At 39.4% G+C, this 144,179-nt stretch overlaps 1 protein-coding gene across 2 annotated transcripts; it reads left to right on the forward strand.

Annotated features, from left to right (window-relative positions):
* Window positions 1-24,599: 24,599 nt before the first annotated feature.
* On the forward strand, window positions 24,600-109,259 carry LOC111156218 (solute carrier family 39 member 8). 2 transcript variants are annotated; one of them, XM_022516970.1, is made up of 9 exons: window positions 24,661-24,879; window positions 48,024-48,186; window positions 55,024-55,193; window positions 56,300-56,422; window positions 57,106-57,270; window positions 100,815-101,022; window positions 101,212-101,396; window positions 103,996-104,032; window positions 109,228-109,259. In XM_022516970.1, the coding sequence occupies exons 1-9, from the start codon at window positions 24,661-24,663 to the stop codon at window positions 109,257-109,259; spliced, it is 1,302 nt and encodes a 433-aa protein (XP_022372678.1). The 2 variants fall into 2 exon arrangements, with proteins under 2 accessions (XP_022372670.1, XP_022372678.1); XM_022516962.1 differs by lacking the exon at window positions 109,228-109,259 and having other exon boundaries at window positions 24,600-24,879; window positions 103,996-104,789.
* The last annotated feature ends 34,920 nt before the right edge of the window (window positions 109,260-144,179 follow it).

The following is a 144,179-nucleotide window of genomic DNA, read 5'->3' on the forward strand; positions in this document are numbered from 1 at the left end:
TGGGATGCCTTTCCATTTATTTAGTTCCTCTTTATTTCAATGATGTTTGTAGTTTTTAGTGTATAAGTCTTGCACCTCTTTAATTTATTCCTAAGTATTTTATTCATTTTGATGCTATTTTAAATGAAATGGTTTTCTCATGGGCAGCTGGCTGGCTTAGGTGACTAAGTGTGACTACTGATCTATGACTATGTGATCTATGACTATGTGACTCTTGATCTCAGGTCATGATTTTGAGCCCCATGTTGGGTGTAGAGATTACTTAACTAAATAAAACTTTTGGGCCTGTTCTTACCTGCCTAAGATTGAGGAGGAAGGGAAGCGTGTCAGTGGGAAGGGTCAGTGGGCTGCGCTGTGGAGGATAGGACTTATCTTAGCAAGAAATATTATTTTTATTCTATTATATTGGGGGGGGACTGAGGGGTACCTTCGAAGATGGTATAATTGATCTTACTGAGGATGAGCCTGAGGAAGAGGATGCCATTCGGGGATGAAGAGTGTGAGCACAGCCAGGGAGACAGGGTGGAAGAATGCCTGCAGGCAGTCTGAGAGCGGCGGGAGAAAGGGATGACAAGGTGAAAATGGGGCAGATGGTAGAGGGCCAGGCTGAGGAATGAAGGATTTTGTCTTGCAGATGTTTGAGAACGAAAAAAGGAGTTTGGATCCAGACATGCTGTGCTTCTGAAGCTCTAAAAAGCCAGAAGAACAAAGGAGACGGCAGTCATGTAGACGGTGATTACTTCAGAATTGAAATGAAAGTCCAACCTACGATGAATCGCGGTGGGAATAGGAGAGCAGGGCTGCATGTCAGTGAAGTTACACAAGAAAAATCGAAGAATTTAGCTACTTAGAGTCAAGGGGCAAATAACTCTCCAACTTCCTGATAATGATTATTATAAGACAGGTATTTATATATTTCACATAGAAGTATGTATATGAATAATACATGTATATGTAAAACAGAAACAGAATGAAAATTCCAATAGTATTTACCTCTACTTTAAAGTGATTCTTGCCTTGACATTTCTATTTCCTTAAAAGATAACCTGGTGTTAACCCACTCAATAGGTTGTTATCCCTAATTTGAATACTATATCCCAAGGGGTAAGATTTAAAGGATACCACAAAGGTATCTCCCTTAAGACCTTTTGCTGATGTTGCATCTCTAGCCTTAGAAATGAGATTTTTGTTCTCTGTTTAAGGAAACATCTTTGGAAAGGAGCTAATTTTTGCCAATCTCGTACTTGAGAGTAAATTATTTATTAATTTTTCTGGAAAGCAAGCTGTGTGAGAGGGAAGAATAGAGAAAAACTGGAAGCTTGAAATGTGTGCCTGAAAGGGACCAAAGGTTAGAGAAGTTCTGAGAAAAATGTTACCTTTATTATTTTAACCAGAGGTTGCTGCAATATGTACAGAATAAAAGTAATATTTCTTGCTAAGACAGGACCGTAGTAGTTCATTCTCTGAGTGAGGAAGAAAGAATCTGGGAAGAAGGTTAAATCAGGACTGGCAAATGGACAGTAACACGTCATTTCTCAACTATGCAGATAAGGTATTAACCGTACAGCTGGAAGATGGAAGACAGGAAAGGGAGTGGTCTGGAATTACCAGAAGAGAAAAGGAGACAAAATGTAGGGTTTATCTTATCATTCATTTGTTCATTCATTCATTCACAAGACAGAGAGTACAATATGTGCACCAGGGAGAGGGGGAAAGGAAGTGGTAGGGCAGAGGGGGAGGGAGAAGCAGACTTCCTGCTGAGTAGGAAACCCAACATGGCACTAGAACCCAGGACCATGAGATCCCGACATGAGCCAAAGGCAGACATGCCCCCAGGGCTTACCTCTTTTAAGCAATGAGCCTTAATGAGCCTTAATAAAAGTGACTCTGGTCTTCAGGTTTAGGGAAGTTACCTAATCTGGGCCCTTTATTTTTATTATTTTTGTTATGAAGACTTAACTCCATCAGATTAATCTGTCCAAACAAATCAACAGCTAGAGAATTAGGACAATTGGTTCAGAGGTCATCAATCGGTTTGTCAGGAGGACAGAAGAGTCAGGCTGCTGGTACTGTCCTAGTGGTTCTACAGATTGAAAAAAAAATCATATTGGAAAAGGCGCTTTGAGTTCATGTTTAAATTTGTGTGTCTAGAAAAGGCCTCTTGTCACTAAGCTTGAATTTTGCCATGTTGGTATGTTTTGTGCTTCCATGGTTTTGTCTGGGCTAAGGGGTCACTTATTAGCAATGCAGGGTTATTTTGTAGCAGATCATTTTGTCAGTATGTAGAACTTGGCAGTTTCACCTTCAAAACTGAGGTGTTACTTTGTTACAAATAGCATTCAGGGAGTGAAGTCAGATAATTTAAATGGAGCACAGTGGATGCATTAAATTTTATCAGTCTCTGTTATCGATTGCGTGAGACTACTTCTCTCTGGAAGGACCAATACCCCTAGAAGAAAGATTAATTTTTCTTACTTAATAAATAGAGGCATTATATATATTAAGTTGCAATTCAATCCTCAAGATTTCTACCTAAAAGTTTCTCTTAAAATTGGGAGTAATTTCTGTGGAACTGGAATAACCAGATGAGTTCATCTGTTTTCTCTTTATCAATTTACAGAGGAGTCAGATAAAAGGATATGGCCACATTGCTTCATCCCAGAATAACAATCGCTCAAGTGCCCGAGAAGCCCAGCACAAAGTTTGAAGTCTTTATTTCTAGTCTCTGGTGAGAGTGTAAGAGGAAGAATGTGGGCCTGTTCTTACCTGCCTAAGATTGAGGAAGAAGGGAAGCGTGTGTGTAACCCCCTCCTCCCCCCTTCAGTGACTTTGCCCTTAGACATCATTCTGCCCTGAATCCCCACTTACCCTAGACTGGCAGCAAGAGAATTTAGTTGTGGTGGGATCAGGAATTCCCCTGAATGTTGTACCCCGAAAAAACCCGCACCATTTCTAGTAATTGTGTAAAATGACATACAATTGATGGATGGCTGTGACTCCTGTTCCTCAATGTAGATGCCCCCCTCAGCCCCCTCTACTCCCTCTTGGAGACAGAGGTAAATCCTATTTGAGCCACACTTGGAATGCTGCCAGCCTGGGGCAGAGATGAGAGTCTGCAGGAGAACCAGCGGACCACAGCACTAGATCTGGAAGTTCTGAGTCTCTCTCACTGAGAAGCAGGGAGTACCTGTTTGAGATCTTCAGTGAGCAACAGCACCTGTTTCCTCTGGCAGAACTCCTTCATCACTTCACTGATTCCGCAGTGGACCATATTCTAAAAGTTTTGCTGGGGGATCCGGTCTGTGAACATTCACTCCTCGTTCTGTTTCACAAGACCAGGTGTGAGAACTTCAAGGTCATAAACAAATCCAATGATCAGCTCGGAAGACTAATTCACTATCTACAAGAGGCTAGCATTTGCACATTTGATATGATTTCACAACCGTGATAAATGACTAAGAATGACCTGGAACATGCAATGAGCCAACTACTTGAGAATAACTTTAGGAGATTGCCTCTCCATCCTCTGAAAGCTGTGGCTGAAGAGTCCTGATTTTTGTAACACAGCCTTCTCCTTTCCTGAGTTGTAGTTGGATAAAACACTGGGCTGTATACCATGGATTCCCAACCCACGTTGTACAGTTCTTCCCGAAGGCAGGTGAAATGAGAAAAGTCACAAAATGGAGGGGATTGTTCGGAAGCCAACTTTAATTGCATTTGACAGAACTTCTCTCACTCTAAGATTATGCTTTTACATTTAGATGATAACATATCCTTCCTTCTAAAGGAATATTATGTACAGTGAGTGTGGATATACCTGTATGTGTATGTGTGCACACATGTATGTATTTAATGTACTTACTTGGCAAGGAAAGGTGAAAAAAATCTGTCTCTGAGAAATTTTACTGGTCTCTGCATTTCCAAGATCTAGGAGCTGTTATTTTTGTATAGTGTTTTGTAGACTGGAAGGTAAAAGAGATGGAGTTCATCTTAGCCTATTTCTTTAAAAAAAATTTAACTGATATATTTTAGAGCAGTCTTAAGCGTACAGAAAAATGAGTGAAAAGTACAGGGAGTTTTCATAAGCCCCCTTCTGTTCCCTCAGTTTTCCCTTAAAAATACATAATGTAGTATTCATTTGCTACCAATAAAAGGACATTCATCATGAAATTTCAAGAAGTACAAGAAATATAATGAAGAAAATAACTGTAAAAAAATGTTATTGGTCATCTCACTCCAAAGATAGCACTAGTAACTCTTATTGTATCTACTCTTTCTTTTTTCCTTAAATTTATACCTAGCTATATTTGGAAGCTCTATCTATGTCTACACATGCCTCAATTAATTTTTTTATAAGCTTGGGAATTATATGTAGAGAAAGCTACATCATATAGAGAGAACTATATATACATATATAAGTTTTGTATCCTTTTTTGTGGTCTTTTTCCCACTTAACATGGAAACATTATGTGTATGTATTTTTAAATCTCTAAATTTTATTCTTTGGGAGACAATATTTAAAACTACACAGTGACTCATTGTATAAGTGTTTTTTAAAATGAACTGTATGTTATTTTGCTCTAATTCTACTAAAATATGAACTCTAAGAAAGCAAGGATTTAGTCTGTTTTGTTCATCAAAGATCCCTTAATACCTAGGAGAGGGCCTGGCAGACACAATACAGACATTCCAAAAACATTCACTGAATAAATGAAAGAACTGTATTTTGGAAATTTGTATGATTTCATTAGCTGACACCTTAGAGTCACCCAAGAACTTATAGTAAAAGTTATTGCCTGCTAAATTGGGAACCAAAATAATTGTGTGGGCTCAAATAGAGCATTTTTATAGAAGTGACTACTGTAGTGGCTCTCTCGTATAGCTGGTGATGACAATATGTCTGAATGTTGGGGTATTTCAGTGAAGGGATGGTATGGTTCCTGCCCATTCTCTTGAGGACAATGGCACAGTGTTGCTAAGATGCTGAGCAACACTGTCTGGATTATGTAGGAAACAGCTCCTCCAGGGCCACAGCAATGACCTAATGATAGTTTCAGTGAGGAGGTGCTTCTCAAGTCTTCCTGGGATGGGAATTGTTTACCGGGAGTGATTGGTAAGATTCCACACATTCCCTCTAGAATGCCCAGAAAACCAACCTCCCCATCATTGCTCACCCCAAATTCCCACTCATGCACTCAAGTGCTGTTATTTGTTTGTTCCAACAAAGTGGAGAGGCAGAGAATGGCAGTGACTACACATTATTTAGATAGTGGGTTGCTGGGAAGGGTGGTTTACCAGGACATCTGGTAAGATTCGGCGTGGCCAAGGGGCAGGGTGGGTGGTGGGCAGACACAGGAGGCTTCTGATTTGAGAGCAGGAGCTGAGGTGGAAGCAGTGAGAAGAGAAAGAGCACCACCCGAATGAGAACTGTACAGTCATGGCCTAGAACAAGTTTTCCTTACTTCTCAGTCTCACTGAAAGCGTAGTCTTGTTTAGTGCTTTACTGGTCCACTGAAGGAGGTCATAAATGAGAACCATCTCATTAAAAAGTCATTTCAAAATTCATTAGGTTATGGGATTGACTTAATTTTCCATTGAAAATGCTGGCTTTGTATTACAAGCTTTTTAAATTGCTTTCTAAGTAATAGATTGAAAAAGTCTGAGTAGGCATGTATCCATGGTTACAGCAGTAATGGTATCAAAGATTTCTGAAGATAGCATTTTTGTCCTAGATTTTTATAGAGTTTCTATTTATTAATCTTCCTTCTGTTTTGCTTCATCCTTTCTATATGATTTGAAAACTTGTTTGCCAGGTTTTCTGTTGTGAAAGTGTTTAGTAACATTATTCAACAGTTTGTCTTCCATTTTCACTAATTCATTTATTTTAACAATATTTATTGGATATCTGTGCAGTACTTGAGAGATGATGGGAAATAGAAACCTTCAAAAATTATAATCGAATGTATGACATAAACAAATAAACAGGCGATTAAGACATAGCATAATATGTCTTGAGACGAAATAGAAGAGGAACCTAATAAGTCAACATCAGAGGTTTTTAAGATTGAGTGCCAACTAAACTAGGAATGGCAAAGCTGAGTGGTAGTGGTGATGAAGAGTGGGAAAAAAAAGAAATTTCAAGAGGAGGGAGCAGCATGTGCAAAGGCCCTGAGGGGAGATATTGCATGGCTGGTCAGAGACCTAAAAAGAACTTAATGATCCAGTCTACCAGGTGAGAAATGAAGGATGAAACTGGGGAGGAAAACTAAAAGACCTTGCAAATCATGTAAAGGACATCATGCTAAAGACAATTAGGAATATCTGAAAGTTTTTATGAGTGAGTAAGTAAGATCAGACAGTCTATTTAGAAAGCACACACTGACTTCCCTCAGTAGAATAATTTGGTGAGGGGTAATTCACAAGGCAAAGAAAATTAGTGAGAAGATTGTATTATTATCCAGTTAAGAGCAGATGGTGGCCTGAACCCAGGGTAAAGGCAGTGGGCTTGGAGAGATTAAACTAATTTGAAGTCCATGGTAGAATCAGCAGAAATTAATAATAGATGGCCAGATAAAATGGTTGAAGGAGGAAGCCACGAGAATGACATTGACTCTCTTCGTGTGGGTTTTCATTCAAAACAAGTATGAGATTAAGACCGGGATTCAAGAGGTTTGTTTTAAAGGTGATCCCAGGAAGTAAGAGCAGGGGAATGAAGGGAGTGAGTCAGAAAATGAGAAAAGCCAATTTAGGAAGGAGAAAAACCAAAAAAGTGTACATCACTGAGCTGTTTATTGCTGCAAAAGCTGGAGCACAATTTGAAGAGACTCTTCTGTGGAACTGTGTTGAAAGCTCTTCAGAAGTGTCCCTCTGGACCACTGGAGATGGCTTTTATTTCTGCACTCTCCTCTGGTTTGTGTGTACCTCCAGCGATAACTCCTCTGCTCTTGAGAACTGCTGAGCAAGTTCTTAGAATTTTGGAGAAAACCCCAAGGCAGAAAATCAGAGAGAACTCTGAAGGAAAACTGGAGCTTAAGGTGGGTGAAGGGGTTTGACATGGGACACAAATAGCATCCACAACAGTGACAATGTTTCTGGCTCAGGCAACCAGATGCCCCAACATATGGCAAATTCTTGAAATATTTTTGAGACACCAATTGGTGAGATCCAGCAGGAGTGGGATATGATTAGAGATGGCACCACAGTCATAAGTTTAGCCTAATCATGGGTCATGTATGAATTTCCTGAGGTTACCAAGCAAATTCCACAGACTGAGTGGCCAAACAACACACATATACTTTCTCACAGTCCTGGAGGTTGGAAGTCCAAGACCAGTGTATCTACAGGGATGATTTCTTTTGAGGACTCTCTCTTTGGTAATCTCCCATGTCTTCATATCATCTTTTGCTTGTGTCTACTGGTGCCCAAATCTTTTCTTCCTATAAGGACATCATTTATATTGGATGAAGGCTAGTCACATGATCTCATTTTAATTCAATTGCCTCTTTAAAGACCATTTGTAGCCACATTCTGAGGTACTGGGCATTAGGACTTCAACATATGAATTTTGAAGGGACACAATTCAGCTCTAACAGGTGTAACTGACACAAAGGGAATAGACAAGCTTATTCAAGAAAAGTTGATCTAGAACAGGGTTTATTTTAAAAAATTATTATTATTATTATTATTATTATTATTTAAAGATTTTTCTTTTAAAATTTTTTGTTTAAGCATTCTCCACATCCAACATGGGGCTTGAACTCAAGACCCTGAGATCAGGAGTTGCATGCTTTTCCAACTGAGCCAGCCAGGTGCCCCAGAACAGGCTTTAGAGGGACACTAACATTACATAGGAGTAACATGAATGCTCGAAGGACTCACATTTAGCATTAACAAAACAGACTGATAAGGAGTATAGGAAAATTGAAGAAAAACAAGGTGAGTGTAGTTTTATGAAAGACAAGGCAGGGTTGTTTCAGGGAGAGAGCTGTCATCCAATGCCAAATACTGCTGACAGGCCTAAAAAAGGAGGGATACCCTGAGATTGTTGAGCCTGTAGGTTGATAATTGAAAAGAAGTTTCAGACTTTGGCTGGGAAAGAAGAGTGAAATAGTGTATTGGCTCCAGTGGAGCATGGAGTAAGTAGACGAGTGTGAGTGCTGCTGGGAAGAAACCAAGGGCCAGGAAAAGGTTGAAGGTATGGGAGAGAGAGGTGAGCAGTGCCTCAGGTGCAGGCAGAGAAGAGGTTAGTAGTTTAGGTACAGGGCTATCTTCAGATAAGCGTAGAGATGCCTCTTCCATTTGTCTAGATTGGAAAGAAAAAATGATGGGAAATCTGATTGGAAGGTAAGGAAGGGTGGTTAAGAGGCAGAGTTTTGGGGGAGAGAGAAGTTAGTTGAGTTAAACCAAGGGTTGAATTAAGATTTCATAAAATAGAATGCAAATGTATTTTTATAAATGATTTTTGTCTTGTTAAATCCAATATCACTTTTCCTTAAAAGTTCTGGAATTAATTTTCTTCTTGAAGTTAGTGAGTTAACATAATTTTCAAAAAAGGTGACTTTAGTGGAAATATGAAACACAGTATTCACAAAAGTATTGTTATTGTATATAAACATAGATGATTAAAATACTTTTGTTATATCACTCTCATTTCTAAAAAAGAGCTTGAAAAAAATTCATAGTGTCCTTATTCTATGGAGGCCTCCATAAGCAGTGTAACAATGTATCTCTGATATCTTCATTAGCAAAGACTCAGTATCTTTAATTTGTTGCCTTATCTTGCTGTTACTGATGGGAAGACAAGTTCATGTGGATATAGATCTGTGAACTATCACATCATAGACTAATGTGATCATAGTCTTATGCACATTGCAGATAATGTACTTTCTGAATATGTTTAACAGTGCTCCTTAATTTTCTCTTTTTCTCACTCACTGTGCTAAATTTTTGCTGCTCCTCAGAGCACTGACCTGAGCAAGAAATCTTAATTTATTCATTTGTTTGCATAATATATCTGATTTCATATTCCTCATCTATAAATTGCCATAATATCCAGGAAGAAGTTATTTTTTTTTTTCATTTAGTATAATCAAGATAATAATCTTAAATGTCAGTGAAATTATAAGGTAGGTTTGATGGTGGGTGATTTTAGTGGAAATTAAACTGATTTGATCAGTTTGTGTTTTCTCATTTATACACTTAGATGTCACAAGAAGGCCCATTTGCTCACAAGTCATTTAGTTTCTGAATCTGTAAGATGCAAGTTAAAAAAAAATTGCCTTTTCCCTGTACATAGGATGAATATGAAGAGTAATATCTGCTAATAGCTTGGGAAGGGAGAATATAAAATAGAGATGCCACAGTTTACCCTAGGGTGAAGAATGAGTAATAATATATGCTTGCAAAGCATAAATCATTTAAAAAAATTTTTTTTTAAATTTTTTAAAAATTAAAAAAAATTTTTTTAATTAAAATATTTTATTTATTTATTTGACAGACAGAGATCACAAGTAGGGAGAGAGGCAGGCAGAGAAAGAGAGGGGGAAGCAGGCTCTCTGCTGAGCAGAGAACCCGATGTGGGGCTCGATCCCAGGACCCTGAGATCATGACCTGAACCGAAGGCAGAGGCTTAACCCACTGAGCCACCCAGGTGCCCCGATAAATAACCTTTTATTAGTAGCCTTCAAATTCCTGAAAACTGCAACAAATTCCTTACAAAATTTCTAACATCCATAATTAAAGAGTATTTAAACCCCAATAGAAACTTTATGAATCATATGTAATTAATACTCTAAAAGTAAATGCATTACATCATTCAACAAAATTTCACTAAGGACCCACTGAGTGCCAGGACCTGGAGGGAGCCAGTGAAAACATATACCAATTCCCTGTCATTTTGGGAGCTTAGATTCTAGTGAGAGACATAGACAATAGCTAAATTAAGAAATAAACATAAAATTTCACTTCTTTTTGAAGAAAAGCAAAGTACAGAAAGTTATCTTGACAAAAATAGCATCTGAGGAGTGGAGAGAAGGTGAGGGTCTTGACCAGAATGAGTGTACTAGAAGACAGGAGAGTAAGTAATGGCATCACTTAGAAGTGACTCGAAAGAAATTTCCTATAAAAGGGAAGCACAGGTGAGGCGCTTGGGTGGCTTAGTTGTTAAGGGTCTGCCTTTGGGTTAATTCATGATTCCAGAGTCCTGGGATCGAGCTCCCCAGGGTCCTGGGATTGAGCTTACATGGAGCCCCACATCAGGCTCCCTGCTCAGTGGGGAGCCTGCTTCTCCCTATGTCCCTCCCCATGCTTGTATTCTGTCTCTCTCTGCTAAATTAATAAATAAAATCTTAAAAAAGAAAAAAAAAAAGGAAGCCAGGAGTAGGTTGCTAGCTTAAGGAAGATTTAGGGTCAAGGGAATTTTTAAGCGATAAAAAATAATGTTTTCTGCTCTTGGGAATAATCTAATACAGAGTAAAATGATCTATTTGTTTCCCAGCCTTGTTGTAACAAAGTACCAGAGACTGGGTGGCTTAGAACAGCAGACATCTTTTGTCTCAGTGGTTCTGGAAGGTAGAAGTCTGAAATCAGATTGTTGGCATGGCCATCCTCCCCCTGAAACCTCTAGGGGGAATGTTTCCTTGCTTCTTCCTAGCTGCGGGTGGTTTACCAGCAATCTTTGGCATTCCTTGACTTGCAGCTGCATAACTCTGATCTCTGTCTTCATCATCACGTTGTGTTCCTCTGTGTGTCTCTGTGTTTTCACATGCCCATTTTCTTACAGGACACCAGTCATATTGCATCGGAACCCACCGTACTCCAGGATGACCTCCTCCTAACTAATTCCATCTGCAATGACCTTATTTCCAAATAAGGTCATGTTTTGAATCACTGAGGGCTAGGACATCACTCTGTCTTCTTTTGAGGAAAACAATTCAACTTATAACAAATTGAGTGACAGCTTGAGACATTTATAGGGTGAAAGGATCTTTTTTAAGAGGTAAGAGAGGACGTTTTTTCTTGGGAGTAATCGAGTACAGAGGGAAAAACTGATGCTATGGTAAGGGAGAGAAGGTATAATATGGGGGACAAAGACAAGAAAGGATGTGCTCCATTGTTCCAGTGGAGGGTTGGTCTTGGAAAAAAGCTTGGAAAGTTCATTTGCTCTACCAGGGAAGAACGCAGTTTGAGAATTCAGAGAAGGATGGGCCACGAGTTGAGGTGGGAAAATAATTTTCTCTTCTGAGGGTTTATAGTTTTTCAGTGAAAACCGATGTTTCTGATTTGGAATTCAGGTCAATGTCATAATCAAGGATAGTATTATTTTAGGGGACTGGGGCACATATGAAAGTCTAGCACAGTGCTTGAGACCCACACACACATCCCTATGCCTTTATGATAGGTACCCTACATATTTGACCTACTCTAATTCTCATAACAATTGAAAAAGCATCTCCTGGTCAAATCTCCTCTTTTTCTATATACCACAAAGGTTTGGGCTAGGTGTTCAATATATTCACATAGTAGTCTGGGGGTTTACTAAAAGCACGTTGTCATATCAATAGGTTCTGTGAAGGTTATAATGCAATCAGTGCAAAGCTGAGAAGAACAGAGTTTAACGTTTTTTAGAAGAAGTATTTAGGATATAGATTAAAGATGAATTAGTAACTATTTACCAAAGAAAACCACTTCATGAAAATCAGTGTTTATCGTAATCAACCATGTCCTATCAGTGACAGGATGGAGTGGTCCCAAACCAACCAAAGCAAGAAGTCCTTCTTCTGTCTTTTAAAATGTTTAAGGAACTTCATGCTATTCTTATTTTTTTTTTTGTCATGTATTTTAGATAATAATTAGGTGTTAGAAGAACCCAAGCCAAGAAAAGAAATGAAAAATAAAAAAAATAAAAAATAAAATCCACCCACCAAAAAACCAAAAAGCCAAACCCCAAAACCAAAATGAAACAAAAGAGAACCCGTTCTAACAGTTATAAAAGAGTTGCAGGTAGAAAAGTACTGGGACCAGCACACTTGGGTTTGTCATAACCCACTCCGCCGGCTGATCAAACAGGGCAGCCTCTGGGTACTTTGACCGGACTTCTTGGCAAGAAGCCCAGTGAGGAGACATTGTCCATTTTTGTTTTTGTTTCTCAAATGTAGATCTATTTGTTAGCAGGTAGAGCTCTTTACCAATATTTATATCAATAGAAGACTACAAATTTGAAATATATACTGCTTATGATATTAATGCTGTTCTTTGTTTTGAATGAGTCAATATTTAAAAACCAGTTTACTGGGGCGCCTGGGTGGCTCAGTCATTGGGCGTCTGCCTTAGGCTCAGATAGTGATCCCAGGGTCCCGGGATGGAGCCCCGAATCAGGCTCCCTGCTCAGTAGGAGGTCTGTTCCCCCTCTCCCTCTCCTCTTGCTTGTGTTCCATCTCTTGCTTTGTCTCACTCTGTCAAATAAATAAGATCTTTAAAACAAAACAAAATAAAAACAGTTTAACTTTCTGTGTTTGGTCTATCCTTGATGTAAATGGACTCCTCATAGTTAAGAACATAAACTCTGTGTGAAGCGATATGGTGAAGGCAATGAATTAACTTCCCAAATATTGACCCACTAGAATTGAAATGCCAGGTAGCAGTCATTCAAGACAGATTATATGACCAAAGTAACATCTGTAAGGAAAAGATGTCATTTGGCCAATTACACACGAATCGGATGATACAGTGAAAACGTTGTTATCTTCAAGGTAGGTTCTACCAGATGGGCCCCACAGACCAGATTGCCTCAGAGAGGTTATATCTTTGTAGTAACTTTGGCTTTGAGAGAGCAAATTATAGATATGATTTTTGTTGATGGCATTGAAGCTGCAGCCATCAATATTGAGTTTTTTGTTTTTGTTTTTTTTTAGATATTTATTTATTTATTTATTTGACAGACAGAGATCACAAGTAGGTAGAGAGGCTGGCAGAGAGAGAGGGGGAAGCAGGCTCCCTGCTGAGCAGAGAGCCTGATGTGGGGCTTGATCCCAGGATCCTGGGATCATGACCTGAGCTGAAGGTAGAGGCTTACCCTACTGAGCCACCCAGGCTCCCTGATTTTTTTTTTTTTTTTAAGATTTTACTTATTTATCAGACAGAGAGAGACAGAGAGAAATAGCAAGAGCGACCATGAGCAGGGAGGGAGAAGCAGCCTCTCCACAGAGCAGGGAGCCTGATGTAGGACTTGATCTCAGGACCCCGGGGTCATGACCTGAGCTGAAGGCAGACGCTTAACCTGCTGAGCCACAATATTGAGTTCTATAGTGTCAGCAGGGAGATATCTGAGTAAAACATGACAGTGATATAAATGTTCTCTAATTATTTTAAAAGCCAGACATCTCTGAACCTACTTTAGAAATGGTTTTGATATGATCTGGTCTGTGCTGGTACCCAACCCCATTCTTTGGTTCTGTATCTACAACAGATCTGAGGGGTAGTGTCTGCAGATGGTGAAGCTGTGGCATAGTTCTTCCTTTTCTAACCCAGCTATTTTGTAGTCTGATTCTCCAGAGTTGGCCTAATAGAGCCTTACAAACCTCTTTCGAAATAAAAGAGCAGAAAAGACACAGTTTTATCAACTTCACTTTCTTTCTGACCTCTCTAGATGATCAATTTATTTTGGCTCCACGTTTGTTCGAAGATTTTTCTGAGTCTTTGAAAATTCAAATCCTAGAATCACAAAATGATGAAGAATAAAGTAGGCGGAGACCTAATAGAAATGATTTTGCATTAGAAAGATTTAAAAGTTGAGCATGATATTGGTAAAGTCCTTTTTATATTAACTTTCAGTGGGTTAAGTAGGAAGAAACAACTTGAACAACTTGGAGAAGTTACTTATTACAATTTTAGATATTTTAGATGAAATGCTTTAGATTATTTTAGATTGTTAGTTTTATTTAGATTCTAATTAGATGTATTAGTTTTATTTAGTTTTTAAATATTTTATACTATTTTAGATTAAAACTCTCTAAAGTAATTATTATTCTTATGTAATATTTTATTTTATCTTATTATTTTTTAAGAGTCTAGTGATTCAACACTTCCATATAACACTCAGTGTTCATCACAAGTGCCCTATGTATACTTATGTAATATTTTAGATAAAAACTTGCAAAGTGGTAACTGTTTAGAATTTTGGGGGTCACTTACTATATCTTAATCATTTAGATTTTAAGGTTTTAGTCTACCTTTTTCCTTTGCATGTAGGTGGGAACAATTGCAGTTGGAAAGTTTTATGGAGCATAAAAATTCTGGCCTTTGGGGATTTTCCCCTGCTATGTATTAAGTTTGCTAACTCAGTTTTTATTCTTAATGTGAGTCTATAATTAGCCCTGTAAATAAGGAGAAAGAAGAGTTCTTTCTTCAAATTAAAGGAAACCCCACATACATGAAATCCACAATGGGAAAATCTCACCCCACCTTAACATTGGCTTTTCAATAAAAAGCTGTGGATATCCTCATTCTACTCAACTCTCTAGCTTTTCATCTTGTTATTGCTGTCTTTTTTTTTTTTTTATAGATTTTATTTATTTATTTGTCAGAGAGAGAGAGGGAGGGAGAGAGAGCGAGCACAGGCAGACAGAATGGCAGGCAGAGGCAGAGGGAGAAGCAGGCTCCCTGATGAGCAAGTAGCCCGATGTGGGACTCGATCCCAGGACGCTGGGATCATGACCTGAGCCGAAGGCAGCTGCTTAACCAACTGAGCCACCCAGGCGTCCCTTGTTATTGCTGTCTTAACATCAATATTGAACATTTAATTGTGAAATAATTTTTTCAGATTTAGAGAATATAAAAACATTATAAAGAAAAAATTTTACATTCCTACCATCCAGAGATGATCCATGTTGATAAATTTATGTGTGCAAGTCTTTTCTCTGTGCACATTTATTAACTTCTTTTTTTAAAAAAAATGAATTCAAACTCATTTAAAAAAAATAAGGGGATCTCAGCAACATTTTCACCTAACATTTAAAATAATGCAATTAGTGGTGCCTGGGTGGCTCAGTGGATTAAGCTTCTGCCTTCAGCTCGGGTCATGATCTCAGGGTCCTGGGATTGAGCCCCACATGGGGCTCTCTGCTCAGCAGGGAGCCTGCTTTCCTCCCCTCTCTGCCTGCCTCTCTGCTTACTTGTGATCTTTCTCCCTCTGTCAAATAAATAAATAAATAAGTAAAATCTTTAAAATAATGCTCTCTTTAAAGAGCAATAGTAGCAGGGTGAGAGCTCAAATAAAAAACCCTCACGTTATCTTCAAAAGATAAAACAGTTCAGAAATCGCTGTTTGTAGATTAGATTCCATTTTTAGTACTAAAAGTAATTGGGAAGTATCAAAGGAAATAAGAACTTAACTAAGCATATGCAATTCATTTGATCAAACTGATATCATTATAGAATATCTCCCTCTATTGTCCTTCTTTTCTCCTCCCCTCATATTCACAAATGACAGATAATCAACGATGGAGAAGGAATCCATCTAAACTCTCTATTTTCCTTGAATGAGCACTGGGATAACAAAACTTTCTTCTTCTTTAAGAGAGAAACCTAGGCAGTAGTTATGGGGCTTTGGGATAAAGTACTACTATTCCTGCTTGTAATAAGCTTGAAGACTCATGGTGCTTTAAGTAAATATTTATGCTTCTTTCAACATGAGTTTTTCTCATATCTAATTGAGTTAACAAACTTCAATGGAAAATATATTTTTCTGTTACAGAAAAGAGCAAACTTGGTTTGGATAGCATGAATTAAGAAATAACCTGTGGAGATCCTAGAAGATACTGAAGGGCCATCAGTCGTCCATCGGCTGTCCGTGCATTACTCCCGACAAGCCATTTCTAGAGACTGTGCCTATAACATAAAAAAACTAGGATATTCGTAAACCCATAATTCTCTCAGTGGCATCAGATCTTATGTCTGGGGAATATTTCTTCTATTGTAAATACAAGTTGAAAATTACTCTACAGTCCTTAGGCCATTAGGACATGTTATTTTTGGACTGGACGTTTCCTGTGTATTGTAACGATTATCTTTCCCTGTAACATCTATCCTGCTTTTATTTTATTTTGTGTAAATAATGCTTTATTCTGAGTACATTTATCTACATTAAGACTTTTACCTAAGAATGGATCACATTTAAGGATAAAGCCACAGGTATCAAAGCTTGTTTTTTCATGTGTGTGTGCCAAGAATAATGTTCCTCCTTCTGAAACGTACAAAACAAAGGCATCAAAACAAGAAATAGGACTAGAAAACATTAAAGTTTCTTTGATAAAGTGACAAACTCCATCCAAGTTAAAGAAAAAAAACAACAAAAAACAAGCAAGCAAGCAAGCAAGCAAGCTGTGTTTTCTAGAGTGAGCTCTCTGGACCATGCTCTGGCCCTATAGAGAAGGACTCTCTTTCAGGAGAAGGTGTGCTATCTGGCTTGTTTGGTGCTGTTGTGTGTGTGCCTTAGAGAGACAAATCGTGTCACAATGCTGTAAACTGTGCTGAAAATGACATCTCAGTCTGGTTTGGCTCATTTGGCATTTTTTAAGTTTTCCTTGGCTTTGTGGTTCATGAAATGCTTTAATTTGTATTCTCTCAATGAACTCTTATAACTCTTATAACGGAAGAACTAGGAACTCCAACTACATAGATGACAAAACTGTTCTCGTGTTTCAGTTAGAAGGAGAACTCAGATCTTCTGATTCTTATTTCACTTTTTCTTCCTCAATGCCTTGCTGCCAGGAGACCTTGGGTGGGAGTAATCTCCAGGTGCGTCGCTTGGAAATCATGGAGCTCTCTCCAACAGGGTTTCACCACCTTGTCAGGAGTCCTCGATGAACGTGCAGTAACAGTGAGAGCACTTCTCATTCAGCAAGAATGTGGTGTGAGTGAGTTTCTGGAAAAAAGACCATAAATGAAGCTGGTCGAGAGGATTCTACTAGCGCAGGCACGGAAGAGACGACATTTAGTATTTTGTTTTCCTACTTCCAGTGGTCTCATTTAAATTCTTAAGTTGCAAATGTTTTGTGAACTGGAAAAGCCAGTGATACAACTGGCGCACGCACACGCACACACAGACACAAAAAGCAAATAGTCAATTATCATTTTTAATTAGTAATTTTTTATATTTTTTATATAGATCCTGGGATTAGAAGATGTGAAAGAAGGGAAGGCAAAGAAGAGGGTGTGGGTCCCAGGCATTAAGGGGCTGAGAACCCAGAGGAAAAAAGTGTTCTGTGTTACAGTTTCATTCTATAATTTTGCCTATGGCTAAAGCTTTGTTCTCAGTTCTTATCTTGAAAACAAAATTCTTAATTGTTCTTACGTGATTATGTTTTCCAGCAGCTCAATCTCAATCAAGCTTTGGAACTCTGAGCCTCAAATTTTGGGAGAGTTGAGATACAGGTAGTACCTCTCCTGTGGAGACTTACTCATGCCTGCTCTTCAGCTCACCGCATTCCCCATCAAAGACCTGGGGCTATTCTGGATTCATAGAGTAAGGGGTTGGATGTCTTTTGATGCTCTTTTTATAAATCTGTGCTATTTTTGCAGGCGTTCTGTGATACAAAGAAGCATGCCAGCTACACAGCATAGGATCTTTGTGTCTGCTGCTCAGGACTGTCCCCACTGGGCACATGGAGACGCATTGACTGATTCTAGCCCCCCATCTTAGAGGCCACCCACCCTTCTGCCACTATGTATAGTTTGATAATTTTTTGTTCCTTTAATTATAAAAGATATACCTTTTAAAAAATTCAAACACCATAAAAGCATGTGAAGAAAAAGGTATGTTTTCCTTATTCTTCTTTCTAGGGAAAGATATTCTTGCCTTTGAACCCCCTGCTCTCCAAACCTGCTCCTTAGGAGGAAAACATCGTAAACAGCTTGGTGCATGTTTCCCCAGACTTTTGTTAAGTGCAAACATAACACACGCGCATACACACACACACACAGACACACACACACACACACACACTGCTGTTTGTTTTACAACATATTCTGTTCTTACTGCTTTCATTAATTTACTCAACACCTTTCCATGTTAGTACATATACATTTTTCAAAAATTTTAACAACATGATAAAAACTGTCTAGAATTACAAAGCACAAAAACCATGGTGAGGTCCTGCTGGGTGAGCTGAGCTGAATGGGAGCAAAGGGCTTTGGGCTATTGGTCCATTAGAAAAGAACTCAAGAAAAAGAAGGAAGAAGAGCCAAGAAAAACAAAGGCTAATATAATTTGTTTAATTTACTCAAATTAAAGTCACATGGGTATTATTTTTAAAACATTGGTGGTTTTTTATTTTTTAAGATTTTATTTATTTGTCAGAGAGAGAGACAGAAACCATAGCAGGGGGAGCAGCACGCAGAGGGAGAAGCAGGCTCCCTGCTGAGCAGGGATTCCCAATATGGGGCTCCATCCCAGGGCCCTGGGATCATGACCTGAGCCAAAGGCAGACACTTAACTGACTGAGCCACCCAGGCGCCCCTATTTTTTTTTTTTTTTTTTTTATGGTAAAATGGAAAGAAGCAGATTTGGGCCTATATTCCAGTCTAAACGTGTTACTTTACTATTTCATTTGACTCTCTTGAACTTTCTTTTCCTTACTCAAAACACAACCAGATTAGACTTGATGGTATTCATGGTTCTTTCTATTTCTGACTAGTGCTTTAATTCCCTGGGGGGAAGAAACAGAACCAAAACAAAAACACCTCAAGATTTTTGTTAGCTATAAAGCAGTCTTTTGTTCCAAGGCATTCTCAGTGTTCTTGTCCATTTCTCAGTGGCACCTCACTGGGCTGATTACGCAGGTCACATTACCTTACCATGTTAGCTTATAATAATACTGACATTCTGTTTTATAGTTTATAAAGAGTCTTCACACACCTTATCACATCTGATTCTCACAGTTATTCGGTGACATAGATTGCACAGATATTATTTTAATCCCCATTTTATAGATTAGGAATTTAGTTCACAGAGGACTTGCAGAAATCTGATTCCTGGCTACACTGTAGCACTGTTGGCTGAACAGATATATAAACACGTATGATATGGATAGAGTCATTACTTAACCCTTACTTGAGATTTATGTGTGGCATGTTTGTAATAATGAGGAATGGATATTATTTGGTGCTTATAGTATAGGACAAAGGAGGCTTAAATTCACGGAGGAGATTTTTTTTTTTTTTTTTTTTTAACCACAGATGACCATAAAGAATCTTTTGGAGCATCAGTAGATGAAGTCGTCTTTGACTCATTGGAACTTGGAGAGTTTTTTGGATTCTGTTACATGCTGCTTTATGCTCCAGATTCTCCAGTTCCAAAGACTGCCTTGTGGTTCTTTTTGCTCTTTCAGGTCTCTCAGCATTTTTTAATTTTTAAAAATTTTTTAATTTTCATGTCCCTCAGCATTTCTTCATCTTGCAATGTGACTCCACTCCTTGTTTTCCTCTCAAACTTCTACTCATCCTTCAGGCTCAAGGATTACCTGCTCTATCAATTATTTACTCAGCATCTTCTGCAAATATAGGGGCTTTTATCTCTCTCTACTGCAACCTTTAAAATTGCTTCACTACGGCAATCATCTTACTTCTCTCTAAACGGAACTACAAGCTTCTTAAAGCTAAGCTAAAATGCATCCTTTAATTCTTGTATCCCCAGACAGTATGGACTGTGATACAGATGTTAAAAATTTGTATGAAATGAGTAAACTGATTTCACTGGATATTATAAAGTTGGGATTTTAGCAAAACTTTTAGATTTGATTTCTACGTAATTTGTTGTGGGAACTTCCTATCTTTCATACTCAGTGTTTTATTTTTTAAATTTTGAAGCAATAACAAACTTACAGAAAAGATGCAAGTGAAGACCTTTCCTCACTGAACCATTTGAGTGTAAGCTGCTGATCTAATGCTCCATTATCTTGGAATACTTTATTTTTATTTATTTATTTTTAAAAAGATTTTATTTATTTATTTGAGAGAGAGAGAGAGAGAGAGAGAGAGAGAAAGCACAAGCAGGGAGAGAGGCAGAGGGAGAAGCAGGCTCTCGGCTGTGCAAGAAGCCCAAAGTGGGACTTGATCCCAGGACTCTGGGATCATGACTTGAACCAAAGGCAGTTGCTTAACCGACTGAGCCTACCCAGGCATCCTCTTGGAATACTATAATATGTATTTTCTACATTCTTTGACCACTTTCTTGTCTTCAAGCACAATGAGAGACTCCAGGGTTAGCTTGTGCTTTGCCTGCCTGGAGTCAAACCTTTCTCTAAGGAGCGCTGGTTCTTATTAGTGAATAATTTTTATTTTATTTTTAAAAGCTTTATTTTTACTTACATAATCTCTATCCAACATGGGTCTCAAACTCATGACCCCAAGATCAGGAGTCCCATGCTCTTCCAATTGAACCAGCCAGCTACCCCCTGAGAATAGTTTTTAGAAGCCAAGCTGAGGGCCATTGGTATTCTCATTGATTGCTGTTAGGGCATCACTGTTTCCAGAACCTGCCAGTGGACAGAGCTAGGGTATTTTTTCAACTATAGTGAAAACCATGAATTTGCTATGACATCTCCAATTCCAAACCAACGGCATGGGTTCGTTCTAAATTTTCTCCCTCTCTGAGTTTGCAAATTCCTTCCTTGACAGTGAGAAAACTGGCTGCAATTATTATCTTTATTTACTTGTTTAATGAATCCTTTTAAGTATAATTAATTTTTTCTTTCTGCTGCCATTTTCTTCTCCCTCACTCCCTCCCTGTCTTGCTTGGACTCTGACACTCTATGATTCTGGGCCCCAAATTCATATGAGGGGGTTTTCCAAACATATCTAAGCAATTTTCAGACACTAGCTGAGTGTCCCACAATTGATTCATCATACCAACTCATCATATCTGGGTGCTGACATTCGTGCTGGGTGCATGCACACACTCTTGTTGTCAAGAAATAAATGCCCACTAAGGAGGCATCTTCTGATTTTCCCTGTTCCCTCTACATCTGGACACCTTTGCCACCCTGCGTGGGCTATAGCTGCCCACACTAAACTTCCCTCCTACTTGGATACCCTCCTTCTCTTGTTCAGGTTCCAGCACCCCACTGTGACTGCCCTCCACACAGCTACTATTTATCTATGCTATGCTCCACTTCATGGCTTTACGACTGGAGGGAGAAGAAGAGAAGGGAAAGGGGAGAGGGATGTGTTGTCTCTTAGATTTGCTTATTAGTCATTCTATAGAGAAATGAATGCATGAGAAAGTTTAAAAGAAGCCCATTTGCTCCTTATTTGCAATAGTAACAAAAGATGTGGACTGGGAAAAATTTGAAGCTATTAGAAAAAAAATAAGACTTGACTTTAAATGCCCTTTCAGTTAAGCATCTGCTTTCCACCCAGGTCATGATCCCAGTGTCCTGGGACCAAGTCCTAAACTGGGCTCCTTGCTAAACAGGGAGTCTGCTTCTCCCTCTGCCTGCCGTTCCCCCTGCTTGTATTCTCACTCTTACTCTCTCTCGGGAAATAAATAAAATCTTTTTTTTTTTTTTTAATGTCCTTTCCATTGGCGAATTGATTTTTTTTTTTTTTTTTTTTTTAAGAGAAGAGAAGAGGGGCTCAGGGAGAGAATCTTTTTCTTTTTTTTTTTCCCCTTAAAAGATTTATTTATTTATTTATTTAAAAGAGAGAGAAAGAGCACAAGTTGGGGGGCAGAGGGAGGTGGAGCAGAGGGAGAGGGATGAGCAGACTCCCCCTGGAGCAGTGAGCCCATGAGGGAGGAGCTCAGTCTCAAAACCTTGAGATTGTAACTTGAGCCCAAATCAAGAGTCAGACACTTACCTGACTAAGCTGCCCAGGTGCCCCTGGGTCAGTGAACTTTTATTTCTCTTCTAGGAGTTTCATGTTTTGTTCTGAAAGATGACTCCTAAATTAGACATTTAGAAATAAGGCTGGGGTGGATAGTTGTTCTTCTATCCCAATTTTCCTGTTTCCTGGATGAAGGAATTGAACTTGTCACCCAGTTTCACAGGTGAATTGTCAGAAAGACAAAGTGTCTTTCAGTATCCTGGCTGGACTTCCTGGCATGCTCCCTTAAATATTATCATTTGAAAATACTTAACCTCTCAGGCAAATTTCTGAGAGAAATTATAGTTATTAACATTACACTTTATATTTTAAACTGGAAGTCCTTTTTTCAGTAATGATATTGCTGAAAGAATGCCATATTTTGAGCCCTAAAATCTTATCTGAGTAGTACTTTCGTGATTATATTTCATTAGAGTGGAAGATCTAGAAATTAGCCTTACCGGTTTGGTAGTTAGTAACTTGTAATTTTCTGAATACTCTCTCTTAATTGCATGCTTAAATTATATTAACTGCATTTGGTAAAGTTGCCGAGCAAGTTGATTATTACTTATTTTACTGTTTTATTGTCTTTTGGGGTTGATGGGCAGGCAAAATGTATATATATAGATGTGAATGACTAATACAAAAATTTTATTTAAAAAAAAATCCACAATACAAAATTTGTATTAATTAAAATCCATTTATATTTGTGGAAAATCCAACATCTTATCAATGCTGCATTTCAAGCTGGGAATAAACAGCTTGCTGGATGTGGATGAACCATCTGAAGCATTCACTAATTTCTAAGAAACACCTTGAGTCACTGAGGTCAAAAGGAAAAATAACGGCGACATTAATTTTCTTCTGGCCCTTGGGTAAGATATTTGCCCTTTATGTACCATTATAATTTCACAAATTATTACTAATAAATATACAGATTTTATAATTGGAAGGGACACACCATCAAGATCATTTTGTTGATCTCCCTCCAAGACAGGAATCCTATCATTCACCTGTGGGGTTGAAACACTCGCAATCTTGGAGAAATCACTACCTCCCAAAGCACTTGTGCTTCATATCCTGCAGAAACTTTCCTCTTGGTGACTTTGCCCTGTTACTAGTCAGAATACAGGTAAACATTGTCCATAGGACAGCCCTTTGGTTATGTCCACCTAGAACCTTATCCCTCTGGAATTTTCTGTCTTGTCTCCATTTTTCACATTTACATTTAAGTTCCCTTCCACATCTCCTTGCCTTTTTCTGCACTTAGGATATCTTAAAATCTGCTGTTTAAAAAATCTGCACTTAGTATCTCTTAAAATCTGCTGTGCACTCTCAGCCGAGTGAAAGGCAAAAACAACATTTTGAATTCTTATTGTCCTTAGCCATGTAGCAGCGAACCAAGATTTACTTTATTTTGGGACAATTACATCCACTAGACACAACCTTTGTCCCCAAACACCGCATTCATTTTGCACAAGCTTGTTGATCTCACACCTAAGTCAGCTTTTCTTGAACCCTCATTTGAACAAACAAACATTCATTCTGATCTGCGGATATCCTGTGCGGCGTCAGGAAGGGCCGACCTGGGCAGTGCAGGCTCAGTTCGCCCGCCACCACGCTGGAGATCTGGTTTCCTTTTTTTCCTCGTAGTTTACCAAGTAACACAAAAAAGCAATTCCTGCTAATCTCTTAGACAATGCATGGGGTGACTCTATTCCAGGAAACTGGTTTCATCAAGGTAACAAAGAGACCACCGAGACCAGAAAGGAGGCTGGGGACACCGACACAAACGTGGCATTCAGGTAACCCCCCCCGGGGTGAGGGTGGAGAGCCCGGTCGGGTGAGGAATGCGCCAACGCCAGCGGCTCTGCGCCTCAGCGCGGATGAGCGCGGGAGTTCAGGCTGGGGGAGTGCGTGTCACCACGTGCCAGAGAGGCGGGGACAGGGCCTGCCTCTTATCTGTAAAGGGCGTTGGGCCGGATCTCGGAGTTTCAGAGCTGACTTGCCAGAGATAGTGTTGAGGGAGAGACAGAGACAGAGAGAGACAGAGAGAAAGAGAAAGACTGAGACTCACGTGGACACACTCAGAGACGCAGAGACAGAGACAGGCGAGGTGAGAGATTAGCAGGCTACGGTTTGCCAAGCCCAGCGAAGAGGTCTGGGAGAGGGAGGGTCCCGCAGAGACGCAAAGTCCAGGACTCCGAAGGGGCTATTTACTGCAGCTCCGCGGGGACTGTCTCACGCCGTCTAAGTTTGCTCTGAGGGAATTTAGCCCCAAGACAGGAAGAAGAGGTGGGGTTCTCTAGTGAGAGCGGTTTTCGTTCTTCCTAAAGAAATTGTTTGGTTTGGGGCTTTCTATCCGGGAGGAGCCTGTGTCACCACGCTATGCAAATCCTGGGACGTTTGCAAACCTGGCTCGGGAGCAGTTGGCCCCCTGCCTGGCTGGGCGTCCGAGGGCTCCCGCAAGGCCCTGCTCCCAGGGCTGGCCGGTGGGTGGCCCGCTGGCCTTTATCTCGTCCCCCCTTTGTCCTCTTTATCTTAGGCTCTCCAGGAGGCCCCGGGGCCCACTCAGCTTATCGCTCCCCACCCCTGCTCCACCTGCACTTCAATGCCCCGCAGGTTGCGGGCTGCTGCTCTTCCGAAGGCGGCGGAGGACCAGGGGCGCCCTCGTCACCGCTGACTCGGACCCGCGTGGAGCACGCCTGATCCGCGCGCCCTCGGGCACCGACGCCGGTGCGCCCAGAGCGTCCCGGTGCGCTTCAGCCCGTTTCAGGTCCTCGAGAGGCAGCCCCGGCCGGGATGGTCCCGGGCCGGGCGGTGGCCGGGCTCCTACTGCTGGCGGCCGCGGGCGTCGGAGGCACGGCGGTGGGGCCCGGGCTCGCCTTTAGCGAGGATGTGCTGAGCGTGTTCGGCGCGAATCGGAGCCTGTCTGCAGCGCAGCTCGCGCGCCTGCTGGAGCAGCTGGGAGCCGCCCCCCAGGAGGGTGTCGCCGAGCCCGTCCCGCTGCACTTCAACCAGGTACGGCGGGGCCCCCCCCGCGGCCCTTCCAGGCTCTCGGTGGCCGTGAACTTTCATTTGTATGAGAACACTATTTGTTTGGGAGAAGTGAGGGAGGCAGAATAGCGTGGCATTTTTCAAGCGTGAGGCGGTGACTCATTGGTGGCACTTGGTTTTCGCCACACTGGGTTTTTCTTCCACCGGGCTTTTATAAAGCTGGTGTTGAGGGAGCTAGAAGTTGCAGTTTTACTCCTAATGAGCTGAGAGGTCCCACGCTTGTGGTTATACAATTTTAGAGAAGAGTTTATGAAGTAGTTGAGGGCTGGAAGCACCTTATGAGGTGCTTTTCTATTGGAACAGCGGACCTAAATCTTCCTTGCAAAGATAGTGGCTCACAACCCGCCCTCATCAACAGTTGCTTGATGGGTAAGAACTGCCAAGGAGACACGATGCAGTTGTCTTTCCTGGGTGGGTTTCACGAGGCTTATAGAGCTGGGGGGTCCATTGTACAGAGATCAGGAAACCAAGGAGGCCCTGACCAAGATCACATACCCAGTTGGTGCCTGGACTAGGCTTAGAGCCTTTGTTTTTAATCATTGATCAGGTCAAGTGTTCGATTCTAATTTTCATTCAAAATTAAAAATATATATTTCAGTATGTATAGACAGTATTAGTTAGACATTCGGTAATGCCTAGAATACAAGGACAGCCATGAGCTACCTGGGATAATTTTAAGGTCATACCTATTAGTAAGTTTCCAAAAAAAAAAAAAAAAAAAAAAAAAGAAGAAGAAGATGCCATTATAGATTCCTAGTCACCTCCATAATAAAATATTCTGTGATTGAGTATTTCTTAAAACTGCAAGGTAGGCAAAGTGTGCTTTTAGCATCCTTTGCAGAACTCCTCACCACTTCTAAAAATTTAGTTCACTCAGTGCTTTGACTTTTTTTTTCCTTCTGCTCCTGTTCCAGTGACAACTGATGATGAATGGCAGTATGCAGTATTTTGCATAGTGTTTGCCACTTCTGGGCGATATGTTAGTTTCTGTTAGAAAAAGTGTTTGTGTTTTCAGATGTTTTGGGAAATACTGCATACTATGTATTCTCCACTCAGGAATTTAGGATCTTGATATCCTTAGATACCTAATCTTAGATGCCAGATAGGGAAACTTTAATCAGGTAAAATCTTTGCTAATAAAACTATAGCTAGGTTGGCATTCTTTTTATTAGAAATATCTTACCTCAATTAAAACATACAATAATTGGGAAGTAGAACTTTCTGATGCCATGGAGGGGGGGAGAATGGGGGAGGGGAGTTAGAGAGCGACATGCCTTTGATCTGGAAGGGTTTTGTGGTCTGATTATATAAGTTCTTTAGTAAACTATGTATAGTTCCCATTCTGGCATGATACTGTCCTTGGTTTAATGTCTGAGAACTTCTATGTTGGAAGACTGAAATGCTCCCATAGTATATAGCTATTTTAGAAAATAAAGCAAACACCTTCCTAAGTACTTTCTGTCTAGTTGCAGTCTCCTTTCAATTAGGGGAAATAGCTGACTAAAGTATTCTAGGAGGAGTAGGGGCGGTCAGTCATATGCTTGCAAAGGAGTGTGGCGATTTCGCTTGTAGCTGCATATCTGAGGTCCACACATTGTTTTCACTTAAATTATCTCCTTATCATGTCTGGAGGGGTAGATGAATTATAAAGTGACAAAAGACCCCTGAACCATCTGTTGGCAAAGACACTGGAAAACATGCCTAAATTTTTTAGGAAAATCAGATAACTTTATTAGCGATATGATCCCTGGTTTATGAGTAAGTTGGATGCCTCAATAAGTAAATTATAGGTATGTTGACACCTTGTTTCTTATTCTCATGTTTGCATATTTAACTGCCTTCATTATGGCATCTGTGGGCATCAAAAAGAGAGAGGAAGAAGCTCATAATTACTTTGGAAACAAAGGCAAGCTGAGGAAAGTTTATCATGCAGTCAGGCCTAACAAACATCAACTAAAAAGTTCTAAAGAAAACAATAGTCATCAGTTAAATGGTGACAAATGAAATGCCATTACAAAGAATCTACTAATTTGCTGGCATTCATATCTGCTGCAGCAAGACACCATACAGTTTGGAACAAAATTTAGAGCTATTAATATCTCTATTTTTTTTTTAAAGACTTATTTATGATTTGAAGAGAGAGAGAGAGAGAAAGCAAAAGCACAGCACACATGAGTGGGAGGGACAGAGGGGAGAGAAAGAATCCCATATGGAGCCAGCAGTGAGCGCAGAGCCCATCAAGGGGCTTGATCTCACCATCTCGAGATAGGATCTGAGCTGAAACCAAGAGTCAGCTGCTTAGCCAACTGAGCCACCTAGCTGGCCCTTAATATCTCTATCTTAAAGAATGCAACTTCAGTTTCCCTGCCTGCCTTAAAGTAGAATAATTAATACATGGGACTATTGTGAGAAGCCTGACTTTCTGACTTTGAATAAGGCTGGGAAAACAGAATTTATTTTGATGAACCAGGGATTTATTGAATTTTCTGAGCGATCTATTTACAAATGACATTGTTCCTTTGGATGAGGGCTGTGATGTTTCTCAGGTCAGCTTTTCTCGAGTAATAGACTAATATGCTGTGGAATTTTGTTAGACAATTTTGGAAGGGGGTTTCTAGTATCTTTTTTCAGTATCCCTACATACTGTTAAATTAAGTTGTCGCTGTAGGAGATGAAAGTGGCCAGAGTTCAAACTGGAAGCAACAAAACAATTGAGTTTTATCTTTCTGCTTCTTGTGGTTACTGAGGGTGCAAATAGCTGATAGAAGAAGTGACCCCAGCAGTGAGAGGACAGAACTCTTTGAGCTAATTGAGTCTTTGGGGCCCCAGGATTGGGTGTAAGTCTGATCTATCTCGGGGGGGGGGTTCTTGCAATAAACAGGGGCACCCCAACTGAATGAACACCCTGGGTGATTGATTTAGGGGACTTAAGAATAGCTTCAGTGTTACCTTTTGTTTGTCTGATGTTCTTCTCTTCTCCAGATATTCTTTTCTCTTCATTTTCTTTTCAGAAAACCCCCTCACCTCCTAGTTCTTAGGTGTAGACACTGGTTAAACAGCTTCATAAAAGAGGAGACTCTTATCCTCCAAATGGTAACACGAAGCTGCAGGAAATGGGTCTATTTAGATAAGGCAGCCCGCCAAGGAGGGTTAGTAGGGGAGCTGGAGACGTGGGGGTGGGTGTAGGAGGCTGGCATGTGAGGCGACCTTTGTTTCACCTATCACCCAACCCTATGCTTTTACTTCTCTCTCTTAACTCTTCTTCTTCTTCTTTTTATTTTTGCTATGTATCTTGCAGCACATCTCCTGCTTTTGTTTTTCCTTTTATGTTGCTACACCCTGTTACCTGGACCTTGTTTTTAAACCTCTTCCAATTCATACTCAATCTTCCTAATACAACACTTGCGGTATGCCTCTCCCCTTTCAAAACTCAGCCAGAAGCTGGCTGTCTCTTTGCTGGTGAGGTTCAAATCCTGAGACTGGCATTCAAGGCACCCATCCCTGCTCTAAGATGCCAACCTACCCCTGCAGACTTAGCACTAAACTATTCGCTCTTCTGTGAATTCATCTGAAACTTCTGCACAGCCCCACTTCCTAGCTCATTATCTTCCTTGTACCTTTCCTGTTTCCAAATAGAAAGTCCTTTTCCTTGAATTACCCTATCAAAATTGTACAGTTTTAAAAGAACAGCTGAATTCCTCCATAAAACCTTTCTGGGACATCACAGCCAGGATCAATTCACCGATTTCTCTCCTTTTTAATTCCTACAGTATTTTTTTTATTATGGGGCTTACACTTAACTATGCATGTGTTCAACAAATACTTTGAATGACTACTATATTCTAATTAAAGTGGTCATTTTTAAAGTAGAAGTCTGATCATATCACTCCTTTTACTAAAGCAATTCAACTCCTTCAAGATAAATGTCAAATTCTTTAATGTAGCTAAAGCCCTTTTAAGATCTGATTCCTGAATATTTCTCAAGCCTTCTCCTTTGCCACTACTGTAGTCTTAATGGACTGCTCATAGTTCCTGGTTCTCCGTGTATATCTGCCGATGTTTCAGCTGTCAGTTTAGATCTTATTTCTTCTGAAAAGCCTTTCTTGATCTGCTCAAGGGTTTAGTAGGAGCCCTTCTCTGTGATTCTATGTTAATTGGTGCCTGTGTAATCAAAATATATTATGTAGCACAATTATAATATTATAAAATGTAAATAATTTCATGTATTACAATTTTCTGTTTATATGGCTCTCCCCAACACCCCGCCCCCCGCCCCAACCCCTGCAACCAACGTAAACACAAATGATTTTAAAAAAATTGAAGGGAATGACCTGACTCATCTTTAGGGGCTGGTATAGTGCCTGGTACATAACACATATTTTCTGCATGTTTGAGTGAATGAGTGAAGATTGTTTAATAAGAGTAATACAGTCTGGATTCTCCCATGGCATTACAGTTTATTGAGGGAGGTATGACATATGCACACATAATTATAATCATGCACAATAGCATGATATGTCTAATGAGATAATTGCAAATGAAAGTGGAATAGGGATCAGTCATGTGTCTCAGAAAATTCACCTGCGTGAGAGTGTGGAATGTGTTGGGTTGGGTCTAGACGGAGCCAGGGAGGAGACTGCTGTTGTTTGCTGATGTCATGATTGTTGGAGCCTGGAGACAGTCAGAAGGTACCATAAAGGCTCTATCTCTTGCAGAAAAGCAGGCAAAACTCCCTTCCCCCAGTAAATATCTTCTGCTTCATTTTTTTGCCTATAGTGTCTTTGACTCTTGTTAAATCTTTTCCTTTATTAGCTTCCAGCCTAATGATGCCAAAGGGAGAGGCAGTGAGATAACTCTTGGCTTTTTATTTTTACTTTTACTTGGGGTGGGGGTAATGGTGGGTTAGATGAGGGAGGCTGAGGGAACTGTTGACATGGACAGAGGAGAGAAAGAACATCTGTTCTTCTTCTTCTTTTTTTTCTTTTGACCTTCATGTTCTGAGAAATGGTGGGGGGTAGGTCTTCCAGTAATGCCTTCTAGCCTGCTTGTTCAGGTGAGAAATGAAGGGTGAGACAGAAGGGCAAGACAGAGAGTGAGGCTGCATTTAGGTCTCTGGTTGCTTTACCTTCAAGACAATGTATCTGTTCTCACCTATTATATCCCTCTCATTTAAGTTGAGGGTGTATAGTTAGATCATTGTTTCCAAGAGGTTCTGGGCAAGTGAAGGACACTTGTAATTCATTTGACTATGACTGTGATGTCAAGAGCTTAGCTTGCCTCCTTGTCTGGTATGATTGGGATCTGTATGGGAAAATGCTCTTTATTCTTTCCATATATAACTACCCTAAGAGTTATATGCACCCTTTTGTACATATCATAAATAATTATATATAGGAATTTACTGGTCTTTCACTGTGTGCCATACCTTTTTTTTTTTTTTTAAAGATTTTATTTGTTTATTTGACCGAGAGATCACAAGTAGGCAGAGAGGCAGGCAGAGAGAGAGGGAAGCAGGCTCCCCACTGAGCAGAGAGCCTGATGCGGTGCTCGATCCCAGGACGCTGAGATCATAACCTGAGCCGAAGGTAGAGGCTTAACCCACTGAGCCACCCAGGTGCCCCTGTGCCATATCTTTTAACTGATTTATTTGTATTATTTCATCCTCACAGCAATTCTATGATAATGGCACCATTATTATCTTCATTTTACACAGAAGAAACATGTGGTACAGAATGGTTAAGTAACTTAAACAGTGTCACACAGTAAGCGGTAGAACCTCAGGCAGTCCTAAATACTACGCTGTTGTGGATGTTTTGATTATAGTCTTGAAAATCATATTCTCTCTAGCCTGGGCAACTATTACTTCAGATTTTGAACTATGCATAGAAGTTACTCATCACTGATCACAATCAGCTTATCCATAGCTTAGTCACATGAAGGGACTTGTGCCAAGAGTGTAGAAACCACAGTGGTGATAATGTGTCCCTTTCCTCAGAGAGCTTCGAATCGAAATAAGACAGAAACTCGTGAAAGGTGCACAAGGCAAAACTGCATAGTTAAGTAGTCACTGGGGCAAAGACGGTGAGAGAGAGCATTTGGCTGGCTGTGATTCACCATCATATGAATACTGCTGAGAGCCTGTGCTGCTGGTTTAGAAGGAAGCAATGAAGGAAGAGTAGGTGAGTGGAATTCCTAACTCTGACCACACAAGTCTGCTCTGCGAGGGAGCTTGAGCTCTCACACACATGAACGGGAGAGGGCAGAGGTAAAAACTTTTTTCCTTGGTGGGGGTAGATCTTTATTCCTCATGAGGGATGGTCAGAGTAGAGTAGCTGGGTGGGAGGTTTGCAGGCTTTATGCTTTCCAGGAGTCATGCCATATTCCTGTTTCCTGAAGTGACCCATCCCGGGAGATGCTAGGACTTCATTTCTCCATCATAAAAACCCATTGCTTTGGGCACCTGAGTGGCTCAGTTGGTAGAACAACTGCTTTCAGCCAGGTCATGAGCCTGGAGACCTGGCATCAAGTCCCGCATCAGGCTCCCTGCTCAGCAGGGAGTCTGCTTCACCCTCTGACTCACCCCTGTGTCCTGCTCTCTCTCTCTCTCTTTCAAATAAATAAATAAAATTTAGCAAAAACAAAACAAAAACCCCATTGCGTTTCAACTGTGACTGTAGTTTAAGAGTCTTTATTTTCCCCTTTAAATTTAATGTACATTGAATCCCCTATGTTACCTGTTTCTTTTGGTGATAGTAGTGGTTGGGGAGAAAAATAGGACTATAAATAGGAATGGAAAATGAGGCCTGAAGTTGAGAGGGATTGATATTCCTCAGGGAAAAGAAAAGCAACCCCTTTATGAAGGCAGCTTAATGTGGTTGGTAATAAGGGTCTGCGAGTTACTTATATTCAGAGTGGCATTTCCTCAAAGGAGTGTCCATATTGCTAGATGCAAACAATTAATATTAGGATCATTTACCATGCAATTTATTATTTAAAAAAAAAAAAGAATGTTACTGAACTTGAGACTACCTAAGAAACTGTAGTTTTCAGAGTTTTCCCATCCCCAACTCCAGATAACAGTAGGTTCCTGCTTGTAATTGAAACTAATTAATTTATTCTCAAACTATTCCCAGTTGTCTGTTTCAGGAGCCAAATGGGTTTGCCAGGTCTTGAGATTTATTTTATAAAGAAATGAAACTATCATTGAATTACCTTTGTGATGATGGGATTTGGGAGCACAGAAAATCTCTAGAATAGAGCCTTTTTTCAACTGGTTTCTGTCTCCTTCCAAAGATCCTCTGTTGTTTTTCTTGGCCTGGAGTTTACGGAGAGCAAAAACAAAAATCTGTGAATCTAGATCAAAGGTGTTAACCTGAAAAGTAGTATTATGCCTTCCAAGTCCAAATATCTAATACCTTGACTTTTTTTTTTATTATGAACTGAATGGCTAGAGAACAAAAACAGGTGTGCATTGATAAGGCCTGTAAGGCTTTAGTTCCACGAACCCAGCTTAAAAATAATCCAGAGTTATCATTGATTTATTTGGTGAGCTCCTTAGATCTCAAACTATAGTAGAGAATACAACATAATGGTTAACAATTTGGCCTCTGGAATCAAACAGACCTGGGCTGAAACTCTAATTCTGTCACTTATTAGCTGGGGAATCACGGGCAAGTCACTTAACTTCCTTAGTCCTTAGTTTTTATATCTGTGAACTGAAAAAATGATCCTTACTCATAGTTGGTTGTTTGAACTAAAAAATAAGAACAATAATAACATTTACTGAGCAATCACTGTATTTCAGACACTTGTATATTTACTGCGTTATGTGTAATAACGCAAAGATTTTTGTCATTGCCTATATTACTTCAAATATTAAATAACATGTAAGACAGTACATGTAAAACACGTATTGCCTGGCTTAAATATGTGCTCAATGCATAGTTATTATAATACTATGTTACTTGGTATAGCTATACTGTTTTTAACTAAATTATCTTTTATTGGAGGCCTGAGTACCCCAGGGTCAGTCAACTTACAGAGGAAAGCACTGCTCTAAAAAGACAGCGAGGATTAATGAAATGAAAAGTTCAATGAGAAATATGTCAGTCTAGCGTTGGTTTCAGTGTTAGTTTCCATGACAACTCTCACCTCAAGAGTCTTTTACCTTTTGCTTCTCCTTCCCTTTGATCAAACACTCCTGATAAATTCCTAAAAATGTAAACCTTAGGTGTATAGGCTAATGAGATGCTATTGGGTATTTCAGACTATGGACATTTCCTCTCCTCCAGATTACTTCTGAGGCTACATTTAGGAGTTAGCTGTATTTTATTACTGTTGTCCAAAATTTACATCACTACTGAAATGTGAATGGTTGGGAGTCTATGTTCTCTTTCCAGAAATTCATGTAATTGTGGTTTGAAGTTTAGATTTACTTTAGGATCTCTGTATGAGTTTTACAAGCTGGCAGAATCCAGGGCCCTTCACATCTAGCCGGCCTTGTTTGTTGAAAGCAGGTAAGAGAACAGGGGCTGCTTTGGTCTCACTGGAATAAGTGAGAGATGACACGTAGCCCAGACTTCAGGTGAAAGGGAACAGTAGAATCGTAGGCTAATTCTGAATTGGGTCACAGATCGATCCTGCTTTATATACATGTGTAAGAAAACACAGTTTCTTTTGTTGAGGAATGCATGCTATTGATGCTACCAGCTGATTGAGTTTGTGTATCAAATCGTGATCCAATTCTCTTCAGGATCAGGAACCTCAGAATTGAGGGATATTCTTTGCTTATTTCACCTACACACCGTAATGAGAAAAGCTAGACATTGGCTCTGTTCCTAATTTTGAGATGAATGCCAGTCAAGGAAGTACTCTATTTTTAATTAATTAATTAATTAGTTAGTTAGTTATTTTAGAGAGAGGGAGAGAGGAGGGAGAGGGGCAAAGGGAGCGGGAGAGAGAGAATCTTATGTGCGGGGCTCGATCTCATGACCCTGAGATCATGACCTGAGCTGAAATCAGGAGTTGAGTGCTTAACCAACTGGGCCACCCAGGCACCCTCCCTCTTTTTTTCAGTTCAGGAAATATTCTGAGTAGGACCTTCACCCTAGGAAAGGAAGCAGTTTCTGTCGTAAGGGGAATGAGGCTAATGTTTTCAGAGGACTTATCTTGTTCCAGGCAGTGTGCTCAGTGCTTCTTATACCTCATCCCGTTAACCCTCCTAATCTTACAGGAAGGCCAGTCTTAGCTAGGTTAAATACCTCACTCGGGGGGGCACCTGGGTGGCTCAGTGGGTTAAGCCTGTGCCTTTGGCTCAGGTCATGATCTCAGGGTCTTGGGATCAAGCCCCACTTCGGGCTTTCTGCTCTGCAGGGAGCCTGCTTCCTCCTCTCTCTCTGCCTGCCTCTCTGCCTACTTGTGATCTCTGTCTGTCAAATAAATAAATAAAATCTAAAAAGAAAAAAAACCAAACCTCACTCGGAGTCATCCCTCCAAGGTGGCAGAGTGAGCATTCCATTGCAGGGTGACCGGACTTGAGAACCTATGCTCTTTCCACTTTCGTTTCTTGGGCTGAGGGTTATCATCCCAGAAGGGGCCGGTTGATTTTCCGAAAACCCACGTGTCGCCTCCTGTCATCCATGTGCCTGGATGTCAGGATAGAACTGATGGGAGAGAGCTTCTTGAAGCCACGGGGACCTGCATAATTGTTTGAAGTAGGAAGGTGTTCTCTGCTGATACGACCCTTGTCTCAGTAAAACAAGAAAAAAGTTACCATTTTTGTTCCCCCTGCTGAAGTTGTCTCTGCAGTAGGCAGGGTTAGCTCTAAAACCTGATGTTAGTTCCTTCACAGCCATTTTTCAACCTTACAGTGTTATTTCCTGATTATTGGCATTTGATACTCAAAACAGTACTGTGAGAGAATGAAGACCAATCTGTTTCCCCAGAAACTGAGACACAAGTAAGTCATATGGCAGAAGTCACCAAGGGTCCAGACTGGACTGGGAAAACAGATATTCCAAGTTTGAATGCCCATTTCTTCTCATGGTTTGGGGCAGATGCTGTGTTCGTGGGGCCCCTATGCTGTGAATCCCCCTGAATGTATCATGGTCCTTGTGCCTTGTTTTCTGTACATAACTGGATTGTGGAAATATTTGAAGTTCCATTCCATTTCCGCACCTTTCTGTCCCTCCACAGCACATTGTGGTCGGGCTCTGTCCCCGGAGCTTTCATGAAATTAATCCTGGAGGACATTACCCAGAACCTTCTTATTGCTAAATACAGTGGGCGCTTCTCAGGCCTTACCTCTCTCTATTAGTGTTGGTGGCGTGGTGCACATCCTACTGGAAACACCCACCCTTTCCTTGCTGGAAACTAAGTGTGCTTTGATTTTCTTACCTCTCTGCTTCTTTTCAGTTTCAGTGTCCTTTGCTCGGCCTTTAACTATTGATGTTCCTCAGGGTACTGTCTCAAGTCCTGTTCCCTTTGATTTTGCACACTGTCTCTGCACAACCTCCTGTCTATCCCTCTGGCTGCAGTAGTCACTTGTGTGTAGATGCTAAGGAGAGGGTTCAGATTTCTCTCTGGAGATTTAGCCTGGCCACCCCCATTGCCCACTGATGTGCAACTCCCTCTCCTCCCCAACTCAGCAGGTCTAAACTTGTTCCAGACCGAGCTCATCAACTCTAACCTTTCTCCTTCACAACCTCCAGGTAATCCTGTTTTGCCAGTCTCAGGGATCCTCATCACCTTGTGCTTGCTTGGTTGATGAAACTGAAAACTGGATGTCGTTCTTGACACCCCTCCCCCCCTTATCATAATTGCACCTAAGTCCTGTCACTGTAACGTCCACATATTTCTGTCTCAGTCTGTCTAAACTCCAGGGTTCTCTCTTGTCTCATGGAGTAATTTTACCTACTTGACGGGACTGTTGTGGAGATTAGGTGAGTTACTGCATCTCGTCACTCCGTCATGTGTGTGGCATGCAGTAGGTGCTCAGTAAATGCCTGCCACAGGTCTGCTGCTGCTGTCAGTCTTGCCCCATGCCCTCCCTGTGCTCCCCATTGCTGCCAGACTTAATATCTCATACGCACATCTGATAATCGCACCATCCTCAAATCGCTTCTCCTTACTCTTAGAATCAAATATAAGCACCTTTCCTGATATTTAAGGCACTGCAGTAATATTCCTACCCCCCTGTTTCTCCAACCCGATTTCTCCTTGCCCCTTTCCATCTCAGCTTAGATATTGTTTTCTCCTGGAGGCCTCTGACAATCCCATACATTTAGGGTGGCTTAATTAACCTTTTTTCACATTAAGGGATCCTACCCTAGCCCTTACCAGCCCAACCTGTAGTTACCTATATTTCTATCCAAACCCTGCGACAGTCTCAAACATCTTAGTTGCTTAGGGGCTGGGTGCATTTCAATCACTTCTTGTATTTCTGTAACTAGCATAGTATCTGGCATTTAGTAGGTGTTCAGGAAATATTTGTTGAATGAATGAAAACTTCCACCTTTTATCACTAAATTTTATACTGACTCACCGACATAACTTTAAATCAACCTAGATGTCTCACTTAATTCAAGGTAAACCAGCAATTCCTTCATTTGTTGAAAATTTTTAAAATAGTATAAAGGAAATAGTATGTTAAACTAAAACCTGTGTATTATCGAAGTAGAAGGATATAATAGTTTTTATCTCTTCTAATTTGTGAATTTTGTCAGATTTTTTTTTTTTCTCATTTAGCCATGGATTTTCTCCATAGCTTGTAGTTACAATTTCTAGGGCAAGTTGGAAATGTTGGTGACAGTATAGCTTACCTGTAGTATCAAGGCAACACCAGGCTCGTTCTGGGAAAGTTTCCTGGCATGAGTAGAGAAACTTGTGTCTTGAAAATTTGGCTTTTCAGAGGTAAATGACTGGTCAATGACTCTCAGGTTATCCGGTTGTCTTTCTCAGAATTATATTCAGGTACTGTGTGCCAGTTTCTAATTACTTTTTCATGCACCCTTCCTTTCCTTAATCTGGCAAATTAATGATTATGATAAGTTGAGCATCTTACATGTCCCAAGCCTCAGTAGGGGTTGAGAAAGATAGAAAAGGAACACATCCATCCTTTCTAGATCTTCATGTGATCTTATTAAAGAGATACCCATTTCATGAACAGATGATAATACAAGGAGGTACACAGTGAATTCCCAAAACACCATGGGCGTAGTAGTCTGGTGAGCATAGCCCTATTAGGCAGAGGAGGTGAGGGCCAAATGTTAGCACAGATAGGAGTTGGGTTCTTCAAGAGGAGATAACATCAGTGTTCTAAGTGGGGGGTGCAGGGCCTACAAGGTCACAGTGAAAGTATATTATAAGACTTACTAAAACTTTTTATTAGAATAGAGAGTTCAGATATGCTTTTCAGGTTGGTAGAGGGACAAAGGAAGATTGGAGATAGATAATTGAAGTTCTTCAGTGTTGGGATTTTAGACTCTTGGCAGAAGAGAAGTTTCTTGTTTTTGTGTGGGGAGCCAGTTTGAGTAGAAGAGTGACAATAAACATCTGCAGAAACCATCTTATGGGAATATAGGATGAACAGGGTGAAAGATACATTAGGTGAGATCTACCAGAAGCTCCCAACTTGTCAGTTAAGTGGTGTATAGGAACCTCTGTGTCATTCTTACGTGCAGACAAAAGTTTGTGCCCCTTTGTACTCTTAATAATTATTGAGAACATCAAAGACCTTTAGTAAATGTGGTTGATATCTATTGATATTTACCATTATAAAATTTAATGTTGAGGAAAATTTTAAATATTTAACATATTAAAAATAACAATAAGTCCATACCATGTTAACATTTTTGATGAAAACACAACTGTTTTTATCAAGATAAAAAAATTAATGAGAAGAATGGTGTTGTTTTACATTTTTGCAAATCTCTTTAATATCGGGGCTTAGTAGAAGACAGCTGTGTCCTCATATATGCTGCAGCATTCAATCTGTTGTGACGTATATCACACAGCCTCCGGAATGTCCATTGTTCACTCATAAAAGAATGAAAGTGAAAAAGGAAAATGCAGTTTTAGTAATATTATAAAAGTAGGTTTAACCTTATATGTTCTCTGGAAGGGTTTTGGTAACCCCTAGGGCTCCCTGGAGCATACTTTGAGAACCACTGTGCTAAAGGACTGTCATAAAATTGGGGCTGTGATGGATAAGGTCATTCCTTGTATGCAGTGGTGAGATGACTTTGAAGGATGAGCTCACCCCTGGTGGCATTTGCCCCAGCCCTGCCTGGAGAACAGTTATACCTTCTACTCCTCAATCCTGGAGGGACTGAGTGGAGGCCCTTGGTGAGCAGGAAGGCTCAAAGACCTTTTGAGCCTGGCAGCAAATACAAGAAGTCATCCTACAGGTGATGGAAACTGGGGTAGCTTCTGTCATCTGGAGACAGGTCAGGGTCAGAAAGTTAAGAGTCCAGACTGAGTGTCTGTGCTTTGATACCATGCCAGGCTCTTAGGGGTAAGAGGGCCTTAAGAAACTGAATGTGGATGGGACAGGATTGAGAAATATGTCAATAGCTATGGTAAAATCAGAAAACTTTGTAAACCTCTTTTAAAAAGTGTATCACAAAAAAAAAAAAAATAAAAAAAATAAAAAGTGTATCACAGATTCTAAAATTCCTTTTGCTTTAGTAGAAAAAGAAGAAAAAATTCCAACTTGTCTTAATTGTGTTTGGAGGAACCTAGAAGAAGAGATTTTAAGAAACTTCTCATGATTTAACTTTATTTTTCTAATTGAGATAGGAATACATATATATTGTCTAAAACTTTGGCAAATATCGAGAAACAGAAAAGAAAAAATAAAAATCACCCATAATTTCGTGACCCCAAGGTAAACACTGTTAAGATTTTGAAGCATACATCTCCAGGTTTTCTCTAACCTTATTCATAGCAATGATGTCACTCTATGCATATTGTTTCATGATACTCTTATTTCCCTGAATGGTGTTTCATAAAACAAGGTGTCTTTCTTCAAATAGCATATATAGGAAAGGCCCTTTTTGTCTCCTCTTAAGGAATAGTTTGGAGAGTGAATGTGAACATGTGCACGTATGTGCATGTGTGTGCTTGCATCTTTGTGTGTCTGTGTGTATTCCGGGTGGGACTTCCTGAGCACTCTAGTGGCATAAGTAAGAAGCATAAGAAAAACTTGAGGGAAAAATGAAAAAAAAAAAAAAAAAAAGAATCAGGAAAAGAGAGTCGGGAATTACTTGATTAGACATTTCTTAAAACTAGAGATCACTTATCTGGAATGTTTTTTGCTCAAACCTTCGAGAAGTCTGTCTTATCTTGATAAAATTGAGAAAACTTTGGTAAGGAAAGTAAGAGGGAAAAGTTCAAGAGAATGTTGGTAAGTGTGACTCAATGCATTTTTGCATTGAGCAATATCATGGAGGTTCAGAAGTGGCATGTACTCACGTTCCTTGTGACTAAGGTTTAGTCGTTCCATTATTGCATCAGTAACAAATCTGGAAGTGGTGTTCTCAGTCACTGTTACTTCAAACACTCCTGGTGCCAGTGTGGTTCTGTGCTGCCACTGCTTGTGACCTTGTGCAGTCACCCCAGAAAGGATAGGTGCATGGGACTGTTCACTTGCTTCAGGGTCAGAAATGTACCTCCCCCCATTGTTAAACTCAAATTCCTCTTTAAACATTTAAGTATTTGAGTTGTTCTTCTGGGAACCTTGGCTAGTTGCCATATATGAAACACTCTTATGTATATGTCACTTTCTGCACTTGCTTACTTTCTTGTAATTTTATTTAGGTTACTACTGTGAACTTGAAATGTTTTTGCAATTGGCTTTTAAAAATACCATAAAGATGAGTGAGGAGTTCATTCATGCATTTAGGCATTCATTCATTCAACAAGTATTTACTGAGCCCTACTGCGTGCCAGGCACACAATATTATATTATTAGTATTAGGGTTCGTGAATACTGGGGTAAATATGATCTCTAGGATTCTAGAGGGTTCTTTCCCATTACATACTTATTTTGGATCTTCACCTTTTCCTCCTCGTCATATGTTCTGACAACCTATGTCAGTCATACTGGTGTCATAGTCCAGTGTGGTTATATGATGGTAGCTCGGGTAGGATGGTAGGATGGTAGCTGTTGACTTCTCCGCCTGAGCTACAAAAACACTGACTCTAAAACAGTGACGGGGAAGTGAAGCATTCAAAATGGCACACGTAGAGGTACTCTAGGTTTGACCATCCTGTTGCAGGAGAACTTCATGGCGGTGTCAGTGGCCAGGCATCAGTGCTAGAGAGGACTGTGCCAGATTCCGGGCTGTCTGCTGTGCTGGTGTGGTCATTGTGCCCAGCGTTCCTGTTTGGGTGATGGGCAGGAGGGGTCTTTGAAGGGCAAAGAATCAAAACCATCATGCATATCCTTCTTAATTCTCAGCACGGTGAGAAAACCTGGCTAATGTTTGAGTGTTTTCAAGCTCTGTCTTTCAGTATAATACTAAATATGATGTAAGAGTAATTTAACTCTATCACTCAAGTCACTTTAGGGGCAACAAATATACTCCTCACCCTGGTCTAAGTGGTCCTTTTATTATCTGTGTTCTTATCCATGTTCAATCAACAAAACGTAAGGGTATAGCAGCAAGAGTATGGGCTTAGAAGTCAGAAAACACACAAAAAAGACATTGGTCTGAATTCTTTTGTTAACAGTTATAAGTTATTTCATCTTGGACAACTTACTTTTCTAAGATATTGATTTCTTCATCCCAGATTTCTCCTTAAATCTACTTCCGTAATTGATGTGGGGATTAGAGGAATATAGCTTTTCTGTGCTTCTCAGTACTCCTATAATAACTATTGTCTACAAAATTCATTTGTCAACTGATCACATACTTACTTGCATTACTGATTTCTGCTTAATGTAAGTTTTTGTGGTTCCTGTCTTATCTCTCTAGCCAGCAGAAGCACTGAACGAATATTTTGGACTCAGCACATGTATCTTGTTCTTCCAGAAGCCTTCCCAGACCTCTTCCCTCACAATAGCTTGCACATATCTTTACTATTCTCCTTCTTACGTTGTTTTATAGCTATAAACTTGTATGTAGATGTTTTGTCTTCTGAATGGTGAGCTTACTGAAGATGGAGCCATGTCTTATTCTCAGCACCTTTCAGAACACCTGGCCCAGAGAAGAGGTCATCGACGTGTGCTTGGTGAATGAATACGGGAATGGCAGTGAGGGAGGAGCAGGACTGGTTTTGATGAGAGTAGCACCGATGAAGATTTTTGTTGGATTCTTATTCAAACTCTTACCCGTTCAAAGAACAGCAGATGAGTCATTCACTTGGGGTCTGGGGAAGGATGAGTTGTTTGGCTTTCATCTTGGCTCCATACACGGCAAGTTCCAGAAGGTAGCTAGAGTTCTTGCTATAAAACAACAGGTGTGCAGAGCAAGGCAAGGTAGAAGAGTCACTAAAAGAGAAGGGTTAGACAGGGCTCTTTCGGATTTGGATTCTTTAAAAAAAAAATATTTTATTTATTTATTTGACAGAGAGAGAGAGAGATCACAAGTTGGCAAAGAGGCAGGCAGAGAGAGTGGGAGGAAGCAGGCTCCCTGCTGAGCAGAGATCTGGATGTGGGGCTCGATCCCAGGACCCTGAGATCATGACCGGAGCCGAATGCAGAGGCTTTAACCCACTGAGCCACCCAGGTACACCCAGATTTGGATTCTTAATTCCAGTTTTACTCCTGGCTTCTCTGGGGCCTGGTAATGAAATTTAAATTTTGTGTGGCTCAGTTACTTGATGTCCTAAATAAAAGACTGGACTAGATGTTTCATTCTAATTTTGAGTGTCCCTGAGTCTAAGTGCATTACAAGGTGCTCTCTTTTCCTACATTGACCCTTGTAAGAGAGAGCACAATCATACCTAGCAGTGTCCTTATTGGGTTCGTGAATTGCTCAGCTTCCGCAGAAGCACAATTCATGGAAAAACAGAATCTGAAACCATCTTTGGGGTGACTTTTGAATGGGATGATATTTCACTTCTGGTGTGGTGTGAAGGCTTTGGCACAATGGGTGTGGGATCAGGTGGTCAGAGTGTTCTGTATTATTTAATCTGTTCCATTTGACTAGAGAAAATGGTCTATGTGTTGAGAATAAGAAGACTGGAGAAGATTTAAAGAGTGGAAAAGCTTATCTTTTTGTTTTCCCTGTAGGTTCTGGATGTAGCATTCATTTCCTAGCTTTGAAAATGTCTTTTGAATGATTACTTTATGTATCAATCAGGACTCTTCCATTTGTAGGTTAAAAAACTTCTTCGTATGAATTAGCTTAAGTCACAAAGGCCATTCATTGTCTCAGGTAGGTGAAGAGTCTAGCTTCAGGCACAGGTATATCTAGGGGATTAACAATGGTGTTGGAAACCTGTCTCTGTGCATTAGTTCACCTTCTTTCACATGCTAGAAAAATGGCCTGAGGAAATCCCAGACGCATAGCAATCCTAGTCCAAAAAGATTTTTTTCAGTAGCTCTACCAGACAACGGACATGTTCCCTGGTCAGCCCCAAGTACATCACGTGGAAGGAAGCTCCTGTGGCATGAAGGTGGTCTGTTACTGGATGATGAGGATCTCAGGCAGGCAAAACCAACAAGCATTCACTACATTTTACTGGCCTAGATGACTTCTTCTGTTTGGTGCTTATATTGCGCTTTCTTGTTCTCTGGCTCTTTTTGCTGCTTTTGCCCAAATGAAGTTATATGTTCCTAAAGCTTTTCTCTGCTTTCTGTGCTCTGTCTCCTGATGATCTCCTCCCCTCCCACTCATCTCTTATCTCCTCACAGAAGACAGCCATATCCTTATCTCTGGTCTCTACTTTTCTCAGAAAAAACTCCCTCGCCATTTTCATCTGGTATCCCACAGGCATTATTACTTAAAATGTCTAAAACCAAAGTGGCCATCAACCTCCCAAATGTGTTTCTTTTCTGAGGTCCCCAAGTCACCCCCGTGGCAATATCCTCTTGTCTACCTTCTGGGAGGTCTAACCTCAAACTTGTTTTTGGCAATTTCCTCTGCATATCATTCCTCTTTTATAGAAACTTTCCTAGTTTTTTATCATTATCTTTCATGAATTTAACACTTTTTCTCTGGGTTTTATGGATATGGGTGTGAGATTTATTTCTGCCACAATTGTTAGGTTTCTTGATGGAGAATCTTAGGACTTACTTACCTTTGTGTGATTTCCTTCTTAGTTGTCATCCTTCAGCTTCCCCCACCTTCCCCTCCTCCCATTAATATTATACCCAGACTTTTATGATTCCAGAAATATTTGTTGAATGAAGGAAAGCATTTATGCAATGCATAGTACAATTACATGCTTATGATACTTGTAGCATAGCACAACAGTAGTTGAAGTGATAAAGACAGATTTTATTCAAGAACTGCTGCAGTAGAGGAGAAGGGACCTCAGTGTAGGACTGGGCTCAGTTCCAAATACATCATGGACAAGTGGGGATTTATAGCCATGGAGCAGGTGGGGGTCCGTGAATGGAAAATTACTATGGGGAAACATCATGGGTGGGTGGGAGGGATTTGGGTTGAGCAAACTTAATAGGATTCTTGCTGAAGGCTGGCCAGGGTGATCAGATATGAAAGATGGAGGATTCTCTGTAAAATAACTTAGCAAGATTCTTGCTAAAACCGGACAATGCAGGCCCTATAAGGATGGATGCAAGACTAAGGCTTCATGGGCTTAGAGGAACCTGACGAAATTTAGTCAAGTTCAGCGCCTTTATCATTATCCACACTGTGTAATTTCTTTTCTTTCTTTCCTTTTTTTTTAAAAAAGATTTTATTTATTTATTTGACACAGAGCTAGAGGGCACAAGTAGGCAGAGCAGCAGGGAGTGGAAGAGGGAGAAGCAATCTCTCCGCTGAGCAGGGAACCCAATGCAGGCTCTAACCCAGAACTCTGGGGTCATGACTTGAGCCTAAGGCAGTTGCTTCACCAACTGACCCACCCAGGCTTCCCACGCTGGGTAATTTCAAATCTTGCCTGACTCTTTGGCATTTATCACAAGGAGATTTTTAACTCTACAGAATGTTGGAGGAGGAAGTGGCCCTTATCATTCAACCCTGCCCCATCCCCTCCCTGTATTAGCATTTCCACAAAGATATGTCTGGGAAAGACGCAAAAACAGCAAAACAAAACAAAAATTTCTGGCTAGTCAGAATTAGTGAGGAAAAAGGAGTAGGAGAAGTAGAAGAAGTGCATGGAACTCTTTGGTTAAATGATTTCTTTCTTTTTTTTTTTTTTTTTTTAAAGATTTTATTTATTTATTTGACAGAAAGAGACCACAAGTAGACAGAGAGGCAGGCAGAGAGAGAGAGAGAGAGGGAAGCAGGCTCCCTGCTGAGCAGAGAGCCCGATGCTGGACTCGATCCCAGGACCCTGAGACCATGACCTGAGCCGAAGGCAGCAGCTTAACCCACTGAGCCACCCAGGCGCCCCAGATGATTTCAAATATAATCTGAGATCACGTGTATGATATGAATCTCAACCCCCTTACCTCTACTCATTCCTTACTTTGGCACTTCTTCTATAGAAGACCCATTTGAGATTTAAGATCACCTTAATGTGGCAAGAGACTCAAGGAGTTTAAGTCAGACCCTGAGAAATATCTTTAAGACGTCAACCCACTGAATATTAGGGTGTCGGCTTGCTGGAGTTTGCCTCTAGGAGCACAAAGCTCAAAGGACCGCAGCAAACAGCAGGGTGGTACTCTTGAGAATAGGGGTGTTGTAAAAACAAATGGATGGAAAGAAAAAAGCTCAGTCCATAAATGTAAAGCACACGGTAAAAAAGCTCAGGGGGTTTTATGAAGACCTACTATTCAGGCTCATCATCCTCCCCTTGTGGCTCCTGCTGGTTTCATAATTTATTCCTTGTTTGTTTTGGAGCCGAAGGGGTGTGTTTGACAGGATGTGTGACCTTCCTCAACGGTTCCACTGGTTTTGTTGTCACCTCAGTGTTCCGGCACTGGGCTCTTATCCTGTTTGTCCTTGCCCTGGGAAACACCGCCCTTTCTTAGACAACTGCTCTCTTTGTTGCCGGTTCAACTGTGTTAAATCAAAGCATTATGGAAATTGAGATTGTAAAGCTAACTAGGCAGCTGCGTAAAGCTATGGGCATCCTACTTGCTGGCCGATAGCAAAATATTTTAGATAAATCAGTTCCGCCATTAACTGAGTTTTGCCACACTGCTAGGATTCTGTGAATATTCTCTCCTCATTCTAGGCAAGGTGTAGAGGGTTTTTTTTTTTTTTTTTGTTTTGTTTTGTTTTTATTTTTAGTTTTTATTTAAATTCCAGCAGTTTCACGTGTGTGTTTAGTGATTTGGCACTTCCGGGCAATTACCGGGTGCTCATCCCGATAAGTGCACTCCTTAATCCCCATCCCCTATTTCCCCCATCCATCCACCCACCTCCTCTCTGGTTGCCATCAGTTTGTTTGTTCTCCATAGTTAAGAGTCTCTTTCTCAGTTAGGCGAGGCCTAGAGTTTTGTCATGTCTCCACCTCCTTGTTCTTTCTGGAGATGGAGCAGTTGTCAGTGTCCAGATGTTATTATCCACGACGACCTGTCCAGCCAAAATTTCTACATAGATGCTGCACAGATCTTCAAGACTCCAATAAGCTATTTTCCAGTACTGATTGTATGTTCCTTTGGCTACACGATTTTTCCCCCCAGCTGTATGGAGGAGAGTGTCTTTAATGATGTGTGATGCAAATTAAAACGTTTTTGAGGGCAGTGATTTTCAAACTCTTCACTGCCAATTATAGTAAAAAAATGAATTTTACATTGTGATCCAGGAGTTGTGTGCTTGCTGTCTAACTGGAGCAAGTCTTACTATGTAACACTCTTGTGAGGTGTGGTGGCGCTCTGTAGTTTCTATTATATTTTTAGCTCCTTAAAAAATGCTGGCTGTGACATAGTAAGTGGATTTCTTGACCCACTAATGAGTCACCATCTGAGTTTGAAAAGAACTGCTTAAAACAGTTTCAAGTTTTAGGAAGTCTTAGGATGCTAATTCTGAGAACACTTTGGAAATTATCTATGGGCACCTTCCCATTTTCATCCTAGTTTAGAGTTGGAGGAACTTTAAGTCCAAGTAGGTTAAGACTTCCTTGTCGGGGAACAGTACCATTTGATGTTTATGCTACTATACCCATTTATTCCTGGAATCATGCTGTGGGCAGTTTGACCACATGGACTCTAATGTTTGAGTCTAGCCATTATGCTCCTGGGCGGCTTCATTGTGACAAAGAAATTTTTCCCACTTTCCTTCCTCCAGTTGAGCTATTTTCTCCTTCCATTAGCTTATTATCCCCCTAGTTGGCCAAGGCCAAAGGGAAGACTGTTAACAGACCATTGAGAGTGGTGTCTCCTCTTCTACAGATGACACACATCTATCCTTGTCATAAATCCAAACCCATTGTCATGGCTTGGACAAGAAATAGCTTTAGGCACATACTTAGGCATTAAAAAAACAAAGAGAGATGTCTAAATGTGAACTTTCTTTAAGCATTTGCAATTTTATTTCGACACCTTCACACATCTTGGTGTATTGGATGTTTTTTCATCTTAGTAATCAGTAGTAAGTGATCTCTTTTTACCAGCATCTTACATTTTTAGTTTCATTGTTTCTGTTGTGAAGGGAATCGCAGAGCTTCATGGTCAAACAGTTAACACCAACTTTTGAGTTCTCAAATGCCATGCATAGAGTGTCAGTCAGCTCTTGCTGCCATAACAGAATATCATCAACTGGATAGCTTAAACGATGGAAATTAGTGTTCTCACGGTTTTGGACGCAGGAAGTCCAAATCGAGGGCTCAGAAGGGTCAATGTCTGTCTGGTAAAGGGTGTGTCTTTGGATTGCAAATGGCTGCCTTCTAGCTGTCTGCCATGGTGGAGAGAAAGGGCAGGCAAGCTCTTTGGTGTCTTTTCTTATAAAACCACTAATCTAGTTGGACTAGGACACCACTCTTATTACTTCATCTAACCCTAATTATTTCCCAAAGGCCCCAACTTTAAGTATCATTATATTAAGAGTTAGGGCTTCAATATATGAATTTTGGGGGAGAATGTAGTCCAGTCTGTAGCACAAAGCCAAGTAAGATCTTAGTGGGGTTTAAATATTGGCTGAAGCATGCAAAGAACTTTTCTGAATTGTACTTATTAAAGATAGACTCTTCTATTTGAGTGAATGGATATTTTTCACAGTCTGTAACTCTTAATGATTATTAACCACTGTAACACATTCAATTTCTTTTATATTCTTATAATGTAAGTATATGGATGATATGTTGTTTATAGTTAAAATATGCCCAAGAATAAAATGATACCTTTAAAAAGTGATTTTCATAAAGATTTTTTTCCTAAAAATTTTATTAATAGTTAATGAATTTCTAAGCAGCCTGGTACTATTTTCAAAACCTTGTATAAGGAGAAAAGCTACCCACTGTCATTGAGAACAATACATATTTTAGCAATTAACCATATGTGCTGAAGACATACTTTAAAACAAATATTTTAAGTTGGAATTATTGTTGCTGTCTAGAAGCATGGACGAATTTCTTAATTAAGAAGCTGTAAGGGAGCCAGGTGTTTGTCTACAAGAAATGTTGCAGAGAGTTACTCTAGTAGCCTACACAAAAGATCCAGTCCAAAGACAAAGAGAGAGGAGAGATTGAGAATATAGAATCTTCTTAAAGCTTTTGATTTGAAAGCTATTGGTCAACTTTTAATGTTTGTAAAGTGCTTGGGAACTCCCAACCCAGTTCTTACCTTTTTGGGAGCCATAGGTAGACTATTGATCAAGAAGGACTTTTTGTTTTTTGGGTTTTTTCTTTTCTTTTTTTTTGTATTTTTTCTTGTTTCTAGGTTATAGAAGTAAGGACTGTTTTAAAATTTTAGGGTATAGAGTTAGTGCTGTGGATCTAAATGAAATATTCTCTGTCTCTTTAAAGTATGTTTGCTGGCATGCTTTTACTATGTTAACACATACATGTTTACTTTGTTTATCCTGTTTCAGTGCCTATCAGCTGAAGAGATCTTTTCCCTTCATGGCTTTTCAAACGCGACTCAGATAAGTAGCTCTAACTTCTCTGTCATCTGTCCAGCAGTCTTACAGCAATTAAACTTTCATCCTTGTGAGGATCGGCCCAAACACAAAACCAAACCAAATATTTCAGAAGGTATGTTGTAAGTTTTTCTCCTGTTTGTTTGAAAAGTCTATAGGCTGGTCTGAAATTGAATTAACTTCTTTCTTTGCTTTATTGCCTTTAATTAATCTACGTGAAGCTCCTTCTTAAAATACTTATATTCTGAAAGTATTTAGAGTAAGAATAATTAGAACTCATTTAAACTTCATGAACTGTGCTCTTCTATTTGTGGAGTCAAAATTATACTTGGTACTGCTTAAAAATTTTGTAAAATGCAATATTTGACTTTATTCTATTATTTATTTACCTATTTATTTATTTACTTATTTATTTTTAGAGAGAGAGAGAGTGTATGGGATGGGGAAGGGACTGGAGGGGAGGGAGAGAGAATCTTAAGCAGGCTCCATGCTCATCCCACAGCCAATGTGGGGCTTGATCTCACAATGCGAGATCATGACCTGAACCAAAGTCAAGAGTCAGACACTGAACTGACTGAGCCACCCACATGCCCCCCCAATTCCTGATTTTAAATAAAACATGCTTTATACTGCTCATGTTGAATTGACATTAACTATTTGGCTCATAATTGATCAATTTCCATTACCTGTGCTTATCATATTATTTAAAAGCTTGTCAATTTATCTATAATTTTCAGTAAAGGGATAGGGAATAGCATGGTTCTAGATTAAATATTAAGGTACTGAGTTATTACTGCTTTAATTTTTGTAAATGAAAGAAAAAGGCAGTGACTATTTTAAGTGCCTCTTACAGTATTGCCATAGATGTATTTCAAAGAATAACCTGCTGCAAAGAAATTTTAAAATATAAGAAAACAAGTGTGTGCTTACTATATGGTTGACACACTTAAACATGTAGAAGAATCCTTTTTTTTTTAAAGAATTCTTTTGCAGGGGCACCTGGGTGGCTCAGTGGGTTAAAGCCTCTGCCTTCGGCTCAGGTCATGATCCCAGGGTCCTGGGATCAAGCCCTGCATCGGGCTCTGTGCTCGGCAGGAAGCCTGCTTCCCTTCCTCTCTCTCTGCCTGCCTTTCTGCCTACTTGTGGTTCTCTGTCTGTCAAATAAATAAATAAAATCTTAAAAAAAAAAGAATTCTTTTGCAAGTGAAATAAATCATTTATTTGCCATCTATGTGCAGTTTCTTGGTATCCTCAAATTGTTAACCTGACCCACATGGGCAATTTAGTTCTCATTTTTTTGTACATTATTCATTCAGTCGGTGCTTATTGAATGACATGCCAAGCACTGTCCTGGGCATTGGGGATTCAATAGTCAACAAGAAAAATTCCCTGCCCTTTTAGGACTTAGCATATAATGGAGAAGAGAAATAATAAGTGTTTATAAAACAACCATAAATAATATAATTTCAGGATGATAACTGCTAAAATAAAGTAGGTAAGGAATAGAAGGAAATAGTGGGCAAATGTGATTTTTGACAGGAGGCCTTTCTGATGAGATTGTTTTCAAGCAGAGTCCTGACTGAGGGGAGGGAGAGGACCAAGGTGAGATCTTCTCTGGGAAAAGAACATTCTCGGTCAAGGGAATGGTCAGCATAAGCTTGGGAATGAGTTTTGTGTCTGTAAGGAACAGCTAGAAAGCGTGTGCGTCTGGAACATGGTAAGCAGGAGGGAGAATAGAAGGAAATGATTGCTGGGGCCTAGTAGGGTACAGTAAGTACCCTTAGTGATGGCCTGTGAAGCCACTGGTCTGAGTGAGCACATCTGACCTGAGTATAAAGGACTGTAGAAGAGAGAAGTGATGGAGAAGAAAAGGGACACCTCAACAAAGGAAGTTCTTAGTCTACTGACTTTTGGATTCCTTTGTGTATATATGAATACTTTGATCTCTCTCTTACAACAATGATGAAAATATTGATAATAGCCAACTTATGTAGGACTTAATACATGGTGGATACTGTTCCAGATACTTGACCTATCTTAACTCATTTTACCGTCATATAGCTCTATGGCGTAGGAACTGCTGTCCCCATTTTACAACCAAGGAAACTTAGGTCCAGAGAGTTCCAAGTCGTTCGCTCAGGAATATACAACTTGTACATGATAAAGTCTGGTTCAAAACCAACTGTCTCAGCTTTAAGATCCACATCCTCTTTTATAGTTTATTTACAAACACGAAGAACGGAAGGCCCCAGACATACTTTATTAATATAGTTGGCAATTTTATGACTAACAATAATTTCACAACTAATTGTTAAAGGAAATATTTTTCTAGATTACATACTAAATAGGAATATGTTTGTATCTCTACAAGTTTGTTTAATATGATTTGCATTTTATATTTAAAAGTAAATTCAGAAAATGTTTTACGTATCAACATTTAATAGTGTATAACCTATGAAAAGCATAGGTTCTGAAGCCAGCCTACCTGGGCCCAAATCCCAGCTATGTTGGGCACATGACTATGTCTTTATACCTCTGTTTCCTTTTCTTTCTTTTTTTTTTTTTACAGTTAAAGTAGTAGATCTGTTTTTTTTTTTTAATTTATTTTCAGCATAACAGTATTCATTGTTTTTTTGCACCACACCCAGTGCTCCATGCAATCCATGCCCTCTCTAATACCCACCACCTGGTTCCCCCAACCTCCCACCCCCCCACCTCTTCAAACCCTTCAGATTGTTTTTCAGAGTCCATAGTCTTTCATTGTTCACCTCCCCTTCCAATTTCCCCCAAATGCCTTCTCCCAATTTTTCTTATTTGAAACAGTATCTTTATCATAAAGTTACTATAATGATTAATAACTTAATATTTGTAAAGTGTGTAGAATATAGTATAGCATGTAGTTAGGCCCTATATATACGTCTGTTAAATAAAATGTATCTACCACGTACATAATTCTGGACGTAGGAGATGAAGCTTCAGAAAAAACAAGTCCTCTACTCTGTGCAGCTTAGTGACTGACATTCAGAAATGTTTTTAACCTTAATTCCAGGTTTCCTTTATCTTAGGAACTGGGAGGGTAGGATCAGAGAACTGGGAAGCAGGAAGTGAGAGCACTCCAGGGTCAACACTGCAAAGTCATAAAATGGAAAATCAATAGTTCTAAGTTACAAGATTAGACAGGCACCAAATATTTGGACAGAGACCCAATAAGGACAGAAATTCCTCTTAGGGTACACATTATCTTAGGAACTGAAATGCGGCTGGGGTGGGTGGGACAGGTTAGGAGAAAAGACAGAAAAATTTCTGGAGAATTAGTAATAATGAGTACTTCACCTGGTGAAGTACTCATTATTACTAATCTAAGATGTTTAATTTGACACTACATTGCCTTTATTTGGTGTACGCTTTTGTTTTATTTTAAAATGTGCGGTTGTGTGTGCAGCTGTGTTGAGCAATTTATTCAATATCTCTGTGCCTCAGTTGTCTCATCTGTCATATGGAGATAATTATAGTACGTTCCTCCTAGAATTGTTGGGGGTATCAAATGAGTTAAATTATGAAAATATCTGGAATAGTGCCTGGCACAGAGAAGGAAGACTATGTTTTCCCTCTTCTTAGACATGTGTTCATAGGTTCACTCCATTTCCTGCTCCCTATGTAAGCCTCTTCTTTTCCTACAAATAAATTATTATTTTTTTTTTTAAAGATTTTATTTATTTGACAGAGAGAGATCACAAGTAGACAGAGAGGCAGGCAGAGAGAGAGGGAGGGAAGCAGACTCCCCGCCGAGCAGAGAGCCCGATGCGGGACTCGATCCCAGGACCCTGAGATCATGACCTGAGCCGAAGGCAGCGGCTTAACCCACTGAGCCACCCAGGCGCCCCCAAATAAATTATTTTTTAAGTAAGGAAAGGCACTGGATTCTTGAGGTAACTGTTCACTTAATATAGAGCCAATCCTGAGTTCATTCAAAGACAAGAAAAACCAAAGTAAAACTAATTCAAAGGAGTCATGATATAAAGATTTTATAAACATGGTATGTGGTCTAATTACCTTTAACCAAAGAGCCATGGGAAGCCTGAGGAGTGAGGGACAGCTGCCTGGAGGAGCTGGGAAAGCCCTAGAGAAGATGTCTTGGAGTCGACTTAGAGAAACACCTGTGAGTTTCTCAGGCAAGGAAGATAGAAAGATGTTTTCAGATAAAGAATCACAAGAAAGGTAATTCTGTACTTGGAAAGCATTGTTAGCTTATGTTAGCATAAAGGCCATGTTGAGAGGTGTATAAATAACACTGGAAAAGTTGTGTGGGAGTCTGTTTATGAACAGCAGTCTCGAACAGGGACATGAGATGATCCAAGTTGTGTTTCAGGATAGTGAGTCTGGTTGGTGGCCATGTCATGTAGGGAGAGAAGACTGTCTTAATGCTTCAGAAGAGGGAGTGAGCGCTGATGAGGACCTGAGCTCAAGGCATTGGCAAGGAGGACGGAGAAGCCGGAGTGAGATGTGTCTCAAGCAAAACTGATAGGATTTGGTCGTCAGTCATCTATGCGATTGACTGGTGTGGGTGAGATACTGAAATTGATTGTAACGTCTCTGCTCTCTGCGGAGGTCCCAGATTTCTAAGGGGAAGGCGATGTGTTTCATACGTGTATGCGATTTTGATTCAGTCTGGTACTGAGAAGCTTCTTTGTGTTTTTATTTCAGTTTCAGCATTACATATCCTGTCTACTTAATGAGATTATAAATATTTGTTGAATGAATGAGTGCATGTAGGCTAGTGAAGGGACAGAAGGCTATTCATGTTAAAGGAAGCTACACATCGCTATACCATGGAGGGAGAGGTGGGATTGCGAGTTTTCTTGAAGGGGAGAGTGTAGGGGAGTAGATAGTATTGTTTTAGGTGATAAGGTAGTAAACGGGAATGAGGGGGACCTGCCTAGTTCCAATGAGATGACTTTGCAGGGCCTGGTCAGCGGTCTGGAACTGATAGGAAAGCATCTGGGGAAGATAAAGTCATGGTCAGTGCTGTGATGATTGTCGTGGAAACAGGAATGTTTACTCTCTGTTCATTTTATTTGATATGCAGCATAGACAACCTGTATTGCTTTGTGTGCATATGTGCCTACACTTTTCCCAGTTCTCCAAGCAGAAGATCTAGGCTCCTCGTTGGCAGGAACCATGGTTACGTCTATCTGTGTGGCTCCATAAGCATTTGCTAAGGTTGTTTATTTGTAGATAGAGTCCCTTGAACTAAAATAATGGTGAGCAACCTTATAGTCATGAAGCACAATATAAAATATCTGCAGTTTCGCTGAGTCCCTTGGTTTTTTTAAAAACTAGAATATCTCTATGGGAGTAATGAAGCATATTGCTCATGTATGTCAGCCCTAGAGCCAGACTGCCTGGGTTCAAAATCCAGCTTTCTGTCTGCATGGCTTGGGCATCTCACTGGAGCTCCGTATGCTTTGGTTTCCTCAACTGTATGGGGAAGGAGATAATAGTCCTTACCTCACAGAGTTTTGTGAGGGTCAAATTCATGAATACATGTCAGTTTCCTTTCTTTCTTTCTTTCTTTCTTTCTTTCTTTCTTTCTTTCTTTCTTTCCTTCCTTCTTTCTCTCTTTCAAGATTTTATTTGACAGAGTGAGAATGAGAGAGAGCACAAGCAGGGGGAGCAGCAGGCAGAGGGAGAGAGAGAAGCCGACTCCCCGCTGAGCAGGGAACCCAAGGCAGGGCTCCATCCCAGGACCCCGGGATCATGACAAGAGCAGAAGGCCTAACCGACGGAGCCACCCAGGTGTCCCTACATGTCAGTTTCTCAGCATGTATCTGGCAGTGGCAAATACTCATCAGCATTAGGTGTTGCTACAGTACTCCACCAAGAGTGTCGTAAGGAAAGGGGCCTAACATTTAAAAATGTTTTCTGGGCATTTTAAAGAAGCGAGAGGGCAGAGGTAGCTTCCTCATCTTTCACGCTGTCCTTCATGCACAGCGGGTGGGGCATAGGTAAAGCCACGTTGCGCGGTTCCAGGGCCTGCACTGCCGACCGCAGATGTCCTGGGTATGCTTCGCTTGCACTCCCATTGTGTCCTTTAAACCAACCCCCACCTCCAGGATAATTGGGGAAACGGAGGTCACACACGCCAGAGCTTAGGATAGATGTAGAGCTTAGGATACCATTCATTCATTTCATTGTAAGCAATATTAAGCACCTATTGGGTATACCAGACCTTACAGGACAGAGAGTCAAAAGACTTGTCACCCCCTTCTGTCATCAGAGTCCTCATTGCACAGGATATTTTCGCCCTGATCTGGGAGAGTTGGTCAACACAAGCTACTCCCTGGTTCCCACATGCTCCCCTCCTGAGTGCTCACCGCGTGGGGCTGAGTCCAAGTCCTGGGGGCCGAGGTGCTGCCTTCCCAAGGAAGTGCACTCCACAGGATCCTGCAGACCAGTGATTATGACAAGTGCAGTGTCCGCAACTCTGGTCACCTTGAAGCTAACTCCTACCCACCCATCTCCACCCCTACCCTCCATCCATCACTTTGTACTTTTCCCCTGAAACTCACACCGCCTCTATATTCCTCTGAAAGACTGAGTTTTAAACGAGGCTTTGAGCTACAGATGAAAGTAGGTGACTTGGAGCCTCTGGGGTTTAGGTGGTTTGTCACCATTCCAGATGTCTTCCACATTTCCTGCAAGCTAGAAAATTCTTTGAGCCTTTGAGTGGTTTAGGGCTGATGACAGTATAAGCAGTATTACTATTAATATTTATTATTCTGCATTTATGTTTACAGTTTTCTGCATAAATTTTGTTGAGAAGATCTTGTTATTTTAAAGAAGATCTGTTTCAAGCTTTTAAAGAAAAAGTTGTTTCAGGCTTCTTGTACAGTAAGACTTCATTTGGCTTCATTGCTCTGATTAATTTCTGCTCTTTACTTCTGATCTACAGTTTGGGGATATGGATTCCTGTCAGTGACAATTATTAATCTGGCATCTCTCCTCGGATTGATTTTGACTCCACTGCTAAAGAAATCTTACTTCCCTAAGGTTTTGACCTTTTTCGTGGGTCTGGCTATTGGGACTCTATTTTCAAATGCCATTTTCCAGCTTATTCCAGAGGTAAGGATCTTGGCTGTTTGTTTCTGTGAATAATTGTTCCTTTTAGATGTTTTAGCACTTTGTACATTTTAAGGCTCCATAATTCTCACAGCATTTTATGGTCTGGTTGATAGTGTTGAAGAAGAGAGAGCTGAATCACAGCAGATGAAAAAGCTTGTCTCAAGCTACAGGGGATATCGGTGTCAGAGATAAAATTAATATTCTAGGAGGCCAGCCACCAGGACGTGCCCAGACAGCTCTGGGACACCTCTGAGGGCCTGAAACTTTATTTTGTCTTGCATTTGGCAACCTTAATTTTTCTACATACTTTTATTATTTATTTATTTTTTGAAGAGCCTGCAATGTCAGATTTATTGAAGAGATACCACAAAGTGTCCTCAGACATTCATTGTAGCTTTTATTTAAGTTTGTGTGTCTTGTCTGGTAGGAAAACCTGGGCTCTTCATAATTTCAAACCTAGCTCTTGCCCCGTGTCCTTTAAACGGTAGATTATTTCATTCTCATGGGTATGTGTGGGTGTGAAAGAAATCTTTTCTTCATTTTTGGGCCCAGCCCTTGAGTTCTTTATCTCTTTAGGGCCAACCAGGATCCTCTGGGTTTAAAAGGATCTCTCTTGGCAAAACAGTAATCCAAATGGCTTGTCATATTTGCTTTAAAAATTTGAATCTGGATATAATGGACAAGTATATTACTTTAAGAGAAAATGGATTATCAGTGTCTCATTTTTCTTTATTACTCATATCTAATATTATCTATAAAGGTGGGAATCGGTGCTTCTCCTTTATTATGAAAAGCTTTCTCTTTCAAGGTAAATATTGCTGAAGGTAGGAAACTATCTTATAGTCGGGAAACTATAAGATACTCTGGGGGTTTGAGTAATAGAACTTCTTCTGGTTATAAGACTCCTGTATGATCTCTTACAGTTTGGTTACTTAAGTTTCAGAGGTTTTTTTTTGTGATTTTGGTGGTTAAATTCCCTATATTACCTGATCTGAACATGGGCTTAGAACTTTGATGAAAATTGTATACTGAAAGTTGTATTGTTTTCCAGAAATCAGGTTAAATTACTTGTTTTACCTGATTTTTTTTTTTTTTTCCTCTCTCAGGCATTTGGATTCAATCCCAAAAGTGACAACTATGTTGAGAAGGCAGTTGCTGTGTTTGGTGGATTTTACTTGCTTTTCTTTTTTGAAAGAGTGCTTAAGATGTTATTAAAGACATATGGTCAGGTAAATAGACTTTATTGAAAATGTTTGTTGACCCCTTAAAGTTACTTTATATAGCTTTATAGGCAAATAAGGCAAGAATTTTATTCTTTTTTTTTTTTTTTTTTTTTTTTTTGAGAAAGAGAGAAGGCATGAGCAGAGGGGAGAGGCAGAAAGAGAGAGAGAGAGAGAGAGAGAATCTCAAGCAGGCTCCATGCCCAGTGCAGAGCCTGCCACAGGGCTCTATCTCACAACCCTGAGATCATAGCTTGACCTGAAATCAAGAGTCAGATGCTTAACTGACTGAGCCACCCTGGTGCCTCGAAAATTTTATTCTTATAATTACGTGAACAGCTCAGTTATTAGACTTGTGAATGTGAGGAGAAAGAAAAGAGTCAGTATATTCATAAATATAAGAGAAACGATTCACAGTGTAGAATTTGGAATAAGTACCAATAATAATGTCAAGAAAAATGTGCACAATCTGTGTTCATTTGTGTTCATCAAAATAAGAAGGCATATATACCCTAACATGAGAAAACATAACATAATAAATGAAGATACATTTGTAAGTCTAAAAAGATTATATATTGAATAGATGTGTGAATTTTCTCTTACAAATAAAAAGCACTAAACTCTCTACTTTGTGTGAGCCATCATTTTTTATTCTTATAACCTCCTCTTGCTTTTTAAATTTTTTTATGTAGAATCACACTCACTTTAGAAATGATGACTTTGGTCCTTCTCATGAGAAAACTCATCAACCTAAAACATTACCTGCCATCAATGGTGTGACGTGTTATGCAAATCCAGCTGTCACAGAGCCTAATGGACATATCCATTTTGATAACGTCAGCGTGGTATCTCTACAGGTATGGTGATTCCATTTTTTTCTTTGCTATATTGCATCCTTTATAAAATCTGAAGACTTCTGTGAATGTAGCCAAATCAGTATTTTACACACTTAAATGTGTCTGACTTATTTTTGTGTATGAGGGATCTGTGGAATGTTAGTCTGTAATTCTTTTTCTAATTTTCCTCCATATATTTACCCTGAACAAGTGAGTTAAGTAAGAAATGGAGGGTTACTGGATCTGAGACTTTATTATTCTCTAAGATTATTTAAGTATATGTATGAGTTACTTAGATTTATACAGTGATATGTAGCAAACTTAATCAGAGCATTTCTCTTATTTTGCAATTCTTTCAAGATCCCAAACCAAAGAATCCCTTTGAGTAATTTTGAAACTGCAAGAAAAAAAAAGATTTATAACCTATTAAAATTGTGTTCATTAATTAATTGATTTAGAATTTGTACCTCCATCTTCTAAATAATGTTAATAGGTATCATTTCTTTCTTTTTTCTTTTTTTTTTTTAAGATTTTATTTGTTTATTTGACAGAGATCACAAGTAGGCAGAGAGGCAGGCAGAGAGAGAGGAAGGGAAGCAGGCTCTTCGCTGAGCAGAGAGCCCGATGTGGGGCTGGATCCCAAGACCCTGGGAACAAGACCTGAGCCGAAGGCAGAGGCTTTAACCCACTGAGCTACCCAGGTGCCCCAATAGGTATCATTTCTTGAGTGAATATTATATGCCAGGTAGTATGGAAGGCACTTAATTGTTTTATTTCTTTTACTTTTAATTTTTTTAAAAAAGATTTTATTTATTTATTTGACATAGAGAGAGAGAGAGAGAGAGCATGTACAAGTGGGGGAGAGCAGCAGAGGGAGAAGCACCTCCCCACTGAGCAAGGAGCCTCGACTCGGGGCTTGATCCCCGGACCTTGGGATCATGACCTGAGCCCAAGGCAGACACTTAACCTACTGAGGCACCCGGGTGCCCCTCTTGTTTATTTTTTATAACAGTTATTCAAAATAGTTTATTTTCAGGGGCGCCTGGGTGGCTCAGTGGGTTAAAGCCTCTGCCTTTGGCTCAGGTCATGATCTCAGGGTCCTGGGATCCAGCCCCGCATCGGGATTTCTGCTCGGCAGGGAGCCTGCTTCCTCCTCTCTCTCTCTGCCTGCCTCTCTGCCTCCTTGTGATCTCTCTCTCTCTGTCAAATAAATAAATAAAATCTTTAAAAAAAATAGTTTATTTTCTACATATTAGAACTATTTTGGTTTCAAGTGCTGGATATCAAACCCAAATTATGTATGCAGAAAGGAGACTTTATTGGAAAGATAGTAGGATGTCTCATGGAACAGCCAGGCATAGGAATAGCAAGAACTTAGGAACCATTAGAACCATTAGAACTCCTTGTCTTCCTCTTCCCTATAGCTTACAGTAATTCTTCTTTCGGTGTGCACTGGCTCCTTCCATATGTGGGAAATAGCCACTAGCAACCCCGAGGTTTACGTCTTGCAGTTTCAGTCACTAGAAGGAAACTGACCAGACTCTTTCAGTCCCAAGTCCAGAATTCCTGGCAAGTGTCTCCTTGGTCGGGCTTGAATTAGAAGTCCATTTCTAGACTAATCTAGAGGGTTGTGCCCTTGTACGGGTGCAAGGGCATATGGATGGAGTAGAGGAGCAGATATGGAAAAGGGTGCTATGTGACAGTATCATTGGTGCTCACAACAATTCTCATTTGACAGACCAGGGAAGTGGAAGTTCAGATGTTAAAAAAGTTCCGAGGGTCCTCAGTTGGTAAACAGTAGAGCCGTAAGATATAAAGTTAAACACAACATAAAAAAGAAATACTGAAAACAAAATCAAGGAAAGCCAGCTAAGAAAAAATAAAAAGTAGAAAAAAAGGTATCTGGAAGAGGTTATTATGGCAAATGACCTGAGTTTCCTTCTGGAAAGAAAACATCATCAGTCATATATTTTGCCCCACCTGATTAAGGAAAATCTCGTGTGTTTGAAGAGGCATTTTTGTATTAGCACTGAGCTAAGAGAGGAAATTATTTCATGCAATGTAATGAATGATACTTTCAGCCAAGATTTTGCAAAGTGAAAATGTTCAAATAGATAATTTCTTACAATAATTATAGATAACATTTATTAATGCTCAGGGACTCTGCCTGGAATTTTAAATGAATGATCTGCTTGGACCCTCATCATAGCCTAGGAGATAAGTACTGTCATAATTCGGAGATTGTAGCTTAGAGGTTAAATAACAAACCCAGGGACAAGTAGCTCCTACATGGCAAAGCTTGGATCAGGACCAAGGTCATCTGATACTGAAGCCTACATGCTTGCATACCTTGCTGGATTGTCTTCTTTAGGTCATTGCTCTACTGGAATCAAGATGATGACATTAACTCTTAACCTAATAACTATGAATTTTTTGTAAGGAAAGGAGATAATTTGGCCTGAGGCTTTTGCTTTCTGAAGACAAATTGAACTGCTCAAAAGTTCGATTTTAGTTTTAAAGTTTTTGGGCTCCTCCTGATTTATAATTTACTATTGCCAGAAGACATGTTTGTAGTAAATATAAACACCATGACAAGAATGGGATCCTACACATGATCCTGTTTCACGTAATTTAGAAATATCAATTGAAAAGTTATTCTTACTCTACTTCTGGAAGTAAAGCTAGTACACAGTCTTTTATTCATTTATCCAATAACCATTTATTGAGTACCTGCTCACTGACCTAGGCTCTGGGGATTCAGAAGCACATGAATTCTTGTAAAACTTACAGTTTATTTAATGGACAATATAGAAAAGGGTAAAACTAGAAAATACCATATAACAATATGTACTTTGATGTAAATAAAATAAGGTGATGTGGGGGGTCCCTGGGTGGCTTGTTTGTTAAGTGTCTGCCTTTGGCTTGGGTCACAGTCCTGGGGTCTTGGGATTGAGCCCCATATTGGGCTCCCTGCTCAATAGGAGGTCTGCTTCTCTTTCTCTCCCTCTGCCTCTCCCTCTACTCAGGCTCACACTCTCTCTGTCTTTCTCTCTCTCTGAAATAAATAAATGGAATCTTTTAAAAAAAATGGTGATGTGGGAGTGATATGTGGGAGCTTCCTTGATCAAGAAAGATCCCTACAGAGATCAGCAGAGAATTAGATAATGAGGAAGAAGAGCCAGCGATGCAGCTATCTCAGAAAAGAATGTTCTAAAATCTTCGAGACTAACCAAATGGGCTATATACATACAAGGACGCTAGAAGCTAAATGGCTTCGGACTTCCTGACATCAACGCTGGAGACGAATGGCACAATTCTGTCAATATTGAATAGAAATGACTGTGGAGGGTGACAGGGTGGCTCAGTCAGTTAAGCATCCGACTTTTGATTTCCGCTCAGGTCATGATCTTAGGGCCCTGAGATGGATCCCTATGTTAGGCTCTGTGCTCAGCGTGGAGTCTGCTTAAGATTCTCCCTTTCCCTCTGTCTGTCCCCACCCTGCTTGTGATCTCTGTCCCTCTAAATAAATCAGTCAATAAATAAAATCCTAAAAAAAAAAGAATCAACTGTGAAATTATAAACAGTAGTAAGCTATAAATCTAGTGAGAGAGTGTAATGAAGCTAGGATTCTGGAAATACACTTCTAGGAATGGGAAGTCCAACTGAAGGCAGAGAAGTTGTGTTCCAGGATGACAACCATGCACCAGGCCTTCAAATGAACCGTACAAATAGCCCTGACACTAATTTCTTAAGGGGTCTACTCTGGCTCTTTTGGTTGAAGGCATAGTCTTAAATGAAGAGAGGCTTAAACTGAGTAATGTACCATTATTTTCAGTCTTCTCTTTATATCGCATTAAAAAAAATTGAAAGAAGTAGAATTTAAGAAATGCCGTAAAGTTTTAGATATTGCATTAATAGACAGTAGATAGTGTAATATAAATGACAGTGATTTCAATAATAAAATTAAGATACTCTCTAATATTTTATATAATAAAAATAATTAACCTAGATGCTCCATTGTGAGACTTGAACAGGATATGGAAGATTCATGGTTCATGTCTAAGTTCAAGTATTGCCTTAAGAATTTTGTTGATGATTCTTGTTGCTCCTGCTTCAACACAGTCAAGTTTTTTCAAATTGAAAATAATAAGAAACTAAGAGCAAGTTAAGAAAAGTAGTCTAATTTGACATTCTATTAATAGAATGCATATTATCTGACAGTCTAGATGACAATAGCACGATTTTTGATTTTACTGGAATATAGGAAGAACAAAAGAATTACAGAATAATTAAAATCCATGACTTAGGGATATCTGTACTGGTATTTATTCCAAACAATTTTGGTCCATCATTGAATACTCAGATATGCAATAATACTTAACTTTAGTTGCCTTTGGTATTTTGTTTGTGTTCAGTCATATAAAAACCATAGCTTTACGCATTTTAAAAAAATGTATTGCCATGGAAGGGTATCTATGACCTTTTAAGAGGATCGGAGAGAATTTATTCAACAGTTTTTTAGTTTGATTATAACTTTTACATACTTAGACAAATTAGTGAGACTTCCTTAATAGCCTTGTTCCAGACCCTGTAGATGCACAATCCATGGGACTCGTAGGAGTGTGTGTGTGGGGAGAGGGGGAGAGATGTGCACGCGTGCACGTGTGTGTGCACACGCGCATGCGCACAGGCCCACAGGTGCCTGTATGCCGGAACATGCGTATTTCCAGGACAACCTGGGAGTCACAGGGGAATAAAAGAAAGCTGTTATGAGGGAAGAAGGGGAGCACAGTTACTCAGTTACTGCCAGAAGGTCATGTTTCACAGCTCAGCTTGTGACACTTGCTTTGTTCTTCTCCCTCTCTGACGATTGTACAACCCTGTAGAGGAGTCATTTCAGTATCTATGCAACCAAATGGGTCTTGTCGGCGTGAATCTACAGCTTTAGAAGGACTGGATTTTTATTAGGTGTTGATTGCTTAGGCAGAGGTGGTACTCTGGAGAATGGTAGTTTTCTAGGCCACTAGGGGGACCATCTGGCTTATTTCTCCTGTAGTCTGTAATCAGTCTTTTTCTAAAGGAAACCTTTTGTGCTTTTCTTTAGGAATCAGTGTCAATAAATATAAAGTGTTAGGCATCACTTTTTTTCCTAATAGAAGAGACATTAATATCAGCTATTTTTAGAAGTTAACTGTTGTATCTTTTATCTTTAAAACGGAGGTGCAGGGAAGTGGAATTCAGCTGTAAAATGTGGCTATGTTAGGGAGACTTCCTTTGTCAACAACTGACACGAAATGATACTCTCCAAATATGGAGAGAATATTTTTGAGTTGCTTGGATCTCCATGAGAGTCTAATAGCTGTTAAATACATTTAATTTATTCCTCAAACATTTATTGAGCACCTAGTGTGTTCTTGGCACTCTTCTAAGTACTGGTACATAACAGTGGGATAGAACAGACAGATTTTGTGTGCTTTCATAACAAGTGAAATATTACACTGAATGTGGAAAGCATTCTTTTTAAAGTATGAGGTAGAAAAAACAAAAAAAACTAATCAGGAAACCCATATGTGTGGGGCTTGTCCATTGGTCTTTTCTCTCAGGTGGTTGGTTTTTCTCTGCTCTTGCCTGGAGGTGGCAAGGGTGGTGAGCCTTCCTGGCTGCCTGTGTTGGGAGTGGGGTGGGAGCAGAGAGGAATGGGGCACTGTGGAGTTTTGACTTAATACCCTGTCTTCAGCTCCACATCTCATTGCAGACTTCAGTTTGCCTTATGTCCTTGAAGTGAAAGTCTCTCTGGTTCAGTATTCTCAAAGGGTGAATCTCCAGTCATGTGGGGTGTTTGCCTTGCTGCATTGTCTTGGGAGCAAAGAGCTGGGGTTCTGATTGCTTCTTAATAAACTTACAATGAATTGTCTTATTTTCAGTTTCATGCTTCACCAGTCACTTTCCGAGGTACTTGGTGCCTCCATTTCCTATACTTCTCTGAAGTTCTGCGCCCCACATCACTTTGTTTCTTGTTGACTTTTTTTCTCATAGGAAGTCAGTTCGACTGCATCCTCCACTTTTCATTTTCTAAAATAAATATCTCCATGTTGTCATATAATCTCTCATTCTTTCTGTCCCATGACATGATGACTCCTTTATTTATTTATTTTAAGGAGTTTCGGGAGGGGCTACAGATAAATATATATGTCCAGTCTGCTGTATTTCTTTCCTTCTTTTTTTTTTGCCTCACTTATCTATTTATTTATTTTTTCAGTGTTCCAAGATTCATTGTTTATGCACCACACCCCAGTGCTCCATGCAATACATGCCCTCCTTAATACCCACCACCAGGTTCACTCAACCCCCCACCCCTCTCCCCTCCAAAACCCTCAGTTTGTTTCTCAGAGTCCACAGTTTCTCATGGTTTGTCTACCCCTCTGATTTCCCCCAACTCACTTCTCCTCTCCATCTCCCAGTGTCCTCTGTGTTATTCCTTATGCTCCACAAGTAAGTGAAACCATATGGTAATTGACTCTCTCTGCTTGACTTATTCCACTCAGCATAATCTCCTCCAGTCCTGTCCATGTTGATAACAACTCTGCTGTATTTCACCAAAAAGCTATTTGCTGTTTAAAATCACAGTAGTTAATAAAATAGAAATCGGTTACTTTCCTGTACGTGGTTATATTAGCCATTAGTTAAAACTGAAAACTACGTAAGTAATAAAATGATATGAGAGATTATTTTCATTGATTTTGATCGACTGGTGTTTATGAAAAAGCTGGTTTAGTGGTAGGCACGTGATGCCCCTAGACTGTGGTGAAGGAGAATTCTGGGTAGGGCTGGGCTGTCAGTGGAATTTGCTCTGGATCCGGCTCAACACTTCTTGCCCCATGTGCCATTTTACCTGGCTCTAGTATTTGTGTTGGAAACGTCCCAAAAGCTGATACCTGAATCCTCTCTGGATTTAGCCCACACTTCACCAGTATTAACTCTACTTTTATGCATCTCTAGTGAATCTTTGGAAATTTTTAAGAATCTCTCTTCTAAAATCTTTTCATTACTCTGCAAAATTCCCACTCTTACCTTTGCTTCCTTTAGTGAGATGGAGGTCTTTCTTTGGAATCTGCGACCTTTGCTGTCTCACCTCCTCTTTTATGTCCTGAAAACTGCTCTGTTTCCTCATCTGCTCTCCACCTCTTCATTGTATCAGGACCTGTATTCTTTATCTTTTCTTAAGGCCAGTTCCTCCATATGTGTTCATCTTTCCCACAGCTTCTTCCTGTTTCCGTTGACCTTTCCTGAATCTCTCCTTCTCTCCATGTCCACAAACATGCTTGAGTCTTTTCTACCTTAACGTATTCTTCTTTTCCTGACTCTGCTTCTCCCCAAGATTTCCCAACCTTACTCCTTCCCTACACTCTCCAGCTTCTTGAAAGACTAGTTAATACTGAAGACTCTGTGTCAGACATTTTCTTCAGTGCTTCACAAATAGTAACTCATTTACTCCTTACAGTAACAGCCTTGTGACATAAGTATGGTAATTATCTCCATGTTAATGATGTGGAAAATGATGTACAGGGAAGTTACATAACTTGAACAAGGTCACACACATACCAAGTTAGGGTTTAAACCTAGACATCCTGATTCATGGACCCATCTGGTTAACCCTTACTCTGTGCTACTCTATTATTTCCGTCTGTGAGCTAGTCTTCATGTGCACCCTCCTCTTTTTCATCATTTCCTCAAGTATTTAATCATGTATAAAAAAATCAGTACTCTTTAACTAAAATTTCCCTTTGGGGTGATACAAGTGATTTTTCTAGACAGTACACTATATTCTTTTTTTTTTTTTTTAAAGATTTTATTTATTTGACACAGAGAGAGAGACAGCGAGAGAAAGAACATAAACAGTGGGAGTGGGAGAGGGAGAAGCAGGCCTCCTGGTGAGCAGGAAGCCCAATGCCAGGCTCGATCCCAGGACTCTGGGATCATGCCCTAAGCCGAAGGCAGATGCTTAACGACTGAGCCACCCAGGCACCCCAACAGTGTGCTATATTCTTAACACTCATTCTCATTCTTTTTGAGACGTTCCTGTAGTTTAGTACATATTTGAGTACTTATTGTTGACTGAATGCTAGGAATATAAAGGCAGATTTTTCACTGGAAGCCATTCCCTCCGTTTTGGAATTGCTCATTAGGTAGTGTCTGTGATGCTGTACTAACCTTCTCCTGCCATTTTAGCTATTACTTTTCTGGTGTTTTCTCTCTATCTCCTTTTCCTTGCAGGGCAGCTAAATGTGGAGGAGGAAGAAAGGGTTTTGCAGTTACATGGGCCAGTGTTCACATCTCAGCAGTAAAATGTTCATTGTATGATACAGGGAAAATCAGTTCATGTCTCTGGCCTTTGTTTGCTCTTCTGTTAAATGATGAGCAAAAATCTTTATGCTAATAAATTTTTATGCAAATTGAATAATTTGTTACAGGTTAACTGTGTACCAGTGTCTGGCACGCCATATGCATGTGATAAGTACATTATTTCTCTTCTCCTGTTTGTCATTTTTTTGGTTTGTTTTTGTTTTGTTTTGTTTTGCTTTGTTAATTCCTTTTTTGTTAACTTACAATGTATTATTTGCCCCAGGGGTACAGGTCTGTGAATTGTCAGGTTTGCACACTTCATAGCACTCACCATAGTACATACCCTCCCCAATGTCCATAACCCCACCATCCTCTCCATACCTCCTCCCCCTGGCAACCCTCAGTTTGTTTTGTGAGATTAAGAGTCTCTTATGGTTTGTCTCCCTCCAGATCCCATCCTTTTCATTTTTTTCCTTCCCTACCCCTCAGAACCCCCACTCAGCCTCTCAAATTCCTCATATCAGGGAGATCACATGATAATTGTCTTTCTCTGATTGACTTATATTGCTCAGCGTAATACCCTCTAGTTCTTTCCATGTCGTTGCAAATGGCAAGATTTCATTTCTTTTTGATGGTTGCATAGTATTCCATTGTGTGTGTGTGTGTGTGTACACTATATATATAATAAAGAAGAATATTATATACACTATATATGTAATAAAGAAGAATATATATATACACTATATATGTAATAGAGAAGAATATATATATACCATATATAAACACACACACACACGCACGCACGCACGCACACACACGCACACCACATCTTCTTTATCCATGCATCTGTTGATGGACATCTAGGTTCTTTCCATAGTTTGGCTGTTGTGGACATTGCTGCTATAAACATTCTGGGTCACATGCCCCTTCGGATCACTACATTTGTATCTTTAGGGTAAATACCCAGTAGTGTAATTGCTGAATCATAGGGTAGCTCTATTTTCAACATTTTGAGGAACCTCCGTGCTGTTTTCCAGAGTGGTTTCACCAGCTTGCATTCCCACCAACAGTATAGGAGGGTTCCCCTATCTCCACATCCTCACCAGCATCTGTCGTTTCCTGACTTGTTAATTTGAGCCATTCTGACTGGTGTGAGGTGGTATCTCATTGTGGTTTTGATTTGTATTTCCCTGATGCCGAGTGATATGGAGCACTTTTTCATGTGTCTGTTGGCCATCTGGATGTCTTCTTTGCAGAAATGTCTGTTCATGTCTTCTGCCCATTTCTTGATTGGATTATTTGTTCTTTGGGTGTTGAGTTTGCTAAGTTCTTTATAGATTTTGGACACTAGCCCTTTATCCGATATGTCATCTGCAAATATCTTCTCCCATTCTGTCAGTTGTCTTTTGGTTTTGTTAACTGTTTCCTTTGCTGTGCAAAAGCTTTTGATCTTGATAAAATCCCAATAGTCCATTTTTGCCCTTGCTTTCCTTGCCTTTGGCGATGTTCCTAGGAAGATGTTGCTGCGGCTGAGGTCGAAGAGGTTGCTGCCTGTGTTCTCCTCAAGGATATGGACGGATTCCTTTCTCACATTGAGGTCCTTCATCCATTTTGAGTCTGTTTTCATGTGTGGTGTAAGGAAATGGTCCAATTTCATTTTTCTGCATGTGGCTGTCCAATTTTCCCAACACCATTTGTTGAAGAGGCTGTCTTTTTTCCATTGGACATTTTTTCCTGCTTTGTCGAAGATTAGTTGACCATAGAGTTGAGGGTCTATTTCTGGGCTCTCTATTCTGTTCCATTGATCTATGTGTCTGTTTTTGTGGCAGTACCATACTTTCTTGATGATGACAGCTTTGTAATAGAGCTTGAAGTCTGGAATTGTGATGCCACCAACTTTGGCTTTCTTTTTCAACATTCCTCTGGCTATTTGAGGTCTTTTCTGGTTTCATATAAATTTAAGGATTATTTGTTCCATTTCTTTGGGGAAAAAAAAGGATGGTATTTTGATAGGGATTGCATTAAACGTGTAGATGGCTTTAGGGTAGCATAGACATTTTCCACAATATTTTTTCTTCCAATCCATGAGCATGGAACGTTTTTCCATTTCTTTGTGTCTTCCTCCATTTCTTTCATGAGTATTGTATAGTTTTCTGAGTACAGATTCTTTGCCTCTTTGGTTAGGTTTATTCCTAGGTATCTTATGGTTTGGGGTGCAATTGTAACTGGGATCAACTCTTTAATTTCTCTTTCTTCGGTCTTGTTGTTGGTGTATAGAAATGCAACTGATTTCTGTGCATTGATTTTATATCCTGACACTTTACTGAATTTCTGTACAAGTTCTAGCAGATTTGGAGTGGAGTCTTTTGGGTTTTCCACAAAGTATCATATCATGTGTAACAAGTGATAGTTTGACTTCTTCTTTGCTGATTTGGACGCCTTTAATTTCTTTCTGTTGTCTCATTGCTGAGGCTAGGACTTCTAGTACTGTGTTGAATAGCAGTGGTGATAATGGACATCCCTGCTGTGTTCCTGACCTTAGTGGAAAAGCTCTCAGTTTTTCTCCATTGAGTGTTATTTGGTGTGGGTTTTTCATAGATTGCTTTGATGGTATTGAGGTATGTACACTCTATCCCTACACTTTGAAGAGTTTTGATCAAGAAAGGATGCTGTACTTTGTCAAATGCTTTATCAGCATCTATTGAGAGAATCCTATGGTCCTTGTTCTTTCTTTTATTAATATATTGCATCACATTAATTGATTTGCGGATGTTGAATCAACCTAGCAGCCCTGGAATAAATCCCACTTGGTCATGGTGAATAATCCTTTTAATGTACTGTTGGATCCTATTGGCTAGTATTTTGGTGAGAATTTTCACATCTGTGTTCATCAAGGATATTGGTCTGTAATTCTCTTTTTTGAGGGGGTGTTTGTCTGGTTTTGGGATCAAGGTAATGCTGGCCTCATAAAATGAGTTTGGAAGTTTTCCTTCCATTTCTATTTTTTGGAACAGTTTCAGGAGAATAGGTATTAATTCTTCTTGAAATGTTTGGTAGAATTCCCCTGGGAAGCCATCTGGCCCTGGGCTCTTGTTTGTTGGGAGATTTTTGATGACTGCTTCCATCTCCTTACTGGTTATGGGTCTGTTCAGGTTTTCTGTTTCTTCCTGGTTCAGTTGTGGTAGTTTATATGTCTCTAGGAATGCATCCATTTCTTCCAGATTGTCAAATTTGTTGGCGTATAGCTGCTCATAATATGTTCTTATAATTGTATTTCTTTGGTGTTGGTTGTGATCTCTTCTCTTTCATTTATGATTTTATTTATTTGGGTCCTTTCTCTTTTCTTTTTGATAAGTCTGGCCAGAGGTTTATCAATCTTACTAATTCTTCCAAAGAACCACCTCCTAGTTTCTTTGATTTTTCCTATTGGGTTTTTTTTTTTGTTGTTGTTGTTATTTCTATTTCACTGACTTCTGCTGTGATCTTTATTATTTCTCTTCTCCTGCTGGGTTTAGGCTTTCTTTGTTGTTCTTTCTCCAGCTTCTTTTTTTTTTTTTTTAAAGATTCCATTTATTTATTTGACAGAGATCACAAGTAGATGGAGAGGCAGGCGGAGAGAGAGAGAGGGAAGCAGGATCCCTGCCGAGCAGAGAACCCAATGCGGGACTCGATCCCAGGACCCTGAGATCATGACCTGAGCCGAAGGCAGCGGCCCAACCCACTGAGCCACCCAGGCGCCCCTTTCTCCAGCTTCTTTAGGTGTAGGTTAGGTTGTATTCTTGAGACCTTTCTTGTTTCTTGAGAAAGGCTTGTATTGCTATATGTTTTCTTCTCAGGACTGCCTTTGCTGTGTCCCACAGATTTTGAACCGTTGTATTTTCATTATCATTTGTTTCCATGAATTTTTTCAATTCTTCTTTAATTTCCTGGTTGACCCATTCATGCTTTAGTAGGATTCTCTTTAGCCTCCATGTATTTGAGTTCTTTCTAACTTTCCTCTTGTGACTGAGTTCTAGCTTCAGAACATTGTGGTCTGAAAGTATGCAGGGAATGATCCCAATATTTTGGTACCAGTTGAGACCTGATTTGTGACCCAGGATGTGATCTTTTTTGGAGAATGTTCCATGTGCAGTAGAGAAGAATCTGTATTCTGTTGCTTTGGGATGGAATGTTCTGAATATATCTGTGATGTACATCTAGTCCTGTGTGTCATTTAAGGCCTTTATTTCTTTGTTGATCTTTTGCTTGGATGATCTGTCCATTTCAGGGAGGGGGGTGTTAAAGTCCCCTACTATTATTGTATTATTGCCAATGTGGTTCTCTGATTTTGTTATTAATTGGTTTATATAGTTGGCTGCTCCCATATTAAGGGCATAGATATTTAAAATTATTAGATTTTCTTGTTGGACAGACCCTTTGAGTATGATACAGTGTCCTTCCTCATCTCTTATTACAGTCTTTGGCTTAAAATCTAATTTATCTGATAAAAGGATTGCCACTCCAGATTTCTTTTGATGTCTACTAGTATGGTAAATTGTTTTCTACCCCCTCACTTTAAATCTAGAGGTGTCTTTGGGTCTAAAATGAGTTTCTTATAGACATCATATTGATGGGTTTTGTTTTTTTATCCATTCTGATACCCTGTGTCTTTTGATTGGGGGCATTTAGCCCATTTACATTCAGGGTAACTATTGAGAGATACGAATTTAGTGCCCCTGTATTGCCTGTAAAGTGACTGTTACTGTATATTATCTCTGTTCCTTTCTGGTCTACTACTTTTAGGCTCTCTCTGCTTAGAGGACCCCTTTCAATATTTCCCGTAGGGCTGGTTTGGTGTTTATAATTTACAATTACAATTAGAAACAAAACTAAATTCTTTTAGTTTTTGTTTGTCCTGGAAGCTTTTTATCTCTCCTTCTATTTCAGAGATAGCTTAGCTGGATATAGTATTCTTGGCTGTATGTTTTTCTCATTTAGTGCTCTGAATATATCATGCCAATTCTTTCTGGCCCACCAGGTCTCTGTGGATAAGTCTGTTGCCAATCTAGTATTTTTATCATTGTATGTTACAGACTTCTTGTCCGGAGCTGCCTTCAGGATTTTCTCTTTGTCACTAAGACTTGTAAATTTAACTTAGACGACTGTGTGTGGACCTATTTTTATTGATACTGATTTCTGTGCCTCCAGGCTTTTGATGCTTGTTCCCTTTGCCATGGTGGGGAAATTCTCTGCTATAATTCACTCTAATATACCTTTTGCCCCCCTCTCTCTTACTTCTTCTTCTGGAATCCCAATTATTCTACTATTGTTCCATTTTATGATATCGCTTATCTCTCGAATTCTCCCCTTGTGGTCCAGTAGTTGTTTGTCTGTGTTTTGCTCAGCTTCTTTATTCTCTGTCATTTGGTCTCCTATATCAATAATTGTCTCTTCTTCCTCATTTATCCTAGCAGTAAGAGCCTCCGTTTTTGATTGTACCTCATTAATAGCTTTTTTAAAATTTCAGTTTGTTAGATTTTACTTCTTTTCTTTCTCCAGAAAGGGCTTTTATCTCTCCAGACAGGGTTTCTCTAATATCTTCCATGCCTTTTTTGAGCCCAGCTAGCACCTTGAGAATTGTCATTCTGTACTCTAGATCTGACATATTACTAATGTCCATATTGATTAGGTCCCTAGCCTTCGGTACTGCTTCTTGTTCTTTTTTTTTTTGTGGTGAGTTTTTCCACCATGTCATTTTATCCAGATAAGAATATATGAACAAGAGAATAAAATACTAAAAGGGTGGCAAAGACCCCAGAAAAATGTAGGCCGACCAAATCAGAAGATACCCCAAACTGGGGGAAGAGGAAAGGGGTAAGAGGAAATTCTAAGAAATTAAAAAAAATAAAAAAAATATATATTAAACTATTGAATAGAACCAAGCCACTCACTTGATTTTTGGGTGTATTTTGGTCTCTTAGAAGAAACCAACTCCCAAAATTTTAAAGAAAGAAAACCTTATATATATACAAAGCTAGGGTAAACATGATGAAGGGATGGAATATGACTGTAAAGATGAAAATTAAAAATAAAATTCTAAAAAAGGAATTGATAAGATAAGTTGGTTGGAAAAAGAAAGTGGAGAGAATTTGCTCAGGCTGGAGGCTAGAACAAAGCCCTGTGCTAGATTTAGGGTATATTTTGATCTATAGAAAGCAGAAGAAATTGTATCCCAAAAATTTTTAGAAAAAAAATAACAACCCTATATATATACAGAAAATAAAGTTAGATACAATGAAGGATAAAATATGACTATAATAATGAATGTTTAAAAAGGTTTTTTTTAAGAAAGGTATTGTTAAGATAAACTAGTTAAAAATGTTAAACGAGGAGGAAAAGTTAAAAAAAATTAGAATAAGAAAAAAATAAAATTAAAAAAATTTAACTTTGCAAGGCTAAAGAATCATGGGGAGAAAGGCATGAATTCCATGCTTTGCTTTCCCCTCCTTTGGAATTCAGCTGTTCTCCTTGATCAGTGAGCTTGGTCTTGGCTGGATGTTATTGCTGATCTTCTGGGGGAGGGGCCTGTTGTAGTGATTCTCAAATGTCTTTGCTTGAGGCGGAATTTCACCACCCTTGCCAGGGGCTGGGCTATGTAATCTGCTCGGGTTTGCTCTTGGGAGCTTTTCTTCCTTGAACGCTTTCCGTAGAGCTGTGGAGGATGGGAATGAAAATGGCGGCCTCCCAATCTCCGGCCCGGAGGAACCAAGAGCTTGGGGCTCCACTCCTCAGTGCACCTTTGGAGAAAAGCAGTCAATCACTCCCATCTCCCTGGTCTCTGGCTGCGCTCCGAGCTCACCCGGCCTGTGACCGAGCGTTTCTGTCTCTGGCACACAGCTCCATTTCGAGTCTCCAAAACCAGCAGATTCCTGCCTCGTTGCTCTTCTGGTGGAGGAAGGTGGGTCTCCTCGGATCTGCCAGTTGTGGGGTTCCTCCTCGGCTCTGTCTCTGTAGCCAGCTTTCCCACTCTAATACCTCCAAGCTCTGCTACACTCAGACACCCCCAATCATTCTGTGACCCTGTGGGACCTGAGACCACACTGTCTCTGTGAGGGCTCTGCCCCCGCTTTTTCTCTGGAGTGAAGTTCCTCAGTGGAGCAGACTTCTAAAAGTTCGGATTTTGTGCTCTGTTGCTCCACCGCTTGCCGGGAGCCAGCCCCTCCCACTGCAGTGGTCTTTCCATTGCTTCAGATTTACTACTCTGCATGTCCTACCTTTCAGAATGTTGTCGATTTTCTGTTTCTAGAATTGCTGCTCTTCTTCTCTTCAATCCCCTGTTGGGTTTGTTGGTGTTCGGAATGGTTTGATAATTATCTAGCTGAACCCCTGTGACCTGATGTCATCTCAGTCTGCTACTTCTCTGCCATCTTGACTCTGGATCTCATTCATCAGTTTTTATCCTTCTCTTTCCCTAATTTTTAATCATAGCAATCTTATCAAATCCTATCACTTGAACTTTCAGTCCTCTGGAAATAACTTCTAAATCTATATAATTAATTATACATCATCCTTTACGAAGCCATAAAGGTTTTTGAATCTTTGCATTTTCCATTGGGAAACACAGAGTAACACATTGAGAAGACAAAACATACAGAATTTCATGCCTTCTTTTCTCCATTATTTACCTTTTTAACAATTTGAGTACTTTTTCTAAAAACTGAAGTTTGATATATATATATATATATATATATATATATATATATATATATAAAGATTTTATTTATTCATTTGACAGAGGGAGACATAGCAAGAGAGGGAACAGAAGCAGGGGGAGAGGGAGAGGGAGAAGCAGACTCTGTGCTGAGCAGGGACCCCGACGCTGGGCTCTATTCTAGGACCCTGAGATCATGATCAGACGCTTAATGACTGAGTCACCCAGGTGCCCCTAAAATTTGATTTTTAAAACTTGAAGGCCATCTGGTAATAAAGATAAGCTTCTGAATGTAAATGCTTGCAAGTCAGACATTGACTTTCTGGTAAATAGACTATGAGAATGTGAAACATTTATTCTCACTTAATGGAGTAGAACTTTAAAGTCTAATTTAATTTGCCATTTGAATGATATTATCAGTTTTTGCACCCCAGATTCTCTGTCATAGTTGTTCACCTATGCACTTTAAGTTCAGTTGTATCTGTCACACTATGAACGTCAGTTCATTTGAAAGGACATTTCTAAGGATGTTCTTAAAGGAAATTCCCAAGGAGGAACTTAGGGTTATCTGCTGTGATTCATTAAATGAACCAGTCATTTGGACATCTAGAACATCCCTGATTTCACACAAGGAGGCTGGTATCACCAGAGGCAGACACATTAAATCATAATGAAAAATGTTGGTACTACCAGCTACTTACTAGACCAGCTGAGAGGATCAAATAAGTTAATGTATATGAAACTGCTTTGAAAGGTAGCCAAACCTATACTATTTAACCTATTTGAAAGACAGTTGTTTAAAGGTTTCAGTCAGGGACTGCTATGATATCCAATCAAAAGGGGAATATATTAGTTTCCTGATAAACATTTAAATGGTTACTATTTTTGTGGAGTTTATAATTTTAATCAATTGATATGTGCTATCAGCTTCATGCAAATATCATTAAAATATGATGCAGTTTGACTTCTGGGTATAACTTGTAGATTTTTAGGGCTTTTTTTCTCTTTTGTGTAGAGATACAAACACAATCTATTTTCTGTTGAATGAATGAATATCTTGAAGTAAAAAAGACAAGAGAGAGAAGATGTTCAAAGACTTTCCAGTAGAAGTCTTCTCGGTCTCCCTAGAAATTTCCAGAAATATCTTGACGATTTCTTATCCCACATAGTGTTTGCCAAAGAATCCTTTAAAATACCATCAAAAGGTCCAACTCAAAGCAGACAGAAGCCTTTTAAGAGTTTTCAGATAAGATGCCCAAAACATCTTGGTTTTGAACTTGATTTATAAAATACAGAGTGAGACAGAAAATAGAAGATCTGTTTAATGTTGGTGGGAAAGAAGGAAAGACAAATTTGATAAAAGTTGCAGTTTGTATTTGTCAGTGTTGGCAAGAGTTGGTCCTCTGGGGTTGGAAGACTGAAAATGAGGGGATGAACCTAAGTTATAGAAAAAAATTATGGTGTGATTGACAATAATGAGGCAGTTGGGAAGAGATCCCTGGGAAGCAGGGGTGGGCAGAAAGGAGGATAGATGATTAAATTTTGTCTAAATAAACATTTTTTTAAGACAAAACATACAGAAGTATGAACAGGTCATCAATGTAAAGCTCTATACATTTTACAAAGTAAATCCATTCCCAGAACCACCACCTACACCATGAAAAGGACATCACCAGCAATTCAAAAACCTCCTTTGTCCTCTTTCCGGTGATTGTACCCTTTCCTCCCAAAGGGAATGGCTTTGAGTTCTAACGTTATACAGCGGTTTTTTGTAAAGTATGTAATCTTTTGTATCTGCCGCCTTTTGCTCAGTATTTATGTTGTTGCTCGTAGTAGTCATTTGCTCATTTTCATTGCTTTATAGTATTCCACTGCAGGCATAGATCAGTCACATCAGTGTCATTATCGTGAATTTATTAAATTACCATATCTATTTATGCTCATCTATTTCTTATATATTGATATATCTATACAATATATTGAATTTCACATTTTAAAAACTGAGTGAAGAGCACGTGGGTGGCTAAGTTGTTAAGCATCTACCTTTGGCCCAGGTCATGATCCTAGGATCCTGGGATTGAGCTCTGCATCGGGCTCCCTGCTCTGCAGGAAGCCTGCTTTTCTGTCTCCCACTCTCCCTGCTTGTGTTCCCTCTCTCACTGTGTCTCTCTCTGTCAAATAATAAATAAAATCTTAAAGAAAAATAAAAACTGAGTGAAAATAGTATTTTGGACATTTCATTGTGCAACTTGCTTTTTTTTTGGCCCATATTTTAGTACTTCTGTTATTAGTTCATTCCTTTTAACTGCATGATGTTACTACTACTTGTTTATCCATTTCCTCTGACATTGATAATTTTTTTGTTTTACTTTTTTGCTATAACAACAATGCATATTCTTTTTTTCTTTTTTCTTTTTTTTTTAGAGAGAGGGAGAGAGAGAGGTGGGGCAGAGGCAGAGGGAGAGAGAGAATCTTAACTAGGCTCCACATCAGCGTGTAGCCTGTCGCTAGACTTGATCTCACCACCCTGAGACCATGACCGGAGCCGAAATCGAGAGCTGGATATTTAACTGACTGAACCACCCAGGCGCCACTACAGTGTATTCTTATCCATGTCTCACTGTGTCGGCACGTAGAGGTTGTCTAGGGCTGAGGTGGGTGCCGGTGACATTTCTGGCAGAACAATTCTTTGTGTTAAAGTGCCCTGTGCATTGAAGGATATTAAACATTTAAGACTCCCGGGGTGCTATTTGTCAGATGTAGGACTCCAGTCACTAATGACAATGGAAAAATAGCCTCCATTATCCTCACATTTCTCAATGCCCTTGGGTGATATTAGGTAGTTTCTGATTCAGAATCATTGATCTAGAGCTTTTCTCAACTGGAGTTTTGTGAGACAAGTTTTGTGAGACAAGAAAAATGATTGTTTTCTCTCATCTTTTGAGGATGGTACATAGTATCATTCTACATGCACAGAAGAGAAAATAATTTATTATGCATGATGGATACCTCAAGGCATTAAGACTTGTCTTTCAGAACATCTGTGAGAAAGATTGGCCTGAATAGCTAGAATTATAAGAAATGGATCATAAGGTAGGCACACATAATTTTATTGAACAACAACAAATTGTTCTCCCAACTGTTATTATTATTATTTTTTTTAAAAGATTTTATTTATTTATTTTACTGAGAGAGATCACAAGTAGACAGAGAGGCAGGCAGAGAGAGAGAGAGAAGCAGGCTCCCTCTAAGCAGAGAGCCCGATCAACTGTTATTATTATTATTATTTTTTACATTCGTATCAACAGCAGAAGAGAGTTCACATTTTTTTCACATCTTTAGCAATACTTGGGAATTTCAGGCTTCAAAAAATTTTGTTGCCCATTATCATGGGTTTGAAATCTTATCTTTTTGTGATTTGCTTTGTATAATTCTGATTACTGGTGAAGTTGAGTATCTCTTTATCTGCTTATTGGTCATAAGTTTATTTTTGTGTTTTCTGTTCAACTATTCTACATACTTTTTGTTGAGTTTTTTTATCGATTCACATTTTAAAGAAAAAATTATTCTGATGCTTGTTAAAATGGTGAAGAGGATTTGAGTCCAGGTTATTGCAATACAGTTCTACTCTGTAGAGGATGGGGATTGGACTCAACTTGGACTACAGAAAGGGCAGCTGAGGATTTGTAGCTAATGAGCAGAGTGAGGGGCTCGGTGGATAGGAAATCACTAACAGGAGACATCAAGGGTAGGGGGGCTCTCATAAATCTGACTCTGTGGGATTCTTGCTACTATTGGACCTTGCAAGGACACACAGAAGCCCAGGATTGAGGCTTGGTGAGAAGAGGGCTCAGAGGAGACTGAGTGAGGGTTGGTCAAGGAGTCTTTGTTATTTGTAGGTATTTTACATATATTCTGGATCCTAATCTTCATTGAGTAAATGGGTTACACATATATTCTCTAAGTCTGTGACTTCTCTGTTCACTTAGTTTGTATTTTATTTTTAAAAAGTTTTAATTTTAATGTCATCAGTAAATTAATATCTTCTTCAGGTTTTCTTTTCTTCTGGGTTTGTTTAAAAAACCTTCCCTTGCCAAAGTAAAGAAGATACGTTTCCATACTTTCTTCTATAAGTTTAATTTCCCATGTGGAATTTATTTTTGTATATGATAAAAGAAAAAGATCTAGTTTTTTTTCTGTATAAATAAGTTGTTATCTTAGCTTCTTTATTGAATAGATCAGTTTATCTCTACCATATATCAAGTTTCTTTCCTTTTTTTTAAAAGGTTTTATTTTTTTAATTTATTTTAAAGATTTATTTTATTTATTTGGCAGAGAGAGACACAGTGAGAGAGGGAACACAAGCAAGGGAGTGGGAGAGGGAGAAGCAGGCTTAGGAAGCCTGATATGGGGCTCAGTCCCAGGACCCTGGGATCCTGACCTGAGCCTAAGGCAGATGCTTAATGATGGAGCCACGCAGGTGCCCCAACCCCCCTCCCATTTTAGAATCTTTAAAATGTTTTCTGATCATATCTTCATTGGAGATAAAATGCATAAAATGCTCTCCTCTTTCTAGTTAACTTGTGCTTATAAACCTGGGATATGTTCTCACAACTTTGTACAAAGTCTGAGCTGCTCCATACTTGGCCATTGAACTTAACTTTGAGTTCACACACAGTTCTGTCCACTGCCACTCTGATTTAATCCCCATTGCTCCTCTGGAACATGGTATGTTTGATAATGTGGTAGTAGCACTAATACGATTTAATATTTACTGCATACCTTATACATTACTTTTTAAGTATTTCATTTAATCCTGGTAATAATCCTGACTGGTGGAGATTTTTCCAATTTACAAATGAAGACATTTTAACAAAGTAAAGTAATCTGATTAGTTGTCAGAATCAGAATTTAAACTCAAATCCATCTGACTCAAAGTTTTAAACATTACATCTAATCAGTTACATCTACTGAATAATACTGTAGTTCAGAAATGACACAAACATAGAAAATAACTTATTTATTCATTGAGTCTTTCACCCTGATTGAAGAGTCCTGAATTCTGAAAGCAGAAAAATTAACTGTTATAGATTATCCATATTTGGTCATAGTATAGAAAACAACAAAAAAAGTCCAATAAAATCTAACACTGAGAACAACACTTAGTAAATTCTGAATAGGAAGGAATTTTCTTAATCTAATTAAGGATATCTATTTTCAAAAACACTAAAGCAAGCAATCTACTGACTTTGGAAGTATTCCCATCAAAGTCAAAAACAAGACAAAATGCTGACCATCAGAACTTCTACTCAGCATTATCTCAGGAATCCTCATCAGTGTAATGAGACAAGAAAAATAAGAGTTTTTTTGACAATTGGAAAAGAAGGAAAAAATGTCCTTACTTGTTCTTCAATGTCAACAGAGAAAATCCAAAAGAACAAGTAAATAAAATACAAGAAATAGTGGGGTGCCTGGGTGGCTCAGTGGGTTAAAGCCTCTGCCTTCAGCTTGGGTCATGATCTCTGGGTCCTGGGATCGAGCCCCACGTCGGGCTCTCTGCTCAGCAGGGAGCCTGCTTCCTCCTCTCTCTCTCTGCCTTTCTCTCTGCCTACTTGTGATCTCTGTCTGTCAAATAAATAAATAAAATCTTAAAAAGAGATACAAGAAATAGTAAGAGAATTCAGCAATGCTGCAGAATACAGTTACTATATGAAATCTGTCATTTCTGCATACCAGTAATAGCCAGTTAGAAAATACAGTAGGGGAACATCTGACTGGTTCAGTCCAAATGCGACTCTTGATCTCACTTGTAAGCTTATGCCCCACGTTGGGTGTAGAGATTACTTAAAAATAAAAATTTTTAAAAAAAGAAAAAGAAAAATATAGTAGGAAAATGATACTAAGAATATCTGCAAAGCTACAAAATAATTAAGAATAAATCTAAATGAACAGTTTAAAGAGATTCATATGGAAAATTACAAAACAAGGAAAATCTGAAATATAAAGATGTCAGCTGTCCCTCAATTGATCTCTAAGTTCAATTCAAAGTCAATAAAAATCCCCAAAATCATATTTATATGGAAGAACAAGGATAAGTTTCAGTGGGGGGGGGGGGGAAACAGGGTGAGGAGTCTTGTCTTAGAAGAGTCACTGCCTACTACAAACTATAATATTAAGGTAATGTGGTATTGGGCCCCCAAAACTCATTTTTAATATGTATAAACAAAAGAGAATAGAAAGCCCATATATAGACACATTGATATACAAAAACTTGGGTGGCGCCTGGGTGGCTCAGTTGTTAAGTGGGAAGCTGCTTCTCCCTCTCCCACTCCCCTGCTTGTGATCTCTCTCTTGCTGTTTCTCTGTTAAATAAATAAAATATTTAAAAAAAAAGATTCAACAATAGATGGCTAACTTCAGTGCAGGAGCAGTTTATACCTAAGTTATATCAGTGAAGGTTTCTAGAATAGACGAGGAGAGCAGAGTTTCCATAACAGTTTGCAGAGAACAAAACCAAGTAGCAAGTTTGAATAAAAGATCTGGAGGTAGTTGAATCAAATTTGTTTTTTTTTTTTTTTTTTTTGCTTACCTTTCAGAAGAAATGTCCCAAAGTCAAGGTTCATTAGAAGAGACTTTGGTGGACAGAGTCCTGTATACTAGGCAATGCTATCTTCAGGGACATTAGAGAGAAAAAGTGGAAGAAAATGGCCAGGGCCTGGGGTGGAATGGGGTGGTGCCATGTTTCCATCTGTGAAAGAAGACACCCTATGTGTACCCAGTATAGTAAATCCTCCTTGATGAGTCTTTGTTTACAGTAACCCTAGCACAGGGTAATGAAGGAGAACAGTGGATCAGCGTCCACAGTAATGAGTTTATCTGAAGATGGAGAACTGGTGTGGGGTGGGTAGGGAAACTTTGGGAAGAATTTTCAAGAAAGATGAGATCTGGAGGATCTGCTCTGATGGCTGGAGCTATGGGTGAGGAGACAGTTCTGAGGGATATTTAGAAGTGGTGCCAAATGTGTTCTGAATAATTCCTTCCTCAGTGTTTTTGAAAAGGCTTTGGAAAAGAATACATACATTTTTCAATGCTTCTGAAGCCAGATGTAGCTACTTTTGGAGGCATTATTGTGCTACAGTGGGCTATAAGGAGAGGAAAGGCCAGATTTAATAAGTACAGAAAAAGACTAGAAAAATGAACTATTTTAAGGAGTTGTCATTGAAGGGAAGAATGAGATTTGGAAATCCAAGGGAGATTTCATACAGGGAGGAAAGCTGAGTAGACAGGGAGAACTTGAAGATGCAGAAGAGAATGGAAGTAATGGGAAGAATATCGGTTAGAGCAAATTCTTAGAAAAGGAATGAAGAGGGAATTAGAACACAGATGGAGCTGTTGATCATGAAAAGGTGAAGGGGGTCCCACTCTAAGATGGAGTGGAAGGTGGAGAAAGTGTCTGTGGGTAGAGGAGAAGGAGTATATGTCAGATGGCTTCCATCTGAGGCAGGTGGGAAATGGTGGAAGAGTGTGGGGTTGGGGAAAAATGGAAAAGGTTTGGACTGGACTCTGTTACTGTGCTGATCGTAACAGATTGTAGCAGATTGCTGAGCAGAAAGGCAGAATTCTCAGAAGTCTCAGTAAGGACAATTGAGCCTGTGTCCTTACTTTCAGGGATGGACATGTTGACCTTCACAGCCTTGTGTGGAGCCCACAGACTTGGGCACCACTCTGTACAGATGTGAGACAGAGAAAGCAATAGGCCGTCTGGGTGGAGTCTCACATTATTGCAAACAGGGAGAATGACATGCCTGCTACTTTCAGAGGGCTGACGGGCTCAGGGATCCAGGTGACCACATATGGAAATAGCTTGCTTTGACGTTGAAGTTCCAGAAACATCATTTGGACTCCATCTCTTGGAAGGCTGTTTCTGCACAGATTTTTCATTTCTTCTAGTCTCTAAAACCTAGTCATTGTTAGGGAGAGCAATCCATTAATATGCATGTCAGATTTCTATTACTTGTCACTCTCGAGTAATTCACAGCAAGGATGGTGATGGTGGTAGTTGGTGTTGTGATGGTGGTGGTACCTATCACGTGCAGAGAGTATTCTCAGTACTTAACAAATATTATTCAGGTACAACCTTGATTGGTAGGTGCGATGAGGTAATCTCCATTTTCACAGATGAGGAAAATGAGTTTGAGAGAGGTCAGAATTTACTTGAACTGATTTCAGTCTCGCTCAGAGTTCTTTTAACAGAGCTAAGCTGCTTCCTGATTTGCATGCTTCTTGTCAACTACAATGACTACTTTTAATGAAATCCAAATATAAATAAATTTTTGTGAGGGAAAAAAAATTCTCGCCTACTTGACAAGCACCTACCATGTACTTGGTCCTCCTTAAAGGTCTTAGAGACAAGTGAAAAAAGTTACAACACAGTGTGATGAGTGCTGTAGGTGTACACGTGGTGACAAGAAAGATGTGGCATGTTAGGGTGGGAAGTGAGGCAAGTGACATGGGCACGGATGCTTTCCAGAGAAGATGATGCTTGTACCATCTTAGGAAGGGCGGGTTGGAGGTTACTAGGTAAATAAGATTTGATGAGATGGTCACCAGGCTGCAGAGGATACTTCCAATTATGATTTTAAACATTTGGCCATTTCAAATTTTGAAAAATACAGGGAAGTTTGCCTATAGAACATTCTGAAGCATTCCCCTCAGGAAGCTGTTTGATGAAGCGTGTTAACTGTTTCAACAGAAGAATATACGTACTCACCAATTATTAAATATAATTTAAAGCGGTTCATGAATCCATTGAATTGCTTCTGTAACCTCCTAGCTAATCTGCTCTAATGTAGAGAGATAGTTGAGAAAAGAAAAGGAATGCCCAGGGTAAGAGCAGGTAGCACTTACGGTAGGTGCTTTACAGCTGTTATTATGTTTGGTTCTTACAACAGCCCTGTAAAATAGGTATTAAATTAATTTATGCATGAGTAACTTAAGGACTCTTAAGTCACTCACTCAGGTTCAACCCGATAATAAGTGGCAAAGCTATGATGAAATCCCCTCGTGGGGTTCTGAGTCCCAAGTCCATGTTCCTTCCACACACCTGAGACTAAGTTCCTAATGGAAACATTGCTGGGATCAGTTCCAATTCCTAACAATTAACTTACAGGTGAACTTCTGGAATATAACTTGTAGTGAGTTGAGGATTGCCTGCATAGTGAAATCTCCTTAATTTTGACTCTACTAATCTGTCATAGCTGATGAATTCCGATTTGTTATATTTTGTTTATATGCCTGTGAGCTGGGCTGTAGAGAATCTTGGCAGCATCTGTAAAAATTGCTTTTGAACAATTTGTAGGCAAGATGCACCAGATAAGGTTTTTAAGTTATCTAAAGAAATAATAACCAAGTTATTATTATGTAATTGAAATAGTATACTAGTCTCATCCATATAATGTGGCCGGATGGCTTAAGGACATCTCACCCCACGCCATATTTGTTGTGGGAGCCATTCCTTGGTGTGAGTTCTAGAAAGCAGTAATAGTGTATTTATCTAAACATGCTCTATACTAAATTGCTTTCACTAATCAAGCAGGACTTATCCCTATTTAGAAGAATTAGTGAGGTTTTACTCAATTAGGCTTGATGTCAAGTTAATTTTCCCCCTGTTAGTATAATGAATAATTGCTGTGTTGCTCTGTCATGCATGCTGATTGAGAAAAAAAAATAGAGAATGAATGCCAACACATTTTTCTTATGATAAGTGACGAAAAAATTTGAGAGGTTCAAGTAAATTATTCCAGTCATCAGAAAGTTGCTTAATTCTATTGTGTAGAAATTCTGTTGTGTAGAAAGCCCATTGCAAACATTGCAACATAAGCAATGGAAGAATTTTAAATACATATTCTGTTGCTGGTTTCTTTAACATCAGGTTTTTCAAAAATTTCTAAAGGTTGCATTATAAAGGATGTTCTTGTCATAAATACTGGACTTGCCAACATGTGTCTGTCTTTTCTTTGACTTCTGTTATTTGCTCATTTGAAAATATTTATAAATTACTATATTCTTTGCATGCTACATTGTGCAGTTTGGGAATAATGGATCAAGACCTGGTAAGTAATGTTTACTCACATGGATTACACGATGGAAAATTTGTCAAAGCTTGAGTTGTTTTATTATAATAAATAGAATTTATGTTCTAGGGAGAAGCAGTTGGGGAGGTAGATTTTATTCTATATTCAGTTATTCTAGGTTATACTTATCCTGTATATTTCAAAATAAATATCCTAAATTAGAAAGATTACAAAGTGAAAGCATCTTGCAAATGAAGTGTGGTCTTGCCAAAATGTTTTTTGAGTTTACGAGTACTGCACTATAGAGTATTAGCAGATTGTTACACACACACACACACACACACACACACACACACACACACGGTCATCTATAGATACTTATCTGTCTCTCTGTTCATATCTATTCAGTTTTATGTCTGAGGTACATGTCCAGATCAAAAATATCACCCTTATAACTATTAATACTTCACTGATAATCCTAGTGAATAAAAAAATGATTGCAGGTTTTGAAGACTGAATTAAGTGCTCACTTTTAACAACTATTACCAAGTTAGAGTCAGATCATTGGTTGGTTGATGAAATTTGATATTACTATATGGCTGCTTTTTACATAGGGGATTTCAGTCTCTTTCTGAGGGTCTTACTCCAATTAAGTTAATAATTCATTTATTTTAATTAACTGGTGACTTTCTGTCTTTAACTTTTCTTGGCATGTTAATCAGTGGACCAGATGATTCAGATGTATTAGAAGTTTTGAGTTCTTATCAGTAGGAAGGAGACAGCCCAATGTGTGAGCTCCATTATTTTTAAAAAGATTGGGAAATTATTACTTTATATTTCTGTTATCAGGTATAAGAGTATTAAAAGTAAAAAAGAAATTATTTTGTATTAAAAGTAAAAAAAAGAACAAAATTTATTTTATTGAATCTTCTTTGTAGGAATATCAATTGCTTAATGAAAATGACTTTATTTACCTTTATAGCAACTTAGTGAAAGTACATTAAAGTGAAAATAAGTTCTATAGCTGAGAAAGCACCAAGAAAGATTATTTTTGCAAGTTCAGTAAACCTTGAAATTCTGGTTTATATTCTGGTTGTAACATATGTATCAGAAAAAACGAAGTGAGGGATCATTGTTAATAGTTTTCTAGGCTGCAAAACAAATACTTAAATCTAGAGATAGTTTTACTTTTAGGAAGTAAAATAGCAAAAATCTTTTACTGGGAAGAAATAGTCCCCATTTTCTCTGGATTCTTTATATTTTTTGTGACTTTGACCAAGATTTCAGAGACATGCAACTTCTATGTTAAAACAATAATGTATATATATATATATATATATATATATATATATATATATATATATATTTACTTACTTGAGGGGGAGAGAATCTCAAGCAGACTCTGTGCTGAGTGTGGAGCCCACTGTGGGGCTTGATCCCAGGACTCGGAGATCATGACCTGAGCTGAAATCAAAAGTCAGAAGCTTAACCAACTGAGCCACCCAGGTTCCCAGAGATTGGTGATTTTATTTATTTAATTTTATTTTTTAAATGGATCAGGTATTAGATGCTTCTTTTTTTTTTTAAGATTTTATTTATTTATTTGACAGAGAGACTGCGAGAGAGGGAACACAAGCAGGGGTTTTGGGAGAGAGAGAAGCAGGCTTCCCACTGAGCAGGGAGCCTGATTCGGGGCTCGATCACAGGACCCTGGGACCATGACCTGAGCTGAAGGTAGACACTTAAACAACTGAGTCACCCAGGCATCCCAAGAATGGTAATTTTAAATTGGGACTTTTGTGGTAACATTTCTTGTTTTGAATGACATTCTATTCTATAAGGCAAATCAGTGAAGCTGTATTAAAGGGCAAGAGATGGTATTCATTAATTCATCTTGTCAATCACTCACTTGTCATGTATCCTGTGACCCCTTGCCCAGTGCTGGGCTCTGTTCTATGCCCTCTTAACACTGTGGCAAGTTAGAAAATGTTCCTGCTTTCTGGCACTCTATTCCAGTGGGACTCACAGCTCAGTATCTTAGGGTTACACATGATGGTCAGGAAATTAAAACATGGTGGTGTGATGATGTCAGGGTGACAACTTCAGTAGTTCAGGCGGCCAGGAACACATTTAAATTAAACTTTGAACCATAAGAAGCAGCTATCTGTGCAAAGATGAGAGAGAAAAAGGTCATGGCTGAGGGAACATCCAGCACAGGTCTCTAGGGTGGGAGTTTGGTGGGTTTTAGGAATAGAAAGAAGGTCAGGGTAGCTAGGGCACAGTGGATGCTGGTAAAAAAGGAACACTGGAGAAAATTCAAGATGTGATTCTTTCTTCAAATTTTTACTGTATTCTGACATTTAAATATCTCAATAATCTCAAATAGGTGACTTGTTCTAAAATTACATTTTGTTAAATGTAAAAACTTAGGAAGAGACAGTGAAGAAACCATGTACATTTTTCCATCCATAATGCGGTCTGTAAATAACAGATTGTGGATTTGAAAGCCCAAGGATGATGTCTTTTCCCCTCAATGACTGGAAGCATTTTCAGTGCGTATGAAGTGTCAGCAAACCTTTGAATACCAGCTTAGTGCATTCTACTCAAAGCCAGAGAGAGGTACTTGAATCACTGGTACCTAACAAGATGGAGGCTGGCATCAGCAATAAAATAATCCATTATTGTAATGACAGACTACTGAATTCAGAAATTCTTATTTGAAAGACCCAGTTTTCTTTTGAGCAGTTTCTGGCTTTTACTGCGTGGGCTTAGGAGCCAAATCATGTGGGTTCAAGTCCTGGCTCTTTCCATTGCTAGCTGTGTGTTTTCCCTGTCTGTGATTAGGGTGTTAGAAAAGTCTTTCAGGAGAGTACCTTGAAACTGTAAGCACGCCATAGTGTTTGTTGGGTTTGTTGCTACTACTCTTATTTTTATGCCTCCTTCTCCAACAGTCTTCTGAAAGATGTGTCAGTCACATAAAGTGAGATGCAAGATGGCTGTTGATAAAAATATTCTGCCCTTTAACTGTCTCTGGAATGGAGGTGGGAGCACTCTGAGCTCTCTCCGCAAGAATGTCATTTCCACATTCTACTTCTCTACTGGGTTTAGCAAAACAAGTCCCCATTCCCCATCATTTATTTAAAGAACACATTTACTGAACACTTACTAAGGTTGAACTCTGGGCTGAAATGAAAGCAAGTCCTGTCCTCCAGGAGCCTTTGATCCAGCTCCACAGCTTTTAGTCACAAAGAATTGGCAAGGAAACAAAAGACAACAGAAACACTTCTGCACTTGTCCAGTTTTTTAGTGTAGATGAACCAAATTAGCATTGATGGATGAACATTCTTTTGTGCACACCCTTCTCAGTATTGTATGCGAGTGTCCATGTCCTTGTTCTTTGGTGGACACATTGGAATAGATTCTTCACATGACAACAACTTGTGAACCTATTGTGAGAGAACATGTATTTTACTATTATTACACCTTCATTTCTTCAGCCAAAAATGTTTGGAATGCCTGCAGCAGTGCTGGATGCAGGGGTGAACAAGAAAGAAGATAAAATTCCACATCTCCTAAAGAACAGGGGTTTGATTTGGCATAGGTGTTAAATCCTGTTGATGAAATTCTAGAATATAAGTGAGGTTCAGTGGGGTGAGGTCCGGAGCCGATGACCAAGAAAGAATTCTTGAGACATCTTTGGTGCAAAATGGTGGTTTATTAAAGCACAGGGACAGGACCCATGGGCAGAAAGAGCTGCTGCCCTGGGGTTGGGAGAGGTAGCAGGTTCTGTACCACGGGGGTGGGGGAAGTAAGGAAAAGGGAGTTTTCAATAGAACTTTCATACGCTAAAGTGGGCCTACGAGATACTGGATACCAGAGGCCTTGCCAGAGCCCTTGCCTTCGCCAAGGTCGTTCTGCCCTTTTTAGCAAGCTATTAAGAATAGTTGGGAGATTCCTAAAGAATGTCATATATGTCCCACCCAGGAGTGGGGGTGGGAGAAGGCTGCTGGGTGTCAGCTTTTGCTTTGTCCTCAGCCAGCCTTCTGTCTCTCCTCCTTTCCAGAGGTATAACTTCAGGAGTGTTATTTAGCCTCTTAATACCTCCGCTTCCTCATCTGTAAGATGGGAATAATAACCACCTAGAGTTGTTGGGAAGAGTAAATAACTTGTACTACTAATGTTAGGATTACTGTTCTGAGCCAGTGAGTATGCCCTGTGTCTTCCGTGCTCAGTTCCCTACTATAAAACTTCTTAAACTAGTGAGCAGATCTTCACAGTGTCATAGTGACCTCTTTAAAAGGGAAGGAGGTCCTGCTACCCTTATCTCCTGTGCATTCCCACTCCTCACTTTCAAATATGAAGTAAAGATAGCCTCTCTTTTCCTGAACTACTGAGGTACAGAAGAGAGCAGCTTTTGATTTCTAACTCTGGTGCTTATTTTCCTTTCTACCACAGGCCGATTGCCTATTTCTTAACATCTCCTCTGGGGTCCTAGTTACCTGCTAGGTCACGGTGACAGCAGTTAGCCCTTGCTTTCACCTCTCCTCTCTTGTGTCTTCACTTTCCCCAAGCCTCTTGCCCTAGGGAGCTTGGGTTTCTAGATCTTCTCTGCCAATCCCAGAGCTCTCCTTCATCTTTGAAGGCTGTTTAATCACTCATTTGTATTACATTGGGTGGGGCCATCTGCATTTCAATTCTTTTGACATAACTTCCCATCAAATGGTAATTACGCAGTGGGCAGCTCCCACAAGGGGCTGGTTCCTCTACTTCATCCGTCCTACCCCTGTTCTCTTGTCTGAACTATTCTGATGCTGAGCAAGGTAGATACTCCTGGATTTGGGGAAACTACTTTTCAAGAGCCTAGCAACATTCTCCAGCTTACATTAAAACTTAACCAGTTTCCTGGTGCCTCCTGACTCCCTTTAAGATTTCTCAGCAGCAACGAGGGTTATGTGGGCTGGGGTGCACATTATACAGGCTTTTTTGTAAGAAATGATATCTTGCTTCCCAAATGTCCCAGAGAGCATTAATGCTATCCCCATTTGTATTAGCAGTAGGCAACCTTTTAGAGTGGTGTAAATGGTCCATTAGGATAACTGCAAATGCTTAATTAGTGTATACTTTAAATTCCATTGGCAAAATAGTAGCATATTTCTTGAAAACCTGTCATATTTCTCCTAAGTAATTTTTTTTAAGACAGTAAAATGATATAGTCCCAGGCTGAAAATGAAAGGCAATTATTTCAACTCCTAAAGACCAAAACAACTTTACTCACATTCCACTGAAGGGATAGAGGGAAAAGAAATAATTTTCAAGGTGTCTGGAAATTGTTATTTTCCTGTTAATGGTTATTTTCATTAGCGAAGGGAATTTTGGAAGTAGTTATGAGATTTTCCTAAAACCAAATGACTAGCGACTAAGTGCATTTGAATTATGTTTGGTTGCATACATTAAAGATAAAATCGGTTTCTTCTTTCTTATATGATGTTTCATTTTGGTTATAGTGATTCGAGACTGATTGTTCTGGGCCAGAGGAAGGACAAAGGAACCACTAGCTATAAAGTACATCAAGATTACTAAAAAATACAGTCATAAAAGCAAAGCCCACTAAAATTTTACATTTGCTATTTTAAAATTTATTTTTATTTTGTATTTTTAGAGGTGGGGGAGAGAGAGAGAGAGAGAGGGAGAGAAAGAATCATAAGCTGGCTCCACCCCAGTGTGGAGCCCGATGTGGGTCTTGATCTTGGGACCTGAGCTGAAATCAACAGTCTGACACTTAACTGACTGAGCCACCCTGGCACCCCTAAAATTTTACATTTGTATGGTACCTTTAACACTTTATGGTATCTTTATATTTATTTAATCCTTTTTGTAATTATTCCCATTAAAACATATTTGATGGTACTGTTAGGTCCCCCAATAATGGGTCCGTGATTAAAGGAGCAAGACTGATACAAAGCGAAGGTCAAGCAAAGCTTTATTTCATGCCAAGCATCAAGAATCAAACCGAAGGTTTGGGGCCACACCTCTTACAGAGAGGGCGACCTCTCTCTGCTTCATAGACTAGCTTTTAAGGGCTAAGGCCATGTGGTTGGGCCTGGCCATGCACAGATGGCCAATGAAATTGTAACACACAGAGAAAACTGCACAGTCATGTTAGGTCACACATAAGAGACCAATTGAATTATAATTTACCCTAGTAGATATTTGAACCAGCCTATCACCTTGGTCAGAATTGGTGCTCAAAAGGTGCCCAAAGGGCGGGGCCCATACTCCTTGGTAACTAGGGAGACAGTATACATACCCCCACTGATCAGATGTCTCCACCTGGCCTGACCCACCCTTGTATTTGGGCTTTGTTACCTGGGATTCGTTTCCGGACTTGTTTTTAAGTAAGTTCCCTGGGGGAAGGGGAACAGGGACAGTTTAAGTTTTAAACAACAAAGTTATTGTTTAACCGGATGGAAGCACTCTGGCTAAATAGGTCCTTATAGTACACGTAGAGTCTGTGTACATTCTGTGTGGAAAGAGCATTAGACTTTAAATCAGTCATGTTCTTTCCAGAATGAGTTGGCACATTTAAATGAGGATAAATAATAAATAGGAAAGGGACAATTTACAAAACTCTGAGCAAGGTATAAGTGAGCCACAAGGGAGAGTGTAGTAAAACTGGGACTTGGAATAGTGGAACTATGAGTAATCTTATCAAGCTAAGAATAATCAAAGGGAAAGGGAAGGAAGAAGTTACTGGAACCTAGGAGGTAATCTTGTACAGAAAAACACTGTACATTGAATGGTGATCTTTAATTAGGGACAGACTCAAGTTACCCCTCAAATAAAGAGCCCAGGAAATAAGTACCTTGGTCTTCTTCTCTTTCCCAACAGTTTTATGGTAGAGCTCTTTGTTTGGAACCAACTAGAAGCCAGAGCATGGGAGCCTTTTGACACAGTTGATCCTGGTCTGCTAGAGCAGAGAACTGGAAAAAGAAGGGTGGAAAGTGGATCTAGAAGGGGGAAGGGGAAATGAAAGATATCTGGTATACTCCACCCCTTTGTTTTTTGTCAGCCTCCACTCTTGCTCTTCATCTGGGTGAAAAATGCATGTCCCCAGCACAGAGACTGCATAAATTCCCATCCACTATTGTGTGGTTGTATCATTCCTGTGTGATAGCAATTCAGTAATATGCAATCTAGAACTAAAATGTTGGCTACCACCAGTATTTTTCATATGAAATACCAGCGGATGGAGGTAGGGAGAAGAGATGTAATTAAAGAATATAAATTTAAATTAGAGCTGTTCTTAGCTTCTGTTGATGGTTTTAAGACCTAAGCCAGTAATTACAGCTGCCTCCTTCCACTAAACCTTTTGTATTTACCTCACTGTCTGATACCACCTTGACTGGTAAGGTCCTTTTCAGGTGAGGTGACCCAGACCTTGATTCCTGCCTGATCTGAGTCCTTGGTGGTCTGGTCTTCACTGGGTTGTTGCTCTTCTTCCTTGACAAGCATCATTGGAAGGGGTGTATTAAGAAGTGCCCCACTAATTTTCCTGAGTTTCAAACATTGTTCTTATCTTTATTCTGTAGCAGAAACTCAGCTTTTCCTGATCATTGGATGCCATTATCCTGGGCAATATAGTGACTTTCCTCATCTACCTATGGTTTACAGATAAAAAAAAAATTAAATTTCCTAGGGTTAATCTCCACTTCCAATGAATCACAAAATGACCATGTTTTCTGGTGGATGAATTATTCCCTTGGACATTAGGACCTTCAAACTCACCAAATCTAAGGTATTGGGGACAGAAAGCAAGACTACTTCAGGTGAGTTATTAGGTATAAACATGAAAAGGGCCACCCTAATCTCCACTGGCTCTGTGCATCCCTATGGCAGTGGTAGTTCCATATATTTGCCTGCTGGTGTAAGGCACATATCTACATCCTGTGGGCAGAGTTCCAATCTCTCAGGCTTTCATCTCTTGGCTTACACCTTAGCTGAGCCTTCACTAGGGCATTCCATAATTCTATCAGGTTAGTTTCTTCTATGAAGGCGAAAGTGATATGACATGTGAATTCTAAGGATTAAGCCTATTGTCTCATTTGCTTTGCTGCAGAATGGCTTGGAGACAATTTATATAGGTTATTTTGGCTATATATCAGGCATACTATAAATCTGTGAATGATGATTCTAGCAGAAACTGCAAGCAGGGAAGACATATTACATATATCTATTTTTGTGAGTCCAAAGAGTACCCCCTTATGATGGGTGGTATCATCAATATAATCATCCTACCTCTGCCTATAGCCAGGTGGGCCTTCCCCCCTCATTGGGTGATGATACCTTTTTGGAGGTCCAGCATCAATCCTGGTTTTTGACAGGTTGGACCCTGTTTGGTGCAAGCCAGATCAACCCTGGCTAGAAGAAGAGAATGCTGAGCTGTGAATAGTCACCAACCCCACTATTCTGACACCCTTGTTTATGGACCCATTGAACCAACATTGGGATGGTTGAAAGATACCAACTGATGTTTATAATTAGATCTTGTTCACTTTATCATGGAGACTGCTCTCCTTGACAGTCTCTTACGAGATTTAACAGAATAGAAGTATCTTCACACTCTGTGCCTTTTTACAGTCTGTTTATTTCTCTCCAGATCTCCTTGCCACCAATGTCCAGTTTTGGTTTTTGGAAGTTTCTGACCACCAAGCCAACTTCCTAGCACCCACCCACCAGTTAGTACAGATCTATATCTCAGTCATTTCTTTTACATGAAGTTTAACACTGCACCTAAAAGTTTTGCCCATGTAGAGAATTTTCCCTTATCAATGTATTTTGAGTTCATTTTGAGTAACATAGTATAGCTGTCTGGTGCTGGCACACTTAATAGATGTCCCCATAGTTTACTGGCTTTAGGGACCTATCCATAAAACCTTACTGTTGTTGAGGGAAAAGAAAAGAAACATCAGGCTCATATACTAGAGAGGTCTGAATCTCCTGCCATTGTGGTTTGTTTGTGTCTCCTAAGGCTGGTGTGGCCTGTTCTTACATATATAATTTAATAATGGAATGCTGCTGTGAACAGCTGATTTTATGACTTGCTGACCCAGATAACATCCAGTTCATGTTGGGCATGATCTCACGGCCACTTACTATCCCACAAGCACGAGATAAGTCTCTGTAAGGATTCAGGAGCAAGGGACACCTTGAAAAAGGGAATAGTTAGTGGCAAAGGAAGACATGGCTTTACTCTGACATCTTAGGGGTTTGCACTGTGATTCTCTCACCAGGGCTTCCAAAGCCTCCTTTCAGCATCTCTGTCTGCCATAGACTCTTCTAATTTCACTGGTCCACTGGGTCATAAGAACCAAATGACAGGAAGGCTTGCAACATGGCTCAGACCTTGCAGAGTGCTTTTATGCTTTTATGGTCCACTGCGTCATAAGAACCAAATGACAGGAAGGCTTGCAACATAGCCCAGACCTTGCAAAGTGCTTTTATGTTCTGGGCATCACTAGAAAATGCAGCCCACTTATGGATAACCAGTGTGCTATTTCCCCATTCTTCAAATACATGAAAAACCCAATTAAATCCCATTTGGGGTACTGTTTGTTATGGCCACATCCAACACCAGTGATTGTATCATTTAGGATCCCAATAGAAAACTGATGGAATGCTCAAATTAGAATATTGTCAGGAAGATATAGGTATAAGGTGTGAGTGGGGTGTAAGAGGACCACAGGGACCAGTAATTGCAAAATTTTTACCACCGCTAGACCTGAAAGGGTGGAGGGGAGAGAGCAGTTACTAGACTCTACAAACAGAGTTGTCTTGAGAAGAGATGTGGCCTTTATCTGAGGGTCATGTACAGCCTTAGATGACCACACAGATGGGTATCAGAGGAATCAGTACCATGACTTCTTCCTCCTTTCTCCCCTGAAGTAATTTTAGAGCTCCCCAATGGTTAATCTCAAATGAGAACTAGAGGACAAAGAGCCTGAAGAGGTGGCTCATTTGGAACAGAGAAGTGTGAGAGGTTAGAGGGTTATTCTGGAAGGGCAGATAAGAGCTATTTATCATAGGCCTTGAGTTTGAATCCTGGCTGTTCCTTTCTGGATTATGAATTCCAGCCAGATGGAGATCCTCTGATTTATGTTTCTATCCTCAGTTCTCAGCACAATTCCGGCCTCGTATAAAATAGCTGCTCAGTGAACAATTGAGTAGCCTCATCCCAGCAGCTCCCGTATGACTTTGAGAAAGTTATTTATATTCCTGGATTGCCATTTTCATCATCTTTAAAGTCAAGATGCCAGTATCTGTTTTGTTTCACTCATGAGGATGTTGTATAGGTAAAAAGAAAATGAAGACCCAAACATATGGAAGTGCTTTGTAAACTGTGAAGTGTTGAGTGTGCAAGGTATTATTTTACATCTTGGAGATTCCTTTTCTCCTACACCAGTCAGCTATCTGACTCATAGAAACTTACCAACTCAGACTTCATACTTTCCACAGTGGGTTTTATTAATTAATCTCCTGGCCCTTTCATGCACCTTGGACTCTAGTAGTTGAACGTTCAGTAGTTTTCTGCAAGAGTATATTTATGCTCAAGCTCAAGCATCTTTTTAAAAAGTTTTCCTTTTTTTCTGGTTAACAAGTGTCTTCACCCCCTCACTTTTCTAAAGCTCTTTTTTGGGGGATAGATTCAATTTTTCTCCCTTTTTTCTTCAATAATCTTGACCAGTGTGCTCCAAAATATATTCAAGGATGTGAGCAATCTCTTGTCTTGCACACTTGTAGGCATTTTTTGTTTTTCTTGTAATAATTCTGTGTTCATCTGTACTGTGTTAGGAAAAGCGATCTGTAGTAGATGTTAATAAGCATTCATGGAGTACTTAGTGGCTTATAAACGTCTCATTTCATCATCACAACAATCCTATGAAATCCGTAATATTATTTTCTCCATTCTACAAATAAGGAATTTGAAGGCATATTGAAAGTGATTCTTTCTAAAGGACTTCATTTTTTTTTTTTTTAAGAGCAGTTTTAGGTTCATAGCAAACTTGAGAAGAAAGTATAGAGATTTTCCATAGACTGTCTGCCCCCACAATGCATAGCCTTCCCTGTTACCAGCATCCCCCACCAAGACAGGACATTTGTTGCAACTGGTGAGCCTACAGTGACACATCATAATCACCCAAAGTCCATAGTTGCAGTTGACTCTTGTTGTTGTACATTCCATAGGTTTGGACAAATGCGTGATGACATGTATCCATCAATGTAATATCATATAGAGTATTTTCAGTGCCCTAAAAATTCTGTCCTCTGCCTGCCTATCCCTCTTCTTTTCCCAATCGCTGGCAACCGTTGATCTTTTTATTGTCTTCATAGTTTGCCTTTTCCACACTGTCATATAGTTGGAATCATACAGTCTCTTCAGATTGGGTTCTTTCACTTAGTAATATCCATTTAAGAGTCCTCATGTCTTTTCACAGCATAATACTTCATTTTGGGGGGAGGGCGTTAATATCAAATGTCCTACAGTTTATTTATTCATTCACCTACTGAAGGATGTTTTCGTTGCTTCCAAGTTTGAGCAATTAGGAATAATATTGCTGTAACTATCTGTGTGCAAGATCATTTGTAGACGTAAGTTTTCAACTTCTGTGGGAAATACCAAGGAACATGATTGTTGGATCATATGGCAAGAGTGTGTTTAATTTTGTAAGAAACTGCTAGATTGTCTTCCAGAGTAGCTGTACCGTTCTGCATTCCCATCAGTAATGAATGAGAGTTCCCGTTGCTCCTCATCCTTGCTAGTATTTGTGTTGTCAGTGCTCCCAAATAGGTGTACAGTGGTATCTCATTTTTGTTTTAATTTTCATTTCCCCAATGATGTATGATATGGAGCATCTTCTCATATGCTTATTTGTTATTGATATTTCCTTTGGTAATGTGTCTGTTAAGGTCTTTGACCCATTTTTAAATCAGGTTGTTTTCTTGTTGTTTAGTTTTAAGAGTTCTTTGTATATTTTAGTAGTTCTCTATCAGATGTATCTTTTGCAAGTATTTTCTCTCAGTCTGTGGCTTGTCTTTCCATTCTGTTGACATTGTCTTTGGCAGACAGAAGTTTTTAATTTTAATGAAGTTCAGATTATCAGTTATTTCTTTTGTGTGTTGTGCTTTTGGTGTATCTAAAAATTCATTGCCCTACTCAAGGTTGTCTATGTTTTCTACTGTGTTATTTTCAAGGAGTTTTACAGTTTTGCCTTTGCATTTAGGTCTGTGATCCATTTTGAGTTAATTTTTTTGAGGGATGTAAGGTATCTAGATTTTGTTATGTTTGTTTTGTGGATGTCCACTCGTACCAGCACCATTTGGTGAAAGACTGTCTTTTCTCCATTGCTCTGCCTTTGCTCCTTTGCCAAAGATGAGTTGACCATTATTTATGAGTTTATTTCTGGACTCTGTTTTCTTGATCTGTTTATCTGTTATTTCACCATTATCACACTGTATTGATAACTGTAGCTATACTAGTAAGTCTAAGTCATGTAATGTGAGTCCTCCAACTTTGTTCCATTCCTTCAATGTTGTGTTGGTTATTCTAGGCCTTTGCCTTTCTGTATAAACTTTAGAAAAACAAAATACCCACAAAATAACTTGCTGAGATTTTGATGGGGACTGCATTGAATCAATAGGTCACACTGGGAAGAACTGACATCTTGACAATATTGAGTCTTCCAATCCATAAGCATAAAATACCTCTCCATCTATTTAGTTCTTTGATTTCTTTTATTACAGTTTTGAGCCTTTCCTCATACAGACCTTGTACATATTTTGTTAGATTCATATCTATTTCATTTTGGGGGGATTCCAATGTAAATAATATTGTGATTTAAAACTCAAATTCCACTTATTCATTGCTGGTATTTACAAAAGTAATTAACCTTGTTGTACATCCTTGCCATAATTGCTTATTAGTTCTTGGAACTTTTTTTGTTAATTCTTTTGGATTTTCTGTGTAAACAGTCATGTCATTTGCTAACAAAGACAGTTTTATTTCTTTCTTCCCAAATGTACATGCCTTTTATTTCCTTTTCTTGTCTTATTGGATTAGCTAGGACCCAAGTAACTTTCTATAGGACACAAACACATTAAGGAGATATTATTCAAACCCATGCCGATTTGATGCCAAGTCACATATCCTCTGATCATTAAGCTAGCTTGCACTTAGTGCTCCTCTCCCTAAATGTCACCCCTTCCTCTTATCTGCAGCCTCTTAAAATGTCATTTTAAAGTTTTTATTTATATTACATTAATTTCTCTTTCATGGGCATAGAATTTATATATTTCATTGCATATAATTTCCATGTTTTTTGTCATTTATACTTCCTTTTACCATCTTTATTATGCTTTTTGGTGGGTTGCTCCTTTCCTTTTTGGTTTGGTTTTATTTTTATCAGAGCTCTTCTTCCCCCCACCCCACCCTGTCATGCCACACCTTCTTCTTATGTTCTTCCTTTTCTGCCCCCTTATGCCCTCCACCTCTTTTCAGTCTTCCTCCTCTTTGCTTAAAGATTGTGGAGCATAACAAATAGCATGGAGGACATGGGGAGTTAGGAGAAGGCAGTTGAGGGAAATTGGAAGGGGAGGTGAACAATGAGAGACTATGGACTCTGAAAAACAATCCGAAGGGTGTGAAGAGGTGGGGGGGTGGGAGGTTGGGGGAACCAGGTGGTGGGTATTAGAGAGGGCACGGACTGCATGGAGCACTGGGTGTGGTACAAAAACAATGAATACTGTTATGCTGAAAATAAATTAAAAAAAAATGATTAAAGAAAAAGATAAGAATTCTGCAGTAAGTCTATTGGATTTCTTAATTTTGATTTCTTAGTACTTTGTATTTCTTTTCCTTTTTGCTTCTTCCCCTCTATGCTTACATTGGGATTCTAGTCTCCCCTCTACTCTTATAACTTTGGTCCATGATATTCTTCCCATCCCTCCCATTCTGAATAGTCTGCACTTTGCTTTGACTTTTATTTCAATTAATAACTAAGGTGAGAGATGTTAAGAGCCTTGCTGATGATTACGTGGTAATTCCTGTCAGAGCCAAGATAGAATTTGGTCTTCCTGGGTTTCAGATTTAAGGTCTTTTCACTAGATTGAATTGCCTCATCATGGCTGAGGTTAGAAAGAGCCTTAAAAAAAAAGAAAAAGAAAAAGAAACAGCTTCAAATGTACTATATGGCACAGAAGTAAGCAAACAATGACAACAACAGTAAACAAAATAAAAGACAGAATACTCACTAACTTAACTACAGGTTGACTTAAGTTTTGTGTTTTCTTTGCTCAGTGACTTAGTGTCAGGTGAATTAAAAACAAGCTCTTTGTGAATGCTTGCCTACTTATGTTTGTTCCAAAAGTATTAAAAACACATGGCTGTTAACCTACCCAAAAGTCATTTGACACAGAAGCCTATAAAGCATAAGAAAGACAGTCAGTAATCTGTACTTAGAGGTAAGAGAATCATGCCTGATATATTAATTTAATTTCTTTTTCAGAATTAAAGGAGTTTGTATATAGACTCTGTATGTAACATCAGGTAGTCAAGATTTGGTCTTTGAATCTTTTCCCTAAATCCTCACAAGTAAATAAAAACATTATAAATACTTGACTAGGTAAATCAAGTTGGAAGATGAAAGCAACTGGTCTTATTAAGTGTCTTTGGCAGTAAGATTTTGCAAAGCTAATGTCTCTTCCTCTATTGCTTTTCTCATGACCACTTTTGTTCCTTCTTTGGCAGTTAATGCTTCCTGCTCTGGGGTATTTCCTACCCAAGTCACCCATATGACTTGTACTAACTCATGATTGTTTATTATGTTGTCCATTTATGATAGAGCAATTGTTCAATTAATTAAACTGGGGTAGCTCTAATGCCTTGGCAGCTTATGTAAACAAACCAAAATCTAAGCTGTAAATGTCTCAAGGTTATGACATTGAAACCTAAAGACAATTGGTCACAAAAAGCCAACTGGGCTTTAAGTTACAGCCCATCAATAATTTTCTTGCCTTGCTTCTGCCTTTTCTCTGTAAAAGCCTCTTCCTGAGCTCCTGTTGATGGAGTGCTCCTGTCCATATCCGGTTTGACACTGCATAATTTGAATTTGTTTTTTCAAATACACTCTTAAAGTTTTAAATTTACCTCAGCTTAGCTTTTAACACTATAAAGTAAAAAGACCACATTTGAAGACTGGATGGAATTCTTTTTATGCCTCTGAGATTTACCTTTAAAATGAAAGGAGATTGAACACTTACTCCAACATTACTTCAAGTGTTTAGAAGACTTTTTTGAGAGAAGGGGGCATTCTCCTTGTGAATTGTCTTCAGAGCCTATTTCGTACAGTAAGTGTCCACCCACCACCATAAGTCTGGAGTAGTAAAACAGTTACTAAAAATAGTCGACTTACTTCTTTTGCATCCCTCGGTAAGCTCACCAGCGTTTCTGTGTTTCAGTTTCTTCAACTCTAAAGTGATGATAATAGTAGACCTTAATTCACAGAATAGTTCTAAAGGAGTGGAATATCTCAAGGACTTAGAGCAGTGCCTGGCACATGATAAATACTCTATGCCTTTGCTGTGTCTCTCCCGACAACTATTATGGCCCCTGCTATTACATAACCACTGCCCCTACAAATAACAATCCTCCCTCCTTCCATGTTAATTTAAGAATTTAGTGGCTCCAAATGGCTTTTGGTTGTGTCTACACACGAAAACTTTCCCCAGAGATGAAGCTTTGCCACTAAAGACACAGTGAAAAGATGTATGGCAAGATCTAGTCCATTCTGAAAGAGGAGTCACCAAAGTGTTTTGAGCAATGAAGCGACATTGGGATAAATCTCAAACCTCCACCATGATGGCTTGGAAGGCAGCCCTTCTCGTCTGGGTGTGTACTGAACATTTTTTAAATGGTCAGTCATATTCTTTACATTTTGTCTCTCCAATATAAATACACTTCTTTTTTTTTTTTTAAAGATTTTATTTATTTATTTGATAGAGATCACAAGTAGGCAGAGAGGCACACACAGAGAGAGAGGAAGGGAAGCAGGCTCCCTGCTGAGCAGAGAGCCCAATGCGGGGCTCGATCCCAGGACCCCGGGATCATGACCTGAGCTGAAGGCAGAGGCTTTAACCCACTGAGCCACCCAGGTGCCCCTAAATACACTTCTTGAAGATAGAAGTTGTATTTTCCACTTCTGTGCACTCCCCATAGCATCCAGCACCCTGTTTTACAGATTGCAGATGCTCAGTAAATATGTTGATTAGTTGCTGAGGTAGAGTTGAGGGGAGGAGAATTAGGAATAAAATGTTCTCCAGTTAATTGCAAATTGCTTCCCTACTTAAAAATAAATTTGCATTTGATTATCTTTTCTATGATTTCTGGAAAATGCTTTCAGTTGGCATTTGGTATTTGATTTTATGTGATTTTGTAAATTTTATGGAAATCTAAATTCTTACAAAGGGTTTGTTTTAGGATTTTCTGTTTTTATTATTGCTCCAAAATGAAAAGAGGTGTTAGTGCAAAGGTAAGCCTGTTCTAATCACATTTCATGAAATGTGTTTAGAGAATCACTGAAATTTAGAGCTGATAGGGAACATGTTGTTACAGCTTAATCACCCGACACACTACTTTGGAACACAGTGGAGACTTAAGTCATTGAGAAATAAATGAATCATTTAGTACATTATCTTCATTTCACAACTGAAGAAACTGAGGCCCAGGTTACCTGCTCAGATAACTTAGGAGGGATTGCAGTAAATGTTCTTTGATGTCATTGTGCTCTAAATATGGATTTCACATGAACATTGTAACACGCAAAAGTCTTCAAGTTTAGTTTTTAAAAATTTACCTTTATTTTAAAGTATGCAGATGAATGAAATTCTTAGGTTAGTATCTGTTACATTTTAGGAAGGCAGTGGTAAGAATTGTTCATACAAATCAAAAGGATTTTTTTAAGGGGAAACCAGAGTAAAATGTCTTTTAAGTGGCTTGTTCAAGGGCTGTCAACCTATTCATTTCCTTTCTCCCTACTATAAGTTTTTGTTGTCATAAATGATTAGGAGTTCTTAACCACTATGAAAGATTCTCTGTTGGGACCGTTTGTCTTTCTTAATACATAACACACCTCTTATTTCTGTGTATCTCTGAGACTTTCAAGAAATGTTGGTTATTGGGGCTCCTGGGTGGCTCAGTGGGTTGGGCGTGGGCCTCTTGATTTCCACTCAGGTAGTGATTTCATGGTAGTGAGATCGAATCCCCATGTCAGGCTGAGGCTTGGAGCCTGCTTGGGATTCTTGCTCTCTGCCTCTTCCCCCCAGCTCCTGCGAACGCACTCTTTCTCAGTTTCTCTCTCTCTAAAAAAAGTGTTGGTTATTTTGTTGATTGATTTGCTATTATTTTACAGGATGGCAAAACGGAGTCAAGTTCGTGTACCTGTTTGAAGGGACCCAAACTGTCAAAAATAGGGACCATTGCCTGGATGATAACACTCAGTGATGCCCTCCACAATTTCATTGACGGCCTGGCGATTGGGGCTTCCTGCACCGTGTCTCTTCTTCAGGGACTCAGTACTTCTATAGCGATTCTGTGTGAAGAGTTTCCTCATGAGTTAGGTAACAGGCTCTGTTCATACTGTGAAAGTCACTTCTTGGTTTTGGTGGAGTGAGACATTTTAGACGACACACTCTTAAAAATCCCACTGATGCATCAAAATGGAGGAGCCCTGATCGGACATTGATGCTTATCTTTTCTCATCCAAAAATAGCCAAAACTATTCCCTTGGTATTTTCTTCTTTTCCTAGGGGACTTTGTGATCCTACTCAGCGCAGGAATGAGCACTCGGCAAGCCTTGTTATTCAATTTCCTTTCGGCGTGTTCCTGCTATGTTGGGCTAGCTTTTGGCATTTTGGTGGGCAACAATTTTGCTCCAAATATTATATTTGCCCTTGCTGGAGGCATGTTCCTCTATATTTCTCTGGCGGATATGGTAAGAAATTTTTAAAATTTTATTTTAACTTAAAATTTAGAATTAAACATCTGGGTTATGAGTTGACTAAGGGTAACCTTCTGCTTCCCACAGTGTGGAAATTCTGTTGTAATTTGAAACATTCTTGATTCAACAGACAACTTGTATTAGCAGTAATTTGAAAGTTATTCTCACTGATCTTTTGATCTAGGATCTTATTGGTAGAAAAAGAAATGATGTGCTTCTGTTAAAGTAGAGAGATTTTCCCAGGTTTTTTGCTTTGTGGGAGGTAAACCCTGTTTTCTAATGTCCCCATGGGACCTCTCCCCCCTCTTTGGTGAGGATGTTAAATTTAGAAGGGAATAAGTTGTTAGAGTAAATAGCATTTTGTTATTTCAAAGTTCTAAACAGTGGGAGCCTTTTGGGTTGAACTAAAGTTGGTAAATTGAAATTGGACAACATCGACTTGGGTCAGTATATATTTGTATTTGTTTATGTTGGTGCTCTGTCTACGTCTTTATTTATGTGTTTGTGTGTGTGTGTGTGTGTGTGTGCGCGTATGTGTGTAAGAGGGAGAATATCAATAGTCCTGTGCCCTTGCATTTTCAAATGAATCATGGACAGCTTTCTAGAAAATGAAAATGTGTTCCATATATACAAATCAAGGAACATTTCCTTTGCATTTGGAACTGAATATGTATTACATACATAATTTAGTAATTTAGCTTCCTTCATCTGCATTCTAAGCTCCAAATGGTAACTGTCTAGCTCTGTTCCTTGCTCTTTGCAGGCCCTTATCGGAGCAAGCATTTCGTCTCGGGGAACCGTCACTGCATTTATATTTTTCTTCACAGAATTAATGTCTCATATTGTATCTGTGCTAGGGCATCACTTCTTTCTCTGTTATAAGAATGGAATCTATTAGAAGTGTTCAGTCTAAGGAAATAATGCTAATAAATGATGCTGTATGCCCTTACAGCAGTTTTGCTTTTTTTTGGAGTAGTTTCACAGCTTTCACTCACTTGATCCTGGTAACAGCTTCTTCAATCAGGCACATGGATTGGTGGGATTCTGGAGACCTCTTTGGTTCTTTGGTACATTGTGCCATTGTATATATAGCCCATCGTTTTGGAATATGTTTTAGAAAGCTGACATTTACAGATCTTACTGAACCTTTTCTGTAGAGTTTATTCACTGAGTGAGGGTAGATTTTAAGCACAGAACTTAGAGTTTTAATTGCCTTCATAGTAAGGAGATTGTTACAGCCTTCAATAACAGCACATGATTTATTTAAAAGCCGTAAGATTTTGTGAGGGTAGAGCAAGCAGAAGGCAACAAATTGAAGAGAACAGGAATTAAATGCATAGTGATTTCTAAAAATTAACTTAATCAGCTACTATTGATTGCTGTTATGTTCCTGGCCTGGAATTTATTTAATTTTATATTATTATGTTATGTTAATCACCATACAGTACATCATTAATTTTTGATGGAGTGTTCCACAATTCGTCATTTGCGTATAACACACACTGCTCCTTGCAATCCGTCCCGTCCTTAAGACCCATCACTGGGCCAATCTATACCCCCCAACCCCTTTCCCTCTAAAATGCTCTATTTCTCGGAGTCTGCAGTCTCTCATGGTCCGTCTCCCCCTCCAATTTCCTCCCCTTCATTTTCCCTTCCTTCTCCTAATGTCCTCCATGCTATTCCTTATGCTCCACAAGTAAGTGAAACCATATGATAATTGACTTTCTCTGCTTGACTTATTTCACTCAACATAATCTCTTCCAGTCCCATCCATGTTGATGCAAAAGTTGGGTATTCATCCTTTCTGATGACTGAGTAATATTTCATTGTTTATATGGACCACATCTTCTTTATCCATTCGTCTGTTGAAGGGCATCTCAGCCGTATCCACAGTTTCTGGCCTGGAATTTGTAAGGCACTGGAGACACTGGAGTGAGCAAAGGAGGCACAGTCCCTGCATCTGTGGGGCATTCTGTCTTTAAAGAGAGGAAACTAGAAATTCAGTGAACAAAATCACACTCCATGACTAAGTAATTACAAGTAAAAAAATCTGTGAGCTAAGAGGAAATGCAATATATGTGGTGAGAGATGATGTTAGGGGATTCTAATGTAAGGTAGGAGGGCCTAAGGGAGGCCTTCCTACAAAGTATGATTTAAGCTGAAACCTCAAGGATGTAGCTCATTGAAAAATTGGAGGCAGAAGAGTTCAGATAGCAGTTTGCGTAGGTGTGAAGATTTTGACGCTGGAAAGAGGATGGATGCATGTGAGGTCCTGAACGAATGGTGTGGATGGAGCATAGAGAGTAGGGGGGAGAGAGACAGACAAAGAGAGACAGATAGGAGGCGTTAGATGAGGTAAATCCCATCTCACAGATTCACTCACTTGGGGAACACTATTTCCATACTTTTATTCCTGTTGGTGTCTGATACGGCGACATATCCCTTTAATGCTCTCTATACTGAACATATACACATCTGAATTAAATCCTAACTGCCTCCCCCAAAGAAATCTCTAGGTGACTGTTTTACGTTTTACCACCAGATGGCAACAGTTATCTAACAATGTGTCTCTCTCTCTCTCTCTCTCTCTTAGTTTCCAGAGATGAACGATATGCTGAGAGAAAAGATAACTGGAAGAAAAACCGATTTTACTTACTTCATGATTCAGAATGCTGGAATGTTAACTGGATTCACAGCCATTCTGCTCATTACTTTGTATGCAGGAGAAATCGAATTGGAGTAATGGGAAATGAAAGATGGTGTTGTTAATGAAGGCATTTAATAAATAAAAACATCTCCAAAGGGATTTTTAAGCTTATCCTATTTAGTTAAAAGATAATTTTGTTTTCAACTGTAGGTCAAGAAAACTGATTATTGGTTTCAGATCTGTTAAATAGGCCGTTACTTGTTGTGAGAATTGTTTCAAAGTGTTTTTGGTTCCCTTGGGAAAGGCTGGTATACGGGATCTTTGGTTAATACTCACTTCTTCATGTTTCATGCATTCTACAATCATTTAGACACCCAGACCCAGAGGAAAATACAAGCTAGGTCCTATAAGCCCTTAAACCTCCATGGCGGGCTCAAAAGCTCAGGCGGTTTCAGAGTGGTTTTCTTTCAGTTAATTTCGTTCCAGTGCTTTTCATTCAAATGTAGAAGAGGATTGGCATGTATACAACACAGATAGAAGTGATTCCAAGGCCTCATATACCGGTCAGGGACTTGGAGGATTGTTTTAAAAACCATTCTAGGGGCTCCTGGGTGACTCGGTTGAGCGTCTGCCTTCTGCCCAGGTCATGATCCCAGGGTCCTGGGATCGAGCTCCGCGTCAGGCTCCCCTCCTCAGTGAGGAGCCTGCTGCTCCCTCGCCTGCTGCTGCTCTTACTTGTGCTCTGTCAAATAAATAAATAAAATCTTAAAAAAAAATAAAAAAAAGCATTCTGAAAAAAAAGTGAATTATGATACCAGTAAATTTTTGTTAGCCCTACTAAGTTCAGACTTTATCTCATACTTTATCTCTTAGTGAAAGCTCTCCCTGATCCCACACAAATCCAGACTTGCTATTTTTAATGACTTAGGCTCTAATCGCACCATAGCACACGGCAGAACGTGTGCGGCTGGGGCTCCTCAGCTTCAGGATACCGTGTGTTGTGTTGTGAAGGGAGAGACTATGTTGGCTTGTAGGAAGAAACTGAATGTAATTTTAAGCAATTTACTTTTAAAAATAAACACGATTATTTAGCAGAGGATATTTTAAATAAATGAAAAATAACAGATGGACTGCAGAATGTCAAGGACTGATTAACTAGAAAACACATCCCTTATGGACGACTGAGAGTGATCAGAAAAGACTTCTGTGTTCAGTCTACATTTTTGTTGTATGGCATACCTTGAAAACAACTTCCACACACCATGGTTATTTTTGTACATCTTTTAGGTGATAGGGCCTATTCGCTCCTTTAGCTGCTCTAGAAAGCTGGTCTGCAATTGAGCATCCTAACCCCAATTCACACTCCCACGTCACTTCAGGAGAGATGATTGACAGTGAGGCAAGTGATGGATAAAAGCCAACAATGATCTCAGGAATCACATTTTCCTACAGACCGTGAGGTGGTGTCACACAGCAATAACGCAGATTAGATCAACATTTAACGTGTCTGTTAATGTCGATTTCACTTTATGACCGACAACTTAAAGAAACTTAAAAAAATTCTTGTTTGACCAAATAGGAAACGCCTTTGAAGCTGTGCATTGTGTCCTTCATTATTCATTTTAATATGTATCCTTTTGAGTGACTTCCATGTATCTGGCATTATGAGGAGAGAGAGAAATAGGAAGTTGGTGATATGTTTATTGCAAAGATGTTTAGCAAATAAATACTGTAAAGATTAATCAGTAAACGTAGAATCAATTTTTATCCTTTAATCTGTTTACATTCCGTCTTAAGAAATAATCTTTACCTTTTAAAAGCACAGATTGTTTGTCTGGGTTAAGAAGCTATGTACAACATGATATTAAAACAAGACAGTTTAACGAACTCTCATTTGGTGTAGATCATTGTGCATGTGGGCAATCCAGGTGCTTTATATGATTCTCTCCACCTGTTGATCTTTTGACCATTTTCTTCAACTATGAGGGAGAACAAAAGGCAATAGGGCATAAAGGCCCAAAAAGAAAATTGCTACTTACTGGAGGGTATGGTTGCAGGTAGAAGGTAGGATATGGAAAACCATGATTGCATTTAAATTACCCTAGATAACAATTCAAAAAACCAGTTAGTGTGTCTTATACCGAGGCTTTCATGATACCAGTTGAAGATTCTGTAATTTGCAAACTTTAAAGATGCTACTATGACACACCAACAATGATTTCAATGCATAATTTTGGGGGTTATGTCCTTCTATTTTTGCATTATCGAACTTTAAAAAAAATGCCTACTACTAGCTGGCATTTTTTTGAGTACTGAATCAGACCCTGTCTTTGCCCATCCAGACTACCCCAGACTCGGGGGCTTATAAATAACAGATTTATTTCTCACAGTTCTGGAGTCCAGAAGTCCAAGATCAAGGCAGTGGCAGATCTGGTGTCTGGTTCATAGATAGCATCCTTCTTGCTGCGGTATCCTGCAGGGGAAGGATAAGGGAGCTCTCTGGAGCCTCTTTGAAGAGCACTAATCCCAATCATGTGGGCTCCACCTTAAGGACTTTCACATCTCTCAGAGTCCCCTCTCCTAATATCATCATCTTTGGGGGGTCAGGATTTCAACACAAATATTTGGTGGATGTAGCTGACCCCATTAGCTATGCTGACGTGGAGAAACCACCCACCAAAGAACCTGCGGCTCACAGCTGGTTATTCTCAGGCTCCCAGGTCTGCAGACGAGGTTCCCCTGATGCACCCTGGGCTCTGCTGGGTGGCCCACTTCCAGCTGGGGGTCATCTAGGTCGGACCAGTGTGGTAGGAAGTGCTGCAGTCACGTGGCAGAGGGCACAGGCATGCAGTTCTAGTAGCAGAGAAGAATGAAGTTCTAATGGCTTCATTTTACCTTAAGTAGTCTCCAGACACTACTATTTTTCCTAGCAGAAAATAGCTCATATCAATAATAATTCACCCACAGCTTCCGGAATTAACTTCCTAGTTTTAAGTCTAATATTTATCCTCGTTCCTTCTAGAAGAATATTATTTCCTTTCCTTTACCTGTATGTCAGTATGCGTAAATGTGTGGATGCAACACGGCTTTACCCTACTTCAGGATAATTTCTTCTTCAGTTGATGAGTCCAACCCTGCCACGTTCATTTCTATGGCAATTACCTAAAATGACCAATGTGGGAGTCCAGGCATCTGACGGTCCCCGACTGGCATTTTGTAATGATCTTGAGATGCTGAGGAAACCCTGCTATGTCTACAAGGCTTTCATTCAGCAGAGCTCAAATTTTTAAAAATGAATTAATTGAGAAGACCCAAAATAGGACTAGGAACTTACCAGATACTTAGGGTAGGTGTCTTCCCAGAGCTAATCATGGATTGCCTGTGCCAGGGGACGGACTGCCAGTCTGCTCCTACGCTCTGATTGCCATTGATTTCCTTGGCAGCTCACTGTGGTTTTTTATCAGTGGGCTACCATGATTTCCAGACTCTCTCTCCGTTTCTTTAAGGTCCATCAGAGGACAAGAGGTTCTTAACCCTGCAAAAAATAAATTTCCTCACCCAGATGTTGTTACAGCTGCGTTCTCACTGACACTTTGCCTTCTCCCAGCTGTGGCTTGCAATAGCTGAGCAAGTTTGCATTTATTTCCCTTAGCGGCCTTTCTGTGCTGACTGTGCACACGGCACTCCCTGGTGGCCATTGAACTTCCTGTATTGGAGGCTCCCAACTTCCGTATGTCTCATAAGCAGGGGCTTTACTAGGAGGACTTCAGGTAGGCCAAGGCAGCAGGAGGAGCTAAAAACTTGAAGACCTGTTCCCATTAATTCTGAGATGGGCGTTTCCCCCGTCTTTTAACATTTCCAAAGGACATGCTGCTATCACTGGCAACCAGGTGGCATTGCTGAGATAGTTACAGGTGAGTGAAAATGAAAGTCGTCTTTTGGGATCTGGTAAGGCCAAGGAAATGCCAGTATCACTGTGTTTAGGCTTTGATGGTATATAACAGGCACCTAAACATGTCAGCTTTACTTTCTTTCCTATGAAAGAATGTGGAAGACGCCATGTGGGGCTGGCATGTCAGTGCCTGGTCACTGGGGATTCAGTCTGTCATCTGTGGCTTCTGACTTGAAGATGACTTCATGTTCTAAGACATTTCCTAGAGAAATCGAGTCTTAAAGTCTAATTCCACATAGCAGAAGGGAGGAACGGGTAGAAAACAAAAAATTCACACCTAGCTCTTCATCCCCCATAAAGGAACTTTCTCAGAAAGAACATATAACAATTTCTACTTACATTCACTGGTCAGAATGAGTCATATGGCCGCACCAACTTGCAGGAGAAGCTGGGAAATGTTGCTTCTAGCTGGATATACTACCACCAATAAAATCAGTGTTCTGTTACTAAGAAGAAGCAAAGGATGGATATTGGGTAGACTAGTAGCCTTCTCAGGTGCAGACAGGTTTGTTGTCTGGTTCACTTGGGGAACTTACTATTCTAGATGGTTCTGACACAGCCAGTTCAGGGAACTGCTTCTTTTAGGGATTCTTATGAGTTCTTTCAGATTAATTCCTTGTCACCTTGACCATTTAATTATACTGGCCCACCTGATCAGTGTTACCTCCAAACAGAATTGTTCATACACATTGGAGCTTTCCTTTGTAGTTCCTCTGTCTCAGTCTGTTGTGAGTACTACTTACTTACCTTGAAGAAATCCCATGTTTTTTTTTTTTTTTTTAAAGATTTTATTTATTTGACAGACAAAGATCACAAGTAGGCAGAGAGGCAGACAGAGAGAGGAGGAAGCAGGCTCCCCGCTGGGCAGAGAGCCTGATGTGGGGCTCGATCCCAGGACCCTGGGATCATGACCCGAGTCGAAGGCAGAGGCCTCAACCCACTGAGCCACTCAGGCGCCCCAATCCCATGTTTTTTTTTACAGGATGGTCTAAATTCTAAGGAAACTGAAATAAAACTTTTCCTATGGACTTTGATCTTTCTGTTTAAAACTCTTCTGCTCACCAGGCATATGTGAAGAATTATGAAACTACTATTAGCAGATCTTGGCAAAAATAACATTTAAAAATCATTTATCCCTCCACCCTCCTCTAACTGGATCGTCACAGCTATTTAGCATAAGCAAAGTTGGGACAAAAATGTTATTTGTTACTAGGTTTTATAGGTACTTAGATGGGCCATTGGAGACATCAAATCTTAAGGTCATTTAGCTTGCATATGCACAGCAAGAATACTAAAGAACAGTGCTAATGGTAGGGACTGCATGTGTTAAACTTTACGTGATGGCTTAATTCCTACTGTAGTGAATATGCGTGTTATCCCCACAACTGTATGGACCAATCTGTGGTAAAGCCCCAGTAAGTGGATAACTTATGACCATGTTTGTGGTCATCAAAGGAATGTCTGATCAGGGGTATGGAAAAGAAAAATAAAGATGTAAAAATATGAATTACACACAAAGTCTCTTAGGAAGAATTCAAGTCAAAAAACTTTCCTTCCCTTAAGAAGCTGAAGAAGTATATAAAACCCATCTAGTTCTGTATTTGGGGGCAGGATCCACCAGTGGGCTCTGCAGAATCCTTGGTAGGAGCTCGCACAGTCAGGGTGGACAGGGCGAACTGGTGTCTGACTTCTCCCAGGAAACAGAGAGGCTGAGAGTTTGCTGGCAAGTGGCTTTGGAGGTCAAGTGGGAGAGATGCTGCTGCTTTCAGCTAGACCTTCAGTCCTAGAGTTTTTTGGATAAAGGATACATGAATATTCCCTTGGCCTGGTGTGAGCCACGCAGTAGGTAAGAGATCTACCTGGTCTGGAACAATTTTAAGTCATGCGTAAGAGGGATACCATCCTGAGGACAGAGAAGGTGAGTACTGGGTAGACTTCCAGGAAACCAAGGACTTAGTCAGGTGGGACAAGCTGAGAACTAGAATACATCGTTGGGGAGGAGCCCCTTTGAAAAATCCTAAAAGTGCGAGTAAAAGGAGGAGTTAGCCTTTAAGTACCTATAAGTCCAGATCACATGAAGACACACTTTGTACCCTTCAACTGAGAACTTTCTATGTGTCTTTTTCTCTCTGCCATTCAAGCACTTACTCTGAAGGGGCCAGAAGCCATCGTTAACAAACACAGGGAGTACTAGATAAAAGACAAGGATTTCTTCCCAAGTGTCTTGTCTTTGAATAAAGATGGAATTACCGATTAGTATACTGGATTGCATACTTTCCATAATTGACCTGAAACCATACGATTGTAGGACTTGATGTCCCCCCAAGTCCTGTGTCAGAATAGTCATTTTGCTAGCCCCAATTTCACCCAGGGTAGAAGGACTGCCCAGGCCCAGGGCCCAGGCAGGTGGGGAATAAAATCAAAGGTGTTTTTGGTTCATCCTGTGATAACATACACACTCTAAAAATTAGTCCTCACAGCAGCCCTGGGAAAGGGTTCTATTTGTAACTGCAGGCCAGGCTGGAGCTGAAAGCTGGCAGAGGGCTGTGTTGTATGGTTGGGTGCATTGTTGTTGGGGTATGGATGCACGGTCACAGTAGAGCATGACTGAAGTCTTCCCCCCTCCCGCTCCCCCACTGCTGACCTCATGTAGCAGCTGTCAACAGCCGGTTGTGGGGTCCCTAACTCCCACCTGTGTATCTGCAGTGAAACCCTTTGTAAATAAATGAACTGCCCCCCTTACTTAGGTTCAATGGGCTATTTGTTTCTTGTTGTGGTTAGGAATGATCAGCAGTAAATGTCTTAGCTTGGAAGAGGCTGTGGCTCTGTGAATTAGGGAGAGAGAGTAAGACACTGAAGTGGGTAAAATCGGAGTAGAGTTAGTGTAATTTGAAAGCAAACTGAAAATTCGTAGGGGGCTAAAGAAGATTAGAAGACATGCATTAAGTGTTTTTAGGTTAACAGGGCAGGATTGGCTTCGATTAATTTGTTGGACTATTCAAACAGAGAATATCTAGGATGTTTTGAGAGATTAGCAATGGAGTGGACTTATCACACTTCTGGCAGATAAATATCTTTTGAATAGATGAAAAATCCCACTGCCTGTGTGGCAATGCTTCTTAAATGGAAGCATCACTTCTTTTAAAATAAAGACTGATTTCTGGGTCAGGAAGAGTGAGTACGTTTCTGTAAATACCAAATAAGCAGTTTGTGCCTTATGAGACTCTTTCCCATGTAGATGTATTCTGTTCTTTCATTTAAAATGCACTGTGAATTATTAGGAGGCCTATCGGACTGAGAAAACCAGACACTCCAGCATATAATCAGAGAACAGAGAGGCTCCTCCTATTTGCGGCAGACACCTGTAAATAGGTAATGGGATTCATTATATTTGTTAGCCTTAAGGTTGTTATTCTTGTGATTAAGTGAGAGATTGTCAATGAACTCGGAAACGTTGTTTTTTAGAAATCTTAGAAACTGGTGAGAAGGTACTTCCTCTGCATCCTTCACCTTTCTCCACCTTTGCTTTTTGCCTTTCAATAAAAAACAAAACAAAACAAAACAGAATTCTGTGTTGCATGCTTTCTAGATGCACGTGAGATGAACCCACTGCATTGTGGTAGCGATCTCTTGCTGTTTTAAGGTGAAAGAAGTTTAAGACTTCTAGAATAGTGAACATTTGGGGTAATATTGTGTAAGGTAGGGGCTCATTTGCTCATTTGCCCTAGTGGTATTAAAGTCACTGACAATATGGTTGGAGTGATGGACATCTGTTGACCTTGACTTCAGCTCTTGTTCTTTTCACAGCTTCAGTCTTTCTCTTGGGAATCATTGCTGCCATCCCCAGGGGTTCTGGAGGACCTGTTAACCACTGCACCTACCCCACCCCTGCAACACGAGCTGTATAGGCCGCCCAGACGGGGCCAGGCATAAGCTCTTCATACAACTTCCCACCATGGCGAAAGCTCTTTTGGATGTGACTCCAGAACTGCTGGTGGTCGCATCACTGGCATGAAGAGAAAAATGGGACTGAGACCCAGAGAGAAGTGGAAGACACAACTGGGGATTGGGGTGGAAAGAGAGTCATTCAGTCCTCAGTGTTTCACACCTCTGACACCCTTGGTCTATCTCTAATTTTTCAGCCTGTCCTTCAGTTTTGTGAAGGACTTATTCTAATGTCTCCATATGTCTTTTATCATTTGCTTTAGGTAACTTGGTTTGAGTTCCTCTTACTTGCAATAAAAACTTTCAAAGGAATACAGCAGTTAATACCAAGATGTTTATTTCAAGCATAATTTCTAGATTTTCTAGCTCTTGAATTCAGCACACACTGAGTACTTTTTGGATCCCCCATTGTTAAGGTGCGGGGTGGACTTCCTATTTGGGGCAGCGTATGGCAAAGTCTTCACTATGTTTCACTGGCAGTGAACCAAAGTCTAAACGTGCAGATAATATCCAACTTATTTTTATTTCACTTTGGAATCCAGAAACACGATAGGTATTTTAATTTTTGTGTTTAGCTCTATTAGTGTAGCAAAAGTGACGAGCTTTCCTCAGTAGTGACTGAAACCCTTTGGGACTATGGGGGCCTCTGTCTATAATCTAAATAAGCTGAGGTTCAGAACAGACAATGTTGCTGAAATCATATTCTATGTATAGAATTGTGATTTTTAATAGCAGGAGCAGCACAGCAGAGGGAGTAACTTATGCGCCTTGACAAGCCATGCAAAATCAGACTTTTTAGGTAACTCCAAGGAAGATGTTTTATGTAGGATATGAATCTAGGCCATACTTCATACACCATGTGTTCACAGAAAAATGCAGTTTCTTAGCAACCATCACCTGGTTGTCAAGTTATCACTTGATTTTTAGAGACACTTGCCTTTTTTAGGCACATGCCTCGCTAATACTTAAATCTAATATCCAGGTTAGTACTGGAACGATTACGTTTCACTTTCTTCCAAGTGCTACTTTAAAAACTAACCATTCCAACCTTACCTCTTTTTTTTTTTTAAGTAAACTGCTGCAGGAAATGAGAAAAAAAACATCTAAGCGTGTTCTCTCGTGAACGAATGAATTCATTCATTTGTTCAGTAAAGCATATATTTGATGTCTACTGAAGCCAGGCCCAGAGGATACAAGATGAGTCGGAACCCACGTCAGGAGGATGGTGGGGGTATGGTCATGTAAAAAAAAAAAACCACTGATACCACCACTCAAGGTATTTTGAGAGAAGACACGGGCAGTCAGATAGGTAGACACTGACAAATAATAATTGAGCACAAATGGGGAATTCTCAGGCTGGAGTGAGAGTCAGATAAGCAATAATTGACAGAGAGGTAACGTTTGACAATATGACTTTGGCCTTCCTGAGTAATGTGTAATTCCTTTCTGAATAGACGCTCTCTAACAACACGTAGCTGGAACCAAGAACTTCACTTTGTTACTTAACTTGAGATGGAAGGCTTTTGCGATTAATTATATCAAATGATACATTTGGTATCACCAGTAGGATGCTTTTGGCATCGTTACACTGGTGTCATTTATACCATATATTATCTGGGATATCCATTGGAACCAAATGTATGTATCTTGGTATACTTGCACTGCAAAGTATAAATATGTTGGAGGTAAGTTGTTCCAGGTAATATGATGGTATCCATTGATACCAAATGTATACATTTTAACATCATTTACACTGTAGATTGTAAATACGTTTGAGGTAAGGCACACCAGATATGATTACCGTGGACACTACAACAAAAAAGGAAATGAAAACAATTAATATTAACTAAAAAAAGCAGTCTACCCAGCAGTATACACTATAATCCTAATTTTTATTTATATGTATATATAGGTATAAATATATATTTTCTAATGCATCAGTAGGGGGATCTCTGTGGGATTATGAATGGCTTTAAATTGGTTCTTTGTAAGATATTAAGATTTTTTTCCAACTTCCTTCCATAAACATGGATATATCAGTGTTTTAAAAGAAGAAATCTCAGTTGTTGGAATTTGAATCATTCAAAATTTGTCATTTTTAATACTTCCTTAATTTTCTTCAGTGAATATTCTAAAAAAAACTAATAAATGCAATCAGTAAAAATAGAGAATTGCTCACAACTTAGATGACTGGAAAATGTGAGTGTGCATATGTATTACACGTGTTATATCTTGTTATGCTCTTTCTCCTTGTCTATCAAGTTGAGACAGTAATTGCATTCTCTGGAGAATTTTGCTTCCAAATATCTGCATTTCCAACCCGTTCACCAGACATTGGTTAGGGGTAGGCATATGAAACAGTTCTGGGCACTGAGACAAGACAGTATGTCTCCTGAGAAGTTTCTTAAAAGGAGTGAGGAAGAGATAGCTTCCACTTCCTTGGGACATTGTGTCTTGATATGATGTCTGGAGCAGCGGTTTTTCTAATGTTATACATTAAACTGTGTCCCCCCCTCAAAAAAATAGTTGTGTTGGAATCCTAACCCTCAGTACTTCAGAATGTGATCTTATTTGCCAATAGAATAATTGTAGATGTAATTAGTTAAAATGAGGTCATACTGGAGCAAAGTAGGTTCCTAATCCGGTTACACCTGGTATTCTTCTGAAAAGGGCAAGTTTGGGTATAGATGTGCATGCAGGAGGAGCGCCATGACAAACTGAAGGCAGAGATGGGAGTGATGCTGTGACAAGCTGAGGACCAGAGATCCTCTGCAAACTGCCAGAAGCCAGGAGAGGGGCATGGAGATGATTTTCCCTCACATCCCTTAGAAGGAACTAACCTCACACCCAGCTTGATCTTGGACTTCTAGCCTCAAGAACTGTCAGACAATACATCTATGTTGTTTAAGCCATTCAGTCAGTGGTACCTGGCTATGGCAGCCTCAGCGAGCTGATCCTGGGACCCTGACAGGAAATAACCTGAGAGCCCAGGTGAGTGCTGAAGAGGCAAGCAAGGTAGAAAGTGGAAGTGTGGTCCAAGGTGACATCCTTAGCAGCTGGATTATCAAATTTCCTCCATGCAGACCCCCTTTTTTGGGACTTCTTGATGTATGTAATGTCAGTTTTCCTAGTCTTGTGAACACTTTCGAGTTGCTTTCAATTACTAGCATTTAAAGAAAACTGGGTGGTGGGGTTATGGACATTGGGGAGGGTATGTGCGATGGTGAGTGCTGTGAAGTGTGTAAACCTGGCAATTCACAGACCTGTACCCCTGGTGCTAATAATACATTATATGTTTATAAAAAGATAAACAAAAAACAAAAACTAACTGATTCATTCCTCCCTAGTGTTCTCTTTTGCAATGCAAATTCTGATATCACACACTGCCCTCTGGCCACCCTTTTCCACTCATCCCCCAGAAGTTTCTCTGTATGTCCAAACTTGAGAGGAATCATGCAGTATTTTTTATCCTTCTGTGACTGGTTTATTTCACTTCACATAATGTCCTCCAGGTTCATTCATGTTGTCACATATTGCAGAATTTCCTTCATTTTTTTAAGGCTGAATAATATTCCATCGCATCTATGTAGCACATTTTCTTTATTTATTCACCCACCAATGGACATTTAGGTTGTTTCCAAGGCTTGGCTATTATGAATAATGTTGACATGTACATGCAAATGCTAATATCTCCTCAAGATCCTGATTCAATTCTTTTGAATAAATACCCAGGAATGGGACTACTGGATCATACAGTAGCTCTATTTTTAATTTTTTGAAGAACCTCCATACTGTTTTTCGTAGTGACTGCAGCATTTTGCATTCCCACCAACAGTGTACATAGATCTTCATTTCTCTACCTCCTTGTCAACACATGTTTTGTTTATGCATGATTCCATGTACTTAAAGGCATTTTATCTAGGGGTATCTAAAATGGTTATAATCATATAATTGAAGAACAGAACCATGACTGTCAGGTAAAAGGTGAAGGGGGTAATAATGAGTTGCTAACCAGTGGGAATAGAGTTTCAATTAAGCAAGAGGAGTAAGTTTTTTTTTTTTAAGACTTTTATTTATTTATTTATTTGAGAGAGAAAGAGAGAGCGAGTGAGCTAGTGGAGGGATGGGGAGGAGCAGAGGGAGAAGGAGAGGGACAAGTGGACTCCTCGCGGAGCACAGACCCTAGCGCAGGGCTTCATCCTGGAACCCTGAGATCATGACCTGAGCCAAAATCAAGAGTTGGATGCTTAACCAACTGAGCCACCCAATCACCCCAAGTGGGGTAAGTTCTAGAGATCCGTGGCACAACATTTTGCCAATAGTTAACAATATCATATGATACACTGCAAATGTTATTAAGAAGGTAGATCTCATTTTAGTATTCTTACAATAATTTAAATAAAAATCCAAGAGGAAAGAGGGGTAAATCTTTTTTTTCTCTCCTGAGATTACCCTGCTTCTGAAACACCCAGAAGGAAGGGTGGTATCTTATTCTTCTAAATCAGTAAGAGTCAAGCTCAGTCATGACCCATGCTCTGCCATTTAGATAGCAGCATTTAATGAGGAGAGACTAAATATACCTGCCTGTTAGAGCTTTCATCATTATGCATTCTTTGCTTAGTGCTGTAGGGAGCGCCTGATTGCTGCCCAGTAGAAACAAAAGAAACAATTTCAGGCCTACGCTCTAGTTCCCCACTTCTTGGAGTTGGCTTTTGGGCCTGGACTTTCTAGGACTGAGGAAAGGTAGCTATTTTCATACCCTGCTTTGGTGGAGAGAAGCTTTGAAAAGTTGTGTGGTTGGACATAATCTCCAAGAGGAAAGGAGAGAAGAAAGTGCCTAAGGTCACAAGGTCACAAGGCCTGGGAAATCAGAGAAGGCTTTGAGGTGGGCCATTGCCCCTGAAAGTGGCCTGTTGGAACTCCTCTTTTTGTACAACCCAGTTAGGTGCCAATGCTAACCCTACCTGCACAAGTACAGGGCTAGCATCCCCTCAGGATGGGTTCCTAGGACTTCATCTTCGCATGGCTTCCCCGTGTCTTTAAGCCGCTGAGCTAACTCACACCTCCACAGGGAAATGGGTCATGGGTTTTGAGGAAAAGGATACTCACATAAGCTATTCAGCCCAATTTCCCAGTAGCATTCCTTATAGCTGTCCTGCTTCCATCTGTGTTATGGATCACGGGCTTGAATGATCTCCTGACAAAACTTCAGAGTTCTTATCCTGGGATGCTGTTACGGGCTTTCTCATCTTATTTACTCATCCAATGAGGAGATCTACTCAGGGGTTCATCTACTGAAGAAATGGTGGTAGATTGATATTCAAGGAAAGGTATTTTTGAAGGTGGTATTTTCCTGCTGAAGAGTAAACAGTGGGAAGTATCTTCCTTGAATTCTTTGTTTATAAGAGCTGAAAGGAATGATTTGTGAAGCATTCGCACAAAATTGCGAAGGTAAAAAACTTTCTTAAAAGGGACTCAGAGGGTGCAAAGAAACTAGATCATCCTTCAACCTGGTTTTAAAATACAGAACTTGCTAGTGCTATTTCAAGATCAGTATAAAAATAGTATAATATTGAGCAGAGAACATTTTATTAAATATAACACTTTTTTTTTTTAGTGCTGATCTGTTTTCAATCAATCAATCAATATTAGCTATTAGGGGCCTCTGTTATTTTAAGTGATAAGTTATATTACTTCTTCATGTATCATTACACTACCACTAACTAAGTAGTAGTTAGTAGTACATCTGTTAAAAGTAATTTTTCTTTTGAAATTTCTCCTATGCATGTAATGTTAAAAATAAGTTTTGGGGATAACTGTAGAAACATTTTTTTTTGTATTAAAAATTCACTATGAGGGGTGCCTGGGTGGCCCAGTGGGTTAAGCCTCTGCCTTCAGCTCAGGTCATGTTCTCAGGATTCTGGGATCAAGCCCCGCATCAGGCTCTCTGCTCAGCAGGGAGCCTGCTTGTCCATCTCTCTCTGCCTGCCTCTCTGCCTGCTTGTGATCTCTCTCTCTGTCAAATAAATAAATAAAATCTTTAGAAAAAAATTTACTATGAGCTTATTTTCAGCTACTTACACTTTCAGATTTCATCTTATATCACCAAAAACATTTGTTTTCAGTTTATTAATTTTTAAAATTATTTTGTTTCTTTAGAAAAAATGTAGAAACAGCAGACTTACTGAAGAGGGAAAAGATTCTGGAGTGAAAGAGATCAGAACTTCTAATCCTACCTCTGATATGTATTTGCTATGTGAACATGGTCGTTCCTCTGTGAACCTCAGTTTCCTTATCTGTAAAACAGGGATATTAATTTCTGTCTCCCAGGGTTAAATGGACCAGGCATGAAATGTGCCTGGTGAGTGGTAGACACCTAGCTCATTATTTTATAAGCTTTTTTATTTTCTGAAAAGCACTTAGGGAGAGTGAATAGTTTCTGTTTCACAGTAACAAGGCCACTGAGCTCTTAGCATTTATAAAAAAATTGTAATTGAGGGTACTTTTAAGGTTCCACCCTCCTGTTAGATTTGCTTTCTTTGAAAGTGTATTTGGGTAGCAGGAATATTACTAATATTACTTTAAAAGAGCAACATGTAAATGCTATTTTCACTTAAAATGTTGGTGTTTTGTAACAGGTTCTTAAGATCGGTGGAATTTCTGTTTTGGTTCAGATGGATTCATCAAATGAATTAGTTGCCATCTTGACCTTACCTGGCAGAGAACTTTACTTTGGTTTTAGTTCTTTGATTATTTCTATTACTTTGTAGTTTGTGGTGGTTTTCAGACACATGTTACTAAAAATGCTACAGATTTTTTCCTTTCCCTATATTGCCACTGATGGAGGAAATATGATTCTGTTACAACAACATAAATAATAATAAAGTAATAAAGGATGTAGTTTTTCTTTATTATATTATTTCATTGTCATATTAACTCTACAAAGGACACAAGACAAAGAATATGCAAAGGAAGAAACTAAACCCCAAAGAAATTGTGATTTGTCTGAAATTATAAACAGGATCTAGAATTTAGCATTCATATCATCTTTGTAAAGATTATTTTGACTGTGTAAAGTACAGTTGATTTCTTAGCTTTTTTGGATCCTGGGAATTATTCAAATCTCTGATGAACATGACGGAGCTTCTCTCAATATGAAAGTGGAAATAAACATAGACACACATAGCGTCTGTATTTCATGGTCCCACTCTGACTCACATAGCTAATGAGCCTCTAGTTTTGGTAGTCCTGCTTATAGATCACATTGCATTGCACAGGATAAGGTAGCCTGGGTGTGCTGATTCATGATACTGTGGTACATGGAAGTGCAGGGGTGTGAACACAAGAGACACATAGCACCGATCTTTCTTTCCTCCAGTGATGTGCTTTGTTAGTTTGTACCACAGAGAAAGAACAAAAGGCTGGTTAATTCATTCATCCTGTGTTTTATGAGAAATGGGTATTCTACAAAAATGTTAACATCTTTTTCTAAGAAAAAAGAATGCTGCATTCAAAAAAGTTTAGGAAATGCTGCACATTATAGTCATCTCATGAAAATTCACTTTAATTTATCAAAGACCTTGGCAGCCTTTCAGTAAAGAAAAACCTGTGTAACTCTTTCACCCAGCTTCTCCCCATATTAGTTTTTAAAAAGATTTTATTTATTTATTTTTGTGTGTATCCATGCGCGCATGAGAGAGAGAGAGAGAGAGAGAGAGAGAGAACATGAGCACGAGTTGGGGGGGCAGAGGGAGAAACAGACTCCCCACTGAGCAGGGAGCCCCATGTGGGGCTTTGACCCCAGAACCCCAGAATCATGACCTGAGCTGAAGGCAGGTGCTTAACTGCCCAAGCCACCCAGACATCCCATTTTCTCCCCATATTATCAAACCTCCTAGCCTTTTCTAGTAAGAGCTTTTATTAGCATCACCTAGAATATACTTTTGGAAGTGGTGGCGACTTTCCTTCAATTTTTACAAGTCTTCTAACTGCAACTTGATCCCGATTCTTACTATGTTGTGGTCACACCAGCACTGTGTGTGTGTGTGTGTGTGTGTGTGTGTATGTGTGTATGTGAAGCTGCTCAGTCCCTGACTGCTTTTCCTTCCTGTGGTTATCACCTCACCTCAGCCAGCTTGGAGGACTGCTGCTGTCTTCCATCGAATGGCCCAATGTGCTGAGGTTGATAGGTTGCTCATTTTCCTAGTTTTTCCTCTAAAAGATTTTGGAGATGATACCCAGAGATCAAATGCACTCTACACTCTGCAGTTTCTATTTCATTTGTTTCTAAACTGTTCTCTTCCCCATTTCAGTGATGATTAAAGCTAGGGCTTGTCTTACTGTAATCTTCTAGTATTCCCCCATCAGGCAGGTTTCAAAGACTGAAGAAGGTTGTAGATGAGTGCTATCATGGGTGGAACCAAGAGGCTAGGCTCACGTTCTCAGCCCATTGTGTACTAACTCGGTAAGCATGGTGATCTGCTAAGCCACATCTGTGAAATGGCGATCGTCATGGTGTCTACCCCACCAGCGCCCATGACTCCAAGTGGTCGAATGCCTATGATAGAACTAGAACAGGGCCTGATTGCAGGAAGTGAGTGAGTGTTATCACTATCGAAAGGTACAAACTTCCAGTTATAAATTAGTAGGTCACAGGGATATATAATGTACAGCATGGTCACCATAATTAGTGATACTGTATTATATTTGAAAGTTGATACAAGAGTAGATCTTAAATGTTCTCATCATAAGAAAAATACATTTTAAAGGGAAATTAATTAATTAATTAATTTATTTTTAAGAGGGTGAGAAAGAGAGAATGAGAACATGAGCAGGGAGGTGGAGCAGAGGGAGAGGAGAGAGAATCTTAAGCAGACTCCATGCTTGCATGGAGTTCCATGCATGCATGGAGTTCCATGCAGGGCTTGATCTCACGACCCTGAGATGCTGACCTGAGCCAAAATCAAGAGTCTGACGCTTAACCAACTGAGCCACCCAGGCACCCCAAGAAAAAGATTTATAACTGTGTGGTGATGGATGTTAACTAGATGTATTGTGGTGATTATTTAACAATATATATAAATATTGAATCATTGATGTATCCATTATATTTTAATAAAGAAAAAGTCAGCCAAATCTGGTTCTCATGACCTACCCATGGCCTGCTACACAGAAAATACCCAAACATTAGCTATTATTGATATTATCACCATTACTCTTTTTTTTTTTTGAAGATTTTATTTATTTATTTGACAGACAGAGATCATAAGCAGGTAGAGAGGCAGCCAGAGAGAGAGAGAGGAGGAAGCAGGCCCCCCACTAAGCAGAGAGCCCGATGCGGGGCTTGATCCCAGAACCCTGGGATCATGACCTGAGCTGAAGGCAGAGGCTTAACCCACTGAGCCACCCGGGCTCCCCCATTACTCTTTCGATAATTTGATTGATTATATTCTCATTGTCTTGACTTATCTGACTCCAGACTGAAGATAACTTTGATATAAACTGATTAGAGAAATTTTAATTCTGGTACCTGAAGCTCTAATGAATTGATACATTATTTTGTTGTTGATTTTTAATAGCTTATACCCAGTAAAGAGCAGACAATTTTCTTTCTTACTTATTTGAAAGAATTTTCCTGCCAAACTGCACTCAAAGATAGTAGAGCTGTGCATGTCAGGTTGTATCTAAAGCAGCTTCAGGAAGGGGGAAGAGGCAATTATGTTAAACCTTCTGGAAATGCACAATCATCAAGAAAGTCACAGTTAATGGAAAAAAACCCTGGTCCCTACTGCTGTGTTTATTTTTTCATTCCTAACTATTCATTACATTTGCCATAGAGTGAAGGAATAGCGTCAGTGTAGTTTACTCTCACAACCTAAATAAATTGCTCAGAAAAAAGAAAGTAAGGCCTACATTTTCTGTTCTTTGCTTATTTTTCATTTTATTTTACCTTATCTTATTTTATTTTGTTTTAGGTAGGCTCCACCTCCAGCATGGAGCCCAACATGGGGCTTGATTTGAACTCACAACCCTGAGATCAAGACCTGAGCTGAGATCAAGAGTCTGATGCCTAACCAACTGAACCACCGGGGGTGCCCCTGCTTATTTTTCCTTTTACATTCTATTTTTCCTCTCCTCCTTCAGGAATAGTTACTGAACCGTTTTAAGTGCAAAGTAGTTTTATGATCAAGATTTGTTTCCTCCTGAAAGGAGAAAAAATTACCTGTACCAATTTGGATTTATTTGTAATGGTCATTAGCCATTTTCATCAATCAGAAATACAACCTTTTAAAAAACCAAGCAGTTAGGTTTGAAAGTAGGTTGACTGGGCTCTCTTGGGAAGTGTCAACTGTCTGTGGTTATTGAAAGAATATATGCAAAAGAAATCTCTGGCCTAAGGGAAGCCCCGTTCCATGTCACCAAGCAGTTTTCAGACACTTTTTTTTTTTTTTACAGCAGGACTAATTATTTACGTGAAATCTTATTTGGAACCTAGATATGAAAGAAGAGACAATAAAAATATGAGAAACCTGTCAACTCCAGGTCTGAGCATCACTGAGATGTGGAAGAAATGAATAACCTTGATAAATTTGTCACTCTCGTATATAAGGTGAAATATTTAAAAATATGGTTAAGCTTTCATATTTGTCACTGGGACTCTAGAAAAGGATGGCAATTTTTTTCTGTAAACAAGCCAGAGAGTAAGTATTTTATGCTTAGTGTGCCAGGGCGCAAAATTGAGAATATTATGTAGATGATTATACAACATGAAAGTAAACAAATTTCCACAAAATTTTTTGAAAAAATTCAAAATAGAATAATGATTTTTGGGTACAAGTTTTCATAATGTAGGCTGGCTAATGAGAAGAATTGAATTTTTTTCAAATAACATTTCACTTAATTGGAGTCCTATCATCAAATTGATTGCAAGTGTTCATCTACGAAAACATTACTTAGCTTGTGGATATGCAAAACTAGACAGTGGGTGAGATTTGGTCTGTGGGCCATAGTTTGTCGATTCCTTCTCTAGAATAAACTTCAACTGGAAAATAGCAAGTTAGAGATTTCAATTAGCTGTTACAGTGCTTCTATTTTATAGTGACAGCAATGAAACCCTTTCTCACCGCTATCATATTGGCAAGGCTTTTTCTCTTTGAAGGTGAAATTCTAATACCCAGTATTGTGGATAGTTTCAGAAAAAAAGAGAATCTCACATATTCTTAGTGGGAGTCTTTTCTGGAAGAACATTTGCCAAAAGGTGTCAAAAAACTTTTAAAAAAGGCACATTCACTTTGTTTGACTTGGTGATTTCACTTCTAGGGATTTAACCCAATGAGGATTATATTGAAATATTTATGTGCAAGGTTATGCTTCATGGCACTGCTTATCATAGTGAAAATTTGGGTGCATCTTAAAGCTTAGCCATAGGAGGATCTGTGAAATAAATTATTGTAGAGCTATAAAAGAAAGTATTAGGCAGCCACTGGAAATTATATGGTTGAACTTTATTTATCAACACAGAAAGATTGCTTTAAAAAAACAAGCTACAGACATTATGCATAGTATGATCCTATAATTGAATAAAAGTTATGTGAAGCATAAACACAGAAAACAAAATGAAAGCTTACATGCCAAAACATTAATGGTGCTTATTTGTGAGATAAGAGTATAGATCATTATTATTATATATTAATATATAGTCGCACAATAATCAGTACTGTTTCTTGGGTGCTTAGCAATCGCAGGCACTCTGGGAAATGCTTAACATACATAAACTCATGTAATCTTTAAATCAATGGTACCAAGTAGGAATGCTTATATCCTCTAATACAATTGGGATGCTGAGGCTTGGAGAAGTTAAATTGCTTTCCCAGTTGACACAGCTAGAAATGGGGGGTCCGGGTTTTGTACTCAGATGTATCTGATTCTGAAATTTTGTCCTGCCATCTTGCATGCCATATTGACTCTTATTTTCCTCACGCTAGTTTGTATTTCTAATCTTGCTCTAACATGTCAGGGGTGTTTTTAAGAAAGTCGAAGATATAAGAACATTGGGTGTAATTACACTAAAGCCACTGAACTGCCGTGTGGAACATTTAACCATTTCTTGTCATGTTACTTCTGATTCTGGGGATTTGCATCTCTCTGTCCTTTCCAACTGGCTCACAGGCATCCTTGAAGATATGGAAGACGGCAGTTATTCCTCTAGCTATTGCAAAGAATGGGTATTCCTGCTGCTTTTAAGTCTATAACCTAGCCAAGAAAATGTGCTTTATTTAAGTTGAAGAATAATCTTCCATATTTTAAAGGTAAATTCCCTTGCTCCAAGAGACCATCTGACTCTCAGAGCTTTTTAGAATCAGTGCAAGAAGTGGGAGTAGTTGTCAACTGGTGACCAAGAAACTTCCTCTCACTTTCCCACTATTTCCCTCCTCCTCACCACATTCCCTCAAAAGAGGATAGGAACAGCATTAGTCCAGGAAGGGAGTGTTAACTTATTCAAATTAAAACCTTAAGTGCTTACTTAATAATGTGTCTCCCAGACATAAATTATCACCTGGATTTAAACTTCATGATTCTTTTATTATTTTTTTTTTCTGTGTGCTAGGCCACAGATGCTATAAAAATGTAACTATTAAACTCCGACATTTTCCATTCACTGAACAAGATGAACTGTTCTTTCCTACTAAATTGCTCTTTAAGATAATGAGTCCTGTCACCAAAGGTCTGTGATCATCTTGCCACTTTGGTTTGTGTGATTACTGGCTTATAGAGCATAGTCAACATGATCAACTTTTTTTTCTAACCTGTTTTGTCACATCTTTTGTTCCCAGTTCCTTGAAAACAGAATGATGGGTAAATTTATTTTTCTTAGGAGTTATGAAAAACCCTAGCTTTATTTATTGAATGCAGGGAGAATGGCCTACTGTGAAATGATGCTGGATCATAGATAGATAAGTAGGGTCATGTAAAACTATTACAGGAGACACATGACAAATCTTGAAACACTGGTAAATTAAAAACGCTTATAAGTACAAATCTGGGTGTTGGAGTGGGCATATAGTGGTCACTATTCACTCTGAAATCATTCTGGAGTATGCAAAAATCAAGTTGTGTAGCGGAGGATAATAAATAGTTAAGTATAGTAATTGGAGGTGGAGTGGGGGATAGAAAAAACTATTATATAATGGTAGCTCCGATTTCTTTTTAGTTCCCATTCATTTAACAATTAGCAGTTCCTTAAAATTAATTTCTTTTAAAAATTAATTTCTGTATAGGGAGCAAGTAGTCTCTGATTTCAGAGACTTCGTTTCCTTATTTTGTGCAGTCTCAGAGGTGGAGGGGGAAGGAACTAATTTTGGAGGACATGATGGTTGCAGAAGCTTCAAGAATCATGGCCTCATATTATAGTATTTGGAAGAAAGTGGCCCTTTCTTGTATTCCTTTTTCCAGAGGTCTTTGCAGACTTCTCTTCAGATTCATTGACCCACTTAGGCCAATCACTATAAAGGAGAGTGGAATTACTGTGCTGGCTTTTAGACCAATCATGATTCACCCTCAGGGTTTGGAGAGTTCAACTTCCCTTGTGGCCTAAGCTTCTTGAAGAACGATGGACGTAATAAGGTTTTTTGGAACAAAAGAGAGTGAATTACTGATGGGTAGGCAAGCTAGGGTGTTTGCCAAAGCTGTTTTTGGCAAGTTAGTATTATAAATTCTGGTTAAAAAAAAATTTTCCTCTTGTATCTTTCAAAAATTCTTTTCAGTTAATGGTATTCCAATTGTTCTTCACATGTTAATTTGCTTATCAAGCTGATAGCTTATAGATAACAAGTCAAATATTTAAAAAGTATATAACTCAATATGTAATGTTTTACTGTAATGACATTTTATTGAAGTGGATGTATTTTTAGAATCACTATGTAAAATTTCAGGATTTAAGAAACGAAACAGGGGAAGGAAAATAAAATTTACAGTTTATTGTAGGAATAGAAGTTATTATATGTAAACTTCTCTGCTATTTCAGGCTCTGATAATAGGAGCATTTAAACTCCTGTTTTTTAAGTTTTGTTTGTTTTGTGATAGTTGAATTATCTGAGTTGAAGTATAGTGTTATGGGCTGGACTGTATTCCCCCCAAATTTATATATTGAAACTACCCCCCCTCCTTTTTTGGATTTGCCCATTATTTTAGTGATTATAATACCAAAAACATAGGTAATAAAAGAAAAAATACATAAATTAGACATTATCAAATTTAAAAACGTTTATGCAAATGACAAGTATGCCAAGAAGATAATAAGACAGTCCACAGAATGGAATAAAATCTTCACAAGTCACAACTTTGATGAGGGATTAATATTGAGACTATATAAAGAACACCTACAACTCAACAACAATAAAAAACCCCATTCCAAAATGGGCAAAGGGTTTGAATAACATTTCTCCAATGAAGACATTCAAATGGACTATAGGACGTGAAGAGGTGCTCAACGCCATAGTCATCAAGGAAATGCAAATCAAAACCACCATGAGATATCATTTCACACTCACAAGAATGAATATAATCTTTAAAAATGGAAAATGAGTTTGGTGATCTTGTGGAGAAATTGGAGCTCACATATTGCTGGTGGGATTGTAAAATGCTGCAGCCTCTGTGGAAAAAGAGTTTGCTGTTCTTCAACAAGTTAAATATAGACTCACCATAAGATCCAGCAGTTCTACTCCTAGGTATATAGCCAAAGGAATAGGGAGCAGAGACTCAGATGCTTGTACACCGGTGTTCACAGAAGCATTATTCATGACAGCCAAGAGGTGGAAACAATCCCTGCATCTCAGAGTGAGACTGTATTTGGAGATAGAGCATTTAAAGACATAATCAAGTTAAAATGAAGCCATTAGGGTGGGCCTTAACCCCATCTGGCTGGTACTCTTATAAGAGAGATTAGAACACACAGAGGGACAGCAGGGATGTGTGCATACAGAGGAAAGACCATGTGAGGGCACAGGGAGAAGGCAGCTATCTGCAAGTCGAGGAGAGAGGCCTCAGAAGAAACCAAACTTGTTGAGACTTTGATCTTGGGCTTCAGCCTCCTGATCTGTGAGAAAGTTAAATTCTGTTGTTTAACCTACCCATTCTGTAGTATTTTGTTATGACAAATTAATATAAATAGAAATATTAATGAGTATTTGCAAAGTGTCAAAGATTGTAATAAGAGACTTTATGAACCCCTACTTAAGGGAAGAATTATCCCATTTTCACCACTGAGAAACAACTGAGCTTCAGAGAAGTTAAATAACTTATAAGTGAAAGAATTGGGTATCAATCCACTCTAAATACTTTCTATATATCATTCACCCTGGATAAGTCCATTTAGAATATATTAAAAATTTAGTAAAAATTCACCTTATTGAATTCTTGCTATTTGTCAGGTATAAAGTGCTAAGCATGTTATTTGTGTTAGTTTGTTTGGTCCTCACCATGACATTATGACCCGTGTGCTATTATTTTTCCACATTGCTGGTAAGGCTCACAGACTCTAAGTCAATTTCCCTGGATCACAAAGCTACCCAAGTTTGGAGTGAAGACTGACTTGATTATCTGACTGTAGAGTATACTATATTATCCAGCATCCAAACTACTTTCTATTTGAATGGATCATTAGAAGGAAGAATTTAAAATGTAAAGTTAAGTCAGAATGACACAGAGCACTCACAGTGTAGGAGACATGTAAATCAATGACTTGTTAATTGGTAAATGAATTTTGGAGAGATTTTTAAAAGGCAAATATGAAATAATATTTTTCTATGAAACTAGCACATGCTTGGAAATAGTTACTTGCCATAATAGCACATAGAACAGGCTTTTAATCAGTTAGTCAAAGGATCAACAAAAGAGACATAGATAGCCCCTGAAATGGCATCATATTAACAGAATGGCCAAATGAATTCCACTTTTCTTTGGGACATGCTATAGTTAGGGTTTTAACAACAAACACCCAGTATCAAATAACTGTCACAAACATGGAGATACACTTGAATATAAAATTGTAAGATATCTCGAAGCAAAAAAAAAAAAAAATATGTTTGAGGCCCATAAAATGGGCATTGGTATATTGTTTCAAATATAGTTTCAATTCTAAGTTTCAAAAAAATAATAGGTATCTGATGTATATTATGAAAAAGAAGCAGAAGAAGCAGTCATTCCTGGTGATAGCAGGTGGTGTCTATGAAATCACAATGCAGCTATAAGTCTAGGTTTTTTTCCCCTAAATTCCAGCTATACCCCCTCTCACAGCTTACTTGAGTCACTGCCCAGAAACCAATGGATGAATGGGAAATGCAGCAAGATGTGAAGCAGAGTGTTAATTAGTAGCAATGAATGAAAACTCGTGATTTGTGAAGAACCCCGAAGCAGAACTGACTGTAGGAATTCCTGTGATTCATATAAAACATCCTGACTTTCTGAGCTATAAAATCCTTTCTTGGTTAATTTGAGTTTTATTTCTCTTGCCATTAGTAAATTATATGTAATATGCCATATGGTCTGGAACTAAAATTAATTCAGCTTCAAGAAATTTCATATCATTCTTTGGAATAAATATTTAAGACCTTGAAGGGAAGGAAAAATTCTTCCCCTACCCTTCAAAGTCTTCCAGCTAGACTAAAAATTAAAATGACATAAGACAGATTAACAGAAATAAAATCCAAAATTTTATTAAGTGCACAGGAAGGCCCAATAATGAAAAAAAATTTTTTTTTGAGAGGGACAGAGAGAAAGAGAAAAAGAGAGAGAGAAGACAGAGGGAGAGGGAGAGAGAATCTTAAGCAGGCTCCACACCCAGTGTGGACTCAGTGTGGGGGCTCGATCTCAGAACCCAAAGATCTGCCCTGAGCTGAAATTAAGAGTTGGATGCTTAACTGACTGAGTTACCCGGGCACCCCCAATAATGAAATTGAATAATGAATTGACCAAGGCAGACAGTTTTTACACTTTCTAGACAAAAATAGACAAAGAGATAATAAATCTGTGAGGAGTTGACAGGACAAAGGAAACTTAACTTTGGAAGCTTCAGTTAGTAAGGAATTCTAAACAAAATTTGGGCTATGGTAGTAAATTTGTAAAAAGTAACAAGAGTTCTTTATCTATCCTTCTTGGCTCTAAGTTGCCCATCTCTGGTGATTAAGATATCTCTTTACCTCCTGGTGCAGGGAGGGCTATCTTTCACATGGGAGATTTCTTTCCTGCTTACAAGAGGACAGAGGAGACTTTGTCTCCTCAGAGGAGAGGCTGAGGGTCTTTCTTGCACAGGCTGTCTTTTAAGTAAATTTTATTTAAAATAATCAATATGCCAAAGTGGACCATCATGGAGCGTCCTGCCCTTGGCCCCTGCAACCTCAAAAGTTCAAGATTGAAAATTATTTCCTTTGAGTTGCATTTAGCATCACATTGGTAGGAATAAACTTAGAAAGAATAAACATAGAAAGTATGTCAGCTTAAATCATGCCAAAGAGACTTTTATACCCTGGAATAAAGGGTGGGGGTTGGAAAAGTGAGGTGTTTAAAAAATATACCTCACTGTCGTATCAAGGGAAATACCAATATAGGCAGGAATGAACTCTCCAAAATTCACATCTGGCATGCAGGGGTAATAATCATGACTCAACACTTCCAGGGAAGAATGAGAAATAAACTGATCTTTGTCAAGAATAAATGTGGAAATTTTGTAAGTGAGTTGGAAAGCTTTTCATGATGGCTAATTCAGACCTTTAAGTCTGACTATTTTCTTTTTTTAAAGATTTTTATTTACTTATTTATTTGACAGAGAGAGAGAGAGAGAGTAAGAATAGGAACACAAGCAGGGGGAGTAGGAGAGGGAGAAGCAGGCTTCCAGAGGAGCAGGGAGCTGGATGTGGGGTGGATCTCCCAGGACCCTGGGATCATGACCTGAGCTGAAGGCAGACACTCAAAGACTGAGCCACCCAGGTGCTCCTTAAGTCTGACTCTTAAACTTACACTTTCCTTGAATATATAGGCCACAGTGGCTAAACTAATTTCATCTAACATTCATCAAGACGCCCCCTGGGCTACTGGCAGTCGCATTAGGATTCCCAAGTCCATTTCCTCCCAGTCTCTTAGACCATGACATAGTTCTCAGCCTTATACCTCTGCTCAAACCTCCAAAACTCTCTCTCCCGCCTTCTGATAGATGAGCTTTTTATCTGTTTCCCTGAGGAAAAAAAAGCAAACAGCGGAGACCTTCCATAAGGTGCTATAAACACTTCTACATAGCTATATGCATCTGCTTTCTCTTCTGATGTTACTTCTAATGCCTCCACTGTCTATTAGCTCTCATCCCTTCTTGTCTACTCAGAGACACTGCTCAGCAATTCTTCCCCCCCGTCCCTTGTAATCAGTTTCGTCCTTTCTGCTTGAATATTCTTAGACTGCAAATATGCTTGAAAGTCTCCTATTTAAAAAAAAAAAAGAAGAACAGAGAAGAAGGAAAAAAAGTCACTTTTGATGACCTGACATTTCTTTCCATTATCATCTCATTTCTCACCTCCTATTTACAGCTACAGTTTTGAAAGGAAATTTTTATACTAGTTCTCTTCAATTCCTCTTCTATTTACTCTTGAATTCAATCAGGTCGGGATTTTGATCCCACTGGTACATTTAACTGCCCTTGTAAAGGCCATCATTCACCTCCATGTAGCTAAATCTAATTATCAATTCCCAGTCCTCATGCTACCAACTTTGAAGCATTTGACATCTTGATCACTCCCACTCTTTGAAATGTGCTCATCATTTCGCTTCAAGGACACCCCACTTTTCTGTCTTTTCTGATTACCTCCTTGGCCACTCCTCGGTCCCTGTGATGATTCCTACTCAGATCCCTGATCTTCAAATGTTGAAGTAGTCCAGTATTTACTGGAGCTTCTTTTCTCCATTTATACTCACTTCCTAGGAAACAGCACACAGACTGGTGATTCACAAATTTCTACCTCCAACCCAGGTATCTCTCCTGAATTTCAGAGTCATAGATCCAGCTGTCTACTTGACATTGCTACTTGGGTGTCTCATAGATGATTTAATATTAATGTGTCCCCAAACCTGCTTCCCCCAATCTTCCACATCCAGCAAAAGGCAGCTCTAATTTTGGAAATTCTTTCTAATTTCTCAAGTAAAAAGCCATGACTCTTCTCCTTCTTGATCCCATATCTGATTCTTCTGCAGATTCTTTTGACTCTGCCTTTAAGTTTTTTCTAGAACCTTACCATTTCTCATGACCACCACTATGGTCAGTCTGATCTCATTCAACATCATTTCACCATAAGTATAGGAATACCTTCTACCTGGTTTCCCTATTTCTATTCTTGTCTCTGATAGCCTATTCACAATTCAGATGCCAGAATGATCCTTTTAAGCATAAGTCAGTCAATGTAATTTCTCTGTGAAAAAATCTTCTTATAGCTTCTTCCTGTTGCATTTGAGATAAAAGTCAAAGGTCACACTATGCACCTCCCGTGCTGAAATTATTATGTATCACCTCATCTTCTACAACTTTCTCCCCTATTCCGTTTCTTCCCTCACACTAAGCTCTGGACGTTCCTCTGACAGGCCAAGTATGTTTCTGCCTTGGGCTTTTGCACGTGATAGTTCCTCTGCCTTGAACATTCTTTTCCCAATATTTGTAAGACTTGCTCCCACATCATGTTCAGATTTTTATTCAAATGTTATCTTCTTTTTAAAGGTCTTCTTGTACCAGTTATTAAAAACAGGAACCATCTTATTCCTGGCTTTATATTTTTCTGTAGCACTTTTTACCACCTGGCCTGGTAGCTATTTTACTTCATTTTTTATTTTCTGTCTTCTTTCCTAAAATGTAAACTCTATCATAGTAGCGGTTTTGACTTCCTTAACTCAAACACATGGAGCACTGTCTTGTACTTAATAGTACTTAGTAAACATTTGAATATATGAACATGTGAATAAAATTGGATGGGCATCTAAATGGAACTGGAACAATTTTCCAGGAGATGGGAAATAAGTTAGTAATTTATAGCAGTAGGTTTCTGTCTTTTACCATAAGGATTCCAACTTAGAAGAAGTAAAAGGTATTTTTTATATTGATTAGATGGACGTTATTATAACTGGAGAGCCAATATAGGGATTAAATGAAATTAGTCAAGCCAAAGGTTACACTTTTCATTGTTAACTTACAGCTCTTTTTCCAAAATAGATTTTTGTTCTCTTTCACTTCAGTGGTTTTAAATACTTCCCTATGACTTTTGTCTCAAAAATGGATTATCTCTGTAGGTCATCTGTAGAAAAGTGGCATCCATCACATTTATAAATGATCCTTTGAATGCCAACACAGATAGCAGAGTGGAGGAAAGTTAGCTATAGTTAGATTTTTGAGTAATTCTCCAGTTTTGAGTGGTTTCAAACTGTCGGGTGCATAGGAACCCCCTGGAATTGCTTGTTCAATACAGCCTCCCTAGCTCCACTACACACTTGCTTTTCTAGAATCTTTGACAATAGGCCCTGGGAATCTGCACAATGCCCCCAGGGTTGCTGATGTGGGAGTTCCTGGACTTGCCTTTGAGATGGGCAGCTCTGATCATTCAAAAGATGCTTAGTATCTTTCCTAGAAATCAAGCAAAGGCTTATGGTAAGAAGACAAGTATCATATATTTCATTCCTGTGGAGACCAATTATCTTGCTATGAATGGTTGCTTGTCTGCAAACTGTCCCCTATCCCCAGGATGCCATCTTACATATGCGCTGTGGCATACTAGAGGAAGGGGGGGGGGGCAGTAATTTCAACTAAGCTCTGCTTGATCAATACTAACCTATCACCTTTACTGAAGAAATAATTCCGTGGAAATGTCACAGAACTGTAGGTGGTTAGGATCACCTCCTGGCTGTGTTTGCTGACCTATCATCATCCACTCCACAAATGACTACTTTTTATTTTTTTCTTAGGGCTTTTGTCTCCTTGCTTTCTTTATCCTGAGGGAATCAGGTGATAAAAGGGGTCAGATTATGACACACTGTTACTATGGAGACCAGAAGCTACTCAGCTCCTGTGTGGGTTGGCTTCCCCCCCTTTCTAACCAGCTGTTATTCCATCAGCGTAAAGGATTTTTACCAAGTGGAAATATGAGTCTTTGAGACCTTTTCCTTTAGCTCTAGCTTGTGAGAGAGAGGAATGCCACAGAACACTTTTCATTATTCTGAGACAAAGTGTCAAGAAAATGTTGGGTTTGGGGTGGTGAAATTTCCTGTCATCATGGCGTTTGGTTTCTGGACTTGTAGTTATTTTGTTTGAAGCCTTTGGTTAGAATATTATAATCATAAGTGGGAAGCCTTTGGTTAGCATATTATAATCATAAGTGAGTGCTTTTAAGCACTCAACTCCTGCTATGAGAGAAAGAAATGACTATGTTCATAATTATGAATTATTTGATAAAATTCTATTCGCCCCTTTGTGTACTTACTATATCAAGGCCCCCTTCTAAGTACTTTACATGTATTATTTCATTTAACCTACTTCAAACTATGAGGTGAATTTTATTATGTCCATTTTCTAGGTGAGAAAAATGAAAGACACTGAATTTAAGGAACTTATGCATGCAGGCTTTCTAGTCATGAAACCAGGAGAAGAGCACATGGCCCACAGTCAGGCTAATGATCACTGCTCCAAAGAAGCTACTGCTGACTCAATTATGTGTATTGCGATAGTGCCACCCCATAACTGTAATTAAGGTCACATTCATGTTAGTATGAGCATGTAAGTCATGAGGCTAAATCAACAGTTATTTCAGGGAGTTATGAAATATCCTGGACTTGTGGTAGCGCTAACGCCCTTGTGTTTGGACCATAACCTCTGGGTCTATCTTTAATTTCAGTGATGGTCGTGGCAGACAGGTCTCCTCTAGCTCAGTCTCTGCTCAACTCAGTCAACTGCCACCTGGGTCTTTCTGGGCTTTACCCCAAGGTCTTCTCTGACTCTGGGGCCTCTTATGTGGCACACAACAGTGTTCAGAAATTGCAGGAGAGTTAATATGCCTAGGGACAACTCTCGGACCATGGGGTTAGAAGTGGGAGATTAGTGTGTAAATGTTCCAGTCTCCAATTGACAGCTGGATAATTCTAGAAGGCATTCTATGTGCTTCTCAGAGGTTCTGGTAGAGACAAGAATCCATCCTAGAGGAATCCGTCTGTGACCTCAAAAAAACAAAAACAAAAACAACAATTTATAGTAGTTTTCCTCTCTCTTATCTTACTGTACCTACTTTTTTGCTCCTGGTTCCTGGGTTCAGTTCCTAAATAAAGCACCTGCACCGTGTCATTGTTTCAGGTTTTGATTTCTGGAGGAGCCCAAACTAAGAACCAGAGTCATTTATTAATGTTCAGAATTGTGATGATTATGCTGTGCAGACAGTACAGCCAGCAAAATATGGTCAAGTCCATGAGCTCAAGACACACTTGCGTGTGTGTTTGAATCCTGGCTCTGTCACCATATACTTCACAACACTGTCAGTCAAATATTCTGAGCCTCAATAACCTCAAATGGAAAATTGAGGAAAACACTACTACCTTGTAGTGTTGTTATGAGCTTTCTCAGAACCCTGACAGACCAGTCTTGGTGTGGCTGTGATCCTTGTCCCCACCTCTGGACACTCACCCACCATGACCAGATATTGGTTAGAAGGGAGAGTGTGAGATAGTGCATGAAGATGTGCATGTGGCAAATGAGAACTCAGAACGTGCATTTTCTCTTCAGGGAGAATGAGAACTAAATGCTGGCCGGTGATCTCTGTTTATAAAATATGGCAGAGGATTTGTGGGGCAATGTTGTTTCAACATACTTATAAGGAATTTAATAAAACGCACTTGCTTTCTTCATTCTCTTAGACAAAGAACTATGAGTCCACTGTAACATACAGAGAACTCTGGAGACCTCAAAAATGCCAAAAGCTTCTATGTAAATTATACCTCCATTTATTAAAACGCTTCCACTTTATTAAACTTTCTGTCTCTTGCTGTTAAAGAGATGTTACAGTGAATGGGAACAGAAAGTGGGTGAGTGTGAAATGGATCTAAAGTTGCCATGGAAACAGGTGGTACAACCGATCTATGAAGAGCTCTCTGTTCATCTGGGAAGTCTTCAAATTGCCCCCGAAGGCCATCTGACTATAATTGAACTGCATAACCATAGCTGATGTCTGGTGCCTACTATGCAGCCCTGAATCCAGGTAAAGGTGTAAGAGAAAGCTTATCTTTCACAAACAGCTGTATGACTCTGTAGATAATAGAAGTCATCTGTCCGTCAGTTCCCTCCACTACCTTTGCAAATAACAGGAGAGACAGTGAGGATGGCAGTAATAATGGCTTACATGTGAATTGTTCTTCCCATATTTCCTAGAGGTTTTATGTTCATTGACCCATTTGATCTTGTAAGATAGGCAGTCTTGGCCTAACTACGCGAGTGTCACAAAGAGCATCAAGGCACAGAGGGATTTGTTCAAGGTCATACAAATAGTAAATAATTAAAATGGAACTAGATTCCTGAACTCTTGTTTTTTTTTAATTTTTAATTTTTTATAAACATATAATGTATTTTTATCCCCAGGGGTACAGGTCTGTGAATCGCCAGGTTTACACACTTCACTCACCATAGCACATACCCTCCCCAATGTCCATATCCCCACCCCCCCTCCCCAACCCCCCTCTCCCCAGCAACCCTCAGTTTGTTTTGTGAGATTAAGAGTCACTTATGGTTTGTCTCCCTCCCAATCCCATCTTGCTTCATTTATTCTTCTCCTACCCCCTTACCCCCCATGTTGCATCTCCACTTCCTCATATCAGGGAGATCATATGATAGTTGTCTTTCTCAGATTGACTTATTTCTCTAAGCATGATACCCTCTAGTTCCATCCACGTCGTCACAAATGGCAAGATTTCATTTCTTTTGATGGCTGCATAGTATTCCATTGTGTATATATACCACTTCTTCTTTATCGATTCATCTGTGGATGGACATCTAGGTTCTTTCCATAATTTGGCTATTGTGGACATTGCTGCTATAAACATTTGGGTGCACATACCCCTTCGGATCACTACGTTTGTATCTTTAGGGTAAATACCCAGTAGTGCAATTGCTGGGTCATAGGGTAGTTCTATTTTAAACATTTTGAGGAACCTCCATGCTGTTTTCCAGAGTGGTTGCACCAGCTTGCATTCCCACCAACAGTGTAGGAGGGTTCCCCTTTCTCCGCATCCTCGCCAGCATCTGTCATTTCCTGACTTGTTAATTTGAGCCATTCTGACTGGTGTGAGGTGATGTCTCACTGTGGTTTTGATTTGTATTTCCCTGATGCCGAGTGATGTGGAGCACTTTTTCATGTGTCTGTTGGCCATCTGGATGTCTTCTTTGCAGAAATGTCTGTTCACGTCTTCTGCCCATTTCTTGATTGGATTATTTGTTCTTTGGGTGTTGAGTTTGATAAGTTCTTTATAGATTTTGGGCACTAGCCCTTTATCTGATATGTCGTTTGCAAATAACTTCTCCCATTCTGTCAGTTGTCTTTTGGTTTTGTTAACTGTTTCCTTTGCTGTGCAAAAGCTTTTGATCTTGATGAAATCCCAGTATCCCGAACTCTTGTTTTTGCAACTTTCTTTTTTTTTTTTTTCCTGCTAAGGCACAGGCTAGAGATACATCAGAAGAGAACAAAAGACTTGAATGTCAGTTCCTCTGCAACTGGGAAGAAGTCCTGGTGCTGTCGGGAGCTCAGTTGAGGTGTGAAACATGGGTCCCCCTCCTTTCCAGTCTGTCCTCCATTTCTGCCCTTTGTCAAAACCTTAATTTTTTTTTCTGCAGCAGTTATTCCTCTATGACTCTTTTCTGAAGTTAAGTGATACCCACATACATATCTTTCTCAAAGTAAGCCATGGTACTGAGATATTGTGATTTATAAAAAATAAATATTTATCATTCAGATGACTAAATCATCCAAGGTTCATGGCCCAAAAGTTCCCCAAGCTCTTGGGATTTTTCGAGCTATATGAATAATGGGAGTATCTTTTCTCATAATACTGGGTCTCTTGTCTTCAGTTTCTGAAATTTCATAGAGCCATAAAGGTGTTGTGTGAGGAGACACTGGTCTGGGAAGTTTCCATTGTTTTCTGTGTTTATTTGCAACACATATTGTTTTATGTGTTGCAAATAAAACCTTTCCTTTTCTTATTCTTTGGCTTGGCTGTGTCTTTTGGTTCCACACCTATCAAGAGACGAACCCAGTTTCAGATAATGTTGTAAGCCCTTTGTTTCTCCCCAGTTTCTGGCAGTGTTGGACACAAACTAAGGGTTTAGATGCGCTAATTGGTAGTATGATGATTTGCAGCATCCCCCCTACCTTAGAGATGTGGTTGTTATCATTCTGATTCTTTTTAGCATGTTCAGAAATGTGATATTACATTTTAAGAGGTAATATGTCTTTATGATTCAGCTGAAGTCTTAATAAAAGTGAGTAAGCAAGTTGCTAACACTACCAGAGCCCCCTCTCAGTTGCTGTGGCTTCACTGAGGTTCTGTGCTAACTTAGTAAATCCAGAAACAAGCTTAACTGCTAGAATCTTAGGATATTTTACTAACTTTAGCCTGTGTTCTTACAATGAGCTATGTATTGCAAGTCTAATTCAAAGGAGTTAAAACCAAAGTAAACCAACAACCCTTGACACAGGTGAAGCTTATACACATTGCAATATGCCTTCCTACTTTAGTCCTTCTCTGTACTTAAGGTAGGTGAATTGCTATCATAAATACACGCTCAAATGAGTAATGGCTTAAGCACAATAAAAGAATATTCCTGACTTATAATAAAGTTTAGAGGGTCAATAAGTCAGAGATGCTGCTCTCCACTTATCCTTAGGCTTGAAGCTGGTGTAAGTCTCGCCTTTTTCAAGGAGTGGCTTCCAAGTTCATCCCAAGGATGTCTCCATTTCAGCAAGATGGAAGAGAAGAGAGGAGAAAGGCTTAGCTGGTTGGTATGGGCCAGGCTTAGATCACATGCATTCAAATTCAATGGTTTCACCTATTTGGAGGGGAGCTGGGAATCTAGTCTGTGCCAGAAGAAAAGGAGACTATGGATTTTGGAGCATAGCCACCAATCTGGGACACCTCTCCCCTTCATCACCCCAATAACCTATATTTTATAGTAAATACTCAAACTCAGAGTTTCACCTGGAAATACCAAGAAAAGCAAAGAAAGGCAAAGAAAAACAAATTTATGAATGCCTTCTTTATTCCCAAAAGAGAATTTCATTTTTGGAAGTATCAACCAGCAATCTTGTGGTCTCTTAACCCCTTCAGCCTAAGGGATTGCAAAATGTCCTTGGGAGGAAAAAATACAACTGTGTCAGAGGTGTATAAAGGCAAACGAAAGAGGGGAGGGATACTGGCTAGCCAAGGAGGGTTGGTAATATTTGAGCTTTTTAGACCTGGGTGACCAGTACATCTCATCTTGTTTGTTTGCATATTCATTCCCCTGGTGACTGGCTATAAAGGAGAAAGCCTGAGGCTTTGGCAATGGAAGGGGAGGAAGACCAGGGCAGTGATGGAGCTGTGGGAAAGGAGAAATGCTCAGGGCTTGGTTTTGAGTGGGGGTTGATGAATCACCCCATAGGGGGTGTAACTTGTCAGGTTTCTATGAAATCGTTGATGCCATGTGGTCCCACACTTCTCTGCACCTCTTCATTAGGTGGGATGGCACCCTTGCATTCTTTGCTCACCGTGTAGGGTTTTGTTTTAATTTTTACTTCTGTCTCACAATGAGTGAGTGAGTGAATGAATGAATGAATGAATTTATTGCCACATAATTTAACCCATTTGTTATAGGCTAGCAACGTTTCACATGGCAGAGCTTCTACTGGTCTTTCAATTCCTTTAGGCTTCTGATGGCAGGTTTTGCTGGGTTGTCAGAAGTGGTGTCAGAGGTCCAGGCACTGCCAGCTACAGCATGGTGGCAGATTCCTGCAACTCACCTTTTCATTTGGGTTTTCCACGGAAGGAGCAAGTGTACTCTGTGTGCTGGCTTGTTTTGATTTTCTTCTTTGTTTTCCTGGGGTTGCACCACAGCAGGTCCTGTATTTACCTATTCCATCTTCCTTGGTGCATAATAACCATGTTGTGTTATCCACTCTTTTTTTCCCCCCTTTGGTTGTAATAGTAGATTGGACTGGATATTTATTAAAATCTTAACTTTTTCTTTCTTTTTTGGTGGGGGGGGAAGAGAGAGAGAGTGAGTGAGCAGGGAGGGGCAGAGGGAGAGAGAGAATCTCAAGCAAGCTCCATGCCCAACTTGGAGCCCAAAGCAGGGCTTGATCTCATGACCCTGAGATCATGACCTGAACCGAAATCAAGAGTTGGATGCTTAGCCAACTGAGCCACCTAGCACCCTTAAAATCTCAACTTGTAATGCTTAGGTTTTACTCATGTAGGAGATACACACTGTTATGTAGGCATTGCATCTAGTGTTCCTAAAAACTGTGAATTATCACATTGTAAAAATTGAACTGTGTTTTGTGAAAAGTAAATGGACTCCCAGGCCCAGAAGAGATTGTGTTAATTCATTGGGTTGTTTATTTAATTCTTTAAAACTATTTTAGAAAGAAGATGATCTGATTCCATTTTAAAGAACTGAGGATTAAAGATTTTACATGCTGTTTACAATGACAAAAATATTGATCTTCATAATACTAGTGTGCTAAAAATTAAAAGAGACTTCTTTCCTTTGCCCTAGAATTAGGGTTAATGTTTTTGTTCGCTCATTTATTAACATTTTTTCTTTATTTATTCTCTGCCTTTTTGCTTTAAGAGATCTTTGAATTTCTATGGTAGCTGATCTTCCAAATTGGTTAGAATCAGTTCAATGTTCTAAGAAATAATTTGTCTCTAGTACATGGATTTTTTATTATTTCTCTGAAGTCTTTTTTTGAAGGGGAACTTGAATGGCATTCCTTCTACTCAAAGAAATCATACTCATTGGTATACAGTTACATTGGTGAGTAACTGCAATGTCTTATGTTATCCATAACTACCTGTCTACTCAAGTTATGCTGTAAGTAGGACAACTGTAAATTTGGACAATTTATAAAAATGCTAATATTTACTATTTTGTAATTAAAATAAATAATAATGTGGTATGTTTTCTAAGAAAAAGTGTTCGTGCTTATCTTCTAGGAATCTTGAGTCCTCCAAGTTTGCATTTTTTTTTTAAGGTTTATTTATTAGAGGGAGAAAAAGAGCATGTGTACATGAGTGGGGGGAAGGGCAGGGGGAGAGAATCTTTGAGCAGACTCTCCGCTGAGCATGGCACCCAGCGTGGGGCTTGAGGCAGGCTCTTTTGGGGCCATGAGAGCATGACCTGAGATCATGACCTGAGCCAAAACCAAGAGTTGGATGCTTAATTGACAGAGCCATCCAGGTGTCCCCAAGTTTCCACATTTCTAAGGTGCTTTTACATTTTAAATACAAGACTCTATTTCATTAACCCATCAATTGGTCATCCTCATTACTGAGTAAGTTGGTAAAGTTAGAGGTTTTCTTCATTGTGATGATGTACTTACTGTGTTGTTTGCTGCCCTCTGGTGAACACCAAAGAAGGAGGAAGCCTAAAGTAGATAAGGTAACTTATCTCTAGGGTACCAATGGGAATGAAATAGTACATCCATTTTCTGACTACGTACAGTTTCAAATGATTTATTGAAAATTACATACTCATACCTAAGTTCTTTTGAGAGTGTGGGAACAGGTTTTTAACTCTAGGTCAAGGAGAAAAAGAAAGGATTTTAGGCTCCCTGGGAGAACCAGACATGAATAAGAAATCCTTTAATTAATATTTAATCCATGTGTATTCTGAAACCTGAAAATAGTGTTCTGTTTTAGAATGAAACGTTTCTCCTTTTACCTTCCAGAGCCTTGAAAAGATAAAGCATTACATTTTCAGAGAATGGGTTGATTGATTTCTTGTTGGCTTCCCCTACCTCCTCTTCCAGGTCCCTGGGGCGACCTTCTCTTTAGGGTGATGGGAAAGCCAGGAAAGAGAGAGCAGGTCCAACCCCTGCTCAAAGTACCTCTGGACTTTCTGAGCATCTGGGAATTCCTTCTAAGCTGTCTGGATTAGATCAGACATGACACTGAGGATGGGAATTGATACAGCTAACTTCCTTGATTCTGATGACAGTCAGCATGAGAAACTAGAGAGCCAAAGAGTCCCTTCTGTAGATAAGAGGCTCAAGTTGTCATAATATAAGTAGAGTAAGAACATATTTGGTCTTAATGACTTATTGTCCAAACTGAAATATATCTGGGAGTGAAGAGAAGAACTATCAATGATTAAGCTAAGACAACAGGCTAAAATCATCCCAGGCAGACCAGGATGCATGAGGACCTTACAAATGAATCACATTCTTTTGCTTTGTCATGGTATTCACTGCCTTGGGCAGAAATCTCTCCACTTCATCCCCCAGATTTTCCATGAAGGAGAAGCTACCCAGACCTTACAGTACTTAGTTCTTATTTACTGCTTGCTATACTTGTTTGTGGTTTTTCTTGTAATGCCATTGTGAGTTTGGGGGTTTCCTATTGTGGAAATAGAGTCTGTACAATGCAATCTTACCTGAGGTCATTAGTTGCACTTGCTTCAAATCCCTGTGTTCTGGTCTTTCCTCATTCTCAGTGTTAAAAAAAAGGCAAGAATACAAACAATTTCACTGTTGTACAGATTTTCTGTTCATTGTTTTTCTTTGACTCTAAATTACAGCTGACCAGCATAGATTATTTGAATTTTCTAATTTGGAGAGCCTGGGAAGGTGGCAGAGTAGGAGGACCCTAAGCTCATCTCCTCCCACTGATACACCTAGATAATGGTCACATCACTGCTTCTCTCACCCAGAAAATGAACAAAAGACTGGCAGAACAGACTCTCTGTAGCTAATCCTATAAAGGAAGCCACACCAAAAACAGTAGGAAGGGTGGAGTCCCTCTTGGGAACCAAAGTAACAGGCCAGACTGAATTTACTAATTTAACTTATTCTGTTCCTTCTGCTTAAAGTCAATGCCTGTTCTCTTCTCTTATAAGGAGATTTTCCTTTCTCACTAACTTACCATTCAATCTTATTTTTAAAAAAAAATTGTTGCATACTACTTCTTTGCTTTGTTCTTAGTTTTTCTTTTTCATGTATGAAAAAGCAAATTGATCTGTTTTTCTGCATTTTAGTGTTTGCTCACTTTTAAGTATATAATTTTTAAAAAAGATTTTATTTATTTGACAGAGAGAGATCACAAGTAGAGAGAGAGAGAAGAGAGAGAGAGAGGAGGAAGCAGGCTCCCTGCCTAGCAGAGAGCCTGATGTGGGACTTGATCCCAGCATCCTGAGATCATGACCTGAGCTAAAGGCAGAGGCTTAAACCACTGAGCCACCCAGGCAGCCCAAGTATATGAATTTTTTAAAAAAGACTTTATTTATTTATTTGACAGACAAATCACAAGTAGGCAGAGAGGCAGGCAGAGAGAGGAAGGGAAGCAGTCTCTGCTGAGCAGAGAGCCCAATGTGGGGCTCGATTCCAGGACCCTGGGATTGTGACCTGAGCCACCCAGGTGCCCCAGTATATGAAATATTTTAATAATTTAATAAACTTGGATTCAGAAAAGTGTAATAAATACTAATGAGATAAATGCTACTTTTGGCAGCAGAGTAAATGTAGTATTTTGAAAAACTCCATTTCTAGAATGAAGGTAAACAGTTTAAAAAAGACATTTCATGTCTATCCTATTAAGTATTTAGAATCTAATATAGTTATCAGTCATTCTTCAGAAATTTGCATTATGCCACTTCATTTTTGTGAAACACCTACACAAGAGTACCTGTTGTCACTAAGTGAAAGAAATCCAAAGAGGATTTTTGCTTTTCTGGAGGAAGGTGAAAAGTGAAACTCACCATCAGTGTTGTATTTGCAGTGAGCAGTTAGAGGCAGCACACACCTGGAGCAGTGAATGTGGCTCCACTGAGCCCCGTCCCCAGGAACTACACTAGGCATCTCAGCCTTGAACTGCCATAGCTTTGAACTGTGTCTGTGAGCATCTGTGCTTTATTTCAATTTATTTCTTGCACCCTTTAGCAAGACGTCCTAAAGTTTCAGAAAATCCAAAGATAATTTATTTTGGGGGTCTGGGAAGGCTCAAATATTTTTCCATATAAATTAATGGTAATTGCTTCCTTGCCTTATGCCATCTCAGCTTATGAAAGTTTTCATAGGAATACTCTACTTTCAGATAGCAGGGGAAACTTGTATGAAAAGTGTTTTTGCCTCAAGGATGTAATCATTCTGAATAAAATCTGAATAATTCTAAAATGACTTGCATACTGGTGAAACCAAACTGAACGTTTCTGAGAAAACAAAAATCAAGAGATGGCTATTCTCTCTACTATTTATTCCTGTACTTTTTCTTGTTTTCCACTTATGCCCCCTATTGAATACAGGTAAATCATTTCATTTTGGTTCACTATTTACAAATCATGAAGCTAATCATATTTCATATTAAGAAAAATAGTTTATCATATGTTATTTCTACCTCTGTAACACTTAAATTTATTTTTATATAAAGATATTCTAAAAATAATGTACGGAGAAGCACTTCCGGAAAGATGGAGCAAGGATATCCAAAAACGCATTCCTCCATTAAAGCAACAAGAACACTGGCAAAATGATTGAAATCAACTTTTTCAGCACTATGAAAATGAACTAAAAGCTTGCCACAATTTAAAGAGCATTTATTCAATAGAAACTTGATCAGAACAAGGAGTTCTGTGGACTTAAAATTTTCCCTATCCTATCCCCCTCTCTCTAGCTCTCTCAAAGATTGGGAAGGGGCTGGTTTTCAGCAATCCCAGAGAATTATCTCCCTGTAACTTGTCTTTAGCTTGCTTACCAGGTGCCAGGACATTAGCAATGGGTAGTTGGATAACACCATGCCTACCTGGGTGGAAAGGAACAAACAGTGGGTGCAGACGCCCTCGGAGCATTCCTTCCATTCTTCTCTTTTCTAAGAAGGTGATGTGATTTTTATTGTGGGAGACTGAGATTGCAAAGGAACAGTGCCAGGACAGAAGTGTTGTCCTTAACTCCAGAGGTTTTCCACCTTGAGTAATATCTGGCCCCTCTTCATT

This window comes from Enhydra lutris, unplaced genomic scaffold (assembly GCF_002288905.1).
Source record: "Enhydra lutris kenyoni isolate GAN:26980312 unplaced genomic scaffold, ASM228890v2 scaffoldscaffold3, whole genome shotgun sequence".
NCBI classification, from domain to species: Eukaryota; Metazoa; Chordata; class Mammalia; order Carnivora; family Mustelidae; genus Enhydra; species Enhydra lutris.

Coding starts and splice junctions, on each gene's coding strand:
- LOC111156218 (XM_022516962.1), top strand. CDS start 24,661: ATGGTCCCGGGCCGGGCGGTGGCCGGGCTCCTACTGCTGGCGGCCGCG. Junction 55,194..56,299: donor TTTTCCAGCTTATTCCAGAG/GTAAGGATCTTG, acceptor TTCCTCTCTCAG/GCATTTGGATTCAATCCCAA. Junction 57,271..100,814: donor TCAGCGTGGTATCTCTACAG/GTATGGTGATTC, acceptor ATTATTTTACAG/GATGGCAAAACGGAGTCAAG.